The sequence below is a fragment of the Spermophilus citellus genome, assembly GCF_964194105.1.
Source record: "Spermophilus citellus genome assembly, chromosome: 8".
Taxonomy (NCBI): domain Eukaryota; kingdom Metazoa; phylum Chordata; class Mammalia; order Rodentia; family Sciuridae; genus Spermophilus; species Spermophilus citellus.
Window position 1 is genome coordinate 23,650,164 of NC_138189.1, and position 144,179 is coordinate 23,794,342.

The 144,179-nt window shown below is 34.4% G+C and overlaps 1 pseudogene across 1 annotated transcript; it reads left to right on the forward strand.

Annotated features, from left to right (window-relative positions):
- The first annotated feature begins 125,953 nt into the window (after positions 1-125,953).
- LOC308655054 (glycosaminoglycan xylosylkinase-like) lies at positions 125,954-127,160 on the forward strand (annotated as a pseudogene). The gene has a single exon. The product of its transcript is annotated as a glycosaminoglycan xylosylkinase-like (transcript).
- Positions 127,161-144,179: the final 17,019 nt, after the last annotated feature.

A 144,179-nucleotide genomic window follows, 5' to 3' on the forward strand; every position in this document is an offset into this window, starting at 1 on the left:
TATATGTGTGTGTGTGTGTGTGTGTGTGTGTGTATTGTGTATGTGTGTGTGTGTGTGTGTGTATATATATATGTGTGTGTGTATATATATATATATATATATATATATATATATATATCTTTACTAGCTCTACTGTGTACATTTATTTTTTTTTTAGTTACTGTGTGTCTTCTATCCTAGAAAAACACTGAACAGGAAATATTTTGATTTCCATGCAGTGTCCTAGCCAGTCCCCACCATGAATAAAGCACAGTAGCTTGGAATACAGAGAGACAGGAAGAAATATTTCTTAAGCAATTGTTCTTTTTCAAGTAGTCTAGCTAGTATGTTTGGGGAGCACTGGGTTAAGGAGAAATGAAAATGCACCTAACACTAGAATGTGAGAAAGAATTTTATCCCTCAGACTACCATATACCCTAAGTTTGTAAGGTAATACAAAGAGAACCACATGGTAAAGAAACCACAACATCACCAATCACACTTGAGTACCTATTATGTAACACAGTGTTTTCTAGGTGCCTGGGATACATCAGCAACTAAAACAGATTCAACAGTCTATTTTCACAAAGTTTTCATTTTTTTGCATTGACTTTCAATCTTAAATCTGGTTTCCTCCTTTTTCCTGCTGAAAGAATCCAAATTCTATTTAGGTATCTAGCTTTTTCATAGTGGCTATGTGCTTTAGAAAAAGTACATACTATTCCAATCCTGGGATAAATTGTAGCATAAAAGTAAATGTGGAAGGATAAGGTAATACTTGTGGAAAATAATGGAAGAAAGGCAAGTGTTACTGTTAGTTCTAGTGCTACTAATACCACTAATAATGATATACTGAATTACCTAATAGCTAAATATATTTTATGTAAAATAAAGAAGACCCACACTTACCCATTTTGGGTTGCCATATTAAAAAAAATTATACACAAAATTACCTGTATATATAAATTCCTAGAACTACATAAGTTAAAGAAGTTACCTTCGGATATTGAGAAGTTGATAAATATTTATTAATTGATGCTTATGTGCTTAATCTTGAGCTATATGGTTTGGAAAGAGTATGGGCCAAATGACATATTTCTTTATGTCAGGGAACATAGTGCAGAAAAAGCCAGGACAGCAGCAATGGGCAGTTAGTGACCTGTGTTATAGACCTAACAAGAGCTCACAGGTAACTTTTCTGAAAAAAGTGATGGTATACAGGATTTTGAAGAAGTATGATTTACTTTTAAAAAGACTTGGGCACAGTGGCACATATCTGAAACCCCAGCAGCTCAGGAGGTCGATGCAGTAGGGTGGCAAGTTCAAAGTTCAATGCCACCCTCAACAACTTACCTCAGTGAGACCTAGTCTTTAAACAAAATTTAAAAACAAATAAATAAAAGTGCTGGGGATGTGGTTCAGTGGTTAAGTGCTCCGGGTTTAATCCCTAGTATCAGAGAGAGAGAGAGAGAGAGAGAGAGAGAGAGAGAGAGAGAGAGAGAGAGAGAGAAGGTGAAGAACATTCTAATGAGCATGTCCAACACCTTGCCTGGCACAGCACTCAGAGCAGCTCCTACAAAGTAATCAACAGAATGGTCCTGTCAATAATAGTCAGAATGGCTTCTGCAACAATAAGTACTAGAAAACAATGAAGCATGTCTGGAAAGCATGAACCGACTGAGGTTTTGTTCCCAGCTGTTTTTTTTTTAATGTTCCTAATAAATTTTGTTTAATCATTGACTCAAGCAACAAAATATTGATCTTATGAGATATCTATTCTACTCTGGAACAACAACCATATATAAAACTAAGCTATTGTCTTCAAGGAGCTTACATCATAGAAAAGGTGATTGGAGATAAATGAAAAAATGCATGCTATATTGTCAAGTGATATGGACTAATAAAGCAGGTTAGTGGGAGGATACTGAGAGTGCTATTTTAGCTGGGACAAACTGAGACAATCTTTGTAGAAAAATGACATATAAGCAGCAATCTGGATACGGAGAGCAAATAATATATTACAGGAAGGCAAGTGAGTACTCCACAAGCCCCAAAACGCTGCAAGAATGCCCAAGTGGGCAGAGTGCAGTCTGAAAGGATAGGATTAGGGATGAGAAAAGAGAGTTAGAGAAGTAACAGTGCAAGGTCTAATGGAAGAAGAACTTTTGACCTTCAGTCTAAATGTTTTATGAGACCATTAGTAAGTATGAATGTTTGGGGCTTTCTTGAACTCACATATTCTGCCCACCATGCTGCATCCCTGTGGTGTATGACCTACAGCAGCACTGCAGTAGTTACACTAGGTCACATTCAAGATTTGAAAAATATAGAACCAATAGTATTTGTTGATTGGATGAAAGGCACACAGTGTAGAGTTTAAATATGATTCCAGGTTTTGCTTTATTGCTTTTTGTTTTGTTTTGTGGTGGTGCTAAGGACCTTGTGTGTACTAAGCAAGCACTCCGCCACTAAGCCACATCTTCAGCCTTGATTCCAAGTTTGATTGGAATAACTATATATAACATGGACTCACTCGCTAAGATGGCAAGGACTAGAAGAGGAACAGATTTTGCAAAAACAAGTCAAAATTAAGAAAACATAAAATCATGTTATTTTCTTTAAAGAAATCACTTTATATATATGCCTTCATGTGTGAATTATAGCAGTGCAGTGATTTTTTTTAAAGATTCAGTTCCACAAACTAACTCTCCAAGCTTAGCACCAAAAGACCCACTGAATTTCAATCCCCACAGTTCTCTTTATCTGAGCTCTTTGATCTGAGCTGCATGACCACTGCATGATCACATGAAATAATCCCATATGTCTGCATAAATTTGCATATTTGAACAATTAATATTTTTCATTAAATTTTATAAAAATGAGTGTCTGTCAGTTAAATGATATGGTACTCTTTGAAGGAAAATGATACATATTTGCAAAGAGTCTTATTTTTTCAAACTGGAAGTTAACCTGTTTGGCAGCAGATACTACATTGTACTTACTCTGGAGTATGAAGCATTTGTTCAGAATTTTTGCTTATATAGATATTTATTAATTACTGTTCTCTTGGGAAAATCTTAAATTCATAGAACACTCAGAACAGTAATCTGCTCAGTAATAAAAAAAATTGTTTAAAAATTAAATAAAAATTAGTATATCTTTATGACCTATGATTTAAAAAGAAAAAAAAACAATATTCTCCTGTGATGCATGTAATAAATTTAACAGATTTATGTAAGTATGAAATGTATGCAATCATTTGGAAAATTGTACCTTTCTCAAGCTTTTAATAAATTTTGATATTTTGAATTTTTTTAGAGAGAGAGAGAGAATTTTTTAATATTTACTTTTTATTTTTTTAGTTTTCAGCGGACACAACATCTTTGTTTGTATGTGGTGCTGAGGATCGAACCCGGGCCGCACTCATGTGAGGCGGGCACGCTACCGCTTGAGCCACATCCCCAGCCCAAAATTTTGATATTTTGAAAGCATAAAATAACACTTTCTGTTTACTTGAACTATCTCAGTACACACATATGTACATGTTTCTTTATTATTTAGCTCAGCCAAATAAATTTTAATTGTGGGTGATCATTTGGGGAAAGTATCTTATTTTTTAAAAGTAAACTTTTATAAATTCTACTGCAATATGTAGGTGTATTTAAAAAATTAGAACATGCATAATATCTAAAAATAAATAGAAAACTTTTCCTGCAGATGTTTTGATAATGAAACTATTATTTGCATTTGGAACATTGTAAATTAGAACAATTTTATTTTTCCCCTAAGTTCATAGAAGAGTGTATAAAATGAATTTATGGTACAGTAAATTTCATGTTTAGGTGGCCTTAGTACATAAAGTAGGAGATCAAGATTTATGGGATTTTATATAGCATAACCAGAAAGAGCTTCATTCTAGGCAACAAATGCTAACAACAAAAAACATGTTAGTCACTAGTTTCACTATATTTTTGCTGCACCAATATAGGAGGAGCTAATTCACTTCTGATGTGTTGACTTTGTGTACAGCATCTTGTTTAAAGCTGAATCACTTGAAAGAACAATTTAAAAGATTACAGGATTATGTAAGACCACAATTTTGTTGTAATTAATATGCTTTCAGAGGCAACTTGGTTCTTAGTTTCTCTGCAACAAGACAGATAAATGATATATACAGAGAGAGAGATAGATGGAAGTTAGGTAGACAGACGATACATAGATAAAGAAATTAAATCAAGGGTTCTATCATTTCTTCAGAAAAAGCTACTAATTTAAGTTACTAAGAGAATATTCAATTTAGAGAAAGCTTTGACAACTTTGTAGTTCTGCCTGAGGCCCAGAGTGGGAGGGCACAGTTGGTAAGTAGTGATGATTAGGTTGATGGTCTGTAAGTATTGTTGACATTAATTCCTTCTCTGTGCTCTTCAGTAAATAGATTTCTTGCCTAAGTAAATAGTTTCTTATAGATGTTATGAATAGAGGAAAAGGATTAAATAGAGGAAAAGGATTAAAATGCATTGACTACCACAATCCACTGCCTTTGTTTCTCTGGTTAGCTAAGGACTTGCCTATGAAAACAATTATCAACATAATTTTAAGTATAGGCCTGCCTATGAAAACAATTATCAACATAATTTTAAGTATAGGCCTAACTTTGAGTCATATCTGTAGAATTTACTGGCTACAAAATGTTGAGAAAATCACTTAATCTCCTTAATCCTATGTAATTTTAAAATTAAAATAATTTTATTTCTATTTTATTTCTTTGGTTTAATATAACACTTGTCATATAGCAGACTTGTCTTGCATTCATTCCTTTATTTAATTAGAACTTTATCGTTATGCCTAGTAAAGGCAAGCATCCAAACAAACACATATACATATGGGATTCAATTTCAGTTCATGATCACCCCACTTTCTCACCCTTTTCTCTCCTATTCTCCTTCCCTTTCTCCTTCCTCTACTCTATTAGACTTCCTTTCAATCATCTATTTATTTATATTAGATTAGGTCTTTTTACTTACACAAATGGTGAAAATCCCTGTAGTATATTTATATATGCACGTGACATGATGTTTTAAGAATTCATTTGTCCAACCCCTTTGCCTTATCTAGAGTTCGTCTATTCCTCCCGTGCTCATTCTCCCTATCCCACTGTGTCAGCCTCTTTATATCAGAGAAAACATTCTGCATTTGTTTTTGGGGGATTGGCTAACTTGTTGGAGGGGAAGATAAGGGGCGTGGGGTTAGAAATGATAATAGAATGTGATTGTCATTATTGTCCAAAGTACGTGTATAAAGAAACGAATTGGTGTGAATATACTTTGTACACAACCAGAGATATCCTCTACTCTGCCTCTTGATCACCTTCTTCTACATTACTGATCTTTCCTTTATCCATATGATATCCTATCTTTTCCTCTTCCTTTCCTTTACTTTACTCTAGAGTTTGTATAGGAAAGAAAACATAAGACTGTTGAGTTTCTGAGTTTGACTAATTTCACTTAGCATGGTATTCTCCATTTCTATCCATTTACCAGCAAATGCAATGATTTTATTTTTCTTTATGGCTGAATAGAATTCCATTGTGTTTACATTCCACAATTTGTTCATTCAACTATTGACAGGCACCTGGGCTGGTTCTATAACTTAGCTATTTAGAATTGTGCTTATATAAACATTGTGGTGGCTATATTGTCAAAAAACAGAGGGAGAAAAGACAATACTCTGTTCAATCCTTTAATACTATAAATTAGGACCTGACAGTCCATTTAAGATGCCATATATTTTTAATCTTCAGTCTTTTCATGATTTTCACATTTTTTTGAAGAGTACCTGTCCTTTGTTTCATAGACTGTCTAAAATTTTAGATGAATTGAACCTTTCTTATCAGTAGGTTAAGGCTGTGTATTGTGTGTCATGGAAGCCATGGAACTGATGCTGTGTTCTTAATGTATCATAACTTAATACATGGTATCAATAGATGTTATTGAAGGTTTATCAACATCATTCATTGGATTAAGGTGAAGTTAGAAATTTGTCCTCTTTCCTCTTATTATTTTGAGGCTGCAAATATTCTATTCCTCAAATTTTTGGTCCATCAAATTTCCTTCTCCTGAAACTAAATGGCAACATTCAATAAATTGAGTTTCTAGGGAGGACAAAGTTTTGAATATAAAATTCTTTCTGTGCAAACAATAGATTAGTTTTTCTCCTTTCCAACCTAGACAGCTATAGGCTGTCAGGAGAATATACATTCAGATAAAGCAAGGGTAATGTAAAGAGAGTGAGGTGTTGGTCTCAGGTACCAGATTTAAGGAAGAAACAAAAATTCTCCTCAGTTCAGTAACTGAGATAAATAATATTTTAATGCAACAGAACTAAAGGTTCCTTTTGCTTCAGGTGAAAATATGTTTAATCAAGTCAGTTTTGTTGATCCTGTCTGGATCTAAAATTTCAATATTTTGTTCATCATGACTTATTTGGTATTATGTTTATTTTAAAATTTTATATTCAATATTATTTATCTTGTTTATTAACTTTTGGAGGTTCTCCCTCAAACTTTGTCGCTGAGGTAAGATTCTCACCCACCTTACTCTCTCACATCACTGTAGCACAGCCCTGCTCAGAGTCTCCCTTTCGTTTTAGCACTTGATATTGTAAATGTTAACATTAGTCATAAAATAATTCAGAGTGCATGTATCTATAAACAGATAATCTAAAATGTTCATATACATATAGGTACATATAAAACTAATGAGGAATGATAACAATGTAGACAATAGAGTTTTTCTCCTAACAATCTAGTTCCTCTTTGAGACTATGTCAAAATATTAAATATTTACAAAATAGTTGAGTCAGATCCTTCCTACAATGGCAAATAGCAAAATCACAGTATCCCAAATCGAATGAAGATTACAAAAGAAAATGTATAAGGCTTTTATAACTTAGTTGACAGAAACATATGAGAATTCTATTATAGAAGTGAAGACATTAATTATAGATTTCTTGTCAGGAGAGATGAATGCATGCCTAACCATGATGTAAGAGGAGTTCTGCATTACCCAGTTCTCTTATACTATTAGGGATTTTCTTTTAAGTTTTACATTATTAATGACAAAAGAAATACAAATCCCTGGCTGCACAGATTGTTAAATCTTACTTTAAATGCCACCCAGAAATGCTGAAATCTCAAGGGTCTTATGATTAATATCTTTGGTAGAGTAAATTAAGAAATAGATACTGATACCTTTAGGTCTTTGTTGTCCCAGATTCTCTCTCCATGATCCAACAATCTTGGCTTAAATAAAAGCAGATGTGACCCTACTAAGTGGATTGCCTCAAAATATCTGCAGGGAAATAATCATTTTGTTTGGTTCCTGTTGTCAATCTTGTTTTAGGCACCTAGGATAGCATTTCCTCTGAAAGTTTCCTGTCCAATCTGTAAGATTTCTGATTTCAATTAAAATTAAAACAAAAAGCAAAATATTGCTTTGAAAAGTGTTCCTAAAAATAAAATATGTAGTAATTCATTATCAACATCATGTGATAACTAAACATCAGAGAAGATATAGTAGAAAGCCTTTGATGTGGTCTCTCCACTGAGATACTATTGGACAGACAAGTACTGTCTGAAGCAAGTACTTTGTAATTTTAGACTCTACTTGAATTCTTACAACATTCAGGGGAGTGTTTAATGAAGAAATGCTCATAAATATTATTGAGTTTTGAGTTCCCCATTGTCCCTAATGTTCTCCAAGGAGGCCTAGGGGAATGTAAGGCCAAATCCTGCCATGAATTGCTGGTCCTAGAAAGGTAAATATGAATCTTCTCCAGAAATTCAGGTTCTACATTTTGATTGCTTGTATTGATTACTAAGGAGCAGGCACAGAAACAGACCATGAATCAACCCAAGTAAGCTGAAGGGGTCAGTGATAAAAGAGTTTAAAGGTACAACACTTGATGAACCCAACCTAATTCTATACTAAGATTGGGAACCATCTCATCACAAAGTTATGAAAAGTTCATTTCTGTTTTACTAATATTTCTATTTTCCATGACCATATTCTTGTTTGGAATTCCTGCCTGTGCTCTAAACTCACCCAAGCCTAGCTCTCCTTGACGAGATAACAACCCTTCCGAAAACCTTAGCAGCCCCTCATAAATTCTGATGTTGGAATCTCAATTTACTCCCTACCTTGAAATGTTAAGCCTAGTAGATCAGTAATCTTCTATCTGCCTTTGTATCATGTTTGCCAGAACCCTGTTAGCTGTAAGTCCCAAGATACCTTTCTTTGTAACTTTTTGTGCTATAAAACTTTTTTCCTCAAAAGCTGTTGTGTTGTTCTCAGGCCCTTCATTTTGGGTGAGGCAGCCACTGGCCAACTCTCCTGTGTACACAATATAAGTTTGCTTTAATTTGGTTTAAAATTGGAGCCGGTGATCATTTCTTTGCATCATGGTTCAACACACTCTTAATTGTTTTAATTTTTTTATTTTTAGTTAAGTGCATAAAGAAATTCTATCAACTTATTATCTGACCAAAGACATACAAGAGAAGAGAATTCAGTGGCCACACTCAACAGGAAATAAAGCTTTTCCCATTTTTTTAAAAAAAGTTCCTATACAAACAGCTGTGGCATTCATCAAATAACTACATCAATCCAAGGACACAGGGGTAATATGATGTCCAGAATAACTTCATTAGAATGTTCAAAATGTCCCAGGCTTCAACAACAACAACAAAAACAGCAATCATACAAGGAAACATGAAAGTATGGCAAATCATAAGAAAAAAGTAAATCACTAGAAACCATACAGAAGAATCCCAGATACAGAACCTAATGAAGACTTTAAATTAACTGTCTTAAATATGCTCAAAGCTATGAAGTAAACTATGGATAAAGATGTAAATAAAAAACCCCACAGTAAATAGGTAATTAGGGAATGGTAATATATGTACATAAAGGAATCAAATGGAAGTTCTGGAGCTGAAGATTATAATAGTTTGGGAAAAATGTTCAGAAGTTGTTCAAAAATAGGCTTAAGCAGGCACAAAACAAAAGCAGAGAACTTGAAGATAAAACATATGAAATAGCCAGTCTCAGAATCAGAGAGGAAATAAATAATAAAGATAACTAACAAAAGCTCAAAGGAAATATGGAACACTATGAAATGTGCCAAAATATTCACTATGGGAGTCTCAGGATGAGATGAGAAAGAGAAATGACCAAGAAAAATATCTGAAGAAATAATGAATGAAAACTCCACAGACTTGATGAAGAATGAATCTGCATATCCAAGAAGCTTAAAAAATTCCTAGAAAGATAAACCTATTCTCACTTAAAATGAAAATGAAATGAAGGATAAAATAAAATAAAATAAATGATAAACACATTCACACTTAAAATGCAAAACACACAGAGAATCTTGGAAACAGCAAGAGAGAAGCAACTCTTCACATAGAAGAAATCCTCATTGAGAATAATGGTGATTTCTCAACAGAGTTTTGAAGAATAGAAAGCACCCACGGGATATTCAGGCATCTCTTTGCTTCTGTGTGAAATTTGTTCTGGGTTTCTCAACAGAAACAGAAGAAATCTGTGGATAATAAATTTCAAAATGTAAAATGATAACGTTCTTGCATTTAACTTCTGCATATCCTCTTTTATACTTTAAATCATCTCTAGATTATTTATAATTTCTACTAAATTGTACTTGCTATGTAAAGAGTCATTTTTCTGTTTTTTTTAATGGAATGATAGCAAAGCAAAAAGTCAGTACATGTTCAATACTAGTCCATTTATTCTGAATATTTTTGATATATGTTTGATGGAATCCAGGATTGTGGAACCTGTGGACATAAAAAGCCGATTACATGTAAAGTGCTGAAAGAAAACTCCAATCCTGACAAAGATTCTCTATCTGCTAAAATAGTCAATCAAAAATTAAACAAAAATGTTTTAAGATAAACAAATATATCAGAGTTCACTACTAGTAGAGATGTTCCACAAAAAGATATTAAATGGAATATTTTAAGCAGAAAAAAGTAGGCTAGGAGTTAAATCAGATTGCCTGACTTTCAGTACCTCATATTAGGATTGAATTGTACTACCAATTCTACTGGTTTTCCAGTTTGTAGAGGGCATATTATGGAATTTCTCAACTTCCACAATTGCATGAACGATTCCCATAATAAATCTATCCTATCTATATATCTAGCATATCAAAACCTTTATATTCTCTAAATTCTCTTTCACTGCAGAACCCCAATGTAGATGTTAATACTTCCCAAAGCAATCTACACCTTCAATGTGACCCTTTTTTTAAGAAATGAAAAAGTGTATCTTCAAATTAATATGGAAATATGAGAGGTTCTAAGTAGCTAAAATATCTTGAGAAAGAATGAAGTGGAAGGACTCATGCTTTCTTATTTCAAAAATTACCACATAGCTCTGGTAATCAAAACAGTGTGGTTCTCATATAATAATTGACATACAGATTAGTAGAGTAAGAATGAGAAATCAACCTAAATATCTTTGGTTAACTGATTTCAAAAGAGTGCCAGGATCATACAGACAGACAAAATAACTTCAAAAAAATGGAAATAGTGTTAGCACCACTGAATTCCAGATGCAGAGTAATCCATTTGTACCCTCTCTCTTCTGATGTATTAGTCTGTTTGGGTTGCTATATCAAAATACCAGCAATTAATTGGCTTATAAAATATAGCAATATATTTTCACAATTCTGGAAGTTGAAACCTAGAATGTCAAGAAACCAGTAGATTTAATATCTAGTGAGGGCCTACTTCTTCATAGATGTATCCTCTCACTCCAAGCTCCCATGGTGGAAAAAGTGAGAAATCTTTCTGAAGTGCTTTTCTAATGAGGTCTCTGACTTCATTTAATTATTTCTCAAAAGCCACAAATTATATTCTCCTAACTCCATCACATTCAGGGTGATTATTCCATCAGAGAAATTTGGGACAGGGATAACAATATTCAAACCAACACATTCAATAGATAAAAATTAACTTGAAATTCATTAATTATTTAGATATTGAACCTAAACCTATAAATCAATTGTAAGAAATGAGGGATAGATCTTTTTGGTATTAGATTTGGCAACTTGTTCTCAGATTTAACACCAAAAGCCTAAGAACAAAGAGATAATAATGTAATAAATTGTACTTGAATACCACTACAATCTTTCAATAATCAAATGATACTAACAAGAATGTGGAAATGGAGAAAATGTCTGTAAAGTGTATTCCTGATAAAGCTTATCCAGTGTATATATGGAACATGTGTATTTCAGCAAAAATGATCAATTCAGTTAAAATTTTGGCAAAGGAATTAAGTAGACACTTCTCCAAAGAAAATATACAAGTAACCAATAAGCACATGAAAATAAAAAATAATTGGTCATTAAGGAAATAACAAATCACAATGACAATGAGATACTATTACATATAATAAATATAAATGTAATAAAAGAAGAGAAAACAGACCTTGCTTGTAATTTGGAGATAAAGGAAACTTCAAACTTCTAGAAAACAGGAAAATTTTATGTACTCTTAAAAAGTTAGGAGTGGGATAGCTGGGTCAAATGGTGATTCATTCCCAGTTTTCCAAGAATTCTCCATATTGCTTTCCATATTGGCTACACCAATTTGCAGTCCCACCAGCAATGAATGAGAGAGCCTTTTTCCCCACATCCTTGCCAACACTTATTGTGTTTATATTCTTTTATATATATATATATATATATATATATATATATATATATATATATATTTTTTTTTTAAGTTGTAGTTGGACACAATACCTTCATTTTACTTTTATGTGGTGCTAAGGATTGAACCCAGTGTGCCCTGTAAGTGCTGTGCGAGAGCTCTACCGCAGAGCCACAACCCCAGCCTCTTGTTCGTATTCTTAATAGCTGCCATTCTGACTGGAGTGGAATAAAATCTCATAGTAGTTTTGATTTGCATTTCTCTAATTGCTAGATGTTGGGAATTTTTTCATGTATTTATTGATTGCATATCTTCTGAGAAGTGTCTGTTCAGTTCCTTGGCCCATTTATTGATTAAGGGTTGTTTAAAAATAGCATACTACAGGGACACAGACACATCAATGTTTATAGCAGCATAATTCACAATAACTAAACTGTGGAACCAACCTAGATGCCCTTCAGTAGATGAATGGATAAAGAAAATGTGGTATACATACACAAAGGAATATTGTTCAGCATTAGAAGAGAATAAAATTATGGCATTTGCAGGTAAATGGATGGAGCTGGAGAAGATAATGCTACGTGAAGTAAGCCAATCCCCCTCCCCCAAAAAAACCCCAAATGCTGAATGTTTTCTCTGATTTAAGGATGCTGATTCATACTGTGGTTGAGAGTGGAGGTCATGGGAGGATTAGAGGAACTCCAGATAGGGAAAAGGGGAGAGAATGGAAGGGAGGGGCATGAGAGTGGGAGAGATGGTGGAATGAGATGGTAACCATTATCCTAAGTACATGTATGATGAATGATGTGACTCTGCTTTGTGAGCAACCAGAGATACAAAAAATTATACTCTATATGTGTAATATGAATTACAATTATAATGCATTCTGATGTCATATATAACAAAAAATAATAATAATAATAATAATAAAAGCTAATCAGAACACTCAGCAATATGAAAACATTTACACACAGAAACTGCTCACAAAATGTATAATAGTGACTTATTTATAGAAGACTAAAGGTGGAAATAACTCAAACATTCATCTATGAATAAATGGATAAACAAAGTCTGTTAAGTATAGACAATAGAATATTCTTCATCAAAATAAAAGAGGAACAAAGTGCAATACATGGTACAACTTTGGTGAAACTTAAAAATATCCTGTTGAAGGACAGAAGCTCATCACAGAAAATAATATATTTGTATCATTACTTTTATATGATAACACAAATATATGGAAACAGAAAAATACTAGAGATTACTAGAGGAGAATAGGTAGTAATTACTTAATGGAAATTGGATATTTTTCCCAAAAACGATGATGAAAAGTTTCAAAACTATAGAAAACGAGTTTTTGCAAAATGTTGTAAATACACCAAAAAATACTGAATTGTATACTAAACACTATAAAATGGATGTGCTTCACAAATGATTTATATTTATCCATACAAATTTTTCAATTGGTTGTGGAATCAACTCTAAAGTTTCCAGTGAATTAGTTTTGCTGAAAAGCAGAATTTTCAAGTGATAAACACAATTCCCAATGCCATCTTTTTAAAAATTCTATAGGCAACTTAACTTATATACCAGAGATACTAAATGTAGTACAAAGCAACAATGGTCACTGAATATTTGCTAGATAGATAGGTTCCTGAAATTCCTAGCTTACTTTTAATAAATTGATAAATGCATTCAAAATGATAATTTTATAAATTTGTTTTAAAATGTAAATGGAATCCAGTGTACTATATCTACCTTTCCATACTCAATAAACTTAATTGAGTTAAAATATAGTAACAGTCTCAATAAATTACTTATTTACTCCTTAAAACTGATTTAAGCACTATGAGAAAAACAGCTAAAAGCATGGAATCATAAAAGTAGATATTTATATCTACTTCCCAATAATACATTTTAAAATCACAATTACAAAAGTGAGTATTACTTTTATATTGATAAGTGCTACCTCATTTTTCCTAATTAGATCAGAGTTACCAATTTGTGAAATAATACAGCATATTGAAAGCTGAATAAGCAAAATCCATACATGACTTAAATATTTTTCAGCCAAAAAATAAATTTTATTCAATAAATTGAAATTTCGTGAAAAAACAACTTTTTATTATATAAAATACTCCAAATATTGTAAAAAATGTTATTTAAGATGAGTGAAAATAATGCTTACCTAATCTGAATCAGTCCCTTTTAAAATTATTTGCTCAGGAGCAGAAATGAGCCTCATACCCAAAAATGGATGTGCTTCACAAATGATCTCTATTTATCTATACAAATTGTTTGTTTGTTCGTTCATTTATTTGTTTTCTTTCTCCCTGCTTCTCTGCTTTGACTCTCATTAATTTGTTATTGCAAAGTATACCTATCTATGCATACGTATAGAGCAGACTTATATGTGTATATAAAATGGATAATTCTATAGGGTATATTATATCATTAAGTACTATAAACTGTGTATTAGCAGTATTACACATACTTACCATGATACAAATGTTGGTATATTTTGTATTAAATTATATACACATATATATTATTTTATGTGGCAAAGAAATCTACAGATGCATATAATAACATTCTGTTCTCTTTTAATTCTGTTGGTGTAATACATATATATATATATGTATTACACACACACACACACACACACACACACACACATATATATATATATATATATATATATATATATATATATATGACTACCATAATGCAGGATTATTTCCAAGTCTTATTTGTTGGCCTTTAGTCATATTTGAGGGTCTTAAAATTGGAATTCAGGCATTAAAACTATTTTGTACATCTTCAGACATTAAAATCTTATCTACAGTGTTTTTCTGACTGTGTATGTTTCCAAATATGGAGCTTTCACTAAGAAAATTAAATAGAACTAATATTAAAATTTCAGAGTACATGAGGTGTTATTCTATACACCATATGCATCTCAGCTTATTTGATCAATAAAAATTCTTAAATAGGAAGTTATATAATACATTAATCTTAATAATTTTCTTGTATACAATAGGGTAATACATTGCACTTGATACAGTTTATTCGTTAAGATAAAGTGAAAAGTAAAGAAGACAATATACAGGCTTCCGGAAGATGGCGGCGAAGGGAGAGCATCACCCCCGTGTGCCGCTTCACTGTGCAGGAGAATGACGAGTTAAAACAGCTGAAGGCTGTCTTGTTGGGAATTTCCAGCGAAATTGAGGTGCTCCAGAATCTAGTGGAGGGATTTTCATCGCGTGAGGATCTGCGGCGGGGGCTTGGCCCCGGGCGAGTTCTCCGCACAGAGGGTCGCAGGGCTTGTTTGGCAGATTGCCCCGCAGCCGGAGTCTGCGGTGCGCGCTGGGAAGCGGAGAGGTGGCGGCCAGGAGGTGCAGCGCTGCGGATTCTGTGGGCTTCTGCCAGCAGTGGAATGGCTGCGTTCAGTGCTTAGTTCTGGGTTTAAGATGGAGGAGGGAAGCGGTCCAGTTCGGTTCTACACACCGGTCAGTCCGCGGAGGAGGCCAGCGGCCACCATCTTGGAGAGCTGACATAATCATCCCTGTTTTCTACAGATCTCAGCTCATTCAGCTATGGAACAGGTGATTTCAGTCTGTTATTTGCCTGCGTCTCGCAGACAGATAGCTCAGGCTCAGGGCTAGAGAACCCGCGGAGACGGCTTCTTGGAGCTCGCCCCTAGTAGAGCGTGCTCCGGACTCTGAGCAGCCGGGTTCTGGTTCCCGGAGCTGCTTTGGTCCAGGGCTGGGGAACCCACGGAGACTGCTTCTTGGAGCCTGCTCCTAGCGGACTGTGCACCAAGATCTGAGCAGCTGGGTTCTGGCTCCCAGAACTGTTTTGGCCCAGGGCTGGGGGAACCCGTGGAGTCTGCTTCTTGGAGCCTGCTCCCAGCAGGCGTGCACCGAGCTCGGGGCGGCTGGGTTCTGGCTCCCGGAGCTGCTTTGGCCCTGGGCTGGGGATCCCGCGGAAACTGCTTCTCGGTCCGGGTCCTGCTGGGTGCTGTGGGAGCCAGAGGGGCAGAGTGGAACTGCCGCCTGCGCCCAGAACAGGCCAAGTGACCCGCCGGCGTGGTATCACATCACCCCAACTGCAGCTGGGGCTGAAGAGAGCAGCCACCCACGCCTGGATCAGGTCCAGCGACCTGATGGCGTGGTAGTCAAGTCACCCCATTTGGAATAGGGGCTGAGCAGAGCCGCCGCCCGAGCCTGCAAGGTAGGCAGACCTGTGTCCCACCGGCGGGACAGGCCCGGTTGCCTGCCAGTGTGGTGGACACATCGCACCGATTGGAGTGGGGGCTGAGCGGGGCCGCTGCCTGTGCCCAGAAAAGGCCCAGCGACCCACCGGTGTGGCAGTCAAGTCAACCCATTTGGAGTGGGTTCTAGCAGAGCCGCCGCCTGAGCTCACAAGGTAGGCAGACCGGCGGCCCACCAGCGGAACGGGCCCAGCGGCCGGCCGGCGAGACAGACACTTCACACTGGATGGAGTGGGGGCGGAGCGGAGCCGCTGCCTGTGTCCGGAAAAGGGCCAGCGACCCGCCGGAGTGGCAGTCAGGTAGCCCCATTTGGAGTGGGGGCCGAGCAGAGCTGCCGCCCGAACCCGCAAGGTAGGCAGACCTGCGACCCACTGGCGGAACAGGCCCAGAGGCCTGCCAGCATGGTAGACACGTCACACCAATTGGAGTAGAGGCCGAACAGAGCCGCCGCCCGCATCCGCATCAGGTCCAATGACCCGAGGGCGTGGTAGTCACGTCATCACAATTGGAGTGGAGGCAGAGCAGAGCTGCCACCCACGCTCGCAGGGTGGGCAGACCTGCGACCAACCAGCAGAGCAGGCCTAGCGGCCCACCAGCGTGGTAGACAAGTCACCCCAATTGGAGGAGGAGCACAGCCACTACCCGCCCTTCAAGGGAGATTCTTCAACTATACAAGAGCAATATAAATAAATAGGGGGAAATTTTCAAAAACACAACAGTTTTACCAAGCAGAAAGAAACGCGAGCAGTATGAAAAGACAAGGCAAGAAAGGACCACAAGCAATGCAGGTCAACTCAACTTTAGAAGAGGTAATAGCTGCAACAGATGAAATGTCAGATAAAGAATTTAGGATATACATGCTTCAGATGATCTGGAGTCTCAAGGAAGACATGAGACAACAAAATCAGACAATGAAAGATCACTTTGACAAGGAATTACATAAACAAATCCAAGAAGCAAAGGATCAATTATACAGGGAGATAGAGGTAATAAAAAACAAACAAATAGAAATCCTAGAAATGCAGGAAGCAATAAACCAACTTAAAAACTCAATTGAGAATACTACCAGCAGAGTAGAACACTTAGAAGATAGAACATCAGACAATGAAGACAAAGTATTTCAACTTGAAAATAACATAGACAGCTCAGCAAGACAGTTAAGAAACCATGAGCAGAACATCCAAGAGACATGGGATAACATAAAGAGACCAAACTTAAGAGTCATTGGGATACAGGAAGGCATGGAGGTCCATACCAAAGGAATAAACAATCTATTCAATGAAATAATATGAGAAAACTTCCCAGACTTGAAGAATGAGACAGAATCCCAAATCCTAGAAGCCTACAGGATGCAAATGTGCAAAATCATAAGAGATCCACACCTAGACACATTATAATGAAGATGCCCAGCATACAGAATAAGGAGAGAATTTTAAAAACTACAAGAGAAAGGAAGCAGATTACATTTAGGGGTAAACCAATCAGGATAACAGCTGATCTTTCAACACAGACTCTGAAAGCTAGAAGATCCTGGAATAACATATTTCAAACACTGAAAGAAAATGGGTTCCAGCCAAGAATCATGTATCCGGTGAAATTAAGCTTCAGGATGGAAGATGAAATTAAACCCTTCCACGATAAACAAAAGTTAAAAGAATTTGCAGCTAGAAAACCATCTCTTCAAAAAATCCTTGGCAAAACATTACAGGAAGAAGAAATGGAAAATAACAATGAAAACCAACAGTGGGAGGTAGGACAATAAAGGGGGAGAAAATAATCAAAGAAGAAAACAAATCAGGTTTAGTAACATTAATAAACAAATATGGCTGGAAGAACAAACCATATTTCAATAATAATCCTAAATGTTAATGGCTTAAACTCACCAATTAAGAGACACAGGCTAGTTGAATGGATCACAAAACAAGACCCAACAATATGCTGCCTACAGGAGACACATTTGATAGGAAAAGATATACATAGACTGAAGGTGAAAGGTTGGGAAAAATCATATCACTCATATGGACTGCGGAAAGAAGCAGGAGTGTCCATACTCATATCAAATAAAATAGATTTCAAGCCAAAGTTAATCAAAAGGGATAAAGAGGGACACTACATACTGCTCAAGGGAACCATACACCAATAAGACATAACAATCATAAATATATATGCCCCAAACAATGGAGCAGCTATGTTCATCAAGCAAACTCTTCTCAAGTTCAAGAGTCTAATAGACCACCATACAATAATCATGGGAGACTGCAACACACCTCTCTCACCACTGGACAGATCTTCCAAACAAAAGTTGCATAAGGAAACTATAGAACTCAATAACACAATTAACGACCTAGACTTAATTGACATATATAGAATATACCACCCAACATCAAGCAGTTACAATTTTTTCTCAGCAGCACATGGATCCTTCTCAAAAATAGATCATATATTATGTCACAGGGCAACTCTTAGACAATATAAAGGAGTAGAGATAATACCATGCATCTTATCTGATCATAATGGAATGAAACTGAAAATCAACGATATAAGAAGGAAGGAAAAATCATGCATCAATTGGAGAATGAACAATCGGTTACTGAATTATCAATGGGTTTTAGAAGACATCAAGGAGGAAATTAAAAAATTCTTAGAGTTAAATGAAAACTCAGACACAACATATCGGAATCTATGGGACACATTGAAAGCAGTTCTAAGAGGAAAATTCATTGCTTGGAGTTCATTCCTTAAAAAAAAGAAAAAACCAACAAATAAATGATCTCATACTTCATCTCAAAATCCTAGAAAAAGAAAAGCAAAACAACAGCAAAAGAAGTAGAAGGCAAGAAATAATTAAAATCAGAGCTGAAATTAATGAAATCAAAACAAAAAAAACAATTGAAAAAATTGAAAAGACTAAAAGTTGGTACTTTGAAAAAATAAATAAAATAGACAGACCCTTAGCCATGCTAATGAAGAGAAGAAGAGAGAGAACTCAAATTACTAGCATATGGGATGAAAAAGGCAATATCACAACAGACACTTCAGAAATACAGAAGATAATCAGAAATTATTTTTAATCCTTATACTCCAATAAAATAGAAGATAGTGAAGGCATCGATAAATTTCTTAAGTCATATGATCTGCCCAGATTGAGTCAGGAGGATATAGACAACCTAAACAGACCAATACCAATTGAAGAAATACAAGAAACCATCAAAAGACTACCAACTAAGAAAAGCCCTGGACCGGATGGGTATACAGCAGAGTTTTACAAAACCTTTAAAGAGGAACTAATACCAATACTTTTCAAGCTATTTCAGGAAATAGAAAAAGAGGGAGAACATCCAAACTCATTCTATGAGGCCAACATCACCCTGATGCCTAAACCAGACAAAGACACTTCAAAGAAAGAAAACTACAGACCAATATCTCTAATGAACCTAGATGCAAAAATCCTCAATAAAATTCTGGCGAATCGGATTCAAAAACATATCAAAAAAATTATACACCATGATCAAGTAGGATTCATCCCTGGGATGCAAGGCCGGTTCAATATACGGAAATCAATAAATGTTATTCACCACATCAATAGACTTAAAAATAAGAACCATATGATCATCTCGATAGATGCAGAAAAAGCATTCGACAAAGTACAGCATCCCTTTATGTTCAAAACTCTAGAAAAATTAGGGATAACAGGATCATACCTCAACATTGTAAAAGCAATCTATGATAAGCCACAGGCCAGCATCATTCTGAATGGAGAAAAATTGAAGGCATTCCCTCTAAAATATGGAACAAGACAGGGATGCCCTCTCTCACCACTTCTGTTCAACATAGTCCTCGAAACACTGGCCAGAGCAATTAGACAGACAAAAGAAATTAAAGGCATAAAAATAGGAAAAGAAGAACTTAAATTATCACTATTTGCAGATGACATGATTCTATACCTAGCAGACCCAAAAGGGTCTACAAAGAAACTATTAGAGCTAATAAATGAATTCAGCAAAGTGGCAAGATATAAAATCAACATGCACAAATCAAAGGCATTCCTGTATATCAGCAACAAATCCTCTGAAATGGAAATGAGGACAACCACTCCATTCACAATATCCTAAAGAAAAATAAAATACTTGGGGATCAACCTAACAAAAGAGGTGAAAGACTTATACAATGAAAACTACAGAACCCTAAAGAGAGAAATAGAAGAAGATCTCAGAAGATGGAAAAATATACCCTGTTCATGGATAGGCAGAACTAACATCATCAAAATGGCGATATTACCAAAAGTTCTCTATAAGTTCAATGCTATCCCAATCAAAATCCCCATGGCATTTCTTGTAGAAATAGATAAAACAATCAGGAAATTCATATGGAATAATAAAAGACCCAGAATAGCAAAAACAATGCTAAGCAGGAAGTGTGAATCAGGCGGTATAGCGATACCAGACTTCAAACTATACTACAGAGCAATAGTAACAAAAACAGCATGGTACTGGTACCAAAACTGGCGAGTGGACCAATGGTACAGAATAGAAGACACAGTAACCAATCCGCAAAACTACAACTATCTTATATTTGATAAAGGGGCTAAAAGCATGCAATGGAGGAAGGATAGCATCTTCAACAAATGGTGCTGGGAAAACTGGAAATCCATATGCAACAAAATGAAACTGAATCCCTTTCTCTCGCCATGCACAAAAGTTAACTCAAAATGGATCATGGAACTTGATATCAAATCAGAGGCATGGCGTCTGATAAAAGAAAATGTTGGCTACGATCTACATACTGTGGGGTTGGGCTCCAAATTCCTCAATAGGACACCCATAGCGCAAGAGTTAATAACTAGAGTCAACAAATGGGACTTACTCAAACTAAAAAGTTTTTTCTCAGCAAAAGAAACAATGAGAGAGGTAAATAGGGAGCCTACATCCTGGGAACAAATCTTTACTCCTCACACTTCAGATAGAGCCCTAATATCCAGAGTATACAAAGAACTCAAAAAATTAAACAATAAGAAAACAAATAACCCAATCAACAAATGGGCCAAGGACCTGAACAGACACTTCTCAGAGGAGGACATACAATCAATCAACAAGTACATGAAAAAATGCTCACCATCTCTAGCAGTCAGAGAAATGCAAATCAAAACCACCCTAAGATACCATCTCACTCCAGTAAGATTGGCAGCCATTACGAAGTCAAACAACAACAAGTGCTGGCGAGGATGTGGGGAAAAGGGTACACTTGTTCATTGTTGGTGGGACTGCAAATTGGTGCAGCCAATTTGGAAAGCAGTATGGAGATTTCTTGGAAAGCTGGGAATGGAACCACCATTTGACCCAGCTATTGCCCTTCTCGGTCTATTCCCTAAAGACCTAAAAAGAGCATGCTACAGGGACACTGCTACATCGATGTTCATAGCAGCACAATTCACGATAGCAAGACTGTGGAATCAACTAGGTGCCCTTCAATAGACGAATGGATAAAAAAATGTGGCATTTATACACAATGGAGTATTACTCTGCATTAAAAATGACAAAATCATAGAATTTGCAGGGAAATGGATGGCATTAGAGCAGATTATGCTAAGTGAAGCTAGCCAATCCCTAATAAACAAATGCCAAATGTCTTCTTTGATATAAGGAGAGTAACTAAGAACAGAATTGGGAGGAAGAGCATGAGAAGAAGATTAACATTAAACAGGGGTGAGAGGTGGGAGGGAAAAGGAAAGAGAAGGGAAATTGCATGGAAATGGAAGGAGACCCTCATGGTTATACAAAATTACATATAAGAGGAAGTGAGGGGAAAGGGGGAAAAAACAAGGGGGAGAAATGAATTACAGTAGATAGGGTAGAGAGAGAAGATGGGAGGGGAGGGGATGGGGGATAGTAGAGGATAGGAAATTCAGCAGAATACAACAGACACTAGTACAGCAATATGTAAAACAGTGGATGTGTAACCGATGTGATGCTGCAATCTGTATACGGGGTGAAAATGGGAGTTCATAACCCACTTGAATCAAAGTGTGAAATATTATATGTCAAGAACTATGTAATGTTTTGGACAACCAACAATAAAAATTAAAAAAAAGAAAAAAATTGACAGAAATAAAAAAATGATAATAGTGAGAAGAATATTGGTGATAGTTTTCATTGATGAATCTTGAGAAAGAGCTAACTTTTGGGAGGGAGAAGAGAGAGAGAAAGAGATGGAGAGTCGTACAGAGAAGACAGAAAAGAGAACAGAGGAAAAAAAGGAAGAAGAGAAGGAGGGATAGAGGAAGGAGGAGGAAAGAAGGAAGAAAGAGGGAAGGGATGGAAGGAAAGAAGAGGGAGGGACGAACTTTAAGTATTAACTTCAATTTGGAATAAGGGGAGGGTAGAACAGTGACTGCTGTTAGAATAGGGGCCTGGCTGTGAACAAAGCTAAAATTGGTTCCCTGTCTTTACTGCACCTTCTCTGCCCTTGGCTTTCTTCACCTTGAACATATCTTGTGATGTTGTTAATGGACTTTGATCTCATCTGAAAAAAGATGATCATGGAGGCATCATTTTCCTCGGTTCTAGTAGACACTTGACAGCAAAAGCTATCAATTTCTCATATGAAGTATTGGAGTATCCTTTTCTGGGAAGCTTAACAATTGACTGGTCAAATCATAAGAAAATATTGTAGGAAAAATTGAAAGAAACAGTTCTGTGCCTTTGGGAAATAGACTGACAGCAGTGGCAGACCTTTGAGGTTTATTATATTCTTTGTTTTAGTAGTGCTACAAATTTTAACACACTTTTTTTTCTTTTAAAAAATGTGTATCCCATTTTAAAATAATTTGAAAGAAACAGCATCTGTTACTTTCCTCAGAAACCTATCCTTTCAAATTTATAGTTCACACTGTGATTTTTTTCTTTTTTCTTCTTCATGAACAGCCACTTTTCTTAGATTTCTTGTAAGCTTTTATGAGCACCAGCAATTCAGCTTCTTTGGGGTTCTGATCTGAATTTTCACTCTTTTGTGCTATACTGAATCCTATAGACACATACTGTGAAAATTTGTGTGTGTGTGTGTATGAGAGAGAGAGAGAGAGAGAGAGAGAGAGAGAGAGAGATATCAAATATTTTACATTGTAATTCCTATACATTTTATGAGGCTGAGAATTTACATAACCAAATTGAGTGCCTTGTATATTTTAACATTATTCCAGAATTAATATTTTTTAAGGAAGATTATATAATGTTGTGGGAGAAATATATACTTTGTGGTTAAACATGATTTATTTCTTGTAATTCAAAGATATTGATATGCCTATTTTGGGGAAATTAAAACCTTGCTTCAGCTTATTTGAATAAATGAACAGAGGAAAATTCTCAAAATTTTTTTCATTTATTTGACAGTATTTCAATGAATACATTCTCCTCATTATAATTTCAACATGATCAAATATAAAAACTGAAATCCTAGGAAAAAGGGAAAATATTTTTAAAATAGGTTAGAAAGAAATTCATTTCATTTATGAAAAAAAATCATCTCCTGATATGAAAACTATTGAAGATGTTTAATGTCTCTCTTAATCTTTTTAATTTGCATAATCTGAAAATATTTTGCTGAGTGTTTTTTATTTATATATGACAGCAGAATTCATTACAATTCTTATTACATATATAGAGCACAATTTTTCATATCTCTGGTTGTATACATAGTATATTCATACCAATTTGTGTCGTCATACCTGTACTTTGGATAATAATGATCATCATACTCCACCATCATTGTGTTTTTTAATAATAAAGATTCTCAATTTAAATAAAAATTTGGTCATATTAGGAGTTTCTGAAAATGATGTTATGTCTTTTTGATGAAAGAATTGTAACTCCCCCAAGTTCTCTATCAAAATGATCAGCATTTGAATTTTGGGCCCTCTTTACATAAAAAAAAAACAAGTTATTTATAAAATTTGAATATTGTTATAAAAAATACAAGTGACAGTAGTAAATTAAAATATTCAATTATATATAAAATTTTCAATATGTAAACATAAATCCTACGAATGTAAATGCAATTTATATAAACAGTTTAAAAACAGTAGAATAAAATAGTATACTGTTCTATATATCTCAATGTATTCAAATATGACAATGTCAAATATGTAGCATTTTTATATTTACAATGCATCAGTCCTGCAATATTTCTCAAGAGTTACAAGGATTAATTTTATGTGTCAAATTGAAGGGTGTTTTGGATGAGATTATTATTTAAAGTGGTAAACTCTGGGTAAAGTAAATTGCCCTCCACAGTGTGAGTAGGACTCATACAATTAATTCAAGGTCTAAATTGCACAAAAAGCTTGCTTGCCAGAGTGCAAGAGTATTCTCCCACAGACTGCTTACAGAATTCGCCTGCACCATCATCCTACCTGGGTTATCTTCTTCTGGCCTCTGGATTGGAACTGAACCCAGTGCCTGGGTCTTAAGGCTGCTGATTCATACAGCAGATTAGGGTCTTCCCAGCCTACAAAATCACATGAGCTAATTTCTTATGTTAAATTCCTTAGACAGAGAAAGATAGTTGAAAGGGGCAGGAAGAGAGATTTTTTATAAATATATCATTGTTATGGTTTGGATATGAGATTTCCCCTGAAAACTTCATGTGACAAAGCAGGAATTATGATCTAAATTTTGGCCTCATTCACAGGCAAAATGTAGACTATGAGAACTTTTTAACCTAATCAGTGGATTACTCCATTATATGGATTTATTTATTTATTTATATGGATTTTTTCCTTTAATATATTTCATGGATTAATCCATTTTGCAAATTAATAATTTGAAAGAACTACTCTATTGGGTGTGTAACTCTACATGGGTGGGGCATATCTAGAGGAATTAGGCCTGGGGCATGTTCTCTGTCATTACATTTTTTCCCTGGCCTCTCATTCTCTCTCTCTGCTTCTTGTCTAAGAGGAGCTGAACAGCTTTCCTTGGCCATGTGCTGCCCCCATGGTGTTCTGTCTGACCCAGAGCAATGGAGCCAGTAGGCCATGGACTGAAACCTCTGAAACTGTGAAATCAAATAAACTTTTTCTCCTCTAAGTTGTTCTTGTCAGGTATTTTGGTAACGGCCACAAAAATCTGGCCAACATGTATTGTTCTGGGTTTTTTGAGAACTTTTACTAATGTAATGGCTAAATCAATCCAGCACTATTTTGAGTGCTATTGGTTATTTTAGAAGATTGATCTGGGGAGAGAGAGCTGGTGTTCTTTGTATAATATGGAGCTGTGTATGATTTTGTGTATGCTTATGAGCTAAACTAATCAGTCCCCTTTTCCCCACAAAGTGAGGTAGAATTGGGAGATTAGAATAAGAATTGGGGGGTTAAGAATAAGAATAATGGTGCCCCAAGTGGAGAAATATTGCAATTTTGTGTTCTGTTAATCACACTGTTGTGATTTTTAATGAAATATCTTCTTGCTAGATAGAGATTGGAAGAAAAAATCCTAAGAAATTGTTTGAAACATAGAGCAATAGAGTCACTTCCATTTCCCTGTATCATCAACACTTCTTAGGAGGAGAATATTCTCTTAAAGTCTCCTTCCACTACTGTTTTCCTTGCAGGGCCCCTGGGTCCACAGAACTCTGCTAATCAAAGAGTTACAGAGGCCTCCACTGTGAAGAACAGGACAAAATCATAGTAAAACCCCTCCTCTCTGTTAATTTGAATGTGCTATCTCCTCACTCATGGTACTGAAAGCTCATATTTTCATTATCACTGGACACATTTTAGCTCATCAGGAGTTTTCATCTGAAATGACAACTTTAGATGAGTTGGTAAAACTCATCTGAAGAACACAAAATTGCAATATTTCTCCACTTGGGGCACCATTATTCTTATTCTTAACCCCCCAACTCTTATTCTAATCTCCCAATTCTACCTCACTTTGTGGGGAAAGGGGGACTGATTAGTTTAGCTCATAAGCATACACAGAATCATACACAGCCACGTATTATTCCCTAAGAAAGGTATTATTTGTTCCTGGTAAATTAAATTCATACTTGTCTTGCACACTTTGTCCCTATTTTCCTTTGCAAATTATTAACAAATCCTGATCTTTGACATTATAAATTTTACTTGTCTTCTGGTTTAATTGGCATCTCCTTTATTAGGATCCAAGTTTTCTACTGAAAGATGTTTTACTTGTTTCCTACCCAAGTGCTACCTACTACAATAGATAGAAGATGAATTTTTTAAAAAAATCTTCAATAGTCTTGAATAAAGGAGTTAATTGATAAATGAATGAATTGAATATTTTTAAATAAAATCCTTCTTTCTATAGACAACCTTAATTTTGAAATTCATCTCCTCTGAATCTACTGTAAATGAAAATGTTTATTTTTATTTAGATTAAAATAAGGTATCTTTTCTTTAATTAAATGGATTTCAGACCTCTCTAATGAAAAGTTCCAGAAAAAATACATAGTACAATTTGATAAAGTTTCAAGCAATAAAGTTTTTAATACAGTTTTGTTGTTGTTTTATTTTATTTTTCAGTAATTTTATTTTATCCTCGTATCTTCATTATGTGATACTATACCCAGGGTAATGTGCTTGCCTGAAGTTATTTACCACAACCCAATATTTGGAAAGTTCCGTGTATCCAACAATTGGTTATGATTAGTCAACAAGAATTGGGAATGGCTGCATCTCAGACACCTGTAGCTAACTAAGTCAATATCCATGACAAGGTGGTATCACTAACTACTCTTCAAGAAATTCTGACTCCATAGACAACCCTAAACTTCTTGGAATGAATTATTATTTTTTTTTAAAGAGAGAGTGAGAGAGTGAGAGTGAGAGAGAGAGAGAGAGAGAGAGAGAGAGAGAATTTTTAATATTTATTTATTTATTTATTTATTTTTAGTTCTCGGCGGACACAACATCTTTGTTGGTATGTGGTGCTGAGGATCGAACCGGAGCCACACGCATGCCAGGCGAGCACGCTACCGCTTGAGCCACATCCCCAGCCCATGAATTATCATTTATAGGCTCAGCAGTGGCAAAATATACTTTGTACTCAGCCATAAAAAGATGTAGTTATTCAAATATGTATAAGATGTGGACTGACTCTTAGAAGATTATAATGTTCATCTTATTTCAAAAACATTAAAATACTCCAGTGTATATAACAGCAAATAAAATGTACATAAACTTATTCACATTAAATTTCAGTTATACTTAGCAGGAACTTGTCATATATGATTTCTCTCGCCATTTTATTCTCTTTATGTCATTCTGAAGTGTTGAAATTAATTTGAGGATTCCTTCAACATCCACACTGAATCTGTGTTGTGGACAACATGACTCACCACTGTTACTATGTGACTAATACCAGGTGTTTACTTTTATTTCTTCCATTTCCCCAATTTCTGAGAAAAATACTGCTTGTCTGACTAATTGTGTTGGGGTTTTGTTGATGTCATTGTTTATTTCCTGTATCTGCTGCTTTCGTTGATTTGTGTTTTTCTTTGTGTAATTTAAAACTTGGACAAAACAGGAATGAGAGGAAAGACTGTTACAGGATGGACTGAGGAGGAAAAAAAATAAAATCTCATGAGTCAAAGATTACTGAAGATAAAAAAAGGGGGGTTTTAAAAGAATACTACTTCAATCAATGTGTATGCTTCATGGTGTCTGAAAAACATAACCAATGAATTTGGAGTTTTTTTGGTTTGTTTATGGATAGTGTTTATTTGCTCATGTCATTGTTCTGAATTTAACCCATGCCCATGAAACTGTGTAACTATTAACCTATTTATTCTAATTTTCAGTTTAAAAATCCATAAATATTTACTCACTGTTCATTCTGAACCAGGTACTAATTATATGCTTATTTAGATGTAAAATAACAAATGGAAGTCTCATACATTATGGAGTTGATATTCCAGGAATACAAAAGAGATCAGAAAAAGAGGTATATATTTGTATTTTGTTTATATATAATTATAATTTACATTTAAAATTTTGTAACTGTGTGTATATTTATTTATATGTATGCATTCTTACAGTGATAGTTGGTATTTAGAAAAGCAAATAGAAAAGATTGATTAGACAAAATTAACTACCTCTGGAATGTGGGGAGAAAAATGACTAATACTATTTCAGGCAAGAAGAGCTCTTAGAGCATAGGAAAAGCACTTGAGTCCAGAACTAGTGTGACATATTAAAGCCAGCCAAAGAGGCCAGGTCAGGCAACAGGAGTAATGAGTATAAGTAGAGCATGCTTGAGCTAAAATAAAGAAAGCGGGGAGAGATTTATTACATAGACCCTTGTGGGTCACAGAGAAAGAAACAGTCTTTGCTTATATGCTTTTTTGTTTCAAAGATTGGTTGTTTTCTCCAAATCACTTTAAACCTTCAGAATTAAGACTAACAGCCTGTACAAGAAAGTAACGTTGGAATTGAGCCAGAATAAACTTAAATGCTGTAAAAATATGTAGAAGACAATTTTACAACAGCATCCTGAAGTACAAAAAATCTACATCTGTTGAGGGCCACACACATGATCTCTGTGGTGTGGGCTTCATTGAGAATCATGGGTACTGGTACCAAAACAGGCGGGTGGAACAATGGTATAGAATAGAGGACACAGAAACCAATCCACAAAACTACAACTATCTTATATTTGATAAAGGGGCTAAAAGCATGCAATGGAGGAAGGATAGCATCTTCAACAAATGGTGCTGGGAAAACTGGAAACCATTTGCATCAAAATGAAACTGAATCCCTTTCTCTCGCCATGCACAAAAGTTAACTCAAAATGGATCAAGGAGCTTGATATCAAATCAGAGACACGGCATCTGATAGAAGAAAAAGTTGGCTATGATCTACATGCTGTGGTGTCGGGCTCCAAATTCCTCAATAGGACACCCATAGCGCAAGAGTTAATAACTAGAGTCAACAAATGGGACTTACTCAAACTAAAAAGTTTTTTCTCAGCAAAAGAAACAATGAGAGAGGTAAATAGGGAGCCTACATCCTGGGAACAAATCTTTACTCCTCACACTTCAGATAGAGCCCTAATATCCAGAATATACAAAGAACTCAAAAAATTAGACAATAAGAAAACAAATAACCCAATCAACAAATTGGCCAAGGACCTGAACAGACACTTCTCAGAGGAGGACATACAATCAATCAACAAGTACATGAAAAAATGCTCACCATCTCTAGCAGTCAGAGAAATGCAAATCAAAACCACCCTAAGATACCATCTACTCCAGTAAGATTGGCAGCCATTACGAAGTCAAACAACAACAAGTGCTGGCGAGGATGTGGGGAAAAGGGTACACTTGTTCATTGTTGGTGGGACTGCAAATTGGTGCAGCCAATTTGGAAAGCAGTATGGAGGTTTCTTGGAAAGCTGGGAATGGAACCACCATTTGACCCAGCTATTCCCCTTCTGGGTCTATTCCCTAAAGACCTAATAAGAGCATGCTACAGGGACACTGCTATATCAATGTTCATAGCAGCACAATTCAGGATTGCAAGATTGTGGAACCAACCTAGATGCCCTTCAATAGATGAATGGATAAAAAAATGTGGCATTTATACACAATGGAGTATTACTCTGCATTAAAAAATTACAAAATCATAGAATTTGCTGGGAAATGGATGGCATTAGAGCAGATTATGCTAAGTGAAGCTAGCCAATCCCTAAAAAACAAATGCCAAATGTCTTCTTTGATATAAGGAGAGTAACTAAGGACAGAGTAGGGACGAAGAGCATGAGAAAAAGATTAACATTAAACAGGGATGAGAGGTGGGAGGGAAAGGGAGAGAGAAGGGAAATTGCATGGAAATGGAAGGTGATCCTCAGGGTTATACAAAATTACATACAAGAGGAAGTAACGGGTAAGGGAAGAATAATACAAGGGGGAGAAATGAATTACAGTAGAGGGGATAGAGAGAGAAGAGGGGAGGGGAGAGGAGGGGAGGGGGGATAGTAGAGGATAGGAAAGGCAGCAGAATACAACAAACACTAGAATGGCAATGTGTAAATCAATGGAAGTGTGAATGATGTGATTCAGCAATCTGTATACGGGGTAAAAATGGGAGTTCATAACCCACTTGAATCAAACTGTGAAATATGATATATCAAGAACTATGTAATTTTTTGAACGACCAACAATAAAAAAAAAAAAAAACAGAGAGAATCATGGGGTGATGGATCTACAGAAAGAATAAACCCAGGAGCCAAAATCATTGGAGGTCTTAAGCAGTTTAATTAGCTTTTATTATGATTTTTTAATTGAAGTGTAACATATAGAAAAGAGACTGTAAGAATCCTGTGTGAAGACTAAATGAAACACCATTAAAAGAAACACATGAAGAATCATCACCCGGATTAAAAAAGACAGTGAAATTATTGAGTGTGTTTCAGAAGTCTGTACATGCCACATCCCAGTCTTCCCCTCCCTTCCTATTACTTCCAACACTATAGAGTAGTTTTCATATTTTAAACAGTGCTGTAGTGTGTGTATGTATCACAATATAAGTTATTTTATGTCCAAAATACTTTTCTCAATAATTCTGGCTTCTTTTTGTTCCTTAATTTGTGAAGTTCACCCATTGTGTGGTTATAATAGTAGTTACATTTTCATTACTGAATAGTATACCACTGGAAGAATATATCACAAAAAAATCTACATATTCTTCTGAAGGACATTTAGACTAATTTAGTTAGTTAGTTAGTTAGTTTTTGGATATTACTAATAATGCTACTGTGAACATTCCTGTACACGTTAGTCCCCCTAGGTAGATTTGTTGTGTATATACCTTGTAGTTAAACTGCTCAGTCATAGGGAAAGCTTGTGTTCAGGAGAGCAGATGAGTAAAAATGGCTCTCACAAATACTTGCAACATTTTGCCTACTTACGAGTGAGTTTTCTTTTTTCCACATCCTCTCCAACACTCAATATTTTCAGTCTTTAAAATTCTGACATGCTGGTTGTATACCAATATCACAATGCAATTTGAATTGCACTTTCTAAAGAGAATGTTATTGGTTATTTTGGCTGTTTTCTTTTGTAAAATTCAAATTCTGTTGTTCATTTTTGAAGTGGGCAGGGGTATTTGATTATCTTTTTCTCAATGAATGAGTTCAGTTAACAAATTCCGGATATAAGTATTTTTTAAAAATATTTTTTAATTATACTTGGACGAAATACCTTTATTTTATTTATTTACTTTTATGTGGTGCTGAGGATCAAACCCAGTGCCTTGCACATGCTAGGAGAGCACTCTATGTCTGAGCCATAGCAGCACCAGGACATAAGCATTTTAGATAACATCATTGCAAATATTTTCAGACATTTCATTATTTTGTATTTAAATAAATCAATTTGCAGTTCATTTCTGTGTAAGCTACAAGAGTGATGATTCGCTCCTCCCTCACTGATATATCAAAATAGCCTACAACTGACCCACTATTAATTAATTACTGAACAACTTCTCTTTCTTGTCTTTCATGCCATATTTTATGAATTTAATAGAACTTCAGCTTTTCTGCAAAATAAGAAATGAATAACAGGGAGTCAAGAATGGAAAAATGCTGAACAAGTGAAGGCAGCAGCAAATGTTTGTTTTCAGGGAAGATGAAAATAATGGGATTCCAAACATGCTTTGGATGTTGAAGTAATAGGCTAGTTGACATGTTGAACAAGAACTTCTGAGGGAAAGAGAAAATTCCAAGATGACACTTGGTTTAGGCTTCAGTGCCTGATTATACCTCTATACCTTGTGCTATTTATAAATTGGAGAATGTGAAAATTTTACATGGATTTTAGGTTCACTATATGGGGATATTATCAATACTTTAATAGAAAAAAAAGACAGCTATGATTTTCAAAAATTTCTGAAATGTACTCATACCTTTAAACATCCAGATTAAAACTAATTAATTCAGAACTCCCAGGAATGTTCAAATTTTGATATTGTTAGTAATATAGTGATGATACTTGGAAAGAAAAAATCATGAGTTACATTTTCAACAAAGTAAACAAATAGTAAATGTTACTATTTATTTTAAGAATATTCTGCTTTCCTAGGATTAACTTCCCTATTGCTCAAACCTACATAATTTATTCATGACAAAAAAATTGTACTGATAATGATTGAGGTAACATTTTCCACTCATTTTTTGTATTGAAAAAAGCCACACAGAATTTTATGTAGAATTTTATAAATGTCTATGTCTATATTTAATATTAAATTTTCTTTTAATTAATGCTTATAATTTAATTATGGTTGGACACACATTCATGCATGTGAATGCTTGGAAAAATCTCTTGAGAAAATGAGAAAATGTGATGAATATCATACTTATTTATGTTGATTATAAAGTCTTTTCCAGTCAAGATAATTTCCCTTTATTCACAAAATCAATCCCTGGCATGGTAAATCGAGTTATTTATATAAAGCAGCTATTTAAGTTAAGTTGGCCTTTAAGTCCACACTTCTAAATTCCATTCTGATTTGAAAAAGTTTTAGAAGAATGAAAAAGTGTTTCTTAAGAAAAAAAAAGAAAGGTAGAAACTGATTTTTTTAACCATTTTATTGCTTAAGAAATCAAAACATACTATTATTCTTATCTTTGAAACAAAATGATTTCTACATGAAGCTTTTTTAAAAAATGAATTAGAAAATGAAGTTCTGTCTGCTAACTCATCCTTTTGACATACATAGTGTTTGGTATAACCCTAACAAATAGATTCAAACCAACTTGTAGATAAAATGAATGGAATAATATAAAACCAATTCCTTTTTTATTCCAAAAAAGATCAAAAGTAAGGAAACATGAATCTCACATTGGTTGAGAAAAAGATAACTGCTGTATATAAATTTGAGGCTGTTTGGGAGAAATCCTATCAAAAATAGCAGTAATCCAGTCTCATCCTTAAAAATAGATTACTTTGGCATTAGTACACTACAGTTTTCATGAAAAATGATTCAGAAGATAATAAAAGCCTAGTTACAATAAACGTATACATGTTAAAGAGATGAGAAATAATATTTTATTTTCAAATTATGGAAACTTCCTCCAACCAAAGTAACATGAGCACTAACTGAATATACCTTTTTTTCATGTTTCTGTTTTGATTCAATAAAGTGCATTTATTTATATATTTTAATGAATAAGGAACCTAAAATTTCTCAGACTCAATATTTTTTATATTAAATACTTTTTAAAAAATATTCTAATTAGTTATATATAACAGCATTTCAACTCATTTTACACAAATGGAATACAACTTCTCATTTCTCAGGCTTTACATGATGCAGAATCACACCATTTGCGCAATCTCACACGTACATGGGATAATAATGTCGGTCTCATTCCACTGTACTTCCCACCCATGCCTGTCCCCCTCCCCTCACTCCACACTGTGTAATCCAAATTCCCATCACTCTTTCCTAGTGCCCACCCCGATTATGGGTCAGCATCCATGCTTAGCATGATAATCTCCAACTCCATCAATTTACCTGTAAATGCCATAATTTCATTCTTCTTTAAGGCTGAGTATATATACCACACTTTCTTTATCCATTCATCTACTGAAGGGTCTCTATGTTGTCCCCAGAATTTTAGCTATTGTGAATTGTGCTGTGTTGGAAAAATCTCTTGAGAAAATGAGAAATAATGATGAATACACACTTATTTATGTTGATTATAAAGTCTTTTCCAATCAAAATAATTGCCCTTTACTCACAAAATCAATCCCCGGCATGGTAAATTGAGGCATTTATATAAAGTAGCTATTTAAGTTAAGTCAGCCTTAATGTCCACACTTCTAAATTCCATAAACATTGATGTGTCTGTGTCCCTGTAGTATGCTATTTTTAAGTCCTTTGGTTATAGACTGAGGAGAGGGATAACTGGGTCAAATGATGATTCCATTCCCAATTTTCCAAGAAATCTCCTTTCCATATTGGCTGCACCAATTTGCAGTTGTCACCAGCAGTGTGTGAGTGTACCCTTTTCCCCACATCCTTGACAACACTTATTGTTGTAGTATGCTTATTTTAGATCTTTTGGGAAAATACAAAGGAAAGCCATAACTGGATCATATGGTGCTTATCATACCTAGTTGGAGGAATCTTCATACTGCTTTCAAGAGTGCATGTATTAGTCTGCAGTTCCAACAACAGTATATAAGTGTACCTTTCCCCACAAAACTTCTATAGCATTTATTATTGTTTGTATTCATCATCATTGCCATTCTGACTGGAGTAAGATGAAATATTAGTGTAGTATTGATTTGAATTTCCCTTATTGCTAGAGATCTTGAACACGTTTTCATATATTTGTTGGCTATTTGCTTTCTCCTTTTGAGAACTTCCTTTTTGGTTCTTTTGCCCATTTATTAATTGGGTTGTTACTTTAGTTTTCTTTGTTTGTTTTTAGTTCTTTATATATTCAGAATGATAATCTACTATTGGAGGAAGAGCTGGCCAAGATTTTCTCCCATTCTGTAGGCTCGCTCTTCATGCTTTTAATCATTTCCTTTGCTGTGCAGAGGTTTTCAGTTTGATGACATCCCAATTATTGATTCTTGGTTTTAATTTTTGCCCTTTGGGGTTCTTATTAAGAAAGTCTGTGCCAGCAGCTATATAATAAAGCATTAATCCTCTGTTTTCTTCTAGCTGTTGCAAGTTTTTGGTCTGATTCTTAAGTGTCTGATTTATTTAAATTTGAGTTTTGTGCAGGGTGAAAGATCAGGATCTAGTTTCATTTTTCTACACATAGCTATTCAGTTTTCCTAGCACCATTTGTTAAAAAGGGTGTGTTTTCTCCAAAAGAGATTTTTGGCCTCTTTGTCAAGTATCCGATGACTCTAGGTATGTGCATTTGTCTCTGTGTCTTTTGTTCTGCTCCATTGGTATTTTTCATGTCTATTTTAATGTCAAGACCATGCTGGTTTACTTACTACAGCTCTGTAGTATAATTTTTGATCAGTTATTATTCCCATTTCATTTTTAATGCTTCATATTGCTTGGACTATTCTTCTAAATTATTTTTAAAAATGTTTTTTTTTTTCTAATTCTATGAATAATGTCCCTGGTGTTTTGATAGGGATTGCACTGAATCTGTGTACCACTTTTGGTAGTTTGGGCATTTTAACAATACAGCAACTTACTTTTCAGTGCAAGCACTTTGCTGAAAGCATAATTATTTCTCCTACTCTGGGTGAGTATGTTAAAATGTTTCAATTTTCCATGGACAAAATATATTTTATAGAACTAACTAATCTGTTAGAAAATATGGGCAAAATTTATTGTTATTTTCATGGTGTTGCCATCATCATTATCATCATCTTTACAAGGGATGGGAAGTACCATATGATCCAGTTATGGCTCTCCTCAGTATTTACAAATATTATTTCAACTCTAACTCACATTAAATTTAGCCTGCTAATGTTAATAACATATTTCCAATAATCAATATTTTCAATGATAAATAAAACATATTTCAAGAGAATATATGGATCCAAGACTAAATGGCCAATTTGACAAATACATGAAGACACTATTCCCATTTCCTAGTAATTCTAGCATCCTTTCTCTGAAAGGATGTATATTACATTATGTTTTTCCTTGAATACTTCTGACAGTCTAGACTGGCCAACATGGATAAAATACGTGCCATTCCAGAAGAAATGCCTCAAAATCATTAGACCAAATGGCTTCAATACTATTGTTTGTCATTAATTCTTTCTCATCTGTGCTCTACTAATTATGAATATGGTAACATTTTTCTCTCTTCTCATTTCTACATTTATGACTCAAAAATCTTAATGGTGTGGGTTCTCTTTGAAACAAAAAGAACAAGCTTATTCTGTCAAAACATGAAACACCTCACTATATTGTCATATTTCTAAGAAAGAAATGTTTTGCTATCATTTAAATGAAGGGAAAAATTCTTAACCCTGACAAGACAGAGCAAAAACAAAAACAACATTAGTTGCTATGGTTCAGTTTATTAGTGTCCACAGCATAAACATAATGAGACATTTCTTGAAGATTATTAGCATGTGGTCTCACTGCACAGAAAACTATGACTTGTCTAAACCCACATCTAGATATATCTCTTCTCACTCATATAAACATATATTCTGTTACAGATTCAATTATAGGTAAAAGGTACATGAGAATATTTTATAAAAATAACATTTTGAGGTAATATTGCAAGAATTTATAAAAGTAAAAGAAATTATCAAGGCATGCTTTATCACAAGAATATGTTCTCAGTTTTTTTGTTAAATGCTAATATTGAAATATACTTTCCAGACATAACAATGTTTATTCATGATTTTTGGTGTTGCCTAAAATTGGAAGTCTGAACCACATTCTGGAAGCAGTGGTTCTGGTTCATTAAGTGGCTGAATAGCAGAACTTCAAGTCACTTCTAATTCATTAGTGTTCAAAACAATCCTGTAAAATAATATGCCAATGTAGCATCATCCTTATTACTCCTACAAAGAAAACGTTTTAAAATGTGAGTCAATGCAAGCAATGATGATTTTATATGCATCATGTAAATTTTGCATTATAGGTACCTCCATTTTTTTTTACTTTACTCCAATTTACTATTAAAATCAATTTTTGTTTCCTAAACACACATTACATGGTGCAGGCAGAAAGAAGGCCAAGTAATTCATGGAAGAAATTTTCCAAGAAGTAAAACTAAACTGAAGTATATCAAATTCTTTTTATGGATAATAAAAAATGGACATAATGTATGTCACACAATAAAAAAATCATATAATAAGTCATTTACATGTGGACTGTTTTCTTTTCTAATTCAAGCCAATAATGATGACAGTAATGATAAAAATCATAATGTTACTTTCAACTGCTACTGAATGTTTGCTATATGCACTGAACTGCCCACTTTTTGGATATGATCTCATTTACTTCTCATAATATTCCTGCTTTTATCATAATTCCTATTTAAAATGAGATAAATTCAATCCCAGAAATATTCAGATATTTTTTTCTGGGTAATACATTTATTCTATAGCAAAGCTAGGATCATGCATTGGCTCTGTAAATCCAGCACCCACTCTTAGAGACTGCACAATAACACATAGCGCTAGAAGCCAGGATTCTTTAGAAAGCCCATTTGATGATTTTTCTTGTTGTCAATTTCTTGCTTTTGTGTATGTGATACATTAGCAGTAGTAGTTCATTTCTATCAAGTAAAGGCTTAGATTTTGAAGTCTATTTTCCAACTACCCCAAAGAAATTACATTTGTAAAAAATCCTATTTTATTTAATCCTAGTCTTTCAGGAAGACACTGGTCAAGAGACACTTCATATGCCCATATCCAGTTTAACACATTCCATTTGGCCTCACTTAGGAGTGAAAATTGTAGATTTGTCAGGTTCTTCAAAGAGACAAAAACAACAGATGACAGACAGACAGATAAAAAGACAGACAGACACATAGTATTTTTTTTCTATTTTTTCTCTCTTTAAACCCCCAGCTATTTGGATGGTGCCTGCTCACACTGAGGAAAGTTCTTTCCCCATCTAAGCTCCTCTAATAACACTTTCAGAGCTACACCACAAAAATAAAGCTTTATCAGGTTTCTGTGTATTCCCTAGACCAGTCAAGTTGATACCTAATTTAGCCATAATACATGGCTATATGAACAAATTGCCATGGGTCTTGAATGGCGGATATAATGAATCCAGTCAGAACAAACCATCTCAGGAGCAACATAAATCTTAAATACATCTTTACTGAAACAATTTAATAAGGAATCTTGAAACAATGAGAACTTATTGACACAGTTTTACAAAGAGCTTAGCCAGTCATTGTACATTATTAGACACAAAATACTTAAGAAATATTTGACTTCCAGAAATAGTTGGATATTTTTTATAGGTCTTATGTATCAAAGTTTCATAGAATCACATTTATACTTTTATTTAACTATATAAAGGATAAAGAGGTTTCCCATGTTTTGTGAAGAATTGATAGAACTTTTACATGAACCATTGTCTTTTAATTGTCTTTTAACCTTGAAAATAAAAATATTTGGATTTAAGTGTTTTTGAAAGAAAGTGTATCTATTCACTTAAAGTAGTAAGTTGTGTTCAGTAAACTACATTCAACACAGGAAGTAAATGTTACCCATTGCCAGAGTATGATATAATATCATCACCTCATTTATAGAGTAACTGATTTGATGATAACACAAACAGATAAAACTGAGTGGTAAAACGAGCTCATGCTAATATTAAAAATAATATTTTTATTAGCATAAATTGGACTACAAATGTTTTTATTAATACATACTGAAGAGAGGACTGCTGCTTCACAGTAATTCTAATACATCACAGTAAAGAAATGCAACATCTGGAAAACATATTTTAAAAGGCAAAGAATACCTTTGGAAGCAATATGAATACATTAAACTAAAATTGTGAAGCGGAGAAAACTCTTCTATTATAAGTAAAAGATGGTCATCTGAATCCATTTCCTTATTAATTTTAGATGCTGATTTTGTAGGGATCCTAGATATCTGGTCTGATCCAGAGAAACTCAAAGGGAGAAATTGAAACCAGCAGAAAAGTAGCAGTTGAATAGAGGTGAATTCTTGAATGATAGGTTGAAAATTAGACAAGCCCCAAACTTAGCTGTTTTCTTGTGAGATATTTGCCGAGTACTAGAGCTGAAATGTTGCTGGGCCTCTTGAGAAAATATTTCTAAGTGGAAAACTGAAAAATGAAAGCGCTCCATGATGTTATAAAATAAAGTCTTGATGGAGTGTATTGGCCTGTTTCAAAAATTTGGTCAATATGCCATCAGAACTTTTCCCAAATATTAAAAATGTGAAATATAAGAAATATACAGAGCTATGCTGAAAATGCCTTGAGGGGAAAAACTGAATTTCTCAAAGAGTTCTTGCACTCAAATGGTTAAAATTTAAAAAAAAATTAAAAACCACCATATTTTGAACAAATGCAATGGAAGGCCACAAACATGGCAGAGAGGAATCAAAGGTGGTTCATCTTTAAACTGCATCCCAACCTAACGCAGCTGTTGATGGGACTAATGATACTCACACTCTAATATGGGAAAGGGCAAATCTTTCTGGTGAACTAATGCATTATCTGTATCTACTCAATTGTTTTATTCATAATAAAATGAATGTAATTTTTCAAATACTCAAGTTAGGGGAAAGCATTTGAAAATGTGACTGGGAGGGTATAAAGAGCACTAAAAAGAACAAATACATGGGTAAAATGCAAGGGAACATTGATTAAACAACAAAACCAATAATGTCTCATAGAGTTTATAATATATGCCAAAATAACTTATGTAACAAATAGATACCTATTATGAGTATGCAAAAATATTTTAATTTTCAGCAGCACATCTCTTAATATTCTTTTATAATAAAAGAACCTTAGTAAAGGTTATTATTTTTATTAGTCCATTAATGATTACTATTTTTAAAAACTTAACTCTATATTATTGTTTTATTTTGTTCTAATTAGATACATGACAGTAGAATGCATTTTGACACATCATACATAAATGGAGTATAACTTTTCATTCTTCTGGTTGTAAATGATGTAGAGTTGCACCAGTCATGTAATCATATGTGCACATAGGGTAATAATGTCAGATTCATTTCACTATCATGATTACTATTACTGTTGAGTTTATTCTCACAATTACTTGATGGTTTGGCAAGACATGGAAATTTACATAATAATTTCTGTTGACATATGAAATCATTCTAACCTTTTAATGAGAAAAAGAATTGTATTCTTAGGCAAACCTCTCTCTTCAAGTTTCTTTATATTGTGATAACTTGAATCTTCATTGTAAATTTTTTATGGTTTCTTTTTTTAAATTTTTTTATTTTTTTTAATTTTTATGGATTTTTTTATCTTTTTAATTTTGATATATCCTTTGCGTATATGTGTGTGTATGTGTGTATATGTGTATGTGTGTGTACAGTTGTGATTCTACTTCTTATATATTCTGCCCACTATGAGGTGGGACATTGTGTCTGTAAATGTCTCTTTTAACTTTCACAAATTCTATCTTATCATTTATTTTCCTTTTCATTTAAGAGGAATCCTTTACAATGTGTAAAAAACGGGAATATAGCCACATGCCACCTTAAAAACTTCCTCAGTGATTGAATTCTCATTCTATTATCTATTAGGTTATGAGGAGATTCTAACTTGTGTAATAGCTATTTGTATTCCTTTTTTCTATCTGATACTACATATACAGTCAACTCCTTAAGGATAAATCTTGCTCAACTCTCTGTAATGTCTTTGCCTAAGTTGTTACTCAATATATAATAAACTAAAACATTTACCAAAAAATGTAGCTGTTATTATGGAAAGATTTTGGATCTATTTTGCCTGAACATAAAAACTTTTATATATTTTTTATTAGTTTTATTCAGTTACACAAGGAAGCAGAAAGCTTTTCCATTTATTGTACACAAATGGAGCACAACTTTTCATTTCTCTGGTTGTACACGATGTAGAGTCACACCACATATGCAGTCATACATGTACCTAGGGTAATGATGTTCATCTCATTCCACCATCTTTCCTACCCCCATGCTCCATCCCCTTCCCTTCTTCCCTTGGCCCAATCAAAGTTCCTCCATTTTTCCCCCACCCCCATTATGGATCAGCATCCACTTATAGAGAGAACATTCAGCATTTGTTTTGGGGGGATTGGCTTATTTCAATTAGCATGATATCCTCCAACTTCATCCATTTACCTGCAAATGCCATAATTTTATTCTCTTTTAATGCTGAGTAATATTCCATTGTGTGTGTGTGCATGAGTGTGTGTGTGTATGTGTGTGTGTGTGTGTGTGTGTGTGTATATATATATATATATATATATATATATATATATATATATATTAGTTTCTTTATCCATTCGTTTGTTGAAGGGCATCTAGTTTGATTCCACAATTTAGCTATTATGAACTGTGCTGTTATAAACATTGATGTGGCTGTGTCTCTGTGTTATGCTGTTACTAAGTCCTTTGGGTATAGAACAAGGAGTGGGAAAACTGGGTTGAAAGATTGTTCCATTCCAACCTTTCCAGGAATTTCCATACTGATTTGCCACATCCGGCCTCAGGAACCGAGTCCGGCGAGGGACGTCGAGGTTAAAAAAATATATATAAAAAAAAATCACAGGACACCAAAGTTCTTCATCCAGGAGGAGGCATGTGTGTGCTTTATTATCAAAGTTTGTGTCCTTATATACTTTCTATAACTGCAGTGGAAATTTAGCCAAAACAAGGGAGGAATAACATCTGCTACTCTTGGGTTACCGTGACCGTCCCTTATCAGGAAGCTCCGAGAAGGCCAAGATGTTCCCAAAAAGGCACATATGTCTGAGGCAGATAGACATGAAACCGCAAGCCTGCCTCACGACCCTGTGAGCTGGCCACTTTGACATGCAGAACAAGGAATTCGGGGCTGGGCCCCAGAGGCCAGGGAAGGCCTGCTACCAGCACTGATTTCCAGATTGGTTTTACCAATTTGCAGTCCCACCAGCAATATATGGATGTGCCTTTTCCCCCACAACTTTGCCAAATTTATTGATGTTTGTATTCTTGATAACTGCTATTCTGACTGACATGAGATGAAATTGTTATGGGGAGTCACTCCAGAAATCACTCGAAGTCTGCTTTTTAAATCAAAAGAGAGTTTTATTTACCTGGCCAGGGACTGTCACCCACCACAAAGACTCAAGCTTTGTGGGAGGACAGCAGCTTCCTGGTCCATCCAAAGAGAATATAAGCACAAAACCCACAACTCGGTGACTTGCTAATCATCATGTAAGCTAGCCAATCATAGAAATTAAAACATTAATAAGTGGGACCTATGCTGTGGGCTGTAGGTGGGACTGGAATTTTCCAGTCAGCAAGCAAACAATAAACAGAAGCAGAAAAAGCATGAGCTTTGTAGTTCAGTTGACCACAGTCCTGTGTTCAAGCACATGCTAGACAGTGGCATCCTGAATTTGGGTGCGGTTTGGCGGGGTGAGAATCTACTTCAAAGTCATGTAAACCTACAAGATACACTGCTGCATCCTGAGTAGGGTACAAATTGTGGAGTATAAAGTACAAAAATACAATTTTTAAAAAAATAAAAAAAACACTTTCATTTCAATTTCTCAGAAACATGTCTTGTAACATTTTTTATAGAAGGCAGCAAAATGAAGTCTTAGATCTATGACAGTTCTTGCTTTCTAATTGTCTTATCTCACTTATCAAAATCTTACATCTATAATCTATATTGTTTACTAATCTGTAACCTATAACTTACACTCCTATTGATTGTATTTATCAGTTCACACCACAAAAAAATCTTAGAGTAGTTTTGATTTGCATTTCTCTAATTACTAGAGGTGTTAAACAGTTTTTTTACATATTTGTTGATGGATTGTATATCTTCTTATGAGAAGTGCCTGTTTAGCTCCTTAGCCCATTTATTGATAGGTTTTTTTTTGGTGTTAATTTTTTTGAGTTATTTGTATATTATGGAGATTAGTGGTTATCTGATGTGCATGTAGCAAAAATTTGCTCCCAAAATGTAGGCTCTATTTTCACCTCATTGATTGTTTCTTTTGCTGAGAAGAAGCTTTTTAGTTTAAATCCATCTCATTCATTGATGCTTAATTTTATTTCTTGTGCTTTATGAGTCCTGTTAAGGAAGTCAGGGCCTAATCTAACATGATGAAGATTTGGGCCTATTTTTTCCTCTATTAGGTGCAGGGTCCCCGATCTAATTCCTAGGTTCTTGATCTACTTTGGGTTGAGTTTTGTGCATGGTGAGAGGTAGGGGTTTAGTTTCATTTTCTGCATGCAGATTTGTAGTTTTCCCAGCACCATTTGTTGATGAGGCTCTTTTCTCCAATGTATGTTTTTGGTGCCTTTGTCTAGTATGAGATAACTGTATTTATGTGGTTTTGTCACTGTGTCTTCTATTCAGTACCATTAATCTACATGGCTATTTTGGTGCCAATATCACGCCATTGTTGTTAATATAGCTTTGTAATATAGTTTAAGGTCTGCTATTGTGATGCCTCTTGCTTCATTCTTCTTGCTAAGGATTGCTTTGGCTATTCTGGGTCTCTTATTTTTCAAATGAATTTCATGATTACATTTTCTATTTCTATAAGGAATGCCATTGAGATATTGTTTGGAATTGCATTGAATCCATATAGAGCTTTGAGTAGTATGACCATTTAAATAATATTAATTTTTCCTATGCAAGAGCATGGGAGATCTTTGTATATTTCAAGGTCCTCTTCAATTACTTTCTTTAGGGTTCTGTAGTTTTCATTTTAGAAGTCTTTCACCTTTTTTGTTAAGTTGATTCCCAAGTATTTTTTTTCTTGAGGCTATTGTGAATAGGGTAGTTTTCCTAATTTCTCTTTTGAAGTATTTATCACTAATGTATAGAAATTGTATTTATGGATATTGATTTTATATACTGCTACTTTGCCAAATTAATTTATTAATTCTAGAAGTTTTCTGAAAGAGTTTTTTAGATTCTCTCGGTATACAATCATGTCAGTGGCAAATAATAAGAGTTTGAGTTCTTCTTTTCCTATTCATGTCAATTTAATTTATTTTGTCTCTCTAATTGCTCTGGCTAGAGCTTCAAGGACTATGTTGAAGAGAAGTGGTGAAATAAGGCATCCTTGTCTTGTTCCAGTTTTTAGAGGGAATGCTTCCAATTTTTCCCCATTTAGAATGATTTTGGCCCTGAGTTTAGCATAGATAGCTTTTACAAGGTTGAGGTATGTTCCTACTATCCCTAATTTTTCTACTCTTTTGAACATGATATTGTGCTGTATTTTGTCAAATGCTTTCTCTGCATCAATTGATATAATCATATGATTCATATCTTCAAGCCTATTGATATGATGAATTATGTTTATTGATTTCCATATGTTGAACCAACCTTGCATCCCTGGAATGACCACCACTCAATCATTGTGTACTGTTTTTAAAATATATTTTTGTACATAATTTGCCCAAATTTTATTGAGAATTGTTGCATCTATTTATTAAAAATATTGACCTAAAATTTTCTTTCCTTGATTTGTCTCTGCCTGATTTGGATATCAGGATAATATAAACCTTATAGAATGAGCTTAGAAGGGTTCCCTCATTTTGTACTTCATGGAATAATTTGAGGACTGTTGGTATTAATTCTTCTTTGTAAGTCTTGTAGAACTTGGCTGAATCCATCTTGTCTTGGGATTTTCTTGGTTATTAGGCTTTTGATAGTGTCTTCTATTTCCTTGCTTAAATTATATCTGTTTAAATTGTGTATGTTCCCTTGACTCAGTTTGGGTTCATCATATGCCTCTAGAAATTTGTCGATGTCTTTGAGGTTCTCTATTTTACTGGAATATAAATTTTCAAAATAGTTTCTAATTGTCTTCTCTATTTCAATAATGTCTGTTGTGATATTTCCTTTTCCATCACATATTTCAGTAATTTGAGTTTTTACTCTCCTTCTTTTCAATAGGTTGGCTAAGGGTTTGTCAATTTTATTTATTTATTTTTCCAAGTACTAGCTTTTTGTCTTTGTTAATTTTTTGAATTGTTTCTTTTGTTTCAATTTCATTGATTTCTTCCCTGATTATCATTATTTCCTGTCTTCTATACTTCTGTTGTTAGTTTGTTCTTCTTTTTCTAACGCTTTGAGATGTAATGTCAGGTCGTTTATTTGTTGTCTTTGTATTCTTCTAATGAATAATCTTAATGCAATTAACTTTCTTCTGAGCACTGCCTTCATAGTGTCCCAGAGATTTTGATATGTTGTATTGGAGTTCTCATTTACCTCTAAGAATATTTTTATCTCCTCCATGATATCTTGTGTTATCCATGCATCATTCAATAGTGTATTATTTAGTCTGCAGGTGTTAGAGTAGCTTCTGTTTTTATTTTATCATTGATTTCTAATTCATTCCATTATGATCAGATAGAATGTAGGGTAGTAGCTCTATTTTTTTTTGTGTGTGTGTGTGTGTGTGTGTGTGTGTTGTATGAGTTGCTTCGTGGCATAACATATGGCCTATTTTGGAAAAGGATTTATGTGAAGCTGAGAATAAAGCATATATGCTCATTAATGGACGTAATATTCTATATACGCCTGTTAAGACTAAATTATAGATTGTTTTATTGAGTTCTATAATTTCTTTGTTTAGTTTTTATTTGGAAAATCTATCCAGTGGTGAGGGATATTTGTTAAAGTCACCCACTGTTATTGTGTTGTGGTCTATTTGATTCTAGTATTTGAGAAGGTTTTTTCTGATATACATAGATACCCCATTTGGGGGGACATAGATATTTATGATTGTTATGTCTTACTGATGTATGATTCCCTTAAGCAATAAGAAATGTCTTTCTTTATCCTTCTTGACTAATTTTGTTTTGAAGCCCACCTTATCTGATAGGATGGAAACCCCATCTTGTTTACACAGTCCATGTGAGTGATGTTTTTTTCTGACCCTTTAAGGTTCAGTCTGTGAATATCTTTTTCCTGTGAGATGAGTCTCTTGGAGGCAGCATACTATTGATTCTTTTTTGAAAATCCTATCTGTCACTCTATGTCTTTTAATTGATGAGTTTAGGTCATTCACATTTAGGGTTATTATTGAAATATGATTTGTATTCCTGGTCATTTTGGTTTATTATAGATTTTAACTTAATTTGTTTTCTCCTTTGATTGGCCTTTCCTTTAGTGTAATTCCTCCTTTTGCTGATTTTCATTGTTGTTTTTAATTTGCTCCTCATGGAATATTTTGCCGAGAATGCACTGCAGTGCAGGCTTTCTCACTGTAAATTCTTCTAACTTTTCTTCATCATGAAATGTTCTTATTTCATCATTAAATATGAAGCTTAATTTTGCTGGATATAAGATTATTGGTTGGCATTCATTTTCTTTTAGAGCTTAGTATATGTTGTTCCAGAATCTCCTGGATTTGAGGGTCTGTGTTGAAAGATCTGCTGAGATTCAAATTGGTCTCTCCCTAAAAGTAAACTGATTCCTCTCTCTTGTGACCTTTAAAATTCTATCTTTATTCTGTACTCCTGGCATTTTCATTATAATATGCCTTGGTGTAGATCTGTTGTAATTTTATACATTTGGAATCCTGTAAGCCTCTTGTACTTGATTTCCAATTCATTCTTCATGTTTGGGAAATCTTCTAATATTATTTCATTGAAGAGATTGTGCATTCCTTTGGTTTGAAACTCTGTGTGTTCCTCTATCCGGATAAATCTTATATTTGGTCTTTTGATGTTACCCCATAATTCTTGGATGTTCTCTTCATGGTTTCTTATCATTTTCACTGCATGGGTACCTCTATTTTACTGATTATATATTTTTTCTTATTGTTTGAGGTTCCGACTTCCAAATGATCTTGTCTCTAAGTGATGCTTTGTATTGGGTTTTTAATTTGATTTATTGTTTCCTCCATTTCAAGGATTTCTGGCTTATTTTTTCACAATCTTTATCTCTTTCTTAAAGTAGTTATTTGTTATCTGTATTTGCTCCAATATCTCTTTCTTGACCAATGGTTGCTTGTATTTTCTCTCTTATTGGAGTGATCAATTTTTGCCTGTATGTCACTCTTTAATTCACAGATCATTTATATTACATACATTCTGAACTCCTTCTCTAACATTTCATCAACTGTGCTGTCAATGAATTATATTATGTTGTTTATTGGGGTTTTTTTGAGAACTTTTTTTTCTTGTTTTTTAACATATTGTCTTCCTTTCTTGCAATGCAGATCTGAGGTATCCTAGTCTCTACCCTATAATCTGTAATGTCCCTGCAGATTACCTGTGCCTCACCTTGGTGTTGGACTTCTAGTCTCCTACCAGTGTCCCCAGATGTATGTTACTGCAACTAAAATATTGGTGGCGGTAGTAGAGGTAACACAAGATAACTGTGGGGGTGTTCCATGATGAAAGTAACCACTTTCAGAGATGGGGCTGGAAGGCGGGCCTTATAATGGCTTTGGTCTACCTGTTTGGAGATGGGTGCTGTGGTGAGCTGTGCTGCAACAGGCAGCTGTCTCCAGGTCCTGTTGGTTGTCCCAAGATGGAGGCTAATGTGTGGAAGGCTGTGGTGATGGCTTCAGTGTCCCAACATGGAAGCAGGCTGGAGGAGCTATGCGTTGGTAAATGGGGAGCCACATTGTGGTTCTTCACTCTGCACTGGGTGGGGAGAGGGTTATGGGCCTGGGCTCTCACACAGGTTAGTGGAGGGGCGGTCCTGGGCCTGGCCTAGGCCTATGAACATAAAAACTTGAAAAGTATTAGTCAAGAATACTATATTAATATGCAGTTGACTATTAGACCCCAAATTTTGGTCATTTGACATTGAATTGTTTAACAATCACTTCTATTTTTTATTCTCTGTGTTCCAGATAACTGTGCTTTAGTTGTGGGGGCCAGACACTATGAGTAAACTATGATATTTTCTATTCATTTTTATAGCTTGGAATAGTTTATATAAAATTGGAACCAGGTCATCCAATGGCCAGCAAAAACTAATATAGTTTAAGTCTTATAAACATGTTTAGATCTTTCTATTTCAATTGATCTTTTCAAGTTTTCTGCTTCTTGGATCAATTTGAGTAATTTGCATTTGTTAGAAACAATTCAACCCTTGAAGTTTTACAAATATATGTACTACAAAATTTCATGTGGAATGATGTTTAATGCTTTCAATTTTTTATCATATGTATTGTTATTTCTCTTTTCTCACTCCCATTCGTCTACAAGTTTATTTTCTCTCATTTTAATGAATTTTATTAGACTTGGTAAAATTTGAGCTTTTTTTTTTCCTTAGTATTAGCTTTCGTTCTGCCTTTAAGCTTATCTTCCTATTTCCTTTGGTTTATTTTGCTAAGGTTTGGTGTTAATTTTATAATTACTTAAAAGACATAAACCTCTTAAAATAAACAGTCACTTAAAAATAATGATAGTATTTAAACTTATAAACTTCCTCTTAGTACATAATATTTATCCCTTGTGTCTTGATATAATGTCTTCTCATATATATAATTTTCTATATAGGTTTTAATTTCTTTTTGGATTTAATGTGACTTTAATGAAGTTACAGAACTGATTCTAGATTCAAAATCCTTTTGTTATTGTTGTTTAAGTCATCAAATTATTTAGTTCTACTGTTTTAGGTGATAAACCAAAAATGGGACCCCAAAACATTCAAATTTATGCAATTTGTGAACATTAATTTTATGAGTTTACTTATAAGTTCACTACATAAGCTGTTTTATAAATTTTCCACATAAAAAATATATGCATCATATATATCTATAAATTTATATATTCCTACTATATTGACTTTATTAATTGCATCTTGTTCTGTGTTGATACATATCATTGCACATAATTGAAACTTTAAAGAGTTTATTGAAACCTAAAGCTCTAACCATTTTCTTTTGGTGTTTCTTGTATTTCTAAAATTTTGTACATTTAGCTTTTACTTGTTGTATAAATATTTTAAACTACTTTATCATCCTTGTAATTTTGAATCAAAAATATCCATTTTATTCGCCTTAATACTTTAGCGTGTCTAGTATATTTCGTAGACATTTTTACTGTGTATATTTGTCCCATGTCTCCTTATTCATTCTATATAATTTCAATCTCCTTTTATTTTATACATAAATATTTTTTGTGTTCTTCTTAAGAGCATATAAAGCAGTAGTATTTTTGACCCATCCAGTCACCTATTTTTTTTTAATGAAAGAATGTATTTTGTTCACATTAAGGGTTGTGATATAATTATATTTCTTCTCACCTAACTTTTTTTTTCCTTTGTTGATTGTTCATTTTCTTTTTCCATATTTTTGCTGCTGTTGTGAGATTTCTTTCACTAATCCCATTTGCATTTTATTCAACTATTTTTGGTTGGAGGAGGGGGCAGTTAGAAGCTAAAAACCCCATGCAACCGAACAACAACTTAAAAAGTTTAGAAATTTGTCACATTCCATGTTCTTAGTTCTCTTCCCTAAATCCTTTTGTCCATTGAAAAGCATTTAATAAGGGCTGGGGATGTGGCTCAAGCGGTAGCTCGCTAGCCTGGCATGCGTGCAGCCCGGGTTTGATCCTCAACACCACATACAAACAAAGATGTTGTGTCCGCTGAAAACTAAAAAAATAAATATTAAAAAAATTACTTTCTCTCTCTCTTTAAAAAAAATAAATAAATAAAAAGAAAAGCATTTAATAAGAGCCATATCGATCCATTCAGTAGATTTTCCAAAGGAGCAATGGGTTATTTGTATTCCATTTCATGTTTACATAAGCAAGAGCCTATAAATACATAGGAGTGAATAAGATGAGTAATTGTTTTCTAGCCTCGCATAATAAGTTAATTGCCACCTCCAATGTTTTATGTTTATATATATATATGTATATATACCAATATATATATGTATATGTATATATGTTTTAATTTTTAGAAACAATTCTGTTTTATTCAGCTTGCTGCAACTATAATCTTAAAAATTAGTGTCCTCAAAAAAATATTTATTTCTCATTCACAACCTATCTTCCTGTGTTATCATCCAAGAGGAAAACACCATCTGCATTTGGAATAAGGAAAAGAGAAAAAAGGAATTATGTGAACACACCCTTCCACTTAGCAGTTTTGTTCAAAGAAGACTGCATTATATCTACTCTATTCTATTGTCCAGTACTAGTAAATTAGTGAGAGAACTATCAGCAGAAGGAGGTTACAAATATCCACCCAGAAGGCACTGAAAGGAGTGACAAAGAAGCAGATGTTTAATTCTCTTATAGAGAATAAAATGATAGCATATTGAAGCACAGAACTGTGCTACGTATGCCTGTTCTTGCCCTTATTGGTTTTGAAGTCCTACTTTCCTTCACCTTTATTTCAGTGGCTCCCTCTCTTTCTATACATACTTAATTATCTATGTATTTTAATAATATTTTATTTTAAAAAATTATGTCTCTCTCCTCATTGCTACTACTGACACATATAAGATAAAATTCTATAATAAAATCATTGAATTACTTTGTTTTGCTCTGATATAGGAATACTATCCGGATGGGATTTTAGGAGCTTTTTCTAAGATGTCGGTAAACATTACAGGGCATTGATTCTTGTTCTTACATTTTGCACTAAGTATAGGATGATTCTTTTTCATGTATAGTTAACTCATTTCCTTTGAGCAGCTTATTAGAAATAATCTGTATCTTTCAAATGAATATTTTTATCACTATGTGCTCTGTTTCATATGCTTCATTTTTATCAATCACTCCTAACATTCAGGAAGTCACTTAATCTGTAGATTTGAATATTTCTTTATATCAAGGTAATTTTCTTTTAGTATATTTTTATCAAATACTTCTCCTTTTCTATCTGTATCTTTTGCCATTCTTATGACTAGTATAACTATGTATTCCCATTTGCCAAGCACACCCCCATTTTATTCTTGTGGTTCTGTTACACCAGGACACAAGAAAAGACCACTGACTCCAATTAAAATCAAATTAAAGCAAGCTTATTATTTCGACTGGCCAGGCTGCCTCTCCCTCCCAAAACGGCGGGAACAAGACAGCCCCCCACCTTTCCTACAGCCCAGCTTTATAGCCCAGAAAGTTATACAAAAGGGGTGTTACACATAGCAGAACTCTGACAAGTATCACACTAATGGTAGTTTACACATTTTTTTTTGCTGGCCCCAACATCAGAATTTATGAGGACCATTAGAGCTTCAGAGAGGATGGCCAGGGAAGGCCAATATTTATGAGGTGTCACTAAAGTTTCAGAGAGGGCTGCTATCTGGTCAGAGAGCCAGACATGGGTGAGTTCAAGACACGGGCAGGCATTCCAAGCAAGTTCAGAATTTGCAGTAATTTATAGTAAAGCGGAAATTATCTTTTCATGGCTTTGTGGCAAGATGGCTCCCAATTTTAATAAAAGATCAGGTTGGGTCTATCAGTTCCAGCAAATTTTTTAATGCCCTTCACCTTTTACTATCAAAAGTGTCCAATTATGATAGTAAATCACATGGTCACTCTACATACAGGAACTACTATTCACATTATTCAAAGAGATATCAGAAATACTGAATCAAATGTATAATTTTTAATTTGAATCTAAATTCAGATGATTCTTACCGATATTAGTGAGTCCCAGAAAACTGACAGATTTCTGTATATGAATAAATATCAACAAAGCTAAGAGAGGCAAGGTATATTTTATCCATGTAATCTAAGATATATATTCCATCTGATATTTCAAATCAATAAGTGTGTTTTCCCCAGCAATCATCATCCTCACTTGTTGTTATTTATTTTTATTTTGGACAATCATGTTTATTAAGAATGAGAAATATTTTTTTCCAAAAAGAACATTATTTTCTATCAGTTCTATGTCACCAGGCATGTTCTCTCCTTTTTGCTAATTTCTAAACTTTAACTTTTGACTTTTTAAAAAGTGTATGCTATTTTTCTAACTCTGCTCATTTGAGCTATTTCATTGATACTGTCAGTTCCCAATTGTTAAACATGAAATTATTTCTTTTCCTATGAGCTAAAGTTGTAGAAGCAAGAAAGATGAATATTACTCTTTTGAGCCACCTGGAACAAATTCACAGGTATAGTTGTCTCCCTTGTACTCCTACAATCAGTTTTAAGAAACTTCTAGCCAAACTCATTTCATCACTAAATCTATTCTTTTTCTTCTTTAGGCTCTAAGAAACTAAATACAGTCCACAATTTCTAATGTTAGAATTCAGCAAGGAGTACAAAGGTCCCTATGGGCCAGCATTTTCTCAGTACTGTTTATTTATGATTTCATTTGACTATTCAACATTGTGCTTAATGAGATGTATGCAAAAATATAAAAGTCCCAATTGGCTTGCTCCAAGGGACTCTCATAAAACTCAAGTAACTTTTCTTTTTTAACTAGGACCTTTAGAGTCTAGTACCCATTCTAGAGACAGATAAATCAACTTTTTCTTTGTTTGTTTTAAATAGGGAGAAAAAGCCATGTATAAATCATCATTTATCTCTTCATGGGTGATCACATCTGTATAATTCCCTTCAAAGATCCATCTCACACTTCTTCATGCCCTTTAAATCTAGTCTTCTCAAAAGCATATTTCTTGAAATTGCTTTTTTGCTAATTACCTCTAATCATTCCCTCTTATTGACCTTTGCTCATCAATGTTCTCCAATTGAGCTTCACCCTGGTCACTTCACAAAATATCTGTCCATAAAAGTACTCAGCTTGGTGACTGCCTCAGTATTCTGGGTGGAGCAAAAAGCAAGTGGGTCTCAGGAAACTTCCTGCATTGGTGGAGCCATTCACTCACTCATTACATGTCAGTTTCCAGAGTGAGAGGAATTGCAGGCCAAGGTGGGGAGGGGTGATGAGGGAACAGGAGACTGTTATTTTCCTCATCAGTGAAACTTTTCTCAGATTTTTCCTTCAACAATGAGTTGGAAATTCTCAACTCGACATCCATCAAGCTACTGTTCTCCATAAGTAGTTGTCAAAATCAATACTTCTTTAGAGGTTGGTAGAAAGTTCGTAATTGCTGAGCTCATTCTCCCAGGCTCAATTTCTGAAAAATAAAACAGATGAGAATTTATTGAAATTAAAACAACTATTCTGTGTGGTCATGTAAAAAACATGGTCAAACAAAATTAATTTTTCTTACTTTGAGTATATATTTTAACTTGTTTAATCTTCCATATTTCTCAGGGTAATTTTAAGATTAAAAATGAGAAATTTTGCCAGACGTATTCTACCAATGACATACTTTATCTCTTAAGTATAAGAATAATTACCTCATGCCAGAATTGAAAGAATTTGAAAGCATATAAAAATATAAAATTCAGGGGCTGGGGTTGTGGCTCAGCTGTAGAATGCTTGCTTAGCTCATGCGAGGCCTTGGTTTCGATCCTCAGCACCATATATAAAATAAAGGTATTAAAAAATAAAAAAATTAATATATATAAAATAATTTATTATATCATCCATTATAATAATTTATTATATCATCCATTAACTTTTTTAAATTATTAATCTTAGTCTTAAACAAACATAGGATTAAAATCATAGGTCTTTTTTTAAGAGAGAGAGAGAATTTTTTAATATTTATTTTTCAGTTTTTGGTGGACACAGCATCTTTATTTATTTATTTTTTATGTGGTGCTGAGGATCGAACCCAGCGCCCCATGCATGCCAGGCAAGCGCATTACCGCTTGAGCCACATCTCCAGCCCTAAAATCATAGATCTTTACTTAACATAATACAACTAAATGTAAGACAAATAATTGTTGCTACTTTTCCTAAAATTGATTTTTGTTCTCCTACATAATTAGGACCTAGAAAATACAGGTTACACTGATGGACACTAGTGTCTTGCTATGAAACTTTAGTCGGAGTTCTTTTGTCATAAATTAGGATATATTTGGATGACAGAATACACAAACTAGGGACTCTAGCTGGTCACAGCTAAATTTTACCATCATTGTAAATCTATGGGAAAAAAAAAAACACAATGACACTGCTGGACAACAGAACTAGCAAAATTAGAGCTCTATTGTTTTAGAGTCTGTTTTAAAAAATTGTTGTTTAATTAGCATTTTTAGAAAAACATACTTTCCCTCAGGATCCTAATTTAGGAACTGACAGGCCAGAGCCAGACCTGCCACCAGTATTTAAATCTATTTTTACTATTTTCCTATTATTATATTTTAATGGTCAAATCCCCATACACTCTGATTATGCAGGTAAGCTCTGAGATACAAGATGCTTGAAGTTTAGGGCAAATTGAGCCTCTGCACAGCACAAGTTGTTTGTAGAACAAGAATAATAATAGGATGGATATCCACTTGCTTCAGCAATGAACTGAGCATTCAAAACCTGTGTGATTATATCTCCTTAGATATTTACTTATTGTTTTATCAAGATGAGGAAACAGTTTTAATATTGACAAATTATACTTCGCTGTGCATAGAATATTTGAAAGTAGATATATGACTTTTTTACTATTCCCAGTGGAAAAAATAGACTAAGAAACTAAGTATCCACTTGGTATCTCATTTAAGACATTTCAAATGTTTTTAGAGTAACATATTCTAAAATATAAGTTATTAAAATTATTCCTTGTGAGATAAACTAAAATTGTCAAAGAATTTTAATGGCATGAATTTCAAGCCCAAATTTAATATATTCATTTCCAAAATGTGGAAGGTTGTCAGAGAAATGTAGATGGTAATCAAACTGTCTTTGAGCTCTTAAATTTCATCAACTACAGCAGAAAAATAAATAAATATACTATTTCTGAACTTTTTCTTAGTAAAAGATGAATTATTTTGCTTTCACTTACAATCATGCATACATAATTTCAATCTGCTTATTGTTTTATTTAGAAATATGCACAAGAACATTAAAGCCATTGCTGAGCTCTGAGAAGCATAAGTATCCATTACTGTTGCATGTTAGAACACAAAAAACAATACCATATTCCTAGTCTCAAACAGCCTTTCTCTGAAATAAAAATGGTTCAGCAGCCTTTCAAGACAGCTTATGAATTTATTTTCAAAGTAAAATGAAAATTTGTAAAATCTAAATAATACTAATACAATTGTTGTTGGAAAAGGAGAAAACAATTAATACAACTGCTTTCATAAGAAGCTCTAACGGAAAGAGGGTAATCACCAAAAAACAAAGTGTATTTAAATGTATTCTAAAAAGTTCATTACAATAAACAGATACAAATAAAAATGTGCAAAAATAAATCTAAATGATTCTAATATCAAGATTCATATAATTACATATGAATTTTATAAAATACTATGAGTGTTGTGTGTGTGTGTGTTTTGCATTATATATCCAGAGGTATGCCATGAAGCTGCAAGATAATAGGCCCTCGCTATCTGATTTACTTGTATTGCACTGCATAAAAAAATGCATTCAATTTTAGAAACCACATTTTTAACAGAATATGAAAAGCCCAGACAGATTTCTGAGAAGACCAACAATAATGGGCAGGGATCTGGAAAGGGTATATTTAATAAGATAATGCTCACAGCAGTGTTTTTCTCACATCTCCAGAACATGATTAGATGTATGCTCATCATGGATTCTGTGTAAGCACAAATTTATTCTTTAAGAAAAAAGGAAATTTGCCTAAGAGAAAATTATTTTCATAGAATTTTCAAACCAGAAAGAAGTAATAAGGATCACTTACACAATGCTGTCATTTACAAATGAGGTCTTGGGTCCAAAATTATTTTTCCCAAAAGAACTGGCAGCTTGTTAGTGTTAGATACAACTTTAGAACCCACATTTCTGACAACATAAAGACTTTTCCTAATATGCCACACATTTCTGATATTTCTAGCTATCATTATTTTACTTGATTTAAAGTATCACCATACCAATAGTTACAAATAAACCTTGGACTTTCTTACTATTAGTACAGATGGGAATTGGTGTCAGACAAACTGATTTTACTTCTTGCTCTGTGCCCTATATGTTCAACATTGGCCTAATTAATTGAGTTTTAAGTTCTCTTTTCTATAACATGGGATTATCAAAAGCAAAGAAATTCCCAGGTTTGTCTAGAATATCAGAAGAAAAACCTTGAAATAATATGCTTAACTCAGCACCTGTCACATGGTATGTATTTCATCATTTCTCCTACAATTATGAACTATAGAGAGGCATACATAGATGAACAGAAAATATTATTTACATCTTCCAGAATTTCTCAACTGAATGAATAAAAAAAGGAAGAAAGGAACCATAATTTAGAAACTCACATAAAAGTCATTTAAAAACATCACAAGAAAGAAAGAAAAGAAAATCAGTAATCAAATTGACACATTGCCTTCAAGTGATTGGCAAGAATACTGGCAAATGATTTCACAAATAGACATCATGGAAACCAGATAACATTGGGTGTGATTATTTATTTATTATTTATTTATTTATTTTGGTACCAAGGATTGAACCCAGGAGTGCTTAATCACTGAGCCAATCCTCCTTCCCCCTTTTTTGTTGTTTTCACTATATTTTATTTAGAGACAGGATATCACTAAGTTGTCTATCTAGGGCCTCACTAATTTTCTGAGGCTGACTTTGAACTTGAAATCTTCTTGCCTTAGCCTCCAGAGACATTGGAATTACAGGTGTGGCATTGCACCTTCCTGGGGATGATATTTTAAAATGTATAGGAATAATGACTGATAACTAGAATTCTATATTCCTCCAAAATTTTTTTCAAAATAAAGTGAAATGAATGAATTTTCAGTAAAAATGAAAACATCATTCATTTAGTACTGAACAAAGAAGAAATGGGTGGGATGTGAAATTAGGGGATCTTCTCGGGTAAAAGAAAGAAGCAAAGTAATGTACTAAGCAATAAAGTGAATGTGCAACTATGTTAGTAAATGAATATTAGTGTTGATTGTTTAAATTTATGATTACAATGTTTGTGTGGTTTTAAAAGTATTTAAAATTGAATATATTGTGATATTAATATAGATGGTGGAAGACTAATAATTAACATTTAAATATGGACTGAGTGTATGAGGAAAGAAATTATTATTAAGAAAACATTTTGTAATATTCATAATTGTCACTAAAAATCACAAACATGGGTATAACTAGAAAGCTAATAGATGAGTAAAAAGAAAAATGGAATAAGAAAGCAGAAAAATGAGTTATGTAAAAATTTCAAAATCAGTTAGAAAAATAATTAAGTATTGAAAGCAAGTGAAATGAATGAATAGATCCAGTAAAATGTCTGATTGTGTACAAAAATAAAATACAAGTATTTGCTCCTTGCATTTAGTATAAGGAATTATAAAATTTGAGAGTAAAGGTACAAAAAACATAAAACATGCAAAAAGTTGTAAGAGAGCTAGCATTGTTAGATTTATACAAGAAATCTAGAGTTAAAGGCAACATATCTTATTATCAATATAGAAGAATATTTCACAATTATGCAAAGGTTATTTCAACAGAAATTACACATGTGCATAGCTTCAACATAAATAAACACTGACGTATCACAAAAAAATAAGGAGGTAAAACTCTAGTCAAATTAAAATTTTCACAAAATTTCCTCAGTACTGGATAGAGCAAGGAGATAAAAACATCAGTAAAGAATTAGAAACTAAGCAGTATGAATAGCAAATTTGGTTGAATTAAGATTCAAAAATAAGTTTCATTCACATTATTTATAAATTTTCTTGAATCATTTTCCAAACATAGCTTTATTTTGAGCCATAAACCAAGTTCTAACCCATTTCAAATGAAGGAAATTTTTGTTTGTTCTCTAAATTCAGGAGATTTAGGCTAGATACCAGTAAAAAAAAAAAATTAAAAACTGAGAATATTATTATGACTATAAATAGTCCATAGTCAAAATCAAAATAGCACAAAGGAAATTTTCTGCATTACGTGATAATAAAAATAAACCAAAAATCATATGATGTAATGTTTTGAATTAAATGTATAGCCAAATCTTACAGGATGAAAAATAATATATCTAAGAATCCATCTTAATGAACCAGAAGTAGAATCAATAAAATAAAAAACAAAATCAATTAAATGCCAAAAGGAAAAGAAAACTAGCAAAGCCAAAGTTGGTTGTCTAAAACAAGATTAATTAGAGAAAAAAAATTATTATGACTGATCAATAAAAAATTATAAATCACTAATATAAATGAAAAAAAAACCTTCTCCATATTGTATTGCTAGTATAAATATATTAAAGGAATAACATCAACAACATTGAAAGCTGATTTAAATGTATGATGAGATGGGCAATGATTTTGAAACACACAACTTCATAAATCTGATATAAGAACAAATATGAAAATCTTAATTAAAAATTAAATCTCTATCTGAAACTCAAACAGAAAGAAAATTCCAGGCTCAAATAACTTTTTCTGTGAATTACTTCAAATGTTGCACAAAAATTTTTACCAATATGAAATGTTTCCAGATAGAAAGAAATGGGGAAAATCAACAATTTTTTGTATAAGGCCAGTATAAATTCTATAATGATGTCTGACAAATAATACAAAAAGCAGACAAACAACGGATGTACACATGGATAAAAAAATAATATTTGATCCATCTATATGACATATACAACAAAACAGTTCCATATTTATTAGAAATAAAAGTATAAAAGATAAAATAATGAAAGAGGATAATATCTTCTTCTATTTGGAAAAAAAAATTAGAGTTCTTAACTAAGACTTCTGTATTTTAAAAGATATTACTGAGAAAGTATAAATTTTGTAGGTTGAAGAAAGACATTTGTGATATTGATTCTGAATGACAGACTCAGAGCCAGATTTGAAAAAAAAACAAACCCACACATCACTAGAAATGACAACTCAGTAAAAAAGCAAAAAAAAAAAAAAAACACTTTCAGCAGGTAAAAGGAGGTTCAAATGGTCAACAAACATCTGAAATTATATAAAACATGTGAGTGATAAAAGCGATGTGAAAGCGATGTGAATTGAATCCTATCTGATACAAATACATATGCACCAAAATGGCTAAAAGAAAATTGCATCACTTTAAACAGTGAGATATAAGCAATTAGAATTCCAGTGCATTTCTGTGAGAGTATCAATTGTTTTAACTATTTTGGAAATGTGTTTGGCAGCACCTACTAAAACTGAACATAAATCATGCTACTGAGACAGTCTCTTATTTGCATCATGAGCTTTATACAGGAGTGATTTGTTTGCAGAGGTATTATTCCTATTAGCTAAAAAGTGAAAAATATCCCAAATGTCCAGCAATGACAGAATGCATTAGCTTTAATATATTCATAAGACAGAATTTCACACAACAGGAAAATATTACTTGATTCTAAATATGAAACCTATCATTGACACAATGTTGAAAGAGCGCACACGTGTAAACACACACACACACACACTTATCATTTCTATCTGGTTTTATTTGTTTAAGTTGTAAAACATGATTCTTGAGCAGGTTTCAGGGTCCCAACCACCTCTGGAGAGGAGTTTCAAGGGATCTTGCAATGATGGTACTGTTCTAAATTTGACACAAGTTGTGGGTGCACCCTGGTATTCACATTTGGTGAACTCAGGGCCTTAGGCTTTGTAACATATTCATTTTGTTACATGTGGGATATATTTTGACACAGAGTGTAAAATATGTGAATGCAAGTGTATGTTATCCTCTTGAATAATTCTTGGATTCTTGCTTTCTAAAAAGTTTGTCATTTTCAGGATTCTTTTTTGGCCTTATGATACCCGATTCTCATTGGTTCGGTTACAGTTTTGAGTGTCTCTCTGCCAACTTTTTAGAAAGCACTTAAAATATCTGTTCAAAGGCTATTGCCAAAGAATTTCTGCTCATGATATTCTACTGAAAACATGACTCTTTTCATTTTTCTCTGAAGATCACATCTCCCATCTTATCTACTCAAAAGCTTTTTAAAAATGCTTTTCCAAGAAACTGATGACTAACATCATTATTTTGATGTGAAAACAAGTAACATCTGCGGCTTAGGAAAAAAATAATAAAGCATGCTGCCGAAAGAACTTCTTCCATGTACTATACAAGTTCTATTATATCAGTGCTAGTAGTTAGAAATAATCTGTTCAAATTATTTTTTTCCAGTTTATGCCACAAAGACAGAAAAAAAAGCATTAACCCTTCATTTTCATAGTTTTATTGTGTTATTTATTTTATTTCATTAATGATGACAACTGGCCTTCAGAATTTATACACTAGTTTATTTTGAATTTCCAATCAATTGTTATTGATGTTGTTGATGCTGCTGTTCTTGTTGTTGTTGTTGTTGTTGTTAATATTATTATAATTTTATAAGGTTATGAAGTATCCTGGGTTTTTTAAAATAAAATGTATCTCCTTGAATTTTTCATAATTTTTTCAGATGGATGGATGGATGGATAAAGAAAACAAATTTTCTCTGTTTCTTAAAGAAATCTGTAGTAAAGAAAATATTTCAAACATCTTAGAATAAAAGATAAAGACACTAAAGGAATAATTTAATCTATTTTGTTCTATGATCTACTTATTGGTCATTAAGAAATTGTATTAAATATACTATTAACTAGAAAATTGCCGCAGTCTGGCTGGGCACAAATCACGAGCCACTGAAGCAGGAACAAACTTTATTTCTGAACTCCACCAGCACACTCCACACGTGCTCCCAGGAACTCCCTCAAATGCCTCGCGGCTCCTCCAGGAACCAGCAACTGTAAATATTTCTCCTCCGGCACTTAGCCAACCAATGGGAACTCTCCGGGAATCCCCAGGAGAGCTCAAGTGGAACTCAAGGGGAACTCCACCAGAACTCAAAAGTCACCATCTTAATGGCTTGCTAGCGTCACCTCTCAATCACTACTTCTGGCAAAAATGCCATGTGTCATCCCGACTCGGCTGTGGCCCTCAACAGAAAATTTACTATTTTAGCAATAAATTTAATCCTTCAGAAACATTAGTCATTGGAAATTTAGTTTTTACATGGAGCCCTAAGTTTCTGAGTTTTGAGAACTAGAAGATAAGCTCAAAATTATAGGATTTTTTTCTTTTTTTCTTTTCTTTTTTTCTGATGTACTTCAAATACATAAAATAGTCCTTGACATATAGGAGGTTAAAAAGAAAAGAAAAGAAAAAATGCAAATGTGTTAATATATCTTCTATAACAGACCACCAGGTATTTAAGGAAAACTCTTAAGTATCTCTTTAGCATTTATGCATATTTACTTCCAAATTTTAGATTTTTCAGACTTTTCTCTGAAAACATAGTTTTCATAGGTTTTACCATCTTCATAACTGTAAAGGTTAATTTATGTGTCAGCTTGAAGGGTGTTTTTTCAATGCCATTTGTAGAAGTGATTGAAAGAGCTCTATATTCTCAATTCCATCTAGAGTCCTTACATTACCTGCTCAGAGCTGCAATCCCAGTACTTGAAAGTTCTCTTGTCGTTACCAAGACAATATATAAACAATAAATCTTTAAAATTTAATTAAGTAAAAACTGTAGTTTTGAAGAGGGTGCAACCAAAATATCCTTTTGATTTCCATTGAAGTTTCAGATATCTGAAAGACTAGAATCTTCCAAATGATTCTTCAAATCATGTTAAATGCCTACAACATTTATCACCATCAAAACTCTAGCCACTGTGCCAAGGTTCTTGATAGTAAATACACTCATTCATCTATATCCCTATTATTTTTTCTCTTGTTAATTTGAGACTGTATATCTGCAGTTAATTATTGTGCTTTTCTGATTCTTTCAACATAATTTCTTCCAAATAATAGATATAGTTATTTTGAAAGAGATATATCCTTCCATTGTTGTATTTTCTAGATCCATATCCTACCATTTTAATGCTATCTATGAAACCATATTTGACTATTAATATCATCACTCCTCATCCTTCTAAGATCATTTACTTGCTATTTCACAAATATTTACTGAGTTCCAAGAATGTTCCAGGCAATTTTATAGGAGTTGGAAATATAAAGGCTGTCTGTGAATTTTACATCTTCAGTACCTATATCAAGTAGCGTATTCTTTGTGCCTAGTACCCAGACTACTGTTTTCAGAAATAATTGTTCTATTCTTCCAAATCCAGAATCACTTGATATATTTTATGTGAATTATGATAGATTTATTTATTTCTCTTTTTAAAACCTGGGCTACTTTACTACTAAGCTGAATCCCAACATTTATTATTGTTGTTGTTGTTGTTATTATTATTATTATTATTACTATTTTGAAACATGGTCTCTCTAAATTGCTGAGGCTGGTCCCAAACTTTCAGTCCTCCTGCTTTGGCCTCCCAGTTGCTGAGATGACAGTTGTGGGCCAGCTCTCCTGACTCCAATATTTTTTAGTGTTGGATATGTCATTAAGACAGGGGGACGTAATGAATCTGATGTAACTTTCCTATGTTCATATATGAATATACCACCAGTGAAATTCCACATCATGTACAATCCCAAGAATGGTATCAAAATTAGAATAAATAACACTCACTGTATGTAGAATATTTCAAAATACATTCTGCTGCTGTATGTGTATGTGTGTGTGTGTGCGCACGTGTGCGAGTTTCTATAAAGAACAAATAAAAATACACACAATGAAGTTAAAAGATCAGATATCTAGATCAGATATTCATACCCTAAGAAATTCCTAAATTCTTGTAAATATTTTTGCTCAATATGAGGAAGGCTTAAGTTTTTCTGATCCCATTTGCTTCTTATGTACTGAATATTTTCATAGGTTATTCTTGTCAACAGTAACATAAAATCAAGACTCTTCTTTACTTTCCATAGCAATAAGGTAATCAAATGCTCAATGCATTTTAGTGGAGTTTTGGAGAAACTGGTTTCCTGTCATGTACCTTATCACCTTTCAAATCTTTTGGTTTGTTCTCTCCTTTCTGCTCAACTTATCCTTTACAGATCACCACCCAATGTTTTGCTTACACTGTTTTCATTGTCTCATTATCATGAACTTTGACATATTTCCCAAGAAAATTCTAAAAACTAAATGATATGACCTCCAAGCATTTCATCAAAATATTTTCCCATTAAAGACTGTTTTTCTCTTTTGAATGAATTCTACTTCAAGCTATAATATTATTTGATTCATCTGTTTAAATGTACTTATGTGTTATTAAAAATTCTATGTTGGGAGCACTATAGGAATATAATCTACATTTTACTCAGCTTGAAGGAAGAGTGTTTAATAAAAAACAAAATATTAATTTGTTACATTAGTGAATGAATGAATAATATTAAAGCTTTTCTTACATTTTTAATTTTATCATTTGTATGTTCAACATATGGAATTTTATGAGGACTTTTGAAATCACATGTTTAATTTTTTTTTCAAATAGTATGATAAACTCGAAAAATAATGATATCTTCCAAAGTCCATTTGAAGATACTCTTTTAATAATATGTCAGGAATTGAGGGTAATATTTACAACTACAATAGATTGTATCATAGAATCTTATGAATTTACTTACATATAGTTGTACTCTACAGATAGTGTATGTATTATAATTTAGTTTGATTAAACAACCCACCATATTCAAAGTTCTATTTCTCATGAGTAGTTGGTCCAATAGACAACTTTGAAATTTGAATGACAATTTCTGTTTGCAAAGCACTAAATTTACTAATAGCTACAAGATGATTACTCAAATTTTACCTAAATAATTTATAGCTAGTCATGATCCATCTATCGAATGTTCTGAAAAAAAATTTACTTATGATCTTAAATATCCTTGAGTAAATTAGATTTTGCTCTCCTGTGTGTAGATAAGAAGGAAGAAGAGATTCATCAAAAGTGTAAGAAGAAAATAACTTAAGATTTTTTTGTTATGTTAAATAGAGATACTTCATCGAATTTATGGGCCTAAAATGTTATGTTTTTTAACTGAACAGAGATATTTCGAATAAGACAGAATAGTATTACAGAGAATAATAAGAAGCTTCTGATTTGGGATCCTGCTGGAGAAGACTGGGATAAAATGACATATGATGCTAGTTTCTATTTGTTTGATTTAAGGGAATAAAATAAAAATAGAAATAATGTATACAGAAATACTTTAATATTTCAGATCACTAGAATTCATATTTTACCAAAACTGAAATTTCATATCTTTTTGATCAAATAAATTGACCAGTAGATTAGTATGTTTTTGTTAGCCAACTCAAAGAATATGTAGTTTTAGCTCCAAGTTTGAGCACAGTGAAAATTTCCTATCAAAAAAATTCTAATTTGTTTACTAAAAATGAATGATTAATTTTTACTTGTGGTCAGTTACAAGGGACAGAAAAAATATAAACAGCAAGCTCTGGAGTCAGAGACCTTGGAGTAAAGGGGGAGAAAGAAAAATAGAAAATTGCGGGCTGGGGATGTGGCTCAAGCGGTAGCGTGCTCGCCTGGCATGCGTGCGGCCCGGGTTCGATCCTCAGTACCACATACAAACAAAGATGTTGTGTCCGCCGAGAACTAAAAAATAAATATTAAAAATTCTCTCTCTCTCCTCTCTCTTAAAAAAAAAAAAGAAAAGAAAAGAAAATTGCTTTATGATAACCCAGTAGGATAAGAGAATAATAAGGTTGCAGAGTATAATAGAGAACAGCAGGAAGGAAAAACTATTTTGTAAATTGAATAATATAGAGCTGTTTCAGATGAAAAAATTAATGTCAAGTAGAGGAAAAATTACATGTGACAATGGCAGGATGGGGATGTATGGTTTTAGGGAATTATAGACACTTCAGTGTGGACCGAACACATGTTACAGGGGGAGATGGAAGAGACAAAACTTGAGATGGAATCAAAGATGACATAAAATGTCTTTATAAATGCAGTAAAGAGCACAGATTTAATCCTTTTTGCAAACAGGGCGAGCCTTTGAAGAGCTTCAAGAAGAGTAATTTGTGCCAACATTTATATCAGTGTAATTAGTCAGGCTAGAACGCAGAAAATAATCTGGATGCAAATAGAAGCACAGTGGTAAGGCAACTGGTCAGAAAATCAACTAAGATATTTCAAAAGCCTAGAGTAAAATAGTGGCAGTGGGAAATAGTATGATCATCCACATGAAAGGGTTACAATAATCAGGATCTTGTGATTATTTAGATGTGTGCAGTGGGAAAATCCATGGGTGTACTGAAATTGACAGTTAACCCAGGTGTGGGCACAGTGGTAACATCCACCAAGAAAGGGGAGTTCATTGGATTAGACAAAGGGGAATGAAAGAAAGGGAGAGGGAATGGGAGTAGGAAAGACAGTAGAATTAATAGGATATAACTTTCCTATGTTTGTATATGACACTCCACGTCATGTACAACCACAAAAATGGGATCCTAATTAGAATAAGTTACACTCCCTGTATGAAGAATATGTCAAAATATACTGTACTGATATGTATAACCAAAAAGAACAAATAAAATAAGGGAAATTAAAGGGAAAAAACATTACATGGAAATAGGTTTACTTTGGACATAGTGAGAGTGAGAGGTTAGTGGTGATATTCAGGGGACAGTGGCCATAGTTCTCTGGAACTCAATAAAATAATCTGGATTAGAGATGTGTGCACTACCCATACATTGCAAATGGTTGACATCTTTGATATTAAGTGCTTTCCCTAGAAGTGTGTTGAAATAAATTGTTTTGAATTTTAGGTGAATACAACTTAAAAGGTATAAAGTAGAAGAGAAGATTTATAAGCAACCCAAGAGAATGTGTGAGATACACAGAAATGTTGTCTTAGAATCCCAGGGAAAGAAAAAATTTAGGTCATAAAATTTAATAAAATAATGCTGCATCTGTATCAATATGGTATTGGCTAAAATGCCTCCACTGAATATAACGAAATCAGTGCTTGGTGAAGTTAATAGACAGCACAGTTACTGCTGTGTGAGCAACAGAAGCCAGAGTTCAGGGAAAATGTAAAAATATGGAAACAGCACTCATAAATTAAGTTTCCCAAAAATGTAGAAAGGAAAGAAAAACACAAGATAGAAAATGTATCCATCAGAATGTGCTAAGTTATGCTGCAATAACAAACAACCATATTTTATACTGCTTAAACACCATATTTTTGTTTGTTTGATTTATTCTGTTTTGTTTTTCTTATTTGGATTTGATATCCTTTTCAAATCAGCAGAGGATTGTAGCCCACATTTTTCTTGCTTATTATCCAAACTGATGGATCTTAATCATGGCAGACAAGGGAAAGAAATATAAAAATTGTGCACTAGGTACTAAGGACTTCTCCTGAGAGGTGACACATGTCAATTCTGCTAATGTTTCATGACTAAAGCAATTCATGCCTGCATTCAAGGGGTTACAAGTGCATTTCTAAGAATGACATATAATTCGGGAATATTTTGAAAAATATAAAAACTGCTGTGGTCTATTCTGCTCACCAAATATTTTATTTACTCTTCCTTCTGACCTTGGGGCTTATTTATCTTAGTCATAAGTCCCATTCAATTATGGTGTTAAAGTTTCTGGTTTAAAAAAAATCCTTCTGTTAAAAGGATAAATCACCATGTCTGGGTCAACGATGGTTATGGCTACTTGTAATTTGGAGTTTAAATGAATTTATAAAGATACATTATCTTTCACCCAAAACATATTCCAATAAAAAATTGGCAAAGAAGACATGTAAAACCACAATAAACTATAAATCATAAGCCCATTTGGAAATCAGAAGAGTGCAACCCACATCAGGAACTAAGTTTCACTGCTTCTCTCCTCCATGGTCATTAGTGAAATGGGCATCACAGAACATGTTCTCCTAGGATGCTGTATATTTTTCTTAGATTACTTTCCATCCATAGACAGTGGGGGTCATGAAGCATTTCAAGTCTCAAATAACAACAGCTCCTTATCACCCAAGCTGATAGCATACTTTTGATAGTATATTTTCTTTAAAACACTTAGTTGGCAATGAGGGTCTCCCTTCATTTCCATGCAATTTCCCTTTTCTCACCCTTTCCCTCCCATCTCATGTCTCTGTTTAATGTTAATCTTTTCTTCCTACTCTTCCTCCCTGCTCTGTTCATAGTTGCTCTCATTATATCAAAGAAGACATTTGGTATTTGTTTTTTAGGGATTGGCTAGCTACATACAAGAGGTTGTGAGGGAATGGGAAAATAAACAAGGAGAGAAATGAACTACAGTAGATGGGGTAGAGAGAGAAGTTGGGAGGGGAGGGGAGGGGGGATAGTAGGGGATAGGAAAGGTAGCAGAATACAACAATGACCAATAGGACATTATGTAAAATTGTGGAAGTGTAACCGATGTGACTCTGCAATCTGCATTTGGGGTAAAATTGGGGGTTCATAACCCACTTCAGTCCAATGTATGAAGTATGTTATGTCAAGAGCTTTGTAATGTTGTGAACAACCAATAAAAAAATAAATAAAAAATAAAAAAAAATAAAAAAAAAAAACATAAAAAAAAACACTTAGTTGGACTCCTATCAGTTTGATTCTAGTCAGTTTCAATTTAATCTGTCAACAGTCAGACAAATATTTCTTTTTAAAACACACATTTCATATATGCAATATTTCTTTGCCCTTTCCCCTTCTGTCTCTTTAATGAACTTTAAATACCCGGACCTTATCAGGTTTGTTATATGAACATCCTTAGTCTCTGTTCCTTCAACTTTTTTTTCAATTTGAAAATAATTTACTGGATTTCATAATCTTAATTAGGAAGTTTTTCCTCTAATATATCTTATCTAGTCTATGTTTTGAAATATGACTGTCATGGTGAGTTCCTTAATTTTATTATAGTTCTGAGACAACTTATTTGGTTGTAAATGGTTCACTTTTTTATTTTTAAAGGCTTACTTTTGATGGACATTTCATTTGATCTTCTAGTGTTTCCCTAATATTTTTTTCCTACTGATTAATCGAAAAATGTTTTTTTAACATTATGAACCTCCAATGTGTGGAAATAGTTTATTCCCTTTCATTTGTTCTTGAGAACTAACTAATATATTTTGAAGTCTGGATTTTCTGGTAACACTTTGTAAATGTGGTGAAGAGTAACAATATACTCTATTTCCTTCTGCTTTGGATGACTTTCTTTAATTCTATGCATTTATTAGATGCATGATCTACCTTCCAATTCAGAAACAACAATATTTTATCAAAAGTTTTACCAATGTATAATGGAAATCATTCTCATTTCATCCTTAAATAACAGTTCACTCTTTGCTACTCATATGAACAGTGAAACTGTCTGTATATCATGTTAGAATTTTGTTATAGTAGTGCCCAAGTTCTAGGAATCCATTTTTATATTAACCAGGATGAAGAAGATTATGCTTTGGCAAAAAACAACCCCAAAATTTTAGACCTTAAAAATAAGGAACCTCATTTCCTACTCACATCTCACGATTTTTATCTCAAGGCAGCAGAAATGTTTATTGAACATTATAATCACTAAGAGACTTAGTCAAACATCTGTTTACTGGAATACCTATTGCCTGGTGGGAGCATGAAAAAATGGAGAATCTTTTACTGGCCCCAAAAAGCTTGAGCTCAAGAGAGAGATACCTCATATTCACTGGCAATCCTACAATTCTACTGTGTGCCTGGAAAACAGGAAAGCTTGGTATTGGTGAAATTGCCCTATTAGCTACCATTGGCAAGATTTGAAGAAGCTGGGGAGAGTAAATATCATTTTCACTTTTACTTGTAAGGCAGATGTGATTGAATATATTTGCTAAGAAGAACTACCTAAAGGAGTGAAAAATCATGACCAGGAAGGAACAGTAACAGTATATTGGTGCACTTGTGCTGAGGTGCATAAACACAAGACCTGTGTACACGTGATATTTTTATCCTTGAAAAAAGAAATGGACATTCTTTCATTTGATATTAGGAAAATGAAATCATATTGATAGATAAGAATAATTTTAAAGGTGAAAAAAATCACATCAGGGATCTAGAACTTTCCCAGAGAAGTAGAAAGTCAATGGAAAGATATGGGGCAGATGCAGTCTAGGTTAATCCAAAAATATACTATCAGAAACAATTTTACCTGAAATAGTTTATGTTTTATTATACCAGCAGGTATTTCATTTTACAGGTAAAACTGTAAGGATATATATATACACACACACACACTCACACACACACATATATATACATACATACACACACACACATACACACACACACACACACACACACATACACATACAGTGTAGGATTTCTTCATCCAAACACGTTTCTATTCAGCAGACAATCCATTTGCTAAACTGAATAAGGGAACTAAGCTACACTAATTATGTTATAGCAGAGAAGCAGGAAATTAGATGTAGATGGCAAACAAAGAACAAAGTTTACATGTGAGCCACCAAATTCCTCTGTGATCCTTCTCTACCTTCATGGCGATAATACTTATAAAAACTTGAATACATCCACAGAGAACAGCAAAAAGCAGCAGAGTACTCTCATTATTTATGTTGGATGCTGAATATATTTTATTTCCTAACACATTCATCTTAGTTTTATTTTAGCAAAGAAGATGATAGACTAGGATCACTTTAAAGTGTAGTACCACAAAAAGATTTCTAAAATTCAAATGATAATGTTAAAAAGCAAACTTAGAACTCATTTCCTAAAGCATTTGAATTTATCATTTATAAAGTCACATTTAGAAAAATGGACTGGGAAGATAGCAGTTTTTTTTAGGAGAATTTACAGTCTAGAAAAGAAGATGAGACATACACTTATGTAACTTATCACCTGCATCTGGATTTTGAAATCTAGACACACAGTTACATGTCTTACAAATATGTTCCCACACATTTAATAGCAAAAGTCCACTGTAATCATTCTCAGTATCCCCCTCCCCAAAATAAGGTATCTAAAAATATACAAGGATCACTCACAACAAGATAATCATTCCTTTTTTTAATAAAAGCAAAAATAAAGGAAACATAGAATCTGCTCTCAGAAAGAAAAACGAAAACTCTGTTCACTTCACTAGATGGCTTCCATTCTCCTGCAATTTCTCCTGCCAATCTCACCTGGTTTCTGAGATATATGTAGATAATTCCTCTTTGTTCGAATGGTGAACCTACTGTTGACTTAGCAATATGTTATTTGGATATAGTGGAAAGAGGCCACAATCTTTCTTACGAGGATCATTCTCAGCTGTTGTCACTTTCACTTACAACTATTTAATCACTGATGATAGTATATGGACTGAGAATTATCTACATTTCAGTTAAAGGCACTTCCTGTGTATTCTATAGCTTATACTAATATGTTCTGAAATTATCCCCAAGCACACATTCTTTTATGTCAGTCGTTATTTAGAACCATCTAAATCTGTCAGGATAGTGCAGATCGCACGAAAGCTCATACTGAAGTAAGTATTTCATTCAAATTGAATTTGCTGCCAGGAAACTTCTTGGTTCACATTCAAAGTCCCATACCTGTTGTTGACAGCAAGCTCATATTCCATGTGTTATTAGAACTTGAGTTCTTTATTAAGCCACCAATAAAAATAAATCCACTGCTCTTATTATTTCTGAAAAAAATGTGCATTACTTATAAGTGCATGACCAGAAGATTCATTCAGATTTTCCCCCAAACAAAGACATCTGATGAGATTATTTACTACAGCTTACACCTAGGAAACTTTAAAATGCAAAAATGAACGTGTCAAATTAATAAACTAGATGATATATAGGCAGACAGCTAGACAAAAAACAAGGATAGATATAAAGATGATAAAATAATAAAATCTAGCTCTGTTTTTTGGATATTTTACTGTTCCATCTCTGTTCTACCCTTTAAACCCAATAAAAATGCCAAGTAAAGTTTTTTTTTCTGCTCTGCCAAACAATATTCAGATGCACTTGGTAGCTTCTCTGCTCTCCTCAGAAAGTCTCATTATGTAAGCAATAAATCTCTGTGTACCCTGTTGTCTGTGTGTGCTAGCACTGGTCTTGACATCCAGTCAAGTTTGGAGTGGGGAGCATCCTGTTCTGAGAAGAAGTCACCACAACAGGTACAGTGAGCAGGATCTCTAGAGCACAATCACCACACCTTTAGCAGAGTTCTTCGTTCACTTGCTTTCACTCACTTACTCTGCCGTGTGCATACAGCTTATGTTTTGAACGGTGCTGCTTTGAGCTGCCTTTACTGAGTTCTATAAAGCCACCATTACAGATTTAACTGACATAATTTGGAAGTTTGAAGACTGACATATAGGAATAGGAGTATGATATTGGGGCCCTCCTTAAAGTGACCTTGGGTCATGTGTCTTGGCCTGGGCCTGTGTCTCAGAATGAATATCTCTGTTCCAACATAAGCTGACCAATGCCAGCTACAAGGAATGACTCAAGAGGAGGATGCCTGGGGGAGACAAACATCATGCAAGGTGTGATACAACTGGGAGGTCATTCATGAAAGATCAGTCATTGAAATGTGAACAAGCAGGCATAAGACAGAGAAAGATGCTGCCATTGTGAATGATGTGAGGTCATTTATACCCTACAAGATAATATTTTCCTATTACTGCTGCCTGTGCCTGTCATCAAAAAGATCCTGATGCTCATGATTTCAGGGAAAGCATTACAACACCCTGGGTGATAGCCAAGAGGTTAATTCAAGCATCACATGGGAGATGCCTTTAACCCTGATGGCAATTATTTGATGCTCTCTGGAAGAAAAAAAAGAAAATATGAATAGGAAAAGTAATCTCCCAAAGTGTATCTAGTAACTATGGAAGGAAGGAAGGAAGAAGGGAAGGAAGGGAGGGAGGGAGGGAGGGAGGGAAGGGAAGGGAAGGAAAAGAGGGAAGGAGAGGAATCCAGATATAGGGTACTGTTGACTACATTGTGTCCCACTTAAATTCATGTATGAGACATGACCCAAAACATTTTTTATATTCTCTTATTTCTAGACACACTATATTCCTAATTTTAAAATTTACTTAAGCCTATGGTTATTACTTACAAATTGTCTCATCTTGAGTGGGAAAATTCTGCATTCAAAAGTCTCTCTAAATCTGTTTAAATTGTATTACATAAAACTTCTTCATTAGGACCTATAAGAGATTTCTTCATTGTAGAGACTTTTACTACCTACTTTCATGCCTAGTGGAGTTTGTGAGACATTTATGACGGCCACGAGTTCTTCTCAGGTGTTTAACCCATGAAACTGCTCTTCTCAGTCCCACTTAATGTAATCACAGTTGCACGTGCTAGCCACATACTGTACTTTCCTGGAAACAGAATCTCTGCCTCCTACGGGATAGAACCAAACCTGGTCTTTCTTTTATAAACATCTGTTGTTGAGGGAGTAGTCTATGTACCTTGCCACATTAGTGAAAAGGGTCTCCAAGGATCCTCCTGAACTTATTGGCTCCTTGGAAGTTCCTTATGCTCAATTGCATGATCAGTAATGAGATTCTGCATTTTATAAAATCACCTTCATCACGTGTGTTGGACATCAGTGGGATGAACTTTTCATCTCTTTTCCAGGATAATCTAAAAAATGACTAGACTCTAGACTGACACAATTGGCTGGACACCAGGTAGCCATCTTAGCACTGGGTTCCTTGGCCAACAATCTTCCCTCCTGCCACTACCTGCACGGCCAGAGAATCAGTAAACCCTATGGAAGTGTGGGCCAGCTGGAAACAAAGGCTGAAAAACTAGTATTAAAAAATAAAGGACAAAAGATATATAGTTTAAGCTTGGGCTTGACAAGGGTGGGTGGGGGCCAGGGAGACCTGATGGGTCTGACCCTAACTAAGGGAGAAAGCCTGAAAAAACTTATTTTATAGGGGAACACAACAAAGGAATTTATTGTTAGGAAGGGTTCTTTAAGATAAACAAGAGGCTCTCATTGGAGCATGCCTATAATCCCAGTGGCTCAGGAGGCTAAGGCAGGAGGATAGGGAGTTCAAAACCAGCCTCAGCAATTTTGCGAAGCCCTAAGCAACTCGCTAAGTTTAATAAAATATTTTGAAAAGGCTGGGGATGTGATTCAGTGGTTAAGGGCCCCAGGGTTCAACCCCCGGTGTATGTGTATGTATATTTGTATATATATATAAACAAGAGGGCAGAGGCTGTGGGAAATTGGCCTGGTCTAGGACTTATCTCTTACACAGTAATTCTTCCCCCTCCAGGCAGTAGGCGTCTCAAGGTTGTTTGGACACACTGGTATCTCTTTCACCCAAGGCTAGGAAGCATCTAAATTCAAAGTTATTGAACTCTTAGATTCCATGACAGGCACGGAATTGGCCCCATTAAAGCAACCGCCTGCAAATGGGCATGTCTTTCTACACCTTCCCAGGGAAAGATGCCTGGAAGCCGCAGTCAAGCTGTCCAAGACTATGGAGTTCAAAGGAATAATTTATTTTCTGCTGCCGACACTTTCCCATCTACATGTCCTTTGGAGCTTTTGGATCAATATGAATGGTTTGACCATCTGATTCAGCCCATGAGAGTATCAACATTTATTTTTTCCAAGTCTGCCTTTTGGAATAAAGAACTCTGGAAATTTCTTACCTCATAGGAACTCAAAATATATAACTCAAGGTCAAACATGTCTCTATACCCATTGAAGTCACAATGCAAGGCCTAATCAAGACATTTCTAATCGAATCTCAGAATCCTGATATTAACCATTGCAAACTCACTTCTCAGAATACATAGTTATGGCCTCTTTCCAAAAGTATTGAACAAAACTTTTAACTCATATACCAGTGTGAGGCTGCTGCCTATGTACAGCACCATGAAAGTTTACATGCACACCTTTGAATTTAATTAAATGAAAAATAGCAAACTTCAATTGCTAAACATCAGCAGTGAATTGTAATGATGAGTGACTCCAATTTTTGGCATATGTTATTGACAAATTTTATGCCTGACCGCTATCTTCCCCTTCTTTCCTATCTCTAGTAAAGTTAAGAAAGCCCTGACTCACCCTCCTTTATACCACTGTTAGCTTTAAACCACAGAAGCAAGTTCCCTTGCTGGGATCCCTCAACCCATCTGGAATCTCTGACTATAATAACAAGCTGGAGTTTAACTCTTCCTGTTCTCTCAAGTTGTTTCCAAGCCTGCTTTGGAGCTTCCTATTCTCCCCCTTGAAAGATTCATTAGTTGACTGATAAATCTTTTCATAACCTCTTATTTATGTGTGTGGCACCATTGGACTCAAAATCTGGACTAAATTTCAAATGGCTTTCTCACAAGCATTTGGAGGGTAGTCACAAAAGAGCTAAAGATAGGTATGCAGCCTGGTAGATGAATGACAAAGACAAGTGGAAGCTAATCCACACGCTTCTAAAGATATTGAAGCTATTTCAGCATCAACTTCAAAATGTTGTAAAATTTAGGAGCTAGGATGCACTGGCCTACTATAGACTAGCCCCTGTCAAGGCTAATGTGCTTATTCATCACCTAGAGATGTGTTAAAGTGTGGGTGTTTATTCAGCAGCAAAGGTGGGGAATAAGATTCTACATCAGATTCCATACCTTGAATAGTGGAGCACAACTCACAGACTGTTAATTCATAGACTAACAACATGTATATTGATAGAAAAGTATTTCCTTCCAAAAATTGGGAATTGTGACTCAGGTTAAAGGAAAATCATATATAGAGATGGAGATAAAGATGGGATAGAACAATAGATTCTGTTCACAAATTACTAATACCCATTCCATTTGGAAAATGAGTTTCTTCAACTGAGTAATGCTTTGGTGAACTGATTTATTTCTCCCTGAAATTCTCCATTCTCTTCAGATGCTAACAGTCACACAAAAATCTCAAAGTCCATGCTTATTACAACTACCTTTGAGAGAAAAAAAAATAGACCATAACATCCAGACTGTCCAATGTGACAAAGCTTGTCTCTATTTTCATGCCACACAGTTGATTCAAGGAATAATATGGTTCATTGTTTTGGTGGCTGCCAGCGTTAGTCTTTTTTTTTTTTTTTGGCTGACCTTTCCTTAATAAGATCTTCAGGAAGATGATCACAGATACACATACAAGATACACAATAGTACACAGGCACAGGATTTATTTTTGTTTACAAACCTCTATGCAGCATCAGTAAAAACTATATGATTTTTCTAATAGTTACGTAATTTTCTCTTCTTAACTTACCCAAAAGGTGCAAAACATGTGGGGGGTTTTCCCCAACATTTCTTTCTATGCAACGCATCTAATTATCTTTTTCTGATGTGGCCATTGTTGGTGTTTTTATTATTCTTTGTTTAGGTTTCCCATTTTGATCCACAGTAGGAACAAGTTGTCTATTCCTAGATCAGGTTTTAGCTCTCTGCTGTGCACAGATTGGGAGTGTGGAATTTCTAATGAAGTTTCTTCATGTTTACTTTTACTATATGCCAAATGATGAGGCTTTATTATAGCAATTCCCTTGCCTGCTTTAAATCCTGTCATCCTGCACAGCTTGAATGCCTGTTGGACCACAAGACCTTCACCAATTGTCACAAACTTAAAATTAGATGGTTTGTTTATTAAAAGCACTGGGTCGTTGTTAATCATTGAACCTATTTCTGGCTATTTGTTTTACTCATTCTGTTGGAGCTCTTCAGATGTACACATTTTTTTTAAGCTTTTCAATTGTCCTTAACATACTGATAATATTAAGAAAACATGATTTTTATTTACTTTGTGACTTCCAATTTTTCACTGAAGCATATTTTCTTTCTACTACTGGAAATTGATCACTAATAAACAGTCTTACTTGGTGACAAAATACATGTATCAGGTGGACTTCCCTAATTGATTCAAAGTTACATAAACATTCAATGATGTCTATGTTTCTTTTTGTTGTTGCTTTTTGGTTTTGGTTTTGGTATTACTGTTTCTTACCATACTCATTGCAAAGGATGCCAGCAATTCTTATTTCAGTCAAAATGGATTTCTTTGTTGTGGTGTCTCTTCACAAATGTCATCTGAACCTGGATATTATACATTCACCTAAAGAAATTTTCTTGATATTATTTATCTTAAATATTATATCCAGGTCACTGTAACTCATACTGCAACATAAAAATACACTAAATCTAGAATTTTGTCTTTTTATCTTTCATATTTTTGTATCCTAGCCTTTAATTCTTTCTGCCCCATTTGAGAAGCATATTTAATGTGATCTTTTGTGTAGTCAATGAAATGAGAATATAGAGATGTAGCTTGAGATTATATATTGGTTAATCTTATCCATGCTGATTCAAACAGTGATCATAGATCTTTACTTACTCTGTCTTCAGAGAAAAAGAAAAACAATAGAAAAATGTTTAAAAGAGAAAAATATATTTAAAGTAATGCCATTTTAATAATCCATTCTCTATTCAAAAGAGGAGAAAGGTCTACATCCTTGAGTTAAAGCATTCACTATAGAAACTTGGATTCTTCCTGTGTCTCAACCTATAGACATGTAGGGTATATGTCTCACGAATGTTGTTCTGAAATAAGGCTTGGCGCGTAATAAAACTAATTAGACATCTTGGATGTCCTCTCCTCCACGATCTAACAGTCGAAAATTTTGAATACTCAAAGTAATTAAAATATCTGTTTAATTAGTAGCATCAACTTAATAACCAATATGCAGGACTCCCTAAAAATTTCTGCATGAACAAACACAGTTTGTCTACAGTTTAGCCTGTTCTCTCCTATTGTACTCTGCATACAACCAGGAACTCAGTGGTCTGCCTCTTTTACCTACCGTTGTGAAATGGCACAATTTTTTCCTGCTGAAATAAATTCTGCCTAATGCTCTTTTCATAGGAAAACGGGAATTATAAGAATACAAACTGCTTGGGTTCAAGCAGTTCCTGTAGAAATCAGAGCTAAAGTGGTGAAGAGCTAAAGTCAATACATCTTGTCAATGTATGAATGTTGACCTTTCACTCATGAACTCAACTGAGTAAAGAAAGATGGCCAAGAATATGTCAGTTTTCCAATAATTTGGGAAAAAATATTAATCATTATTTCTCCCTTTGAGTCCTACGAAATATAGGTGAGTCAAAACATTGGAAAATTTTTCATTCTTTTACCAAGGTGGACACATCAGTAACATAGAAAAAGGTTCACCCCCCAAGCATTCTTTTCTTTCTAAATCTAAAGGTACAACTGAAAGATTATTTGAGTTTCCCTCTCAGAGTTTCATTTCAAACTAGATAATGTTCACTATGCACAAGGCACCCTTCTAGGTGATGTCAACTGTACAAATGAAACAGAGAAGTAAGAACGTATCTTTCTACAGCTCATACTTTAAATCAGTACCTTGTATGCCATGTTCTTAGTCTCTCAGAATGCTAGGGCCTCAGATTAGAAAAATGATGAAGCTATGACCTTAAAAACGATCAGTTATTTAATTGAAGAAATAAAACAAAATAAAGTCATAAAATACTAGTTGAATGCTTTCTTTTGTTCAGTATGTTTTTGTTATGTAGTATGACAGTCTCACAACCTCAAGGGCTACAACCTCATATCTTTGTTCTGAAAAATCCCCACACATTTTGTACCAATTCACAGTACACTAATGACGTTAATATAACATTGACTTGAATCAGCTTTTCAAGCCAAAAAGAATTAACACTCAGGTGAAATCATTGCTAGAGGTTCTTGGACCACACTTTCAGTACTAGCAAGATTTTAAAGCTCAAATGAAGGCATTGATCGATCACAAGTAAGACTGGTGCGAATAAAAACGTGATTAGACTTGAAATAGTACATATTCTAAGCAGAGTAAGATTTCATTTGCTGTTGATATTCACTAATTTGCAGAACAGTGAGCCTCGGTCAATTGATTTGTTGCATCAGTTCTCTGATGTTTCCCTTTAGGAATGAAGAAACAGATTTTTGTTGTTGTTGTTGTTGTTGTTGTTCTAAGTATGTATGCTCCAGAAAGCAGGAGGGTAGTGAAGTGAGAGTGCTAGATGAAGCAATGAAATAATAATGCAAACTGCATGAGGAAAAAATGAAGACAAATGAGCTACAGGATTCTCTTGAAATCAAATAATTGTAGAAGTGGAAGTGTAGCAGTAGAGAAATAAGATTAAAAATTTGAGGCAAACACCATATGTTTTATTTGTTTAGACATCTATTGTTTGGGGCATAGTTCCAAGTATTGAGAAAATTCTTTTTTAAAAAAGTTTAATTTCAACTAATCATTAAGAAATGCATTTAAATAAAAAGTTAATTACTGTGCATCTTGAATCACATCTGTATTCTTATTATAGATGAAAAGTGGATGAGCACTAATTACTAATATTTTTATTTCTGCAACTAGTGCCCCAAAATAGCTAATTCATAATAATGTTTTGTAGGGTATTACCTAGTTTTTCCCAGAGAAACAGAATTAACAGGATATAAAGAAAGAGATTCATTGTAAGATAATGGGCTCACAAGATTATGAAGTCTGGGAAGACTTATAGTCTACCATCTACAAACTGAAACTCAGGAAAGCTGGTGATATAGTTCAAGTCTAAGACCAAAAGCTTAAGAACCAGGGAAGATGACTGTGTAAATCATAGTCTGAAGACCTAACAACACTAGTACCATGTTCATTGGCAGAGAAGTTGAAAGCTCCAGCCTAAGTAGAGAAATCCCATGCATCCTTCCTCCATGTTTGTTATCCTTGGGCAGTCAACATATTGGATGATGCCCTACCCCTACCACATTGATGAGGATAATTCTCTCTACATGGTCTATGCACTGAAATGCTAATCTCTTCTGTAGAAGAGAAACATCCAGAAACATCCTCATAGACTCACACAGAAAGAGTATTTTACTAGCTGAGCATCCCTAGCCCAGTCAGATTGATACATAGAAATAAACATTGTATGTAGTAATAGCTAAGAGTTTACAAATATTTTCCAAGTATTTTTGGAATTCCTAATTATTTCAAAACATCATCTTCTTTAACCTTATACATTAATTGATACATATTTTTCAAGTACTAATCTGTGTCAGATACACTTCTTAGTATGAGCATTGATATCTCATTTTATTTTCATATGAAAACATAAATTCAGATAATTTCAAGTTTTGATTCATATTACACAAGTAGGTGGTTTGTACCATGCCATAATGGAGCCACTTGGTACCATTATTGTTACTCAGGATATAAATATACACTTTAATGGTTCATTTACTTTATGTGTTTATCTATTTTATATTCTTTATTCTTTTCATGGAGTGCTATTTGAATATGTCATTGTAAAACTTTTTTTTCTTGCCTTATATGGCATACAAATGTAATAACATTAAAGAGATCTAAGTAAAATAATAAGATAGTCTTCTTCCTTGAAAATAACTTCAGCAACATCCAAATTTCTATAAACTATGTGCCCACAGTTCTATTTTTTTCTGGCTAATGTTCTTACTTCACAATTCTCTTTCATAGAGAGACAGAGGTAAGTTAAAATCAATCCATTTGAATTACAAACACACTAAGAGAGTAAAGTTTTGCTCAAAAAATGACCCAAATAAATTTTAACAAAATTTCTAGCAGTCCTCTTAATGATATAAACACAGGATTTTGTTGTTGTTTCATTTATGAGGGAAAAAAGCCACTGGAATGTCCAACAGTAAAGAACTACTTGAAAACTATTACAGTCAAAATAGGAAATACTGAATTTAAAAATTAGTATCTCTATATGTTGATAGAGAATAATGTCTATGATAGAACAAAATAATGTATAAGAATTTTTGCAATTACATTGTCAAAGTGAACCTCAATATGATGTGCCTGGACACTCGACGAAGTCATTCAGTGTCACATCAGGTGAATTTGGGTTGCCATGAAATAACCACACAGAGACAGAGAAAGTACCTTTTCCTGGGATTCTTCAGCCATGGCTCCTCGGCTCCAGCTCCCACAAGGGAGGCAGACAATAAAGAGAGGGAGGAAGTTCGGAAGCCCCTTTTTATTGAGGGGAGGTCACTGGAGAAAGTTCCACCCCAATGAGGGAGTCAGTTTTCAGGTGATTGAGTCCAGCTTCCTGATGTCTTGCAGTTAACAGACTAACTGACATCTTGGAAGACCACACCCATCTCAGGTGCTGTGTGGGATCAAAAGGCAGAGTGAGCAAAAAAGACACATAGGTGCACAGCACAGACAGAGTGGCCATGGCAGTCCACTCTGCTCCTGTGTCTTGCTCATAGCTCACACACACAGCCCAAGGCTGGCTCGTCATCATGTTGTACAATTATGGACATTTTAAAAGGATGTGTCTGTTAGAAAACATTTAAATAACATCGAGGGAAGAGAATGAGAAAAAAAGGAATACAACATTAAATGCACATGTTGATTGCAAAATAAACATAGAATTTTCTCTATTTCTGGCCCCAGACCTTCTCTTTCCCTCTACCCCTCCCTCTCCTGTTCCTGTGTAAACCTCCATTGGGTATATACATTACATTTTCATTATACATTCAGCTGTTCACCAGCACCTGGGCTACTTTCATAATTTGGCTATTGTATGAATTGGATGGATAATACAAAAAATTATCTGTCATCCCTAAAATCCATTGGAGGATTGGTCTTGAAACTCTTCCTTGCAGTGGTTACCAAAAGATATGTGTGCTTAACTATCATAAAAATGATGTAACATTTACGTAAAGCCTATGCACATCTTCCATATACTTTATCTCTAGATTACTCATAATTCGCAGTACATTGTAAATTACATGTAAATAATTATAGAACTGCATTTTCAGAAAATAATGAGAAGGAAAAAAGTATACATATTATATACAAAACCAAGTTTTTAAATATTTTTAATCCATGGTTACAGAGTATGCCCACAGATATAGAACCCACATATATGGAGGGACAAGTATATCTACAAAATACAAAATACTCATATTTGAGATAAGCCAGACTTAAATTTGAATTCACATCCTACCATTATCATAATGGTTATTAGCTAATTTTTATCAAATAACAGCCATCTCAGTTTTGATTGCCTTACTTATAAAATTTAAAAATAATAATAAAATACATGAGACTAAATATGTAATGTCTTCAGGATAAAGCCTGAAGCATGGTAATAAAACTCTCTAGCAAGTATAGACTGCTGACTTGTACCAGGCAATGTTCTAAGTACTTTGCACACATATATTTATTTTGCCCTTAGAATAGGTATGATTGTCATTCTCATTTTACAGATGAGGGAGTAAGAAACATAAATGAGTCTAACATTATAAATCCAGGATATTCTAAATTGTCTAAGAACTCAGAGATCAGCAATTTACAAAATAAAAAGGTAACCTATAGAATAGGAAACAATGATTTGCAAACTATGCTTTTGACAAGGGGTCAACATTTTAAATATATAAGGAATTTACACAACTCAATAGCCAATTTTTTAAAATTAAGAAATTGAAAAAATAGAAGAATACAAATGACCAATAGGTATATGAAAAGGAGTTCAACATCACTAACAACCAGGAAAATGCATGTAAAATCCCCAGTGAAATATATCAAGCCTGTTAGGAGGGCTATTATGAAAAATAATTGCTGATGAGGATGTGGACAAAATAAAAACTTTGTACACTGTTGATAGGAATGCAAATAGGTACAACAATTATGGAAAATTGTATGCATGTTCCTCAAAAATTAAAAATAGAATTATTATCTAATCTAGAAATCTCACTTCTGTGTTTAAAGGAAAAAATAAGAGCATCTCAAAGTGATATCTTCATTCCCTGGTTCTTTGCAGCATTACAAGAGCTAAGATATTGAATCAACATAAATGTCCACTGTAAGATGAGTTAAAGAACAAACTGTGGGATATTCACCCATGGAATATTATTCAGCTGTAAAGAAAATAAGGAAATCTTTTTTATTTGTGACAATACAGTTGAAAGTTCAGGACATTATGTTAAATGAATTAAGCCTGACATGGAAGGATAAATATCACATGATGTCACATATGCATGGAAAAAAAATGAATCTATAGAAACAGAATAAAAAATAGTCACCAGAGGCTCAGGGTTGGGGAAATGTAGGTGGTGATGGAAGCATTATTTCATTTGAAGATGACAGTCATCACACACATGTCAAATCATCGAAATATATACCTTGAATATATGCAATCTTCTTTGTTTCTTAAGTCTTTTAATAACAGAATTCAATGATTAGTACCCATATTTGCTTTGATACAATAAAATAATATCTTCTTTAGAATTAATCACAAATTATAATGTTAAAAAGTCATCTATGACTTCTTGTGTCAGATTACACAATCCTGGCTATATAAAAATGCCAAGTAATGACTAATATTTTTATTTCTATCTTGGAAATCAAGACATGTAGTAATTTGTGAAAATTTTGCAACACAAGGTGGAGTGGAGAATCATGAAGTAGATATTAATAATGTCGTCGAATACCTTTGTTTTATAATCCTTCAAGTTTACCCCCATCTTTTATTTATAGAGTGGTGACATTTTTATATCTTTCAAAATGCCATTTTAATTAATATACAACTCTATTTTTACTCAGCACACAAAAAAACTATTTTTCTAATTCCAGAGTTTGAGCCTGTAAAGACCATTAATTAACTATCCTACAGCCTTTTCTTTTTCAGGATCGAATTCTTCGTACGTCTCTCCTTTTCTCTGGTTCCCATTATAAGTGTATTTAATTAATTTCATGCCATTGTTTTGATTTGTTTCCAAGTTTTTGCCAGCAATCATTATTGATTGTGTCCCAGGCTAGATGCTAAACAATGAAAAAGAATGCCCTTGATGGGGAGAATGAAGGGATAACTTCAAGAAGCAAATTTGATTCAATTATTAAAAGTTAAAGGCTTCTTTACACTACAAATGCCATCATCTCCATCTGTCATCTCTGCTACAGTATTTCAAGTTCCACAGTTTTTGATATTCTGTATGAATTTTTTTCTCTTGCATATTACTCAGAGCAGAGAGAGAACACATTCTGTATATACAGAACTGTCTTAGATCTGAGGTCACAACCAGTAATTGAAAGCATTCTTAACCTCAATAGAAGAAGAATTCACTGGGAGAGAAAGAGGGGTATACAGACTGTTTTGTTTGAGGATATCTAAGCTACATGTTCCTCATCTATAGTCCCCCAAGAGAGTTAATATTATTTGTTTTCTAGGTGCAAATACTCAGTGTAAAAGTAGAGGATGAATAAACACAAGAGGAAAGGAAATAATAGTTTCAAAGGAATTCAGATTAAAAACATTAAAGTGCCTTTTGATCCTCTATTTTTGAATAGTTGTATTAATATTATTATTCTGTTGATAGCTTATTTATTGCTTGAATAGAGTAAATTTTATAGCTAACTTTTAAAAATTACCCATCTAATAAATTTTACTAACTAAATAAAATATTCAATTTCTATTGTTTGTTCTAATACTTATGGTAAATGGTTCATGACATACACTTGGATAACTTGATAATAGATGAAAGGTACATTTGTCATTTTGCTTTTTCTTTTCCTTTTTGAATTATTTACTTGGAGTAAAAATACTGTGATTTATATAAATTTGCCGAGCAAAAGTTTTAGCAGGTAAATACCTGGGTCTGTTTCCAAACACAAATAAAATCGCTTTTTAACCTGGTTATCAGATAAAACTTTTCCACCAAAAATAATATAAATATGTAAACATAATATTACAATATAATATTCCATTGTTTGAATATAAGTAGTTTATTACTCAATCCAATGGGTAGGCAATTATTTTATTTTTCAGAGTTCCTATGTATAAATAATATTGTAATATTTACTTTTCTGAAGGGCAAACCTCAGTCATAGAGTTAATTTCAAAATCATTACTATGCATATTACTAAATTTTTTGCTTAAATAGGTAAACCAATTTATAGTTACAAATTCTGTTTATTATTGCTCTTGTCTTTGATTAATAAGGATAGATGTAAATATGGGTACATAAGCAAACATACATATGTGTTCAATATCTATTTACACAAGGATTTTTATGTTTGTGAATTATAAATCTCATAACATTTCACAGAAAAGATTGTTTTGTGGTTTCTATCAAATAATTTTATGATTTGTCTTTCTGCTGCTTTAATTTAAAAATTTTTAAAAAAAAGTCTGTCCATTTGTTTTCCATAAAGAAAACTGAGCTTAGTGTACCCATCATAAATGTGCTGCTTGGGCTGCTATTTGATCTAGACTGTAGACACTATTTCAAATCCCTTTTAATCCATATTTTTGTATTATTTTATTCAAATCTAAAAGAATACATAGAAAGTAAGAAAGAGACAGTACTTGTAAACAAAAACAAATTCATTAAACTCCCTGCTTCAGTCTATGTACTGTTGTTAGGGCAACTAAACTTCTGAAACATTCATGAAATGAAAGGACATCATCTTAAGAAATGATTTAAGTAGTCATAGCAACCACTATTTTAAAACCAAGTATTGGTACCCAATGTTTCCTATCTTCCTCCTGAGTTAAGATTTGTAAAATATTGTTGCCCTCTTTCTACAAGTTTTATTCTCATATGATAAAAATAAAAATTTCAGATGTGGCAAGCTATCTCCAGCAATATTTTTCTGGCAGGAGATAGATATCAGTAAACATGAGAATGGTATTGTTTGTATTATTTCCTCACAGACTTTTCAACCATTATGTTTAATATCTACCTGAAACTGAAAAGGTGATTTGTAAACATCAGCAACAACCACAGAAATAGGAAGATATCTTTGAGAAACTCAAGACTTTTGGTAGTTAGATTCTGTTATTTTAAGCCAAAATTATCTCTAATAAGTATGTCACTTGCTTTTCTGAAATTTGGAGGAGAGGAGGATTTTTCTGCCTCTTTTTCCCTTTATTTTTTGCTGCAGTAAAATATTTTATTTCGTCTCTGAGTTTTTTATTCCTAATCGTCAAACAACAGCTGCCTGTTAGTTACATACTGCACTCTCCAAGGGGATCTTAATCCCTTTCAATCCCCCTGCCTAGGTCTGCAATTAAAGATATAATTTTGGTGCTCTAAAGTAGAAATTTTCTTCAGAGAGTTAAAATATGTTTCTCTCTCTCTCTCTCTCTCTCTCTCTCTCTCTCTCTCTCTCTCTCTCGTCTCTCTCAGTGTTTGGTATCTTATATGCTTTTTTAGATAGCATTCATTGACCCAATATACTGGATCTCTTAGGGAAAGTTACCCCCCCACACAAAAAAAAATCATGAAGTAGAAAATCACTGTAAATATTCTAGGCCTTAGGGAGAAGGACTCTTTCCATCATTCTCTTTCACAAGATTTGTCTTTCTACATGCATTATAAGCCTAGCAGAGTGGATAACAGGTGTGAATTTCTACTTAAGCACAGGCTCCTTTCTTCCATAGTTCCCTCTTTTCTGCAGGGAGGTATCGTTCAATAATTAAAAAGAGAAGTGCACATCTAGGCATTTTCTATCTGTCAGCAAATTTCTAAGACACAGAACCATTTTGTTATAAAATCCCTGGATGATGGTGTCAAAGGAGGACAAGTGGTATTTGGTACTTACTCATATGGTTACAGATGGTCTGAAGTGCTGGCTCAGATTCTTGCCTGAGTGTTTCCTAGTAGAAAATAGACTGCGGCGGGCACAGTCCACAGCCCAGTGCTCTCTCCAGTCTCTCCAGTGTGGTCCTCTAAGTCTAAATCATGTCAGGTTCAACCAAGAAATTTATTTTGGGTTCTAACATCTATCTTATCAAATCTTTTTCTTCCTTTTCCTCCTGACAAGGTCACAATCTCTAGGCTTTTCTATACTAAAGTTATCTGGTTCTTTCTCTACATAAACTCAGCAGTTTGTTCTGACATTAGAACATTCTTCACTACATAGGAAGCTTTGCTTTTTTGTTTTTGTGACTTTTTAAAAAGTAAGTCTGAATTCCACAAAGCAAATGTTTTGTCTTTCAATATTTCTGTGTCCATAAAGACATTCAAGATTCCATGGTAGAAGTGTTAAAGAAGTAACAAAGATCCCTCTATCTGATCGGAATAATGGTCACTGACAGAGAAATGAGAACACAAAATGTACAAACGTAATAATACAAAATGTCTTTTCTATTCTTTTACTAAGGTGAGAGAAGTTTAAAAAATTGTTTAGAGGGGTAAATGGAATTCTTCCAACTAAATTAATCTAGTTCAATTCACAGTGAAATACTATCATTGAGGTAAAAATATCTAGAGTAGTGTTTTCTTCAAAACTTTTCTTTTCTCAGAATATTGATGTGATATTCAGTATGAAAATGAAATAAGATAAAAGAGAGATTTGTGTTCTATGAACCAAAAATTGAGAAATGCAATGTTAAACAAGGCTTAGGTTCCAGTACCAAAGAAAAATAAAACCTCTGATTGCATAAATTTCCATTTCTAGTAGACTTTCAATTAATATGGTTTTTCAAATATATTTTCTCCAAGAATCCTGTTGTTCAGATCCACACTTCTACACTAATCTCTACTTGCTTTATGCTTACATTGAAGGAAAATTTAAATATTAGAGATAAACAACAGTTTTCACTAAAAACACATTGCTGTAAACTAATAAACAATGGACAATTTCAGGTCATTCCTCTTCTTGGGTCCCTTAGTAATTCACACTCAAGATCTCAGGTCCAGGGCATAGAGATATGGAATCTTTGCAATCTATAATTACTCTACTTATCCCCCACCAATTACTTAATGCTTTTGTGATGGGGAAATAGTGATATTATATACAAATGAAATTCAACATTAAATCATTTTAACTAGGATGTCATCTGAGAAATAGTTATATGAAAATTATATGAATAGATTATGAACTTAAATTATCTGTCAAACTATATAAATAGATGCTTGAGTTGAGTTTCAGTCTTGAAAAATGAACCCAAAATGTAAGACTATATATAATAAAACTGAATGAACTCTACAAAATGTTCTATTTTCATCTTCTCTCCCTTGCAGCAATGATTTCTCTGTGTTTAACATGCACCTTTCATTTCTACGCATTACTATAAGATGTCTGTGTTTGTATTATATACGAAAACAGCATAATGAAGAAATGTCCAATTGCTCTGCTGTATGAAGAGGCCACACCCCTTCATACTTTTATGCTTGGCACTGTGAACCTTTAATTTTGTTAATACACTAATAATTAAGTAACATTATTGCTTTAATTTATCTTTCTCTGATTACTAATGATTTGGAACATCACAGCATAATTGATAGTTTTGTGCACTTGTTGATTGAGGTCAATGTCTTTTTTTCATTTTATTTTCAAGAATAAATTATTGATTCTAGATAAGAATGCTTTCTTTGTTTCAAACATTGTAAATCTCTTTTTCCATTCGGTAATCTATTATATCTATTATATTTATCTCTGGTGTTCTTGTAGAAAAAAAGTCTCATCATATGAGAAAGAATTCTCAATATTTGTTGCTTTATAATTTTTGTGAATTTAAAAAATAATTTCATTCATTCCTTGGTCATAAAGATATTTTATAATACTTTATTAACTATTACTCTGTTTCACAATTTTGTGTTTAATTCACTATGTACTTGGCCATTGTGTGACATATTATGTAGGAATAGTATATTTTTAATTTAAGTGGCAGTAAGATTCTATTAGAAAGAGGTACTATGTGATTTCTTTCAATTAATTTATAACCTAGAGATTTGACACCCAGAGAAGATCTTTTTTAAAAGACACCTTTCATACAATAAAAATATTTCTATTAAGATATTGAGAATAACAATTATTTTCCTGATTTGTTTATTACTTGAAACAATTAAATAGAAAAAATTAGCAAATTTAAAAAATTTATTCAAATTTAGCAAAATATTTAATGCATGAACTACCTTTTAACTTAAACCAAAATACTATATCCTATATTTTGTACTGTAAAGGTTGATTTAAATTGTCAACTTGATTGAATTAAGAATGACAAGGTTTAAGAGGCTTCAGGTGTGTGTCAATAAGGGTGTGTCTAGGAATGATTGGCATGTGGGATAGCAAACTGAAGTGAACATTCTCCCTAAGTATGGCCAGCACCATCCAATATGATGGTGTGTTGGATACAATAAAAGTTGGAAGAATAAGGAAGCAGCAGCTTCTTGAAGGAGTTCTTCATTGCTGCTGCAATTGCCTGAGGACATTAGACTCTCACTCCTACACTCTTCCAAAGCAGCCTCTGCCAGTGATTCTCCAGGGATTTTCCAGAAGTCTTCAGTCCCAGACTGTGGTAGCATCATTGGTTCCTCTTGTGAGGCTTCAAACTCTTGGACTGTGCAGCTACTCCTTCCTCCAGCTCTCCAGCCTGCCGATGACCATTGGGGACTATCCCGCTTCTTGTCGTGGTAAGCCAATCTAATTAATTCCCTTTTTAATAATCATGGTTTCTCTTGATTCACTTCCTGTAGAAAACCCTGGCTAATACCTATACTCTGTTCCTCCCAGCCCATTCTTTGTGTTAAAATTTAAACAGAAATTAAAACTTCAGGTGGTCACACAGAATGATAGAAGAAAAAGTGACATTCTGTTTCCTCGCTTTGCTAACACTATTTATTTTGAAGCTGCTTCTTAAGCACAGGAATATGGAGTAGCAATGAGACTAGAGACAGGAAGTGTACCTAAGACAAATGTGACAATTTTCAAATAATTACTTAATCTTTCAGCAAATGTGTAGAGTGGAACTCAAGTGTGTCAGAGATCAATTAACTCTGCAGTTTATCTGAATTAACTTCCATTGTTCATACAATGTTAATTAAAGAATAAGTATAAAACAGGCTAATTTTGCAATCACATATATTTTTACAAAATTCACAATTAGCAATTATTTAGAACTTGAGCCAGGAAAGTATTTTTGGAAACGTATTTATCACTGACATTATTTAGAATAGATGGTGCATGGTGATGATTTTAAAAAAAAAGGAAAAAAAAAAACAGGCAACTGTCACTGAGTTGGAATTTAGTTCGGAATTCTCTACAGTGTACCTCTGTGTTGCTTACCTGTGCCTTTGGCATAGTAGAGCTTTGGGATCCGAATCTAAAGCTCTAATTCCAGGCCACAGTATTTTTTTTTTTTTTGTACTTTCTCTAAGTTGATTGACATATCTTTCGTAAGTTTTTGATCAGCAATCATTTATATTGTGTCTCTAGGAGGAATCTTTCTGCTTCTGAGGACCGTGACATCAAATGATCTATACGTTCAGGAAGAGGCGGGGAAAGTGAACACCTTCATTCATCTCCATCTGGCTTGTTAACAGCATGCACCCCAAAATAGGAGTGTCCTTTTGATTTGTGGTGATGCTACAGAGTACTCTTGCTGCCAAATAAGTTGAAGTGCCATCTGGTGGGACGTTACAAGTTAAAAAGCCACAGTTCCTGTGAGTTGGCTTGGGCATGAACAAACAAGTGGACCCCTGTCTAATGGAATGATTAAAAGTTTAAAATGCTTTTTTAATTTAATCAATTAAAAGCATAAACAGCATGGGTTTGATTGAATCAATTTAAAGAATTACACAGTAGTCAATGTGCTTGTCAGCAGGAGTGAAAAATTCATGTATCACCTACACACAGCTTGAAATCTGTATTCTTCAATTAGATATAACAAACAACCTTTCACACATCACAGAAAGGTGACTTTTTGCAGATAGAAAGAGCAGTGCTACAGCAGAGATATATGCTATTAGTTACAACTTCTGTCTCTGTCACACAGTCTGAAATTCTTAACAAATATCATATCTTGGTTATGAATAATTTTGTGTCTTTTCTTACTCCAAGTTTGATCCTAATATGAAAATATACTTTGCCTCTCATTAAAAACAATTTGTTAATTTTATCAAGATATAGTCTTGAAATATAATTCAGTGAAATGATTAAGTGTACTAAAACAGTGATAGTTGAAAACAATCATGAAACCATTGAAGAAACCATCATGGGTCTGCATCCATAGAAAAAGTCATAGAAGTACATAGTGACAGTTGTAGATATATACAACTTAGACAATAATACTTTAATTTGCTGTAAATTTAATGGATATCTTCAAATTTATAATGTGATTTCTTTTTAGCATTCCTTGGATTTATGGTTTATAAAAATGTTTTTTTGAGAAGAGAAGATATTCTATACCATTATCACCATTGTCATTAAGCCAACAAAATAATACATTGTGGAAGAAGGTGAGAAGAAGGTAAGCCAAAAAAATAAATCATCAAATGTGAAAAATAAAATAAATTCCACACACCTGAATATATCTATTTCACCAATCATTACTTCCAAAATTGTAAGAGTATGTGTTCTTTTAATCATATTGGCTTTATATAAATAAACTATAAATAAAGAAATGCTCAATTGTTCAATTCTTCCCTCTCTATATCATCTAAAGTGATACTATTCCTATCTTTATCTTCATAGCAATTCAAAATACATACAGGAAGTGTGATTCTGTAGGCTAGTCTGTCAATAGAAGATCCTTACCCAGGGTAAATAGTTGGTGTCAAATTAGTTAGAATTAGTGTCCTCTGAACTTTATGTTTAATTAATTCGGAATTATTGTTTAATTATGGTAAATCCACAATAATTTATTCCAAATTCTGAGGGATCATGAATGTGTTTACTTCAAACTAACAGGGACTTTGGATTTTAGACACTTTAGAAAAAAATATATATATGATAAGTATTTATCATATATATATATATTTTATATGATAATTTATATATATATATATATGAGATAAATATTTGTTAATCAAGTACAAAATAAAGTAAAAATCACATATGTGTGATTTTGCTTAGGTACACACATACACACACTCATATATATATATATATATATATATATATATATATGTTTCAAACTTAACATTTTAATAAGACAAGCAAACATCAATGAATCTAGGAAATGTTTCTAGGCACTCCCAATAAATAGGCTTTCATAAGGAAGAATGACTCTACAAGCACCATTAAAGGTCTTACTCTAAAATATATATATATATATATATATATATATATATATATATATATATTAGAGTTGTATTGTATACGTGCATGCACACACACACACACACACCATAATTATTCTTGGCCTAACCTTATGATAGGGAGTACCATCCTACTGTCAAATATAATGATACTTCTATGACAAAAATATATGAATAGGTATACTATTTACCATTCATATTTTGTTGCCAATTAAGTTAAAATATACATTTTTAAAATTTTTGAGATCTTTTAGGATTCCAAAGATGTTGATCTATACACATGAAAAGTCTTTTATTTCCTGAGAGTTAGGTCTGGAGGTAAGTCACAAAGCTAGAATGCAATAGAGCCAGGACTAAAATCCAAGCCAACTGTTCCAAAGGGGTCTTATTTATTCCTCCTCTACTTTTCCCTCTCTGATTATAATAAGTAAGTATCTTAAAGCATTTCATTTTGAGGTAAGGATGTAGCTAACTGCTTGGGTGCTTACCATGCATGTGTGAATTGCTGGTCCAATCCCTATTACAATCATCACACATACACAAAAAGTTTATCTAACATCTAATTTTATTTCAAATAAGCAATAGGATTCAACATGGTCATGCATACAGATTGTTGATTCCTAAAATCTTTGGGTTTTTTAAACTCAGGAGGATGAACTGGTTAATAAGGTAAGTACAAAACAACAAATAGTTTTGCCTATGTATATTCCACATGCCTCAGAACACAGGTTATCCTGAAGGTGTTCTTTATGCACATGGTTTAAATGTTTTGATAAAGACCTTCATATCTCAGGTCCCATACATACTATACTACAACTCCAATCAGTTGTTAATCATGTATTAAAATTTTATTTGTACCAGAAGTGTTATATTTCAAATCAAAGATGTTAGGTTAATGTGTTCATGCTTACTTAAGTCAACAACACTTTTTCTGCATTCACCTGGAGGAGAGGACATAATAAAAGTCACACATAGGTATGGACCATCAACAATAAGAGGAAGACAGGTGAACTCTGACAATCCAATGGCTTTAATGTATAAATCTGTTCATTTGCCAGATGCACTCAGCAATGCATTTGTACAACCTGTTATAGAAAGCTTATCAACCAAACAAAATTAGAAATCAACAATCTGTATGCATGACTATGTTGAATCCTATTGCTTATTTGAAATAAAATTATAAAACTAAATGTAAAACTTCAAGGAAAGAGTATCATGTCATTTAGAAATACTTTGCTTCATAGTTCTCAAGACATTTGGACTCATCTGATGCTACAAATGGTACTTATATATGATGAAGCTGGCAAAAATGATTTTATTTAAGCTGCATGCCACTATGCCCCTTGGTATAAGAAAAAGCACTTCTTTCCATGATACGTACATTAAAAAAAAAAAAAAAAAACTTTGCATCTTGAAGCATTCTAATTAAGTTATTTAGAAAAAGTTTATTGCTGATGTTTGAAGAACTTAACATTTTAATAAGACAAGAAAACATCAATGAATCTAGGAAATGTTTCTAGGCACTCCCCATAAATAGGCTTTCATAAGGAAGAATGGATTTTACAAACACCATAAAGGTCTTACTCTAAAAAACTCTAAAAGCATATTTAACAAAAGCACTATGACTTATAGAATTATCATGAGGATTTTTCTAAGAGGATTGTATAACTCCTTAACTTAAAAATTGTACCTGATATGAACATGTCATTTCTATTAGAGTGGATGAGAAGAATCACTAAATGTTTCATTGAAGACCATGAGTCACTTGAGTTTATGAACAAGAGATAAAACCACATGAACCCAGTTATCTTATTCTAGACAAAGGCATCAAAAACATACATTGGAGAAAAGATTGTATTTTCAACAAATCATGCAGGGAAAACCGGAAATTCATACATAGCAGAATGAAATTTAACACCTCTCTCTCACCCTGCACAAATTCAACTCAAAGTGGATCAAGGACCTAGGAAATAAACCTGAAACCTTGCACCTAGTAGAAAAAAATCTAGGCCCAACATTCCAACATGATAGTTCAGGAAATGAATTCCTTAACAAGACTCCAAAAAAGCAAAAAGTAAAATTAAAAAACCAATAAATGGAATGCCATAAAACCAAAAAGCTTCTTCACAGAAAAGGAAAACATCAAGTGTGTGAAGAAAGAAACAAGCCTACAGAGTGGGAGAAAATGTTTCCCACCTACACCTGAGATAGGGCATTAATTTCCAGGATATATAAAGAACTCAAAAAGCTTAACACTAAAAAAAATTATATTAATGACCCAATGAATAAATGGGCAAATGAACTAAATAGACACTTCTCAAAAGAAGAAATATGAAGGGTAAAATAATATTAAAAATATTTATAATCTCTAGCAAGTAGAGAAATGAAAATTAAAACTACACTGAGAATCCATCTCACTCCAGTCAGAATGGCAATTATTAAGAATACAAGTTACAGGGTATGGAAGATGGTGGGCCAGTATTCTGTGTCACTCTGTGACCTGGGTCTCAACTAGTGGAAATACTGCTTTGCTGAGAATGATAAAGGACCCCTCCACAGCTGATTCTGCGCAGGAATCACACTGCCACGCTGTGCACAGAGCTCCAAGACTCAGTTTTAGAACAGGACCCGTTACAACTTGCCCACGCAAGACTCCAGGGGCTTTAGTGGGATCACCATCACAGAATTCCCAGACACTGCTCCAATGCAGGACACTCGTCACTATCCACAAACAGAAACTCTGGCCGCCAGTCCCGTGTGGACCCCCATCTACCAATGTGGGGTTCCCCCAATTGCCTCTATCTTGGGACTTGGCAGCTTTTACCATAGTCCCCTACTTGGAGTAGCCAGTCTGTACCTGGGGACATCACAGGTTCTGAAGAAAGCCAACAGCCACAGCACTGCACACCACAGAGCTTGTCTCTGCATGTATTGCACAATGCTATTACCCCCCCCAACCCCCCCCACCCCTGCCTTCATCTTGGGTCATCTCTATTACCATCTTAAGATGGGCAACTAACAATGTGGAACACGAGATATCCAGGTACCCATAGTTTTCTAGTTCCCCCCAATCCCCAGCAGCTGCTAACTCAACAGAGTGACCGCCCAATTCAAAATGGCCATACTACCAAAAGCCCCATATAGATTTAATGAAATTCCAATCAAAATCCCAATGACATTCCTCATATAAATAGAAAAAGCAGTCATGAAATTCATCTGGAAAAATAAGAGATCCAGAATAGTTAAACAAATCCTTAGCAAGAAGAGTAAAGCAAGTTGCATCACTATACATACCAGACCTTAAACTATACTACAGAGTAATAGTTAAAAAAAAACAGCATGATATTAGCACCAAAATAGAATGGCAGACCAATGGTACAGAATAGAGGACACAAAGACTAACTCACATAATTACAGTTATCTTATATTAGACAAAGGTGCCAAAAACATACATTGGAGAAAGGAAAGCCTCTTCAACAAATGGTGTTGGAAAAATTAAAAATCCATATGCAAAAAAAATGAAATTAAACCCCTATCTCTCACCCTGCACAAAACTCATCTCAAAGTGGATCAAAGACCTAGGAATTAAATCAGAGACAATGTGCTAATTAGAAGAAAATGTAGGCCCAAATCTCCATCATGTCAGATTAGGCCCCTATAGCACCTATTATAACACTATTAGACTCTATTAGAACCTATTAGACTCTTATAGGCCTATTAGGTACCTATTAGATTATTAGTGCCTATTAGAATCCTAAAGAATAAGAATTAAAATCAAGAATGAATAAATTGGATGCATACAAACTCAAAAGCTTCTTCTTAACAAAAGACACAATCAGTGAGGTGAATAGAGAGCCAACAGAATGCAAGCAAATTTTTACCACATGCACATCAGATAGAGCACTAATCTCTAGAATATATAAAGAATTCAAAAATCTTGATACAAAGATAACAAATAACCCAATCAATAAATGAACTCAGGAACTGAACAGACAATTCTCAGAAGATAATATATAATCAATCAATAAAAATATGAAAAAAATGTTCAACATCTGTAGCAATTAGAGCAATGCAAATCAAAACTACTGTAAGATTTCATCTCACTCCAATCAGACTGACAGCTATTAAGAATACAAACAACAACAAGTGTTGGCAAGGATGTGGGGAAGAATTCACACTCATACATTCCTGGTGTGACTGCAAATTGTTGCAGTCAGTATGGAAAGCAGTATGTAGATTCCTTGGAAAGTTGGGAATGGACTCACAATTTGAACCAGGTATCCCACTTCTCAGTCTATACCCAAAGGACTTAAAAACTGCATACTACAGGGACACAGCCACATCAATGTTTATAGCAGCACAATTCACAATAGCTAAACTGTGGAACCAAATTAGATACCCTTCAGGAGATGAGTGGATAAAGAAAATGTGGTATATATACACAATGGGATATTACTCAGCAATAAAAGAGAATAAAATCATGGCATTTGCAGGTAAATGGATGGAGTTGTAGGATATAATTCTAAGTGAAGTTAGCCAATCCCCCAAAACCAAATGCTGAATGTTAGTTATCTTTGATATAAGGAGGGTGCTTCAAAGTGGCGTTGGAAGGGGGAACATGGGAGGAGTAGATGAACTCTAAATAGGTAAAAGGGGTGGGAGGAGAAGGGAAAGAGCATGGGGGTAGAAAGATGGTAGAATAAGATGGGTATCATTACCCTAAATACATGTATGAAGACACGCATGGTGTGAATCTACTTTGTATACAAGAAGAGATATGAAAAATTGTGCTCTGTATTTGTATTATAAATTGTAAGGTATTCTGTTGTCATATATAACTAATTAGAATAAAAATAAATTTAAAAAGGTAAGAATACAAGTACCTATAAATATTGGCGATGATGATGATGTTGCACAAATTGGTGCCACCAGTATGAAAAGAAGCATGGCGATTTCTTAAAAATCTAAAAACAGGACCACCAGTTGACCCAGTTACTCCACTCTTTATTATATATCCAAAGGATTTAAAATCTATATACTAGAGCGGCACAGCCACATTAATGTATATGGCAGCACAATTCACAATAGCTAAGCTATGGAGTCATCTAGGTGCCCTTCAACTGATAAAAGAATAAAAAATGTAGTATATATACATAATGGAGCATTACTCACCATCCAAAAGAATGATTTCATGATATTTTCTGGTAAATATATGGCTCTGGAAACTACCATTCTAAGTGAAATAAGCCAATACCAAAAAAACAAAGCTCAAAATTTTTCTCTGATTTGTGGAAGCTAACTCACAATAAGGATAGGGGAAAAGTGGATAGAAGTTCAGTGGATTAGACACATGGGAATGAACGGGAGGGAGGTTAGGAAAAAGAAAAACAGTAGAATGAATCTAACACAACTTTCCTATGTGCATATATGTATACACCACAGTGAATCTCACCATTGTGTGCAACTGCAAGAAATTAAGTTAAATAACTAACTAGGTAAAAATAAGTATGGAAAAAATAAGAAAAGGGAAATTATATTTTTACAAAAAATAATTACATGGGCTATAACTTTCTGTATTTAAATCCTCTAATTTCTGTGTACACATTTTTTTTCCACAAAAACTTAGCAGTCATTGTTATGAGTAAATTCTACCACCTGTGAAAACTCTTCACATTTGCTTTCAAAGAACAATTCATTTAGGAATTCTGGATTTTTTCTAAGAGATAATGTAATACCATTCGATGCTTATTAAAAGAACAACAAAGGGTGACAATGAAAATAAGAACAGCTCAACAATAGAACACTTGATTACTATTGGCAAGTAGTGGAATTCTTGAATTTTTTGTCTCCTCAAGGACAAAGAGTTGTTTATATCTCATAAAAATAACATTTTTTCCAATAAGAAAAATAAACTTAAATCAAGACTCTTTCCATATAAAGGAAGTTAAAAAAGCTTTGATACTCAACCCACTCCCATTTCCCATGTTCTTTACTACAAGAATTTCTGAAACTAACAAAGTCAAGTTTGTTGAAATTACAGTTAAGATACTTTTTTCCCACCCAAATATTTTATAAAACCTGTACTCTGTGACACCTGTATTTGAATATGCTTGTATGCTATTTATCATATTACATGAATTTCAGTTATTTATTCTTCTGCCTCTTTTATTAAAAGAATATGCTCCCATACACACCTTGATTGAGTTTTTAAAAAGGCTTTTAGCAGTTTCTTTATTCTTAAAAAATTTATTATAGACTGACAATTTATAATTGTACATATTTATGATGTAAAAAGTGATATCATGATTCATGAACACATGTTGAAGTAACTAAATCAACCTATTTAACATATCTATCACATAGAATACTTGCCATTTTTTGGTGAGAATATTCAAAAATATATTCTTTCAGGTCTCAAGGGTACCTTCTAAGAACTCTATTTGATCATCAACTCCCCATCTTCAATCTCTATACAAACCATTTTACTCTCTGCTTCTATGACTTTGATTGTTTTAGATCCCGTATACATGTGGTATTTGTCTTTCTGCAATTGGCTAATTCCATTGAGTATAAATAATGAACAGATTATTTTATATAACTATGGCACACTGAGGGTAAAGTGGAGAACAGAGAGGCAGAGTGAGAGAAAGAGATGAGACTCTTGCTAAAGGACCAGGTTATATAGTGTCTTGCAAATAAAGTTCAGGTTTGTTTGTTTGTTTGTTGTTTTGTTGTTTGTTTTTCTACTTTATCCTGAATTTTTAGCGGAGTGATGTGATAAAAATCAACCTATTTAAAATATTACTTAGTCATTGGGCATAGATTAAAGGAAAGAATAAATGAAAAGAGCTCATTTAGGATGAATTATGGACTGAATGTTTGCAATTCCCCAACTTTGTAAGTCGAAATTGTAATGTCCAATTCAACACTATTATAACATGGAGCTTTGGGAAGATTATTTAGTGTAAGTGAGGTCCTGAGGAAATAACCTCTATAACATTATGGGTATCCTTATAAGAAAATTAAGAGAGATGAGATCTCAATTTCTCCCCACAATTTGAGGACATTCCAAGAAGGTGAACTTCTGAAAGCTACAAAGAGAAAATTCATCAACAATAAAACTTTCTGACAGCTAGGTCTTGGACTTCTTGGTCTCTAGAACTGTGAGAAATAAGTATCTGCTACCTAAGTCACCCAATCTTTTGTGTTTGTAATAGAAGCCTATAATAAGAAAAGAGATTTCAAGTAAAAGACATGCTAAACCTGGACCATAATAATAACAATAACAAGAGGTGATCAAACGGGAGAATATTTTTTAGGGGTAATAGCTACATAATCAAAAGTCAAAACAGGGCAGTTAAGTTCTTGGACACTCGAACCAATCCCTCTGTGTTCAGATCCTGACCACGAATGACATCTACAAACTGCAGAACTTTTCACAAGTAACCTACCTCTGTATTATATTACTGTACTGTCAGAAGTGAGAGTATTCTTACCTCTCAGAGTATTTGTGGAAATTAAATTAATTAATACATGGCAATCACATGGAAACGTACCTTGCACTTAGCAAATATTATTTCCAGTAATTGGTGAGCAGCTAGGTAGTTGAGGTAACACATACCTGTGATACAGGAGAATTGCAAGTACTAGGCCAACCTTGGGAACTTAGCAAGGCCTAAGCATTTTAGCAAAATCCTGTCAAAAAAAAAATTAAAAGGGGCTGGGGATATAGCTCAGTGATAAAGTGTCTTTGGGTTTAATACCTAGTATCAAATAACAAAACAACAACAACAAAAGTTATTGATGATTAATAGAATTGTAAAAGAGAGGGTGTCATCGAGTAAGCGTTAGGTTTTTCTTTATAGGGTCAAAAGGTAAAATTTAACCATAATAATTGTTTCCCTTTTACCTATTTTTTTAAAGAGAGAGAGAGAGAGAGAGAGAGAGAGAGAGAGAGAGAGAATTTTAATATTTATTTATTTTTTTTAGTTTTTGGTGGACACAACATCTTTGTATGTGGTGCTGAGGATGGAATGGAACCCGGGCCGCACGCATGCCAGGCGAGCATGCTACCGCTTGAGCCACACCCCCAGCCCTCCCTTTTACCTATTAATAAAGCTTTGGTTAGATAATTTTAGAATATACACAATAATATATTAACAGAATATGAAATATTGTGATTTTTAATAAAAAATGGAAAAATAGCCACAGATTTTTAATTTACTCAAATTTCTCTTCTAAAGCAAGTATTATATTAAATTTAAAAATGGCTGCTATTATACATGAAATAAATGCAAATATTAAACTAGGGAGTAAATTCAATTTCATACTAACATATGCATGAGATGCCTAATCACTAAAATTGAGAATTCAGTAAATAACTATATTTTCTACAGAGTTTAATATTATTTATCTTCCTAAGAGTAAATCAATAAAAATGTATAAGTAGCATTCTTTTCATCTACACTTTGCATGTAATCACATAAGAATTAAGCAAGCTTTTAAAGAAAATAACCCAATATTACATTCACCCAAATAACTTATTATGATGAGAAAATAAGTAACACATTTTAATTTTTTTCAAAAGCTAAAAATGACCACAAACCAAAATTCAGAAAGAGACCATACCTCTGTTATCAACTTGTTGTCTTATTATTTTAGAAAACTCTCAGCTTTGCAAAAACCACTAATTACTAGGAATATTTGGGATAAAACTCAATTTGCATAGATATGCTATGAATTTGGAAGTGTTTTTCAAAACTGAGCTTTTGTCTTAGTGCATTGTAAACTTTGTATCCACTTATTTGCCCACAAACTCCCAGTTCAAACAGCAGTATGAATTTGGGTACTGTATCTGCATGTGCAGCTATCAACTGAGCCAAGATAATGAGCTCAGAATATTCCTAGATATCATGTATTTGCTCAGATGGGTAATAATAATTTAACTTTATACTTAATGTAACATTTAGCCTCAAAAATATATATTCAACTCAGCGCAAACTAAATGTATACCTCACTTATTTTCTATTCATCTTCTCTCAAGAATGCTAATGTTGCATAAAAAGCTGGAATGAAGATAGCTTAGAATATGAACTAATTGTAGTTGATGTATCTTACTTTTTCAAATTGTACCAAACCATGTGGTTCTTTGAACACATTGCAAAACCTTCTTCAAGGTCCTTGAATTATGTCTGTGATGAATTTCAGACACTGAAACCTCAGCTTTAATCATTGACATATAATATCAGCAGAGTTTTAAAAATATGAAACAACAACCTATTAAAAAAGAAAAAAAAGACAAGATTAAGCTATTATGTTTTAAAATTTTTGCTAAGTTTATTATGATAGGGGGATAGAGTAAGAAAGATTGCAAGATAGGTTGAAAATCTTACCAAAAGGTAATTTTAATCAAATTTGATATTATCTCTCAACTTGGGATACAGTGCATCCCTGTTTTCAAAGATGGTAACAATGAATTTCTTGAAAAAGCACACATTGAAGCACCTAATGTAAAAAATTCCTAAAGAATACAAGTAACAACTTGTAAAAGATTGGTGAAATCTATAATTGCTTATGAGCCTAAAAAGATCAGTAGGGATCAATATTTTTTTGTTTTTTTTTTTTCTGGTCAAGCACACATAAGTACTCCTCTAGTTTTACTGTAATTGCTAATTACTACAGAGATTACAAATACAGCCACTCAAAGACAAAGTAGGAGTAGAGTATGGGAGCATGTAATAAGTGTTCATGTGTGTGTATGTGTAAACAACAATGCATAGCTGTTAATTTCTTTATTGAAAAAGTATTGAGCATACATGATGCCCCATGGTCCTATTCCAAAAAGTGGACTAAAGCAATGAAATCCAACAAAGTCATAGACATTGTATTTCATGGAGAATGAGGCTATACAAATCAAATCAATGAGTTTTTGAGAATTTGCTATGTGTTCTATTTTTGCTGTCTCAAATTGTGAATGACAGATTTTTTAAGAGTCATCTATACAATAAATCAAATCCCTTCAATGCAAGGATGCCTTTACAGGACTTTATGTACACTTGACCTTCAATAAGTCACTGATGTTCGACCAAGGATGACTACATATTTCAGTTTTATATTCAAAACTAGATTAAAGAATTTTTTATTGCCACTATATTGGGCATTTGATATACCAGCTGGTTAATTCATTATTGAATAGGATTATATTCTCAGTACGTTTTTGCTCAGTGATGTCATAACATCAAAGAATGAATAGATAGACTATTCAAAAAAAGTAAAGAAAATGTTAATTGTATATAATATGCAATTATACATATAGAAATATAAAATTTTTTACACTATAGTCAACATAAATGAATTTATTCAAAATGAACACATTAATTTTCTAAAGTATGTTTCTTTGCTATTTACACAAGATGCAATACAGGCTTAAGTATTCATTCATTTTATTTTATAATTAAAGGGAATTGCCTCATGTTATGATATATTCAGAGGCCAGAAGACTTGTTTAGTGAAGACATAAATGAAATGTTGTCTACATTTTCTACTGTGCAAACTGACCTAAGTGTAAGTAATCATGATAGATCTTAGTTTTCATTGGTAACTAATCATTAAAGAAATACAAGAGTTATAACTACCTATTTCCCACTACTTTAATATTATGATATCTTGAAAGAACAACATTTGTTTTACAAATAGTAAATCTGGCAAAAAATAGAGTATAGAATGTGTCCTATGAAATTCCAGTTCTCTGAACATTTAAGTTCCAACTATACTTTGAATGGAAGTGTCACTTGAGGCAGAAATTATAGAGTTTCATTTGCAGGATATTGTGTCTTCTCGTCTGCGTAATGCAATCAAAATTTGTCCAAACAAATGGATGGATTTCTATTTAGTGAGGTAATAAGGCTTGTATGGCATTCCTAAGACTAAAAAAGACGTGTTCAACTCTTCTCATGTAGGACTGATGAGAACATTTGAACCACAACCTCTTTCCTACATCAGCCCACACAATTCAATGTGAAAAAGTTCTACTAAGAGTGATGAACTAAGAAGATAGCAATGTATTTTCCCTATTCCCAGCCTTGCATGATTTTCTTACTGCAAAGGACAAGTTCCTGCCTTCTTATTGCCTTAACCTCAAGTTGTAGAAGCTCTATTAAAAGCAGAGATCTGGGACTCCTATATTCTAACCAGTTCCCACTTACAGGTGGAAGGTCCAGCCCAACCATGGCAGGACAACAATTGTAGGTACAAATCTTTTTCCTCCAAATTATTCATAAGGTAGATATTTCATGCTGGATGCCAAAAAGACCTGGGGCTATCATCCCCACTTATGGCCCTACTTGTAGAGCAGAGGTGGAATTCCAGGAAAATCAGGTTTCTATCCAGATCACTAGCTCTAGTATACTGGCATGGAGTTTCTGCCAAGGAAGGAAGCCAATTGCAAGAATAAAGAATTCTATAGTTCTACCCAAAAGGGTTGACTTTATTTTGGAACATAGTATGGAAAAATGTTCTAGCCCAAGAGATCTCTAAAACAGTGACATTTTTTGGTGTTAAAGCAATTCAGAGGAGACTGGTAGCACTAGAAAAACAAGAACTGGCTCACTAAAAAAAAATAATAGAAGGAAGAAAAAAGAGTTAAGAAACCTGTGTTCTGAGAAAATCACAAAAGTACCACCATTGCTGGAAATAGTAGAACAATCAGCTGTCAATGAGTGTATGTTAACATCTTGGTGTGATATCAAGGAAAATTGACCATCCAGAAACTCAACAAAGAAATCAAAGAAAGAATTAAAGAAGTTGATCCACAAAATATCTTGTATTCCTTGGTGAGGGTGGGTAAATGTGGTTAGGTTGACTTTGTGTGTATATCTAGCTGTGCTTTGTGGGAAGTGATATCTGTGGATGGACATTGCAGTAGATACAAATTGCACTAAGTAATTCTAGCCAAGTCACTATATGAAAAGCAAGAAAAACAAACAAAAACATGCAAGTATGAGAGAGCCCCCAAATCAGTATCTGAAGTTAAAATAATGTATCAAAACCAGCTTTAAATATTAATAATATATAAAGAAAGGAATAGTAACAATGTACTAGAAAAACAGCATACAGAGGAAAAGTACCTTTGAGAAAAGCCATGTATAGAGTTAGCAAAAAAATTATAATTATTAGTTATCTAAAATAATTATTTTTTAAAAAATAGAAAGAAATTTATTAACAATGTCATGTCAAATAGAGAATAAACTGAAGAGAAATAAATTATTTTTAAAAAATTCTGGAAGTGTAATGTATAATAAACCAAATGAAGAATTAAGAAGGAAACTGAACAGTGATTTCTAAGTGGCAGAACAAAGAATTTCACGATTTGAAGATACATGGGTATTATGCAATCTAAAGAATGTCAAGAAGAAGAAGAATGAACAAGCCTCAGAAAAATATACGACACAATCAACTGCACCATTATGCAGGCATTGGGAGTAGCAGAAGAGAGGACAAAGGAGCAGAGAAAATGTTTTGAGAAATAAATGCCAAAAATTTCTCAAATAGGATGAAATACATTGATCCACACATCAAAGTAGCACAGTGAACTCTAAGTAGAATGAAAACAAACATATCTAATCCCACCCACATCATGATCGAATGTCAAAAGAGAAAGGCCAAAAGATATTCTTGATAGCAGGGAAAAAAATAAGTTTCATCCCTCCAAAGTTAAAGGATGGTAAGAGAGTAAATGGTATATTGCAAACAGTAGCCATAAAGTAAGCGGAGGTATGCTAATATCAGACCAAATACAATTTAAATGAAATTAAAAGGATCAATTCATTCAGCAGATATAACATGTATGAATATAAATTATACACCTAAATCCCAAAATTAATGAAATAAAGATGAATTTAAGTGATAGGTAAATAATTCAAAATAAAAGTCTGTACTAAATGTGATCCCCCAAATTCATCTGCAAAAATACTCTTATAGAATAACTAAAGCAATTCTTAGTAGGAAGAGTGAAGCAGGTAGCATCACTATACCAGACCTTAAACTATACTACGGAGCAATAGTAACAAAATCAGCATAGTATTGGCACCAAAACAGAATGGAAGACCAATGGTACAGAACAGAGGACACAGAGACTAACCCACAAAGTTACAATTATCTTATATTAGACAAAAGCACCAAAAACAGGCATTGGAGAAAAGACAGCCTCTTCAACAAATGGGGCTGAGAAAACTGGAAATCCATATGCAACAAAATGAAACTAAACCCCTATCTCTCACCATGCACAAAACTCAACTCAAAGTGGATCGAGGACCTAGAAATTAAACCACAGACTCTGCATCTAATAGAAGAAAAAGTAGGCCCAGATCTCCATCATGTGGGATTAGGCCCCAACTTCCTTAATAAGACTCATTTGTGCAAGAATTAAAACCAAGAATCAATAAATGGGATGGATTCAAATTAAAAAGTTTCTTCTCAGCAAAAGAAACAATCTGTGAGGTGAATAGAAAGCCTCCATCTTTGGAGCAAATTTTTTCACCTCACACAACAGATAGAGCACTAATCTTTAGCAGATATAAAGAACTCAAAATGTAAGCATCAAAAAACAAATAACCCAATCTATAAATGGGCAAAGGACCTGAACAGACACTTCTCAGAAGAGGATATACAATCAATCAACAAATATAAGAAAAAATGTTCATCATCACTAGCAGTTAGACAAATGCAAATCAAAACTACTCTAAGATTGCATCTCACTCCAGTCGGAATGACGGCTATTATGAAGATAAACAACAAAAAGTGTTAGAGAGGATGTGGGGGAACAGGCACACTCATACATTGCTGGTGTGACTGCAAATTGTTGCAGCCAACAAGGAAAGCAATGTGGAGATTCCCTGGAAAACTGGGAATGGAACCACAATTTGACCCAGCTATCCCTCTGCTCGGTCTATACCCAAAGGACTTAAAAAGAGCATACTACAGGGACACAGCCACATCAATATTTATAACAGCACAATTCACAATTGCTAAACTGTGGAACCAACCTAGATGCCCTTCAGTAGATGAATGAATTAAAAAATGTGGCATATATACACAATGGAATATTACTTAGCAATAAAAGAGAATAAAACCATGGCATTCACAGGAAATTGGATGGAGTTGTAGAATATAATTCTAAGTGAAGTTAGCCAATCCCTAAAAGACAAATGCTGAATGTTTTCTCCGATATAAGTTAACTGACTCCTAGTTCTAACCTAGTTCTGGCAGAACAAAGAATTGCAGTTTCTCTCAAAGTTAAATAAAATTATTATATGACCCACAAATTTCACTCTATTCTCTAGTCACTCCTAGTTGGGTAGGGAGGGAGAGTATGGGAGGAATAGACATACTCTAGATAGGCCAGAGGGGTAGGAGGGGAAGAGAGGGGGCAGGGGGTTAGCAATGAGGGTGGAATGTTATGGACATCATTATCCAAAGTTCATATATGATGACATGAATTGGTTTGAACATATTTTATATACAAACAGAGATATGAAAAATTGTGCTCTCTTTACATAATAAGAATTGTAATGCATTTCACTGTCATGCATTTAAAAAATAAAATCAATTGAAAAATAAAAATAAATGTGATCCCCATAATATCATAATGTCTCTTGTACCCATTTTTATTTAATATTGTTAGAAAATAAAGCAAGGAAATTCATATAATCAAGAAGAACACAAGGAATCATATTTAAACAGAAGAGCAAAATTACACTTGCTTGCATGTTAAATGTAGAATAATCTAATGAATTTACTAAAAATATGTTAAAACTAATTTAATTTTTTATTAATGCATACAAGAAAAATATGCATTATTTAACTTCATTTCAATCACTTACCAACAAATTTTAAATATGATTTTAAAATTCTATATTATTTTATGTAAGATCCATATGTAAGATTTAACTCTTTAGGTCATATAACACTAATCTAAAATATAATTAAGAAATCTATTCCATTTAGAATAAGATAAAAACAAATAAGATATTTAGGTACAATTTCAGCAAAAGATGTACACATCCGTACTACAAAAACCATAAAATATTGCTGACAGAAATTATGGCTCTGAATAGATTTTTAAAAAATCTTCATTTTGATGGTTGAAAGGCTTAAAATTGTTCAGATGGCAATATCACCTATATTATGCCTCTGACTGAATTAAATGTTTATCAATAACTCATATGCCATTTTTACATCATTGAGAAATTAATCTGAAATCCATATGTAAAACTTAGGGGAAACAGAGAGTTTTAAAAAAAAGTTGTAAAGGATGAACAAAATTGGAAGACTTTTTGTGAAGATACAGTGATGGATGGAGACAGACTTTATAGACACATAGAGAGAAACTGAATTGATGGAATAGAAATGAGAGTATAAAAATAATTATGATCAGAGAATTGTCAACAAAAATGCCAACACAATTCAAGGGGAAAAATAGTTGTTTTTTTTTTTCTGCAAGTGGATATATACATGCAAAAGAAAGAGTTTGGATCCCTTCATTTTACCAATTAAAAAATGATGACACCCCTAAATCTCAAAGTTAAATCTATGAAGACAAGAGAAGATCATTTCAGTCTTTAAGGAAAGCTTTCCCAGATAAAGCATCATAACAAACAACAGAAGAGAAAAGCACATATGTTAGAATTTTTCAAAATTAAAAATATTTTACTGACAATGATACAATTATGAAATGGAAAAGGCAGAGGTATAGAATGGAGAAAACTTTTGAATTTTTATGTCTGCAACAAATTTCTGAAGGAAATTTTATCATTAAAATGAAAGGAATTTTATCATTAAAATGAAAAAACAAAAAACCTAAGTTCATTTATTTTTTTTTCAATTGAGAAAAGAGTAGGACATTTACCCAGTGAAAATACAAAAAGGGAAAAGTTCATGAAAATATTCTCAATATTATTATTCTTTAGGAAAATGTAGAAATAAAACAGTATTTTAAGAGCAAGACATATGAAGAGGACATAGTGAAACTAGAACCCACATATATTGCTATTGGGAAAACATGTTGCAACAGCTTCAATAAAAAGTTTAGCAGTTTCTCTCAAAGTTAAATAAAATTATCATATGACCCACAAATTATACTCCAAGAACATACCCATAAAAATGAAGAAAAGAAAATGTGCATTGCACAAACTTGTACACAAATATACATAAATTATTCAAAATAGCCCAACATGGGAAAAACCTACATGTTCCTCAACTGATGGATGTAAAAGTAAACGTGTATATTGTACCAAAGAATACTGCCCAACAGTAACAAGTGATTAAGCACCAATACGTGTTTTAATAAGGATGAATCATTTAAAAATTGCATTTAGTGAATGAAATCAGACATAAAAGCTCACATATCCTCACACATCCACATATTCTCATGATCCCTCTATCTGGAGTGTTCAGAATAGTCAAATATAGAAACACCAAAAGCAGATGGTATTTCCAGAAAGGGGTTGGAGGTATGGGAGGAAAGGGAAGAGACTGTTCAAGGACAGTGGAGGTAAAAATACTCTAAACTTTTGTTGTTACACAGATGGCTGTCCCACTCTGTATACATGTTAAATTGTACATTTTAAATGGATGTATTGCATTGTATATGAATTGTATCTCAATTAAAATAATAGTAAAGATTTTAGAATCCTTGGGAATGTGTAATAACTGTGAACCTTCTGCATGTAACTTTTGACCTGCTTGATTTTGATATATAAAAAAAGAAGAATATAAGATCTACCTCCCTTTTTTGTTAAAAGGGTTTAATATAATCATACTCCCCCAAACTACTCCCAAACAGAATCTGATATATATTAAATATTTGATTCATATTAGTTTTTATTGTTGAATAAAACATTCATACAACCAAGCGCTTCAGTTTCCTAGGTCTAATGTAACCAAAAAATTAAATTAAGTTGTAAAAGCCCACAAACTCAGTAGCTTAATAGAAACTCACCATGTTACAGTTCTTGAGATCAGAAATCTGAGATCCAGGTGTCAGCAATTTATTTGTTTTCCTTTGGGGGCTGTGAAAACTTATAAGGTTCATAAACTGATGAAAGACTGACCTGTAGCTACAGCAAAAATAAAATTGTGTAGTTTTAATTAAAATGATCAACAAAGGGCTTCATATGAATTACCAAAACTAGTCCTGTCAAAATTCCTGAGTTTTGCAAAACTGTATCAATTTTATAGGATGAAGAAATTTCAATGAAATCCTCAATTGCAGATTTCCTACTATACTGTATAATCATTGTTTTAGCAGCTTAACACTGAACACATTGATTAGCGCACAGTTTCTTTGTGTCAAGAATCCTTGTAAAATTTACTTTGCAAGTCTTTGATTAACATCAGCCAGGACTTTGGTCTCATCTGGAGACTTGAACTGGGAAAGGTCTACTTCAAGATTATCTTTCAGATGTGACAGCAGAGTTCATAGTCCTGTGGCTGCATGATTCATAACTTACTCTTCAGTGCCAGCAAGAAAAAAAAAAGACTCTAGAGAAAGCCTTCATTCCTCCAACAATGGCAGCTGTTCACTTCAATGTCCACCACAGTGGGAGACAGAGAAGAACCCGTCTCATGTCATGCAGCAGTATAATTGTTTTATTTCATTTCATGTTTCCAACATCTTACTGTGGAAATTTTCAACCATACTTGAAAAAAAAAGAGATGATGTTATAAGATCTATAATCCTTTTTAAATGATGTACTTCATTGTTTGAACAGTTTTAAGTTTATGAAAAACAGGGAACAGAAAGAAAAGAAGGTTCCCATGTAATTGCTCTTCCTAGCACAATTTCTCTTATTAGCATCTGGCATTCATATCGTACATTCCTTACAACTGATGGGCTGATATTGATAAACTATGATTGACTAAAGTTCATAGTTCATATTAGGGTTTACTTTTCATGTTGTGCAGTTGATGGGTTTTCAGAAATACATGACATCCATTGTTACAGCCTCATACAGTCTTGCTGCCTTAAAATGAACTCTACCCCGTCTATTCACCCTCTCTCCCTCTCAACAGAACTCTCCTAACTGTTCATATTTTTATCCTTTATTCAAATGTCTTTTCAGAATCTATGTACAGTTTTTTTTTTTTACATTTTCACTTCATTTAGCTATACAACAGACAATACAATTAATGTTCTAAACTATCTAACTGGCTGTACAATTTTGCATTCTCCACAGCAATGAATGAGAGTTCTTGATGTTCCATATCCTCTCTAACATTTGGTGTTGCCAAAGTTTGGATTTTAGTAATTCTAAATAGGTTTGTCCATAGGATGATTTTATCTTCTCCATTTGGTTTTGGTCATCTTATTAGGCAGATACTTCTAAAACTCTAGGGCAAAATAGGTAGTCTTGTCTTAATCAATATAAAGCTTCAAGCACTGGCATATATGTTGAACAAATTCATCCCTGGAGAAATTATCTGGGATTTCCCTTGGCATTTCATTCTGAAGTTTAACAATTTTATTACAAGAAAAAAAATAGTATATACAAAAATCCTGAAATTTTTTGTTAAAAGCAATATTTTCCTCTCATCACTAAAAACAAGAGTATTGATTTTGTTTTCATTTTCCATATGCTTTCAATTTTCAAGACCATTGAAGGGAGCCCATAACATAATGCTTCACTATCTTCTCCTCTGTTTTTTTTTTTTTTGAGAACTAATAAAGATAAATGACTCTGGCACTTCTATAAATATTTGCATTCTTTAACATGTTTTCCTTCGGGCAAATAACATTTTTTCTGACTCTCCAAAGGAATTTTCATCTGACATGTAGTAGTTACACTAAGAAAAATTGGGGGCTGGGGGGTTGTGGCTTAATGGTAAAGAACTTGCTATGCATGTGTGTGTGGGCCACTGGGTTGGATCCTCAGCATCACATAAATAAATAAAATAAAGGTATTGTGTCCATTTACAACTAAAAAAAATTTTTAAAGTAAAAATAAAAATTTTGATGTCTGATTTTGAGCTTACAATTTATAATATTTTTAATATATATAATTATTTAAAAAATAATGATGTACTATATATACATATATACATACATATATACATATACATATATATATGTGTGTGTATTCACACACACATACACACACAATAAACATTTCCTAAGTGGAGAGCATTTTCAAGTGTCATATCAAACATAATAATGATTTTTTTATACTTCAAGATGCCATAACTTTCATGGTTTATTGGCAAAATTCTTGACTGAATTTATTGTTCTATTCTAGTTTTGAACATGTATGTATATATGCATACATACATACATGCATATGTCAATTGTTCTTGAAAACTTAAAAATTCCATAAATGTGGCAGTATATTATTTAATTATGTTGAGTACAAGAAAATTCGGATTGTGTAACAACTATTACCCAAATATCATTCTTGTGTTATTCCTTGACAGTAATCACCAGACAGCTATTTATTCTCTAAGTATGACAGGTCTGTTTGTAGACTTGGTCTGGGGTAATTTGCTTTTTGTTTTTGTTTTTCCCAGCAGCCAGACAACAAATATTGCTAACATTCAGATATATTTTAAATGAATGTGGATATATTAGCTACATATGTGAATAAACATAGATACAAGCAAATAGTTAATATTTATCAATATTTATGTAGGTAAATAAACATATAGATTTTATAGAGACGCTATTTAAAAAACAATGTAGATATTCCTTAACCTGACTGCCTTTTAAATACTAGGAAAACATAATTATTTATTGTAGTGAATGATTTTGCTTCTTGAATTGAAGTGTCGGATCCATCTGAAAAACTCCATAATGAGTTTAAAGATCCTGTCCTAAAAGGTGAGGGGTTAAATACAAATGAAGAAGAGACGCCTCAAAATGATAAATTTAGTGATTAACATATTTTTAATACTCTATAGTAAAATGAAGAGAAGTGGGATGTATTTTATAACTCTTGAAATTAAAGTGCTAAAATATTCAAACAGTCCAACAAAACCAAACAACTTTATGTGCCACATTCTATGGTGAGGAAATTGACTCCATCAGACTGTAGGAGCCACTTCAGCATTCCAAATTAGATACGGACAGGTGTAAGTAGGCCATTTTCACAGATGGAAGAATTCAGACACGGAAGGATTAAGAAACTTGTTCAGAGATACACAGCTGTTCACATTAGTGCAGCCATGGCAGGAACCCAGTATCAATGGGGTCTTATTCTGGGGTTTTCTCCCTTGATTGACCTTCCTGTTGTTTAATTGCATTATGCTAAGACTTAATTTAATAACATGCTAAAATAATTTGACATATATTCATGTAGAATTTTTATTAAATTAATAAGTATCTACAAAGTCAAGATCTCTACTATATTTATCTTTGTTTTCATAGGTGATCACTGACTAGGCTCTCAAATCACTTTATCTACTTAGATAGAAATAAATATAATTATTATATACAAATCTCCATCTTGTTGCTCTGGCCATACATCTGGCCTTGGAGTGTCAGTCTCCCTGCTCATGCCTAATTAATTTAAGGTGAACTGAGATAGTGGTGTGTTTTTGTAGAGACTTTGCCTAGAACCCTGTTCCTATGATTTAAAATGTACCACTGTCCACTGTTCTACTTTAGCTTGTAATGGTTTTACAATTACAATGTTGGGATTCTTTTCATAAATGCCCTCTTCTGATAAATTTACTGGCAAGAAGAACATGGTCTGCTTTCTCCACAAACTGGTACAATACTTGTCATCAAATAAACCAAATTATCTAAATTCACTGCTCCATTTTCTGCTCTCCTGGCCTTCTCTCTTGTTCCTCTCCAAACCAAACACGAATGGAGAGAGACAAGGATGACTACTGTTTTGTTTTAGAAAGTTGGCTAGTGGAAGAAAGGGAATTATATATAATTGAACTACAGTACTTAGATTTATTCCAAAAAATATAAGGTTATTTGTCAAATACTATGATAGCCTAAGCTGGTGCTTCCAAATAAAAGATATCTGGATCAAATCATGATGGAATGTTTTATGTATAACTACTTGAATATTATGAGTTGGTTTCTAATTATTCTAAAATGTGTATAATTTTACTATTCTTTTAAGGTATAATATACATTTCACTTGTCTCCTAGATATAATCAAGTATTGACAATTATCTGCCTTTGGACTTCAGGGGATTCACACCAAGTTTTGGAACTTATTGGCTTTATTGGGATTTATTTTCACCAGATTTATATTTATGTATGTATGTGTGTGTGTGTGTGTGTGTGTGTGTGTGTGTGTGTGTATATATATATATATATATATATATATATATATGATATTGAACCTAAATGAATAATAGATTTAAAATTTCTTTGTGAGTATAATACAGAGATTTTTGGAGTCTATGTTACACTATGAAAATCGAAAATTAATTTACTTTATTTAATTTATTAATCCCTGTTACTTTTTCTATTGATTTTCTTCCCTTGGAATTTGGCATTGCTGTGAAAATACAAATCAAAATCATATACTTTCTTAGTTGAAACAAAAATAAGAAAAAATAAGCATTTGAGATATCAAGAATATACAAAGGATGTGTATAATTACTCTCTGGATAAGCAAACACAGTAGAGGGGTATGGATAAGAGAGCTTTAAGTTTAGCTGATATACCTTAATATATAATATTTGGGGGGTATTTTAGAATCCTAGACACGCACACACACACACATGCGGGCACACATTAGTCATTTCGGGTTGCTCTGACAGATACCATAGACTGGGTAGCAAAAACAACAAAGCATAATTTTAATGGTTATGGAAGCAGGGAAGTCCAAGATTCAAGTACTAGCAGCTCTGTTGTATAAGGAGAAATCTATTTTTTGATTGATGTCCATCTTCATATTGTACCTTACCCAGTGATAGCAGAGGATGGGCTTCTCTCTGGCGTCTTTTCTTACAAAGGCAATAATTTCATCCAGGAGGACTATACCCATATAAATTAATTTAATCCCAAAGTATCTCACAAATTTCATCAAGCTGGGGGTTTATGATTCAATTAAGACTTTTGAGGATACAACGAAATTCAGTCTGTTGCAGGCTGCTGACACGAGACACCAAACACTGGGCGATTTGAACAAATGAAATATATTTTTTTTACATTTCTGAAGGCAGGGAAGTCCAACGTCAAGGTTCTTGCCAGGTATTTTTTATTCTAGGGCATCTTTTATCTCTTAAGCAGCTGCCAGCTTGCCTGTGTTCACACAACGACTTCATGCACACTGGGATGGGCACTCTCTGATGTCTATTTTTATAAGAAAACTAGTTGTGTCTCATCAAGGGCTCATTTCCACATGCAGCATGCTTGGGATTAGAACTTCATCAGCTGCCTTTTGAGTAGACGCGAATATTCCGTCTTGTATGTATGTTATGGTTTGTATCTGGAAAGCTCCCCAAAAGCTGAAGTGTTAAAACTTATTCCCCGACAAAGTGAAGTTCTGAGGTTAGGCTTTTGGGAATTGATCTGATCCTGAGGGCTCTGACCTCATCAGTAGATTATTTGAAATCATTATTGGGAAGAAGTAGGTGGAGCCTAATTGAAGGAGTGAGTCCATGGTGGTGTACTCCTGGGGACTGCATCTTGTCCTTGACCTGTTCCTTGTTCTCTTTGCCTTTCTTTCTGCTTTCTGGTTCCATGAACTGAGCAGCTGTCCTCTGCCATGTCCTTCCACATGGTGTTCTGCAACACTTTAGGCCAAAGCAATAGAGCCAAGCAAGTAGGGACAGAACCCACTGACATAAACAAAATTTACTAAAATTTTATTTATTTAATTTAATACATTTAATTAAAAATAAATCTTTCCTCTTTTAAGGTATTTTCTTCAGTGATGAAAAGCTGACTAACATATATATATAATTTATATACACATATATCAGTTATAACGTAACTAAATGGTTGAGTGAAACTATGTATGAACACTTTTAAGTATCTTCTTTCTAGAGCTGTTTACTATGTGTAAATCCTCTAATAGAGTGACATAATATAGAACAAGACTCTTCTTTCTGAGGGTTCCTGGACTAGCCAGGGGGCAGTAGAAGGGCTCTTTTAAATTATTATTTGTTTGCATTGTTTTTCTTAGAACAGGAAAGGAAAGGAAAAGTACTACTATGGCTAGTAAAATAGTAATAATAGTAGTCTCTTCCCTAACTGTTTACTGAGGAAGTTTTAGAGAATAACCCTTGGGTCAAGAATAGGCTAGACAATCAATTGTATACATGGGAAATCCTACCATTTTTCAGAAAACAGAAAATTTTAAATGTGAAAATTTAAACGATGAGAGAGAAACGTAACAGTTGAAAAAATAAGTGATAGTTTAGATGGAATGAGATTAAAAGATTCTCATTTCTCTTTTCAGGAATATTCAACCCACACATTTTAGTCTTAGGAGAAAGACAAAATTAATTTCATAATCATAAAAATATGGTGACTGGAATTAGTATTTCATAACATTAATTTGATTAAAATGTGCAGAAATTGAAGTTCTATGTAAGTTCACCTGAACCTTAGAGATAAAAAAGAAAAAAAAAAGTAATAGAAGTGGGAATCTCAGGTGAGATGAGGAGTTTGAATAAGTGTTTTTGCTTTTTCTTACTATGACCACTTTGCCCCTAATTCAGTAGCTTGGGAAAGTAGAATCATTTTAGAAATGGGAAAGAAAAACATTATGGCATAAAAATCTGCTTCTCTTTCAAGCCAGTCAGTATGCTTCCAACCATCTGTGGAGAGATTCCCCATCACAATTTAGGATTATGTCCCATCTAATAGAAGGAGGAGAATAATAGAAAAATACCATTTTCCCACTTTGGAAAAAAAAAAAGTCTCATGAAGACAAGATTCATATTTTGTCATTATATGTAATCTCAACCCCTTACACTGACTGCAGATCTCAATAAATACTTACTAAATAGTTAATAAATTTTTATATCTGGCCATCTAGTTTCCATGGTAGACTTGAGCATGGGTATAGATACACAGGCTTCACTTACCGGGCCCCCTGGGCAGTTCCTCTGATTATCCTGAGAGCAATGCAAATGTTCCAACTGATTCTTGGCTCACAATTTCTGCCCCTCCTCATTGTGCTGCTGCTTTTAAAAATATATTTTTATTTTATTAATTTTTATGTGGTGCTGATGATGGAACCCAATGCTGCTCATGCAAGCACTCTACCACTGAGATATATGACCCAAGCCCCTGCTGCTTCTTTTGGCACTGGGCTTTTTGGCTATAAGAATGACTGAGGTTGAATGAATCCATTTTCTTATTACAGGTGCCATCCCTACTTGCTCTGCTACTACTCAGCAGAGTCTATTATAAACATTATTTTCAAGAGTCCACCCTGCCATGCTTCAAACCACAGGAATCCAGAAATGATATAACCACCAAATCCCTTCCCTTCATGATTTCCCTATCTGTATGTGTCTACCAAAGAGAAAGATTTCAGAGAGTAGGGGCAGGGAGGAGGAAAGACAGTGAAATGTGATGGACATCATTACCCTAACTATGTATGACTGCACATATGGTGCAATGCTACGTCGTATAGAACTAGAGAAAGAAAAAGTTGTGCTGCAATCATGTACAATGAATCAAAATGCAATCTGCTGTCATATATACCTAATTAAAATAAATAAATTTATTTTAAAAAAGAGAGAAAAAGATTTTACATCTCATTTTCCACAGGAATGTGTTGTGCATAATTGTCATTTCATAGACTAAATAATTTCAGTAAAGTGATTTTTTTTTCAGAGCCATAGAACAAGTAAGTGAAGAACTCTATACTATAATTTCTGACTTCCACCTTGTGGGTTCTCTTTTACTTCACAACTAATGACTTTGTGAATCTCCACAATATAAATATACCAACAAATAAAATATTTTAAAATATTAAATTTATTCTTTAAATTCAATGTGTCTTTAGCAATCAATATTAAGAAATTAATTGCCATGTGAGATCAAGGAACCAGAAAAATTATATAGGCAGTGTTATGCTTTAGACATTAGGTGTGACCCAAAAGCTCATGCATGAGACAATGCAAGAAGGTTTAGAGAAGGAATGATTGGGTTATAAAAGCCTTAACCTAATCAATGCATTGTTCCCCTGATGGATTAACTGCAAGGAAACTGAAAGTGGGTAGGGTGTGGTTGGGGAGGTGGGTCATTAGGGGAATGCCTTTGGGGTATATATTTTATATCTGGCAAGTGGAGTCTCACTCTCTCTGCTGTCTGATCATCATGTGAGCAGTCCCCCCCCCCCGCCCCCCGGACACACACACACTTTTCTGCCATGATGTTCAGCCTCACTTTGAGCCCTAAGGAATGGAGGCTGCTGTCTATGGATTGGGACCTCTGAAACCCTGGGGTCCCAAATAAGCTTTTCCTCTTCTACAGTTGTTCTGGTCAGGTCTTTTAGTCCCAGCAGTGAAAAGCCAACTAAAACAAATAGGAAGAGTGACTGAATCCATCAATGAGAAGAGATATAGCTACACAGGTAGATTGGTAGTGAATGAGAAGCATCCAAGGGTACTAAGAAGAATTAATCGTATCTTTATTCTTAGGTGGGCAAATGATATTTTCAATAACCCAACATTTCAAGGGCTGAAACCATAGCTTCATTAATTCTTTGCCTAGAAAAACATCTAGTACAGAGTCTATTCTGAAAAAGAAGGAGGAAAGTTTTATTTTTACAAACAGGAAATACAGATTGGGATATCTCAACATTCACCAAGGCATATGAGTTGTATAATGTTTCATTTCAAGTTCCCTGGGAAGCAGATTCTGAGGCAGAAATTAGTATGCAAGATCGCTGCCAGGATTAATACTTGGAAGAGAGGGTAAAAGAAGCAGCATTGGGCATATGGAATGGTTGGGCTACACTACAGACACAACAAGGCCTCAGATATCCCTGCATTTGAAGTTGGGAATGGTCTTTTAGAATTGTTCTAAGTTGGGATAAAGGAATTGATGTTATATATCCTCACATGGCTTGGGAAATTGGTATAGTTGCTTCCAGGAAAGAGTATAAAAGAATGTGACTTTAGAAATGGTGATTCTACAGCCAGTGGCAGTGTTTGGAGAGGATTGACAACTGAGACCTGCCATTTGGTAGTCCTTTAAGGCTGGGAAAAGAAATCCTTCAGTTACTGAGGAGGGATATGGAAGTGGAACACGGTGTCTATATTAATTTCCCAATGACATATGGTTAATAAAAGTCCAGTTGATGGTCTGGCACAAAGCTGTTTGAAAAAAAAATCTAGATTTTTTTTCCATTATATTTCTCCAAGTATTCAAGAAGTTATAAGTCATAAAAATTCACTCAAAAACAGCTAACATAAAAAAAAAAACACAAATATTTCATCCAAATGTACAAAACATTGGAACATGGACAAGGGCTCATCAAGTTTAATGTAATGTACCAAACAAAAACAAAAATAAATGCTACTAAAGTAAAGGGCTAGTTATCACATTCTGGTTCTCTCAACTCAGTGTCTTTTTCACTTATTTTACCTTGAATGAATATTCTATCTGCGCCATCTTTGCTTCCTGAGTGTGATGGTTATTTGCATGCTTGGGCGTTGTTGAGCCATGGGTGCCCAGATTAAACCTTGCTACTGGATGTCTGTGAGGGTGTTTCCAGATGAGATTAGCATTTGAGACAATAGACTCAGTAAGTGGATGAAATACTCAAAGGTGGTTGGGTAGCATGGAATCTATGAAGGACCTTGATAGAACAAAAAGTTGAAGGAGGGGGGACCCAACATGGCGGCCGGCGAGGAAGCAGCACGTTCAGTATCTCCACAGTAACGGGATCAGAAAGATCCATTAATACACCCAGATTCTACCTACTGATGAACTTCGAGCAAAATTCCTCTGAAAGGAGACCTGCCGGAAATTAGTAAGTTTATTAGAGGTGACAGTTTGTCCCAGACGAGTGAATCTTGGCCACGCGGTGCAGAGGACCAGTCCCGCTGCCAGCCGCTGCCAAACGGCCGCCGGCGCCACCTGCCCGGTTCTGCAAACGGCCCCCGGCGGCGGGACCTGGCGCGGCGAGAAGGGTCCCCGCCCGCACATCAAACAGCCCCCCGCCCGCCCAGCCCAGGAGGCGACGTGAAGGGAATCTAACCAAGCCTCTATGAAATAGCGAACTGGGCTGCGTACTGGGGTGGCTGAAGTGCTGAGCCTGGAGCTCAGAGCAGAGGCTTTAATCGAGTCTTTGCGCAGCTTGTTAGAGCTCCTTTCACCATTAGTCTGTAGTGGCCCACCCGGCCAAACAGCAGTAAAAACAAAGAGATTGAAAAAGAGACACTTGGCTCCCGGACACTTTTCTGCTCAGAGCCACGGGCGCTTTGCGCCCATCTGCTTCCTCTTTCACTTCGCTCCCCGCAGAGAAGCTGAATGGGTAATCAGCAGTGGATCCTAAGTACCTAAGGCAAAGAAAGCTCAGTACACCCCCGCCCCCTTTTTTTTTTTTGAATATTGTCTATACAGGGAGAATTAGTGGTCTGAAATTGTTGGCTGGGCTGGGGTTTCGGGGCCGAAAATCCACTCCACGGGAGCCGCCATTTGCTTTCGGCATGCTGTCTTGAGGGCCCTGTCTACAGGGTCTAGCTGCCGCATCTAGAGACTAGAACTGGGCTGCGTGCCGAGCCCTGTCCTCCGAAGGCTGGACCACGGCCTCAAGCGCCTCAGTCGCCTGTTCCCTGCTGCACCTTGGGGCAGAACCTGCTCTGGGGTCGTTCGGCATCCCCCTGCGAGGAGACCCGTGCTCCGGAGGAGGGGATTGGAGAGCCGCGGAGGCAGCCGCTTGGGCCCCGGGAACTAGGCACCGGGCCGAGGAGCAGCGGAGGCCGCGGCGGCGCTGCTAAGGTCGCGTACAAGTGCGGCTCCCAAGAGCGCAGCCCAGAGGTGGAGGCGAAGGCAGCAGGGTTTCAGTTCCTGAAAACTGGACTGGAAACAGAAGCAGCAGTTTGTATAACCCCAAGATCTTGCTTATGCCAGGAAACTGTAAGGGTAACATGAATATCATTGAGGAGGTCTAATACGACAGCAGGCGTGGAGAGATCAAGTCTCTGACCTCTTCAACTGCGCGGGCATAGGGAGCTGTAAATTATCTAAAGCCTATTTGCTCAGGATCACTAGGCAATGCTGAGCTGACGTGGAGCTAGGGCGTACACTTTGGGCCCTTCAGAAAACACACACTGAGCACGTATCTGCTGCGTTTAAGCCCCGGATCGCCTGCTTCTCCTGACTCAGCACTAACGACCCAGCTGAAATAACTAGTCGGCCCACCTGATCTCACAGAGGTAAAAAAAAAAAAAGAAAAAAAACAGAGCACCATAGCCAGACCCAGGGAATCAGGAGTGATGTGGGACTAGCGGCGCAGAAATCCCGGCTATCGCCCCCACCAGGGCTGACAACAGAGGTCCCTTGCACTACCTACCAGGGGAGTTGCTACCTGAGGGCAAACAAATTCGCTGGGGGTCCTCAGCCCCAAGCCCTACAAACTTAGGGCCCGAGGGAGGCAAACAGAAAGGGTGTGCCCAGGCATCCATGAAAACAGGGCTCCCAGGAGCAGCAGACCCGACGTGTAGACAGTAATGTGGTAAGCGTCACAGGCGAGTGGGGCCTGGATTGAGGAACCACAAGAGAAGGACCCAGGCATTCAGGACTGGAGACCCACACAGTGTGGGAAGAAGAGCTGAGGCACAGTGATTGGCTCCCACCTATCAAGAGGAGAAGCCTGGCCCAGTGGGCATAGCTCCACCCACTGGAAGAGAAGTCAATCGAGCTTTATGACTGCATTTATTATTAGTATTTTTTTTAATGATTATTATTAGTATTTTTTTTTATTCTCACTTTTTGTAGTCGACGTTGTTGTGTTCTTTAACTTTCTTACTAATGGTTTCAATTTTTTTATTCTTTTTATTCTATTATTATTACTATTATTTTTTAAACTTCAATTTCCATTTTTTATTACCATTATAATTTTTTTCGTTTGTTTTAAATTTTTATTTTTTCGTTTTTTCTCTCTTTCTTCTCACTTTTTTTCTTTTGTCTTTTCATTTCTTTTCAACTTACTTATTCCCCCTCTCTTGAACTCCACCTGCCTACACTTACTCTCTTTAGTGACTTCTTCCCTTCCCTTCTAATACCTCTCCTCCCAAGCATCAAATAAACTTATAAGAGTAAACAGTAACTCAACAGTCAATCAAACAGAACAAGAAGTATCATGAGCATAAAAAAGCAAGGAAGAAAAGGAGTACAAACAATGAAAGACAGCCTAAATATTCAGGAGGACCTGGAGTCATCAGAAAAATGGCCATATAAAGAACTCAAGGAACACCTTAGACAGATGGAAAGGAACCTTAAACATCACATTGAAAATGAATTACAAAAACAGATAAAAGAAGAAGTTAAGCATCTTTATCAGGAGATAGAGATTATAAAAAAAAATCAAACAATAATTCTAGAAATGAAGGAAACGATAAACCAAATTAAAAACTCAATCGAGAGTATCACTAACAGAGTGGAGCAAGTAGAAGCCAGAACGTCAGATAATGAAGACAAAATATATCATCTTGAAAAGAGTCTAGCCAACTCAGATAGGCTGGCAAAAAATCACGAGAAAAACATCCAAGAGATTTGGGATAACATAAAAAAACCAAACTTACGAGTCATCGGGATAGAGGAAGGCACAGAGATTCATGCCAAGGGAATGAGTAACTTGCTGAAGGAAATAATTACAGAAAACTTTCCAGAAATAAAAAAGGAAACAGATATACAAATTGTAGATGCATACAGGACACCGAGCACACAAAATCACAATAGACCAATGACAAGACACATTGTTATGAAGCTATCCAATATACAGAACAAAGAGAAAATATTAAAAGCTACAAGAGAAAAGAGGCAGATTACATTTAGGGGTAAACCAATAAGGTTGACAACGGATTTTTCATCACAGACGCTGAAAGCGAGAAGATCCTGGAACAACGTATTTCAAACACTGAAAGACAATGGATGCCAACCAAGAATCCTGTATCCAGCAAAATTAAACTTCAGATATGACAACGAAATAAAAATCTTTCATGATAAACAAAAGCTAAAAGAATTTGTAGCCAGAAAACCAGCATTGCAAAGCGTCTTGAGCAAAACTCTACACGAGGAAGAAATGGAAAACAATAACCAAAACCATCAGCGGGAAGTGCCTCAGTAAAGACAGAGGATGGGGGGAAAGGTAATCATGGAGAAACAAACTAAATTAGGGAAAAAAAAAGAGATAAATAATCAAACATGGCAGGAAGTACAAACCATATATCAATAGTAACTCTAAACATTAATGGCTTAAACTCTCCAATAAAGCGACATAGGCTGGTAACATGGATTAAAAAACAAAATCCAATGATATGCTGCCTCCAGGAGACACATCTGACTGGAAAAGACATACACAGGCTCAAGGTAAAAGGTTGGGAAAAAATATACCAAGTACACGGTCCTCGTAAGCAAGCAGGCGTGGCCATTCTCATATCGAATAAAATCGACTTCAAGACTAAGTTAATCAAAAGGGATAAGGAAGGACATTATATACTGTTAAAAGGAACCATTCACCAATAAGACATAACAATTATCAATATTTATGCACCAAAGAATGGCGCTGCGACATTCATAAAACAAATTCTCCTCAAGTTCAAGAATGAAATAGACCACAACACAATAATCATGGGTGACTTCAACACACCTCTCTCACCATTGGACAGATCCTCCAAACAAAAGTTGAATAAAGAAACTATTGACCTCAATATCACAATCAATAACCTAGACTTAACTGACATATATAGAATATATCAACCATCATCAAGTGGATATACTTTTTTCTCAGCAGCACATGGAACCTTCTCAAAAATAGATCATATATTATGCCATAAGGCAACCCTCAGTAAATATAAAGGGGTTGAGATAATACCATGCACTTTATCAGATAATAATGGAATGAAACTGGAAATAAATGATAAAAGAAGGAAGGAAAAATCCTACATCACATGGACAATGAACAATACATTACTAAATGATCAATGGGTTACAGAAGACATAAAGGAGGAAATCAAAAAATTCTTAGAGATAAATGAAAATACAGACGCAACATATCGGAATCTATGGGACACAATGAAAGCAGTTTTAAGAGGGAAATTCATCGCCTGGAGGTCATTCCTCAAAAAAAGGAAAAACCAACAAATAAATGAGCTCACACTTCATCTCAAAGCCCTAGAAAAGGAAGAGCAAAACAATAGCAAATGTAGCAGAAAGCAAGAACTAATTAAAATCAGAGCAGAAATCAATGAAATTGAAACAAAAGAAACTATTGAAAAAATTAACAAAACAAAAAGTTGGTTCTTTGAAAAAATAAATAAGATCGACAGACCCCTAGCCATACTAATGAAAAGAAGAAGAGAGAGAACTCAAATCACTAACATACGGGATGAAAAAGGCAATATTACAACAGACGCCTCAGAAATACAGAAAAAAATTAGAAATTATTTTGAAAACCTATATTCCAATAAAATAGAAGAAAGTGAAGACATCGATAAATTCCTTAAGTCATATGATTTGCCCAGACTGAGTCAGGAGGAAACTCACAACTTAAACAGACCAATATCAATAGATGAAATAGAAGAAGCAATTAAAAAACTTCCAACCAAGAAAAGCCCAGGACCGGATGGGGATACAGCGGAGTTCTACAAAACCTTTAAAGAAGAATTAATACCAATACTTTTCAAGTTATTTCAGGAAATAGAAAAAGAGGGAGCTCTTCCAAATTCATTCTATGAGGCCAACATCACCCTGATTCCGAAACCAGACAAAGACGCCTCAAAGAAAGAAAACTACAGACCAATATCTCTAATGAACCTAGATGCAGAAATCCTCAATAAAATTCTAGCGAATCGGATACAAAGGCATATCAAAAAAATTGTGCACCATGATCAAGTAGGATTCATCCCTGGGATGCAAGGATGGTTCAATATACGGAAATCAATAAATGTTATTCACCACATCAATAGGCTTAAAGATAAGAACCATATGATCATCTCAATAGACGCAGAAAAAGCATTTGACAAAGTACAGCATCCCTTTATGTTCCAAACTTTAGAAAAAATAGGGATAACAGGAACTTACCTCGACATTGTAAAAGCTATCTATGCCAAGCCTCAGGCTAGCATCATTCTGAATGGAGAAAAATTGAAGGCATTCCCTCTAAAATCTGGAACAAGACAGGGATGCCCCCTATCACCACTTTTATTCAATATAGTTCTCGAAACACTGGCCAGAGCAATTAGACAAACGAAAGAAATTAAAGGCATAAAAATAGGAAAAGAAGAACTTAAATTATCACTATTTGCGGATGACATGATTCTATACCTAGAAGACCCAAAAGGGTCTACAAAAAAACTACTAGAACTAATAAATGAATTCAGCAAAGTGGCAGGATATAAAATCAACACACATAAATCAAAGGCATTTCTGTATATCAGCGACAAAACTTCTGAAATGGAAATGAGGAAAAACACTCCATTCACAATATCCTCAAAAAAAATAAAGTACTTGGGAATCAACCTAACAAAACAGGTGAAAGACTTATACAATGAAAACTACAGAACCCTAAAGAGAGAAATAGAAGAGGATCTTAGAAGATGGAAAAATATACCCTGTTCATGGTTAGGCAGAACTAACATCATCAAAATGGCAATATTACCAAAAGTTCTCTATAGGTTCAATGCAAAGTCAATCAAAATCCCAATGGCATTTCTTGTAGAAATAGATAAAGCAATCATGAAATTCATATGGAAAAATAAAAGACCCAGAATAGCAAAAACAATTCTAAGCAGGAAGTGTGAATCAGGTGGTATAGCGATACCAGATTTCAAACTATATTACAGAGCAATAGTAATAAAAAGAGCATGGTACTGGTACCAGAACAGGCGGGCGGACCAATGGTACAGAATAGAGGACACAGAGACTAATCCACAAAGCTACAACTATCTTATATTTGATAAAGGAGCTAAAAACAGGCAATGGAGAAAGGATAGCATCTTCAACAAATGGTGTTGGGAAAACTGGAAATCCATATGCAACAAAATGAAACTAAATCCCCTCCTCTCGCCACGCACAAAAGTCAACTCAAAGTGGATCAAGGAGCTTGATATCAAATCAGAGACTCTCCATCTGATAGAAGAAAAAGTTGGCTCCCATCTACAGATTGTGGGGACGGGCTCCAAATTCCTTAATAGGACACCCATAGCACAAGAGTTAATAACAAGAATCAACAAATGGGACTTTCTTAAACTGAACAGTTTTTTCTCAGCAAGAGAAACAATAAGAGAGGTAAATAGGGAGCCTACATCCTGGGAACAAATTTTTACTCCTCACACTTCAGATAGAGCCCTAATATCCAGAGTATACAAAGAACTCAAAAAATTAGACAATAAGAAAACAAACAACCCAATCAACAAATGGGCCAAGGACATGAACAAACACTTCACAGAGGAGGACATACAATCAATCAACAAGTACATGAAAAAATGCTCACCATCTCTAGCAGTCAAGGAAATGCAAATCAAAACCACCCTAAGATACCACCTCACCCCAGTAAGATTGGCAGCCATGATGAAGTCAAACAACAACAAGTGCTGGCGAGGATGTGGGGAAAAGGGTACTCTTGTACACTGCTGGTGGGACTGCAAACGGGTGCGGCCAATTTGGAAAGCAGTATGGAGATTCCTGGGAAAGCTGGGAATGGAACCACCATTTGACCCAGCTATTGCCCTACTCGGACTATTTCCTGAAGACCTTAAAAGAGCACACTACAGGGATACTGCCACATTGATGTTCATAGCAGCACAATTCACAATTGCTAGACTGTGGAATCAACCCAGATGCCCTTCAATAGATGAATGGATAAAAAAAATGTGGCATTTATACACCATGGAGTATTACGCAGCACTAAAAAATGACAAAATCATGGAATTTGCAGGGAAATGGATGGCACTAGAGCAGATTATGCTTAGTGAAGCTAGCCAATCCCTAAAAAACAAATACCAAATGTCTTCTTTGATATAATGAGAGCAAGTAAGAGCAGAACAGGGAGGCTGAGCAGGAAGAAAAGATTAGCATTAAACAGACATGAGGCGGGAGGGAAAGGGAGAAAAAAAGGGAAATCACATGGAAATGGAGGGAGACCCTCATTGTTATACAAAATTACATATAAGAGTTTACGAGGGGAATGGGATAACAAACATGGAGGAAAATGAATTTCAATAGATGTGGTAGAGAGAGAAGATGGGAGGGGAGGGGAGTGGGGATAGTAGAGGATAGGAAAGGTAGCAGAATACAACAGTCACTAATATGGCAGTATGTAAAAATGTGATGTGTAACCGATGTGATTCTGCAATTTGTATTTGGGGTAAAAATGGGAGTTCATAACCCAATTGATTCTAATCTATGAAATATGATTTGTCATGAGCTTTGTAATGTTGTGAACATCCAATAAAAAAAAAGTTGAAGGAGGACTTTGCTTCTTTTCTTCTCACTTCATGAAGTAGACATTTCATCTCATCTTCTTCCCTCAGTCTGGGATTAACATCATTTGCCCAATGGGTTTCAAGACAAAACGACAATGATGGCTTTTCTTCATCTCTAGAAGTGTGTGGACTATAGGTTTTAAAACTTCCCATGTTCACATGAGCCAAAGTCTGTATGGGTGGTGTGTGTGCATGCATGCATATGTGTCCTACCAGTTTCCCTCTCCCCTCTGGAGAACCATGACTAATACACATTTTTACATAAAAGGGAGGTTCTAGAGGAAAAGAATTTTAAGAATGAGTTTTCTGATTTGTTTCTGGGGTCTCGGGAATTCACTCTCTAATATGATTAAATATTAAGACAATAATAACTGGGAGGCAGGGAGTGGTGTGGGACCTGTGGCTAGGGTAAGGAGAGGTGGCCCTGGCCTGGGTGAGCCAGGGATGAGACTGAACCTCAGCAGCAGCATGGGGTGGTGATAGCAGCGTAGGGCTGCCCCTACCTGGAGGTGGCAGGAAAGGCTGGGCCCTTGTCACACTGTGCAAGTGGCCAGGGACTGAGCCTAGGACCAGATAGGAATTGTGGAGAACTCCAGTGAAGAAATGGATGAGTGTGTGTAATCATGGAATCTCCTTGCAGAGCCTCACCACCTGTTCTGCTTAATAACTAGAGAGCAGATTATGGGAGGAAGAAAAGATATCACCATGAAGCTTAAACAGTGAGTGGTGCTGTTAGCAATTTTCCTTGTCATCCTTATCTTCACCAAAGTTTTCCTGTTTGACAATTTAGATTCATGAGCTGACAACCAGGAGGACCAGAGGCCTTTTCATGGAATGATGACTGGCTTGCATGTGGAGTTGTCACCCAAGCTGGACCACACCATGCAATCTCCATAGGAGATTGCAGCCCAGTGGATGGTGCCTCTAGAAGTGTACCCTGTAGAGACACTGGAGCCGGGAACAATCATGCACACCATGGCCACCAAAAAAATCATTAAAGCCATGTGGGTTATAAAGGGACAAAGCTGAAAGCCTTACTGGTACTTGAAAGAGGACAGAAAATGGTTTTCAAACCTAAGCGGAAGAGCTGACACTATGTGATGAAGGGAAACCATGTGCTGGTTTGGAAGACACAATGCAGAGGTAATGGCCCTTCATTTGGACAGGATTTGGGGTTTCCACTCATTCTGGGTTTTCCTTAGTGGTTGGCAGATTTGTTAATCTGTGGACAGAGATCAAGCCTGTTGCTATGGAGCAGCTGTTGAGGACTTTCCTAGCTGTAGGAAATAATACTTGTTTCTATGGGAAGTGCTATTACTGCCAAGAAATAGATCCAGGTTGTGTGGATGGAGACCCAGGGAGGGACCTGTCACACTTTGGCATCCAGAGGTGTGGTCTCTGCAGAAACACTGAGACCCCTGGGGCAGGACTTATCCATAAGGCAAATTGGCTGAGAGCTACTGTGACTCCTGTGAAGAAAACATCCTCATATGACTCAGGCCCACACATTGACACCTCCGTATTCGTTTATCTGATTGACAAGGCTGAGTGCCATCACTAACAGAACTTTCAAGATGATGGAGATGATAGTGTGCTCATCATTCTTTATAAAGCTGAAAGCTTTGGGCACCCCTCATTGGTTGAGAAAAGTATCCTTGCCTCTTTCTATCCGAGTTGCATCATTAGGTTTTCTACTTGGAACAGACTGAACTAACTAAAGATTGGAGTGCTAAAGTCTGAATTAAAATCCGCCATGGCCTGTGATCCCATCTCTTATGTGATCTCTTAATCTCACCTGGACGCTGTGGACCAGCAACTCCTGAGTGTTCTGGCTACTGTGCAGCAGTGCCATGACCAGTTTGGGATGGACACTGTGCTGATAGAAGACAGGATGCCTCTCTCCCACTTGTAACTCTCAACACGAAATAAGTAAAACATTTTTACAAAGGTAGATAAATAGGAAAATCAATTCCAAATGGTAGAAGATGGCTTGGAAGTGGCCAGTAGCAAGTACTGGTGGTAGAAGACATGCTGGCCTTGGGTGTCTTTGTTTTTATATTTGTTGTTTGTTTGTTTATTTGTTTTTCCTGTAGTGGAAGTTAAGCAAAGTCCTCAAGTGTCCGAGTATGGGATGTTCCTATGGAAATATCTTTCTGGCTCTTTAGCAGTTGCCCATTTGTTGCAGAGATCATCAGCATTGGTCAGTCTGTATTCCTATACCATAGGACAAACAAGTGGGACATTTGTATAAGTGAATTCTGGGAATGGTTCCAGAATGTGTGCTTTGAGGTGAATCTTTCAGTCCTTTCTCCACACCTGTGAATTTTGGGACAATAGTTTATAATATCTTGTGTATTTTTTTTTTACCAAAACTAGTCTAATTTGAAAGCTTACTGACTCCTATGGAGAAGCAGCAGATAAAACTTTGTGTTCTATTTTTTAAAGACACTAATAATATTTCAACTCATAAAGAGAGGACCCATATTCTATAACAAGAACTGTTTATAAAGATATGCAAAATACCTGCATTGAGTAATCTTAATTATAAGAAGCAAGGAAGTAGGTGAGTTTCTATGTACTTTCACATATTTTTGAAAAATTAAAATTATTATGACATTGGATGATTGTTCCTAATATCCCTGAGCATAAAGATGAAATAAAAGAAGAAGCTTATGGTTCAAATTCCCAGCTTAAGAGCTGCATATGTAATGGAGAGCTTCCATCTATTCTCTGAAGTAGACTCTCATCTCTTGTAGCTGCAGGGCTGAAATTCCTAAAAATCATATACAGAATCTTATCTTGTTTCTGAATGAATAACAATGGAAATTGAAATCCCAGCCTCCCAGGATATTTACTGTTAAGAATAAGATCTTATAAATTGGGGTGGAGGAATTTGGGGAGATTGTGATTCAGCTAGACACAATGAGTCCTTAAATTCTAATGAGTCTTCTTTTCCTTTGTAAGAGGTCTATTTACTCACATTAGATGTGACTCTCCCACCCTAGTAGAATGGATCTCCCATCTCCATAAGAAGCTTCCTCCCTAACCTCAGTGCAGTTAAACTTACTACTCATAGATGATGACATCTTCACTTACAAAGTTGGTAGCCTCTCCATCCACATGGAAAAAAAAAAAAAACCTTGCACTTCTGTCTGAAGGAATTAAACCCACAATGCATTGGAAAACTTTCGTGGTCTTCCCTGAGGCAATTGCCATGCAAGGTAATGCTACTATCCAGGGCCCAGTCTCAACATCATTCATTGCTTCTAATATTATAGCCATAGTCAAATTCCAACAAGTCTCTAAAGTGTAACCCATGAAGAGATCCATTACACTAACAAAAAAAAAATCTCAAATAAATCCTAGCAACATGCATGGAAATGGATACTAAGGAATTAAGATAATGGTGGAAGGAGCATAGTGTGGAATGAGGTTTAATATATTGGTATGGGTTTATTATTCAGAATTTTGCATTTACTATTGCAGCAGCATGGGGAGTTAGAAAGGCTTTAACTGCTTCTTTCATGGGCTAAATCATGAACTTAAATGTGGTCCAGAGATAATTAAGTGGATATGATAGACCTTTCTTGCTTGAAAATACAGGAAAGTATTCAAAGGGAAAAACAAAGGGAGATTGAAATCTTACAGTGGAGTTATCCTTTAAGACATATTCATCTACACTGAGAGATTTTAGTATGAATAACTTTAACCAATACAATGAGAAAGAAAGTTGTGATGGGAACCCCAGCATCCTTAAAGAGTTCTCTGATCACTCCTCTCTTTAAACTAGACCTATAATAAAACTGCTGTCAATAAATTACTGAACGTAATTGTAATTGGAGGAATACTACCCTAGGACAACAGAGACCAAGTGACCATACTCAACTGCCAAAAGTAAGGTGGGTATAATTACCATAATGAATAACAAAGTCAAACTAGCAATCAGAACAGTTTGACTCACACAGACTTGAAGTATTGGCTAGTTGATTATAATGTTCCTAGATGTGACTGATAGGAACTCTCATAAATTCTTACCTGATCTGCATAAGCATAAAAGTTCTAGTACAAGTGAACATAAGTCTAACCTAAATCATACAAACCATCATGGTTCATCATCAGTTTTCAGATTTGAACCAATTTACTGATGCAGAATGTCTTGAATGAAGGTGAGACCAGGTCCTCTTCAGAAAGGATCCTAGTAACTTTACTGAGAATTTTGCTGATGACATTTCTCCTAGCCTTCCCTAAAGATACTTAAAGTAATTTTCCAGGAGAATTGTGCATTGGGGCAAAGGAAATAAACATATTTGGCAGGGAGGGGGGACTGTTCTATGCCAACTCTCAACTGATATTAATTCAAGAAACCCAAAGTCACTGTGGTCCACCAATCAGTGTGAGAGATTTGGGGGACCAGCTTGGATCTATCTCAGATGGGGGTTTCCAATCTCATCCTATGATCTCCCTAGAAATCATAACTGGAATATACATACTTAGTAGGTGGCAGAATTCCCACATTTGTTCCCTGGCTTGTGGAATTAGGGCTATTATGGTGGGAAAGGTAAAACGAAAGGCATTAGAACTCCCTCTCTCTAGGGAAATAATAAGTTAAAGTTAATAATGTATTCCTGTAGGTATTTCGGAGACTAGTGCCACCTTCAAGGACTTAAGATGAAGAGGTAGTAATTATCACTATATCCTCATTCAGTTCTCCTATTTGAGCCATGTAGAAGACAGATCTTGCAGAATAACAGTGAAATTTTTCATATACTTAACTGAGTCATGATAATAATTGTAGCTGATGTTACTAGATGCATGAGCAAATTAACCATCCTCTGGTCACTGTTTCATAGCTATTCTGATCTAACCCTTGCTTTTTTTCTGCACACCTGTCCATAAAGCACACCAGAAATGTCTCTCTCTCAACTAGCAAGTCCATAAAAAAACATTTACTTCAGGGGAATATCAACCCTCCATCTCTTTGAAACAGTGAATTCACATGGATCTTGATTGTCTTTATTTTCTGTGTAATATCACAATGGTCCATGATATTGATGAATTTTGATTTATTGAATCTAGTGACCAAAGAGTAGTATCTGTGGGAACAAGTGCATGGAGTAATGCATACATGGAATACGTTAAGGGCATGTGAGTGGCAAATCACTCCCCCATGCTAGGCGTGTGAGTGGCAAATTGCTTACCCTGTATGCACAGCCCTGGGCGTGAGGCCACGTGTGTCAGTACCTGCGCTTGCTCCATGGCCCACTCCTCCATTGGTCACTGCAAGGACATTTAGTAGAAATTGCATTGGTGACTGCCTGTAATCTGTTTAGCTACTGCTTGAATATATATATATATATATATATATATATATATATATATATATATATATATATGGTAACTGCACAATAAAATCGGACCTGCTTCCTGCTTGGTCTCTGGAGGTCTTGATTAGTGACTCTGCAGCCACTCTCCTCTACCCTGTTCTGTGGACCTCCTCGCTGGACAAGAGAGAGCCCACACAGTATCTATTATAGAAATATTGGTAAGACATATATCTCAGATTGGAAAATAAATCTGACTATAACTTGGAGGCTTTCTGACAGTGAATTTTCTAGGAGTCCAGTGGGATGTGGGGGCATGTCAAGATATTCCTTCTAAAGTAAAAGGTAGATAGTTGCTTTGGCTCCTCCTGCAATTAAAAAAAAAAGTGTTAGGTCTAGTGGGCTGCTTTTCCTGTGTATGTGTGTGTGTGTGTGTGTATGTGTGTGTGTGTGTTTATGGTGCTAGATATTCAACCCAGTGGTACTCCAACACTCAGCCAAATTACCAGCCCTTTGTATTTGTTTTTTGTTGTTGTTGTTTGTTTATTTGTTTGTTTAGACAGGGTCTCACTAAGTTAAGTCTGGCCTTGAAATTGTACTCCTCCTTCGAGTCACTGGGATTACCAGTATATGCCACTGTGCTTGGCCCTCTTTGGATTTTCAAGGCAAAATATACCCCATTTCTTTGTGTTACAATCTATTTGCCCACTGCTTGGAAAAGCTGCAAAATTTGAGTAGGGCTGTTGTGAATAATTAGCAAAATTTTTCCTTCCTCTTCCCACAAACTTATGATCTGTAAGACTAAAGGTCTTAGTTACAAAGAAAGAAGTGCTTAACTCAGGAGACACAACAATGATTTCACTGTACTGGAAGACTTAATCAGGCCACTTTGAACTTCTCATACCTCTGAATCAATAGGAAAGGGAGGGACTTTACTGCCTAGAATGACTGATCCTGACAACAAAGGAAAATTGAACTACTACTCTATAAAGGAGGGAAGAAAAAGTATTTCTAGAACACAAAATCAGTTAGGGCCTCTTTTATAACCACCATGCTTGATGATTAGGGACAATTGAAAACTATAATAATCAAATCTAGAAAGAACTGCTAATAACTCAGACAATCAGGAATAAAGGTTCAGGTCACCCCTAATGGCAAAGAACCCAAACTGGCTAAGATGCTTTCAGAAGGCAAATACAGAATAGGTAGTGGAAGAAGAGAGTTATGAATATCCACTATGATCACATGACCAATTAAAGAAAATGAGAACTATTATTCTCAGGATTAGTTCTCCTTAAGTTTGATACATTTGGAATATTTTTTCCTCACTTCTCATATTCCTTATCATGTAATATAAGATGTCTTGATTTTGTATTGTAGTATCTAAGTATTGCTAATTTATTTCATAACATTTAAGTTATAGAACACATTAAAAGAGTGACTATCACGCAACAAATTTATCTTTTTACTAGGAATGAGATTAGTAACTTTTTATTGTATATAGAATAGTTGTATTGAGCTAGATGGAATTATTACCTTGTTAATGTCTTTATCTGGGGATTGTATGTCCTTTAAGGAGATGTATATAATGCTGAGTTGACAAGAGGTAAACCTATGATGGTTAATTTTATGTATCAGGTGGATTGGACCACGATGTAACAGATAACTAACAAAATATTATGATGTGGTGTGTCTGTCTGGGTGCTTCCATAAGAGATTACCATTTGAATGGAAGTGGACTGAATAAAGCAGATGGTCCTCCCCAATGTATGTGGGCATCATTTAATAAATACTCTGAGGGTCTGAATAGAACTAAAGAAGTTTGTGTTCACCCTCTCTCTGCCTAAGTGCTTAAAACTGGAAAGAATATTGCAGTTATCCTCCTCTTAGCAGACCTTGTTCTAGACCATGAAACAAGAACTGGAATCTACAACTACAGCCCTTTTGTCTCACAGGCATTGCAACTTCAACACTGTTCTTCCTAGATCTACATATTGCAAATTGCAGATGGCGGAATTTTGCAGCCTCCATAATAATGTGAGCCAATACTTTATAATAAATTTCTTTATATATGATATGAGATATGTATATATATATATATATATATATATATACAGACACACACTCTTTCTCTGGAGAACTCTGATTAATGCATATGGAAAAGAGGAGAAACAAGAGGCCATATGTGGGCTGCAAGAAATAGATCTTTTTGGAAGGAAATAAAGAATCAGGGATACGTTATGGGACAGCGCTACCATCCTGGGAATATATTAAAAAGCAGTAAGAAATATTTTTAATGCATTTAATGATCCACTGAATATATGGTATGTTCTTTAATCAGCATCAGTTTGATTAAATATTTTGCTGAAGCCCAAAATATTGGAACTGTTTTTACATATACATGTATACACACACACACACACACACACACACACACACAACTTTTTATTCTATCAGAACATTATTCCTTTTTTTTGTACCAATAATCACTACTACTTTTTACAGACCAAACAGATGCTGGAAAATTCATACTCCTAATTATATTTGTGTTAAAAAAGAAAATTTGAAAATCAACATAAACAATTAACTTAGTACCTGGATTAATATAATAATACATACAGAATAGAGTATTTTCTTCATAATTCTAGAGATATTTTAAGTACATAAAATAAATTACATATATGTTTTTCTTCTTTTTTATACAAATGATTGCATTTTATAAACCATGCTTTTCTAGCTTACTCCTTTTTCAGTGGAGTTAGCCTTATGGTAGGGTCATATGAGTTTACAATCAGTTTATTTGTTTTTTTTATGGTTATAAAATATTGTTTACTAACATATTATTTACATAATTTTCTATTAGTAAATATGTATATTATTTCCAATTTGTTGTTGTATGGAAGATAGCTAGGAGACTAACCAAATACATGCACATACCACATAATGATTCTTTGGTCAATGGTGGACCACACATATGATAATGGTCTTAAAGACTGTAATAGAACTAAAAACTTTCTATCCTTTTAGCTATTGTATCATCTTAACATAAGGCATCATTCACATGTTTGTGATGTCAGTGTAAACAATCCAACTGTGTTGCCAATTGTAAAGAAGTATAGCTCATATAATTATGTACAACACATAATACTTGGTAATAATAATAAATGTGTTCCAGTTTATGTATTTATTATACTACATTGTTATCATCATTTTAGAGTGTACTCTTTATGAAAGGCAAAGTTTGTTATAAAACAGTGTGACATGGTGAGCCAACAACCACTCCATACATCTCATACTTAATCCACCTCTTGATTGCATAGTCAATTTTGATTTTGATTTAATCTCATGTTATTTTGCATAGAAGCAAAAGGCTACATACAATTTATATTAAAATCACATGGCCTAGGTGTGTAGTAAGCCATACCATCTACTTTTGTAGAGGCCTTCTCTATGGTGTTTACACAAGGATTGGATTTACTAATGAGGCATTTCTCAGAATATATTTCCATTGCTAAGTGGTGCATGATTGTGTGTGCTTTCCTCTTACACACAGAGTTACTACTTGGAAGTAGATGTTGGAGCTGAGATCATATGTCCAGGATATCTTGAATGCATTGGTCATGTGATGGATCTCATCAATATGATTGAGCACAGGCAGAGCCTTTACAAAGCAGGTTTGCCTATTTCACCAGCTCATTCTCCCTGCTCCTGGCTGAATGCAGAGGGTAACAAGTGGTTCTGTTTTAACTTTCGTCCCAATATTTTCTAAATGTAAAAGTTTAAATTTGTAGTCTTTAATGCCCTTTCATATCTTTCTGGATAGAGTGGGAGATAATGTTTTTGAGGTTTTGCATATATTAAAAATATAGATTTTCTATCTTCCAATTTGAGTGCTATTATAACTCATTGTAAAATAGTAGATAGAAACAGTTTTTGCTCAGTATTTTAAAGCTGTCTTTTAGTGTTGAGTATTGATGTTAATAAATATGAAGTAATCTGGTCCTACTCCATTGCATGTATAGATTGTAATCTATACTTTGTTACAATGTTTTTCTTAAACTTTGAAAGATGTTATGGGATTATGTTCATCTTGTGAATAGGGCATTTGATGACACCTTTCAAACTATAAACTGTAAAAATTTCTGTAATTATTTAATTGATGAATTTGTTTCTCCCTTTTTTTTATAGGATTCTCAATCAGATGAACATATAAGAGGGAGAGAATGAGTGAGTTTAGAGATAGGTGAATGATAGACAAATAGATATATTGATTGATTTTACTTTTCTTTTTCTTTTTTTTAGAGAGAGAGAGAAGAGAGAGACAGAGAATTTTTAATATTTAATTTTCAGTTTTTGGTGGACACAACATCTTTATTTATTTAATGTGGTGCTGAGGATCGAACCCAGCGCCCCGCGCATGCTACCGCATGAGCCACATCCCCAGCCCCTGATTTTATTTTTCTTTTGAGTGATTCCTTCAATTGTTTATCTTCCAGAGGCTCTTTGGATAACAACAAATATTTCTTTTTTATATATTTTTATTTTAATTTGTTATATATGGCAACAGAATGCATTACAATTCATATTAAACATATAGCGAACAAATTTTCATACCTCTAGTTGTACACAAAGTAGAGTCACACCATTTGTGTCTTCATAAATGTTGTCAGGGTGACTATGTCCATCTCATTTCATCATCTTTCCCACCTTATGCTCCCTCCCTTTTGCCCTAACTAGAGTTCTTCTAATTCTCCCATGCTCCCCTCAACTATATTATGAATCAGCACAGTTGAGTCAGAGAAAACATTCAGCATTTGTTTGGGAGGGATTGGCTAACTTCACTTAGCATTATCTTCTCTAACTCCATCTATTTGCATTCAAATGCCATGATTTTATTCTCTTGTATTGCTGAATAATATTACCATATATGTGGTAATATTATAAGTATATATATATATATATATATATATATATATATATATATATATATCAGATTTTCTTTATCCGTTCATCTATTGAAGGGTAACTAGGTTGGTTCCATAGTTTAACTATTGTGAATTATGCTGCTATAAACATTGATGTGGTTGTGTCCCCGTAGTATGCTGTTTTTAAGTCCTTTGGGTATAGACTTAAGAGTAGGATAGCTGGGGCAAATGATGGCTCCATTCCCAGTTTTCCAGGGATTCTTCATACTGCTTTCCATGTTGGCTACACCAATTTGCAGTCCCAATAGCAACGTATGAGTGTACATTTTTTCTCCACATCCTTGCCAACACTATTGTTGTTTGTATTCTTAATGGAGTGAGGTGAAATCTTATACTAGTTTTGATTTGCATTGCTCTAATTTCTACAGATGTTGAACATTTTTTCATATATTTGTTGGTTGATTGTATATCAAATTCTGAGAAGTGTCTGCTGAGTTCTTTGGCCCACTTATTGAATGGATTATTTGTGTTTTTGTTGTTAAGATATTTGAATACTTTATATACCCTAGAGATTAGTGCTCTAACTGGTGTGCATATGGTAATATTTGTTCCCAAATTGTGGGCTCTCTATTCACCTCACTAATTGTTTCTTTTGCTGGGAAGAAGCTTTTGAGTTTGAATCCATCCCATTTATTGATTCTTGATTTTAATTCTTGCAGTATAGAAGTCTCATTAAGGAAGTTGGGGCCTAATCCAACATGATGGAGATTTTTTTTATAAAAAAAAATAATAGGCGCAGTGTCTTTGGTTTAATTCCTAGGTCTTTGATCCACTTTGAGATGAGTTTTGTGTATGGTGAGAGATAGATGTTTAATTTAATTTTGTTGCATGTGGATTTCCAGTTTTCCCAGCACCATTTGTTGAGGAGATTATCTTTTTTCCAATGTACTTTTTTGGCACCTTTGTCTAATATAAGATAATTGTAGTTTTCTGAGTTAGCCTCTGTGTCCTGTATTCTGTACCATTGGTCTACAAGTCTTCAATGAATATTTCATCATTTTTTTCTTGTATACTTAATTTCCAAGTAAATTATTTAATGTTTAAAATGTTTCTGTTCTTAACACACTCTTATTTCATACATGTAATGTTCTGTTTTTCTCTTTGACTCTTTCTTAACTTCCAAATTATGTTTTCTTCTTTACTGCTTTTGAATTCAAATTTCCATATTAAATGTGAATTGCTTATTTGGTAATTCAAGGTTAATACTGATTATTGAGAATGTAAAACTAATTGTAATTCTAAGTACATGGGAGTTTTCAAATTCAAATTTCCATACAGCATGATTCAGATAACTAGGTTACTGGGTACCTTTGATTGCAAAAATCTTGAATCTTTCTTCTTGGTCTAGTTAGATGTCCAAGAAAAAAAATCTAAAAGAAAAAGTTTCTTGCCTGGAAGTCAAACTGCCAATATTTGGAAATAAATGAGGGAGGAGAGAGGATGATCTGTTATTTAGCATAAGTTTAAACAAATTAGTGTAGGAATTGAGGATAGATTCTCCTTTCAAGAATATTCTTCGAGATTTCTGCTCTAGCGACAAGAAGCTTTCAGATGCATGTAGTGGAGATTTAATATAAAAATTTTGCTTTTTATTATCCCTCTTATTCTAAATTCCACAACTCCTTACCCTGCCTTGATGTCCATTTATAGGGATACTTGGAAGTCATTGTCCATGAGGATTAGGCTTTGTGAGATATGCTAAGTCAATAACATTCATCCATCTGATTTATAATTTAAAAATTATATTGCTATTGTTTCTCCTTCTTGATCTCTGAAAACTATTATTCTTAAATATATATATATATATATATATATATACATGTATATATGTATATATACATATATATATATTTAATTTATTAAGTTAAATATGTATGTTTTGTCAGATATTATAATGTAGAATCTCTTGCCCATGGCTTAAATAAATGAGAATTCTGAGGAATAAATTTTCAAAAATATGATTCTTGTACCTAATATATAGTAAGTGCTGAACATATTCAATAATTATGATAATTGCCCTAGACTCAACTCTCAATGCAGTATAATTATGTGAAATGCTTTTTTCTCAAGCCCTGAGTACAACCTGGAACATAAAAGTCCACAGACTTGAAGTTTAATGATATGTTAAATAAGCTAATAAATGGGTGACCATAAAGGTAGAAAAAAATCAAACATGATAGGATATGAAAGATACCCTGGCCAACAGTTTTGTACTCTGAGTGCCACCCACATCCCATGTGGGCCACGGATTCAGGGTTACTCCATGTGTATTGAGCTGGCAACAGAAAGACCATACAAACCCAAAATACCTTTTTGAGGGGTCAGGGATGGCTCTGAAACCTCAGGGGTAAGCTACCATGTTGGAAGTCAAGAGGAGCAAGGGAGGCAAGAAGTAAGAGAGTAAGCATACCTAACCCCCCTCCATTTATTGGGAAGAAGACATTTGATAGAATATTCCACCAAAATAAGGCAAGAGGTAGGTTTTTGAATGTGAAGCTTTGCTTTGTGATGTCTTGAGGTCAGCAAATTGATTGATTGACACCATGGCAAGTTACACCCATCTCAGGTGCTATGTAGGATCACAGGTAGAACCAAAGGAAGGCACACTTGTGTTGCTCAGTCCAATCAATGTGCAGACTAGTCCCCTCAAACACTCAAAAGTGCATAGTTCACACACACAGCCCATGACACCTGACAGTAGCAATCTTTACAGCTCTTCTGATCTACTTTTAAAAATGGCTTCCAAAATGGAATAATGCCCAAAGACGAAACCCGTGACTTTAACAATGAGTAGCCACTGCCTTTATGTATCCTTCTGGAAGTCCAAGGCTATTCCATTTGAAACTGTCCTCTCTATTAACAATCTATGATTCAACCCCCCACACACACACACTTCCTGCTATTTCATAAGGAGAAAAGAGGAAGTTACAATGACAGCAGCTATCCTAATAGAGTCCTCTCTTCTTTTTCCTTTTTCAGCCCTCCAAACGGGGGCAGTTTAAGAGAGATAATAAACTGTATCACAGAGAGGAAAATTAAATCCAGGTAAAAATTATGAGGAACAAAGCAAACAGAAAATGCTGAAATTGCAAGATAAAAATCATTTTGCCTGATAAGAAATTATTTAAAAAGTGAAGATAAACATTATTTGGAAATCTTCAATGTACTTTGTACCAAAATGTCTGTTTTGGACGGTGACACCAGCAAATATTTTGGAAGACAATAGTAGTTTTCTCTTTGCTATTAAACTCAAATGCTCAGAGAGGAACATCTAGGATTTTTTTTAATGATCTGCTATTTTTCAGCTTGCTAAAACACTTCCTATGTCTTTAGCTAAACAAACAGGGTTAAAAATCCACTTCAATCACATGAAATATTTCCTATGCATCTAATAGTAGAAAAAGGTTATTCCTAACAGCTTAGAATACCAAAGGGAGCACCAATCTCACTTCATGTGATTCTTATTACTGTACCGGCTTTGTTACTGCTTAACTGAATCGGAGCAGTTAACATATATATTTTTGTGTATGTTCATTATGTTGCCAGTCTATATCATAAGTTTACTTCATCCAATAAAATAATTTACATAAAACAAGGTGATTATTATAAAATTCTTTCAAAATAATTTGATAAGTAATAGTCCCAGTGAGTTTTCCAATTGCCTATCACTTATCAATTTCTTCATAATTTATGAAAATCAGCATTGTGTCTTCTACACATCTCAGAGAACTTAAGCATTCAAATAATAAATTCTGGAACAGGGTGGCTGCAAATGAATGTTATTAGTAATATTTTCTTGAAAAAGTAACTTCTCTATGTTAGTTTTCTTTGCTTTAAAAGGAGGAACTGCCTCACAGAGTTATTGTAAGCTTGATAAATTAAACAAATACACATAAGAGTGTAGTATCCAGGGCGGACCCAAGATGGTGAACTAGAAGGAGGCTGCATTTCTTGTTGGTCTGTGACTGAGGATTCGAGCACAGGAAATACTGTTTCTTTCTGAAACAGCCCTCACTATCCTTCCCCCATCCTTTGCTCTTTGCCTCACTTTTGTCCACCAAGATCACCAGCCCTTTGTCACTATATCATCACCTGTCTTTTGCATGCAGATCACTGGCTGATGGTGGCCTACCACCCAATGGCTGCTCATTTGCCTGCCTACCGCCCATCACCCACCAACCACCAACCTATGTCCACCCACCAAGTGCCCATTATTTGCCTGCAGACCACCCACAGACCAGCCACATAGCACCCTCTGACCATTGCTTCTGGGAATTTCATTGTCAGGATACTCGCAGGTGTGGTTGCAGGCTGCTGTGGCCATCTTGGGAAACTGGCCAGGGCCTGAGAGTTCAGGGCCAAGGGGCCTGCAGGTTTGCTGCCACCATCCTGGGCAGGGCTGTCTCAGACTGGAAACACTGGCAAGGGTCTGGAGATATATTGTTAAGGTACCTTCAGTCTGGTTGCACCTATGATCTTTCTGCTGGGTGTGTCAGTGATAGCCATCTGACTGCCTCTTTGCAGGTCAATTCTTTGTGTGAGCACATTCCTGTTGGTCTCTCTGCAAGATGGAATGGCATTGAGATTATGGGACTGCAGCAAGGCAGAGCCTGGACAATTTGAAGCCAAAGTTCATCACATTGCAACTGAGACTACATGGGCCAGTCTGGGCCTGGCCAGCGTGTGGGAAGACAAAGACTGGGGGTAATACCCCTGGGAGAGTATATATTAGAAAGACAGTGTACCACAATCAAGTGAACTTCATTGCATGAATGCAAGGTTGGTTCAGCATATGGAAAGCAATAAATATAATATAATACATTATATTATATAATATAAATATAATCAGATCAATAGACACAAAGACAGAAATCATATGATCTTCTCAATAGATGCAGAAAAAGCATTTGGCAAAACACCACTTCATGTTCAAAACACTAGAAAAACTAGTGAAAGTAGGAGCATACCTCAGTGTGTAAAAGCTGTCTATGCTAAACCCAAGGCAAACATCATTCTAAATGGAGAAAAATTGAAAGTATTCCCTCTAAAAACTGGAACAAGATGTGGATTCCATCTTTCACCACTTCTTCATAGTCTCTTAAAGCCAGAGAAATCAGACAGACAAAAGAAATTAGAGGGATGATGAATAGGAAAAGAAGAACTCACACTATCAATATTTGCTGACAACATGATTCTGTATTTAGAAGATACAAAAAATTCCACAAGAAAACTTCTAGAACTAATAAATGAATTCAGCAAAGTAGCAGATTATAAAATCAATACCCACAAATCCAATGCATTTCTATACATAAGCAATGAATCCAATGAAAGAGAAATTATGAAAACTACCCCATTTGCAATAGCCACAAAAAAGATAACATACTTGGAAATCAATCTAACAAAATAGGTAAAAGATTTCTACAATGAAAGCCACAGAACACTAAAGAAATTGAGGAAGACCTTAGAAGATGGGAAGCTCTCCCATGTTCTTGGAAAGGCAGAATTAATATTGTCAAAATGGTCATACTATCAAAATTGCTATACAGATTTAACATAATTCCTATTAAAATCCCAATGACATTCTTCACAGAACTATAAAAAGCAATCATGAAATTTATTTGGAATAGCCAAAGTAATTCTTAGGAAGAAGAGTGAAACAGGAGGCATCAAAATACAGACCTTAAATTGTATTACAGACCCATAGTAACAAAAACAGCATTGTACTGGCACAAAAACAGACATGTAGACCAATGGTATAGAATAGAAGATACAGAGACAAACTCACATAAATATGATTATCTCATACTAAAGAATGGTGCCAAAACTTACATTGTAGAAAAGATAGCCTTTTCAACAAATGGTACTGGGAAAACTGGAAATCATATGTAGCAAAATGAAATTAAAACTCTATCTCTCACCCTGCACAAAAATCAACTCAAAGTGGAACAAAGACTTAGACATTACAATGGAGACACTGTTTAACAGAAGAAACAGTAAGAGAAAATCTCCATCATTTTGGATTAAGCCCTTCCTTCCTTAACAAGCCTCCTAAAACACAACAAGTAAAATCAAGAATCAATAAATGGGATATACTCAAACTCAAAATCTTCTTCTCATCAAAGGAAACAATCAATAACACAAAGAGGTAGCCTACAGGATGGGAGAAAATCTTTATCACATGCACCTCATGTAAAGCACAAATCTCAAGGATATGGAAAGAACTCAAAAAACATATAACACCAAAAAAAAAAAAAAACCAAATAACCGATCAATAAATGTACCAAGGAACTGAACAGACACTTCACAGAAGAAGAAATACAATTGATCAACAAATATTAAAAAAATGTTCATAATTTCTAGCTATTAGAGAAATACAAATCAAAACTACTCTAAGATTTCATCTCACTTCAATCAGAATGCCAATTATCAAGAATACAAGCAACAGTAAGTGTTGTCAAGGATGTAGGGGAAAAGGTACACTCATACATTACTGGTGGGACTGCAGATTGGTACAACCACTAGTGAAAACAGTATGGAGATTCCTCAGAAAACTTGAAATGGAACCACAATTTGAACCAGTTATTTCACCCCTTCATTTATACCCAAAGGACTTAAAATAAGCATACTGCAGTGATGCAGTTGCATCAATGTTTATTACAACTCAATTCACAATAATAAACTATGGAACCAACCTAGGTGCCCTTCAATAGGTGAATGGATAAAGAAAACGTGGTACATATACACAATGAAATATTATTCAGGCTTAAAGAAGAATACATTTATGGCATTTGCAATTAAATGGACAGAGCTGAAGAATATCATGCTAAGCAAAATAAGCCAATCCTAAAGAACCAATGGCAAAATGTTTTCTCTTATAAATGGATGCTAATCCATAATGTGGAGTGGGGTGGAGAATGAAGAAACTTTCGATTGTGCAGAGGGAAGTAAGGAGAAGAAAGGGGGTGTGGTGATGGAAAGAACAGTGAAATGAGACAGACATCATCACCCTATATACATATATGATTACACTACTAGTGTGACTTTAAACCATGTTCAGCCAGAAAAAGAAGAAGGTGTGCTCCTTTTGTGTACAATGTATCAAAATGAATTCTACTGTTCTGTATAATTAATTAGAAAAAAAATTTTTTTAAAGAATGTAGTCTACAATTCATATGAACTCAATGAAATGTTACTTATTATTATTATTATTATTATTATTTTGTATACATATCTTAAACACATAGACTTTGTAAAGTATTTAAGTATTTAAGTTCATAGTTAAACTCTTATTTATCAGAGTTAAATTTTCATGTTATTGATAACTTTGGTAAATACAATTTTTGGTGCCAGATGATACCTAGAAGATACCAGCTATATTTTTGTTTTGTATTTCTATTCTTTGCATAGCATTATACAGAGTTTCTCTCATTAATTATTTTAGAATTTGTGAGGATCCAAATGTCATTTTGAACTTACAGAGGTTGGTAAAAATAAAATAAGAATAAAAGAAACATGATAAAAATATGGGTAAAAACATAAGAAATTAAGTATGACCAGAAATAAAGAAGAATACATACTTTTATACTTTCTTATTTTGTTTAGAAATGATTTAATTAAAATTAATAGGCTTCAGTTGTAAATTGAAGGTAATTGTACCTATTTGCAACTTAAAATATCAATATTGCATCAGAATTTTAAACACATCATATTTTTATTTGTTCTCCTTAGTTATACCTAGCAGTAGATGGTATTTTGAGATATTATACATACATGAAGTATAACTTATTATAATTAGGATCCCAATCTTGGGGATGTAAATGATGGGGAATTTCACTAGTGGTATATTCATATGCAAACAGAGGAAAGGTATATCCTGTGCATTCTAGTGTCTTTCTTATTCCTATTCCTCCTCTTTTCACTTCATTCCTCTTTGTCTAATCCAATGAACTTTTATTTTCCCTCCCCTGCTCTTATTGTGTGTTAGTATCCACATATCTGAGAAAACATAGGTTGTAATGCAAAGCTTATTCAAGTTTTCAGAACTCTGTCATTCTTGGACTTAACAGCCTCCAGATCCATGAATTGAATATAATTCTATTGTGTGTAATATACTCCATCTGTGGCATTCTGTTATAATAGCAGAAAAGAGAATATCATTTAAGGAGTGAATTCTTGGAAAGCCAAATCTAATTAAATAGATGTTTGATAGAAAGCATTTTAAAATCAACTTAGATTGTATTTTTTTTCCACAGTATGAGTATCTCCATACAGCTATGCAAATCTACATGGAGTAATGTTGCCTACTACTGGGACAGAAATGATTGGGACAGTTGATGACACCTGAAATGACATTCAATGGTGGCACTGTCCAACACCAGTAACTTGATCCATGTGTCAGGTCCCTTGTGTGGAAAGATACTCTTTGTACTTTCTTTTTGTTGTCCTGTTCAGAGGCTCCAATTCTTCAAGAATTTAAAAATCTGATTTCCTAGGGAGCTAATTATTTGTCAGGTACTGTTTTTCTTCCATTTTGTTTTTAGATAATAACAATCAGTTTCTCTTGCTTACAATCAAATATTCTAAGTGGCATAGTAATTGAAATATCAGACCACAGTGGAATGAGAT